Source organism: Pongo pygmaeus, chromosome 16 (genome assembly GCF_028885625.2).
Source record: "Pongo pygmaeus isolate AG05252 chromosome 16, NHGRI_mPonPyg2-v2.0_pri, whole genome shotgun sequence".
Taxonomy (NCBI): Eukaryota; Metazoa; Chordata; class Mammalia; order Primates; family Hominidae; genus Pongo; species Pongo pygmaeus.
The window spans coordinates 63,324,620-63,468,798 of NC_072389.2; the positions used below are offsets into that span (position 1 = coordinate 63,324,620).

At 38.6% G+C, this 144,179-nt stretch overlaps 1 protein-coding gene and 1 pseudogene across 2 annotated transcripts; both read right to left on the reverse strand.

Annotated features, from left to right (window-relative positions):
• Positions 1-1,436: 1,436 nt before the first annotated feature.
• ALDH1A2 (aldehyde dehydrogenase 1 family member A2) lies at positions 1,437-120,395 on the reverse strand. 2 transcript variants are annotated; one of them, XM_054449996.2, is made up of 13 exons: positions 119,050-120,395; positions 64,249-64,353; positions 63,930-64,070; positions 60,756-60,885; positions 44,792-44,853; positions 42,673-42,801; positions 42,433-42,546; positions 13,832-13,934; positions 11,989-12,173; positions 10,092-10,256; positions 9,236-9,393; positions 8,869-8,943; positions 1,437-3,324 (listed from the first exon to the last, which is right to left on the reverse strand). In XM_054449996.2, the coding sequence occupies exons 1-13, from the start codon at positions 119,164-119,166 to the stop codon at positions 3,252-3,254; spliced, it is 1,557 nt and encodes a 518-aa protein (XP_054305971.1). In that variant the 5' UTR covers positions 119,167-120,395; the 3' UTR covers positions 1,437-3,251. The 2 variants fall into 2 exon arrangements, with proteins under 2 accessions (XP_054305971.1, XP_054305973.1); XM_054449998.2 differs by lacking the exon at positions 64,249-64,353 and having other exon boundaries at positions 119,050-119,371.
• On the reverse strand, positions 29,568-30,622 carry LOC129013587 (calponin-2-like; annotated as a pseudogene).
• Positions 120,396-144,179: the final 23,784 nt, after the last annotated feature.

The following is a 144,179-nucleotide window of genomic DNA, read 5'->3' on the forward strand; positions in this document are numbered from 1 at the left end:
CAAGATCTCTCCCCACAACTGCATTTCATGTTGTAGCTTCTGTGGCAGGGGCATTACCATTTTCCTACTTGTCCTGGTTAATAAACTTTTTCCATTCTTTCATATTCATTCCTTAAGTTCCAGTGACTTCACTGATTTGTTTCCTTCCTCTCCATCCCCCATAGCATTATGCCATCCATAGTTTTATGGCAAACAAACTCTGTAATCAGTCTCTTTTCTTCCACTTTGCTCCAGACCAGTATACTCCAACCACTGCTTCCATTACACTCCAACTCAAAGCCCACGAGTGTCTCTGTTTTCTATTACATTACTAGGGAACAGCTCTGGCTGACCTAAGACCCTGTGTAGTCTGACCATTTGCCAGCATGCAGTGCCTGCTCTTGCCAGCCCATCTCTTCACTGTCACATAAATATGCCGAGCTTGGCCTCTCCTCTCTGCCTTTGTAGGTTATTCCTTTTATCAGAAATGTTTTCGCATGTCTGACTCCAGATTCCTGCTATCTATATGTGCAACAATGGCACCTTTCTAAAAGACTTTGAAATGATTACTTCATGTCCAGGCCTTTCTCATTTTTTTCCTGATGGCTCAATGGACAGAACATGAGGTGGATTGTCAGGGAGTCCCGCATCTTATATTTCAGAGTTCCATCTGCTGCTGCAGGGGCTGCATTCTCCCATGCTCCTTCTGTTCCTCTGAAAAATAAGCTACTGGCACACAGAGCAGTGAACTCCAGTCCACAGCAATGCTTCTTGTCCCCCAAGCGAGATCTGCTCTGGGGCTAAGTCATTAGGTTTAGTTTTTGTCTCACTTGATCGGAACTTGGGTGGAGATTCCAAGGGCTGGAAGGAAAGGTGGGGAGCTGTGTGGTTCTAAAGGGTGGGAACCACTCCTCAAAAGCGCAACTCTGAGAACACACTGAGAGAAAACAAGCTCAATCTTGGTAGTAGTACAGTCACCATTTACAGATTTCTTTTTACAGCTGCAAAAATATTCCATCACGTTATCAGCCTCTGACTTCATTTCACTTTGGTAAATAAAAATAAAGCTACTGTGAAATGCCATCAGCAATGTGAGCTTGCGGTGTGTAGTCCACGTTTGTGAAAACAGACCCTACACACTCCTCTGCATTTTAGTTTTCATGGAGGCTATTCTAAAGGAAACTTGTTATTTCATATATTTCATACATGGTTATACTTACATGCCAGCTAAACTACACATGCACACAGATTTTAAACAGCATCAGAAAATAAGGTTTTTGTTTACCTTAATACCATTTACCAGTTACCTTAATGAATTCTGTAAAAATACCCTTGCAGGCTTCTGCTCAGTTACCCAAGAGAGCAACACAGCTGAAAAACCCAGCAGCTGAGGAAGGACCCAAACAGATTCAGTATGACACAAAGACTTACAGACACAGCCAAACAATCCCAAGGAGTACACAATATAAATGCTTTATTGCTAGCACAGAGGTTTCTTTTTAAGTAAATTAAAAGAAATAAATCTTCATTTTCACAGTTTATGTTGCAGTCCAAAGGTAACTAGTTGGTTAGTGGCTATGTCCACTTGGACACATGCTACAGGAGGGCAGCATTCACATGGAAGCAATCAGAAATACGGCATCTGTCAGGGCTCGCAGCATTGGGCTGCTGAATGCACTGTCGTTTGTAAATAACAGCAAGTGGAGACTTTAAAACATCATGGATAGATAAGAGTTATAAATAGAAAAGTGGTACGGTTAAGAAGCAGAAAATCGTTAAATACAGAAGGCTATATATATGTTGCCCATGTTCCACATACTCTGGGTTATGTTTGGTACTTTTAAATAAATGATCTGCATCTAGGTTAGCGACTGGATTGGATTTGACAGCTGGAAAGATGGAAGAAGGGATGGAAGAAGGAAAGGAAGCTAACACTTCCCACATTAAACTGGTGGAGTCACTGGAAAGCACAAGAGGAGTATGTGGTTGGGAAGAAAGGGAGGCGGACCTGCTTTACTCCCCCCAAGCTGTAGGCCATGGCCTGCTCAGTGAGGGGCAAGAATGGTATGTGGATGAGCCACTGGGTGTGACAGAGGAGCTCAGTGGAGCACGGCAGTCGTGGCACAATGGAACTCGGCAAATGGAAAAGGAAACCCCTAGGCTTGGCCAGATTTTCCAAGGTCACTGCCAATAGATGTAGGGCACATTATGATAGATGTAGGGGTACAGTATGATAGACCAAAATCACACGTGCAGCACTGGAATAGCAGGTATTGGTGTAGAGGTTCAGAAGGTACAGATTCCAACTACAGAAATAATTCATTTAATAATAATTGTTGCCCAATATTAGAAGCTGAATGAAGTCTGCAAGGCATCCAGCTTTATCAAATTCTTGGGTCTACTCGGATTGTTTTTTGGTTGGTTCTAAGAAAAACTTTGGAAAAGATCTTATCTAGCTATGAAAAACAACCCACTCCTTGCCTTATTCCAGAATAACTGAGAAGGAAGGAATCCACTACACACACACACACACACACCCCAAAACTGCAGCAAGCTCAGAAGCTGCGATCTGCACGTGATGACTTCCAGTCTCTATTGTCCCAATCTTTTTTCATTCATGTTATTTATGGGTAAAAGAAAACCAGATTGGGTCAGGAATATCCCAGGTTCTTATTACATCTGTAGTGTACCAGCTCCCGGCATTTTCATTCTGGTCTGACTCTAGCTAAAACCATTTCATGTTTTGCTTTGAAGAAATGGATAACATGAAATGGTAATTTGGCTTTAAAACCTTGGAAAATTGTTCCCGGCCCAAACATCTGCCCCAAAATGAGCTCAGCTGAGATCTCTTTGGAAGAGAGGGAGGGGTGGGTGAGCGAGGAGGGCCTGGAAGGAGGAAAATGAAGACAGTAGAAAGGTCACCTTTCCTTAAGAGGAAAGTTCTGTGACAAAGGCATGAAATAATACAGCTCCCTTATTTCATCCTGTGCTCCAGAAAGAGATACTGGATGTGTCTGCTAGCTCCTCCTCTTCCCTTTATCCCACTTTCCCCGATATTTGGTATGATTAAGGTGGCCCCTTACAGAGTGCCAAGAAACTGTACCCAGCTGGTTTGCTTTAGTTGTGCAGTGACCTGCCTGGCCTACATGTTATCTTTTCAATCTTTAAATAAGGACCGTGGCTCAACTTTGTATACCTGAGAGCTGGGCCCTACAGAGAAAGCAGAGAGGGACAGATGTGCAGGCTGGGCTTCATCTTCCTTCTTGGCCTTCTTAGGAGTTCTTCTGGGGGATCTTTACTGTCACAGTCTTAACTTCTGAGTACTCCCGCAAGCCGAATTCTCCCCTGAAACACAGAAATGGGCCGGGTCAGATACCAGAAGTCCAGGGAGCTGCATGTGAGTGCAGTGGGAGTCCTGGGGAGGTGCAGTTTATCACCTGTGAACAGCAAGTCCTGGGATGTTCATGTAAAAGTTCCTCACGTATGCGCAGCCCAGCCTTCCTCTGAGGGTCAGAGAAACTGTCATCTCATGAGTAGTTTTTAAAGTTAAAAGGTGATTTGTTTTCACAGTACTGCACAGAAAGGCAATGACTCTCAATTACTCAGAGAACTACTGTCAGCCTTGGCCAGAGGGCACACAGATGACCCCAGGCTGTGCTCAGAGGCTGAGTGCTGTGGGCCGCAGTGGGACCAGGCCCAGGTCTCTGAACGCCATGGCCATGCCTCTCTCCACAAGGCAGCACTGGTTCAGTATTAGTTATTTGGGACAGTAGTGTGCTTTCCTCCCCCAAGAGAGAGGGTGGGAGTGGGTCGCATGTCTAAGTGTTCCTGTCCTTCTGCGTGCTTACTACAATGCTCCTTCTCCTCCACTTCTCTTCTCTATTCTCCTGTTCTTTTTGCCTTGTTTAAATGCCTTTTTTCCTTTTATCTATTTCATTATAAAATCAAGCGTGTTCTCCTCTTTTTCTTCTCTTCTTCTGAAAGTCACTCTTCAGTGATGCTTTTCCCAACAGCCTCAGGAGGAGCTCCTCTTTCGCCCTCTCTGTTCACAGAGCCCCTTGTTCACACCTCAACCACCATACTTATCACACTGGGAGGACAAGGGGCTTGAATATCTCTGTCTTCCCTACTGAGTTGTATCCTACTGATTTTTCTTTTTGCCTTCCACCAAACATAGGGTATAGCCTACAGCAGCAGGCACAAAGAAGGTACCTGATGACCAAGGAAGGAAGGAAAGTAGGGAGGGGAGGAGGGAAGGAGGAAGGGCGAGCTTCCTATTCCCTCTTCCCTAGTTCTAGCCTGTTGTCGTATCTTCTAGATCAGGAAAAAATAAAAACAATTAGGAGATATATTTGAATATGAAACAATTAAATGATTAAGAAAGGCTGTCTTTTGAAACAGTCAGTGTACGAGTTACTGTGGCTGGGCTTTACAAGAGAGACCTGCTGTAAATGATTCATTCAGGTTCCTTTTAGGAGCCCCCATGGCCTACATAAAGCTCCAGTGGCTTTGCCAGCACCACCTCTGAGCACCATGGGCACCTGAGTTGACAGGGACAACAGAGGGCAGCCAAGGAGAGACTGGGGCAAGCAGGCTGTTCTCCTGTCCATATAGTTCATTTCGCTTAGAGGAATGAGAGAAACCAACTGAAATTGCCCCACTCATTGCATGCTTCCCTCATTAACTACACTCAGTCTCGGAGTCTCTTTATTACCAGCTCAGCTCTGGCTCTCTCTGGTCATTTTCCTGTCCTTGGGCAATTCTGAATGTGTCTCTTCATCACGGACACCATGTGCATCCCATTTGAAGTGAATTTACCCCTTTGTTTCCTGGCTTCTGCACGCACTTGTTGGGGCAGGTCCCGAGCCACAGTTCACCCCCATGTGACTGTCTAACATGGGGTTGTGAGAAATGTAAGGAAGTCTACAGAGTCAGAAACCTCACGATTATGGTTGCTTTCAAGTGTGACTGTTGGATCCTACCGTTTGGGTGTGTGATGCAATGGAAAACCCTGCCGGAGCAGAGCTGCTCCTCTCTGGGTCCTGAGCAGTGATCTGTGCACGGGGGAAGTTGACTCAAATCTGCTATCAAAAGAACTGCTCTGGGCCCAGGACATGAAGGAAAGCCAGTGAGCAGTCTTAGAGCAGTACGACTGAGGAGGCATGGAGGAGACAAAGAGCACTGAAGCTGGGGTCAGAGACAGGAGTGCCCACTCAGCTCTGCCATGAACCAGCTAAGGGATGCCAGCTGAGTCACTGTCATCCTCTTGGTGCCCAGTCATCTCTCCAGCAGTTCCTGAACCTCAGTATATATAAGTGTCACCCAAAGAGCTTGCTTCAACTTTTGATTCTTGAACACTACCCCCACCCCACAAAGATTGAGTTTCAGAAGCTCTAGGGAGGGACCAGGAGACTGTGAGACAGACGGTCATGTGGGTCACACTTTGGGAAACAATGCTCAAAGGTCACTGAGCCCTGAAGTTTGGATTCTTAAGCAATTTCACCATCTTGTTCCAGGATTTCTGTCTCAAATTTATTTACTCCAGTTAAATTTTGTGGCACATACAGTCAACAGGGAAGAAGCTCACTGATGCACAAAAGGTATGCATATCATTACTGATGCAGCCCAATCTCTCTGTATGGTCACCTTCATAGCAGGACGAAACATCAAGGCAAAATCACATTTAGAAGACTAGGTTCTAGTCCTTAAGATAAATCAAACTTTGCACACCTAGAGGCTTTAAGGTAACCTGTCAGTATTGGTAGCTCTTGGCCAGCCATTTTAGGACTCACTCAGACTCGCTCATAAAACAAGAAGAGTTTTTGTTTAGGGTATATATTTTCCTGCTCTTTTACTTGACTTGCAGCAGCATTTCTCAGAGCAGAGTAAGGTCTCCAGACCATCAGCATCAGAGGAGCTTGCAGGTGGTCGGGACTGAGAGGGAGGGTGGGAGCAGGTCACCGGAAGGCAGGTTGATTTCAACGGTGACTGGTGGATCCCAGTGTTTGGGTGTGTGATGCAATGTAAAACCCTGCTGGAACAGAGGTGCTTCTCTGTGGGTCCTGGCCAGTGATGTATACTGGAGTCACTCTGGAAGCTTGCTAAAAATGCAGTTCCTGGGTCCTATCGCAGATCAACTAACTCAGAATCTCTGAGAGTGGGTCCCTAGATATGCATGCTTAACAAAACCGTCACCCGGATTGGAGGTGACTTCTCTGTATGCATGCGTGTACACGCATGCACACACACACACATAAACTTGACAAGCCCTGATTTAGAGTATCTAACAATGCTTCTCATTTTCAAAGCCAGTGTCCTGAGTTTTTAAAATGCTGAGGTTCACAGAATTCTTTCCATCTCCTCAGTTTGTGACATTTTATGGCTTGTGCTTTGCCACCCCTCATCTCAGGGGAGTTTGATAAGGAAGTAAGAAAAAGGACAGGAAAAGTGAAACAGGCAGAATTAGGTGGGCAGGAGGACCTGAGAAAAGCTAGTTTCTGAGCCTGGGAATTAAGAGGGCAGCCCATCAGATAACCTGTAGAGGGCAGCCCTCCCCACAGCTCTCTGTGGGGAGACCTCATGGGCTAGGTCAGCCCTCCTTGGAGTTTCCAGATGTTTCTGGAAGTGCCACTTCACGTCTCTGCTCCTCCTAGGGATAGACAGGGAGGTGTCAGGGACCAAAGCTGCATGGAGTTTGCAGGCCATGAGATAAACAATTCTGTCTAGATGGAGGATTAAGTGGAGTTTCTGAGGCTGTATCAAATGAGGTGGAAGAGTTGGAGACCAAGACAGAGCAGGTTCTTTTATTTTAAGCATCTTCTGTCACTCAGGGTCATTTAAGAAAGAGAAAACATGTTTTGGGAGTAAGTAGAGACAAACAAACAAACAAACATGCAATCTAGACAAGATGCAATGGGTCTCATCAAAGAACAGCATTTCCTAATTATTTTTTAACTGCACTGAGAAGGTCCAATCACCATAGTGCCTGGAAGACAAGTAGAGAGAAATGGTTCTTCAGTCTCTTGAGCACTGTTATGTGAGGTTCAGACAGAGCCAGACTGTCTCCTGGACCACCTTTCTGGGCAAGGAGAACACTTCTGATGGGAATAGACTAGACTCAGCTAATGTAACAAGTGTGCCCACAATGAGGGACCATGGGTTAGCCTGGGATTAGGCTCCATCAACCAGCGATCATTTATTGAAAGTATATTTTATGCTCATGATTCACCCTGTTAATGATCTGTAACAAAACAGTCAATGCAAGCAGCATTCCCAGAGCCAGTGACTGCCCCCAGCATTTCAGAGACTGGGAGAGCACAGACATAGAGGAAGGAAATGAAATAAGAAGCAGAATGCATCTTGAAAAGTGGAAGCAGAAGGTGAAGGTCAAAAGCAAATGAAGAGATACCTGGAGTACATGAAGACTCTGTAAAAGCTGAAGGAATACTAAGAACTGAACAAATACGATCCAGATTGGTTATAGGTTCTGGCTGTAAAGTAAGTGAGGGGTACTGGAGGCCGGAAGAAAAGGTTCAAGCGAGAACAGCTTCTCCCTGGCTTACCAGATACAGAACAGAAGTTGGTGACACCAGCTGGAATTTAGGGAAACTTCTGCCAAAGTTACAGGTTAAGAAAAAGAGGAAACACCTATATAACACTAATCTGCTTGATGAATAATGATGATTGCAGCTAACATTTTCTGAAGGCTTGCCAGACATTCTGTTGGATGTTTGCATACTTAATCCTTACACTTAATCCTCACAACAACCCTGAGGTAGGTACTATAATTATTCCCATCTTAGAGATGAGGTAACTGAGGCTTAGATTAAGTAATTTGTCCAAGGTTGCACATGTAGTAATAGAGGCAGGATTCAAATCCGAGCAGTGTGATTCTAGAAACTGCTCTAATCTCCAAGCTATACCTACGTAATAGTTTTGCTTGGGAGCTTGAAATTACCAGTGAAACTATCTGCAGTATGTAAATCCTCTGCTCTGGTCTTGCTGGTTCACTGCATTTCTCCCACAAACACTACAGTTATTTTTCCCGCAATACCTTTACTCACTCTCCCCCACTGCTACCCTGCTTTGCCTGCCAACCTTGAAAATATGTTCCCCCTTCTCTATCCAAGCATTCCTCTTGAAAGGCTGACACAAATCCCTGTAGCAGATCATATCTAAAGGTTTCCCAGATTTTTCCAGCTCACAATGATCTTCCCTATCCCTGAGCTCCTCCATTGGTTTACAGTCTTTTCTGCGATTCCTCTGATTCTTTCAATGTTATTAGTTTTATTTACCCCAAAACATATTAAAGGCCTTAAGGACCTGCATCTTCCTCCACAAACCAAGCACAGTGCTTTGTACATATTTATGCTCAATACTTGTTAGATTGTGAACTAGGTATTTGCTCAAAAAAATAGGCATTCAGTAATGGCTGAGGGAACGGGCATGAAACATGTTTCCTCTGTGAGTCACAGCATTTGGCAAATACAGATCAGTTTCTTTCAAAACGAGGGAAAGTGGGTTTTTTCCCTGGATGTTACGTCCAGGAAAAACTGTTACTTCCTTTATGAAGTCTTGTAGGACCCCAGCAGTCAAAATTAATTGATTTTTCTCTATACTGACAAAATGTTTCACATACTTCTATCATAGCCTTTATTAGAGGGAATTAATGGTACATTATTTTTTTCCATTCTCACTTTGGGAAATGGAATTGTGTTTTATTCATCTCTATAACATGTAATAGAACTTAGCTTATAGTAGCATGTGCTCAACGAAATGTTTGTTGAATGTATGGATGAGTGTAAGATAATTAAACTATTTTTTAAGTACTGCTCTGTGCTGATATTTTCAATCTATTTCTCTGCAGGCATCAGTAACTTTAAGACTTACATTTCTCTCCCATTTCCAGACATCTTGAATCCCCCAAAGGGGCTCTGGGCATTTAAGGCATTGTAACAATTGATCCTGAAAGAAGAAAACATAGTACTGTGAGTTCATGTGAAGTCTGACCACATAATCTGACTGGCATGGTATTTCTTTTAGAAGTTTTATTTTTAAATTCCTTTCCTCCAGAGGAAAAATTTGTAATTTAAAATCTACTTTGATTTCTGGATCTAAGCAGTAAGGAGTGTACCCCTTTTCTGGTGAACTTTGGTTGCTTTTGGTATTCCCCATCCTTCCAAGAAGATACTTGTTTATTTCACCCTGGTCCCTAGACCACCAGTGGAATTTGTTACACGACTGACTCTGATCTTACCAAACAGTCCCAGCTTGCATTGCAGAAGACACTGTGAGGGCCTTGTTGATGTCATTAGTAAAGACAGCTGCTACGAGTCCAAAGTCTGAGTTATTGGCTCTTTCGATAACTTCATCCATCGTCTTAAATCTCAAAATTTCCTGAACAGGGCCAAAGATCTGCAAAAAGATAATATGACTCAACATGGTTGCTCTGTCATTCCTTTACCTGCTTTCCACATTTCAATATTACTTAAATGACATTTAAGTTTAGCAGTACAAAACTGTAAAATCTCCCAACCTTTCCTAGGATAAGATTATGCAAGAAGAGTCTAACATTAGTGTTTAACCTCCCCAACTTCCCCAGCCTCTCCAGCATCACTTGATTCCACTGTGTATACTAGGGGTGTCTTCTTTAGGTACAGAAGAGCAAGTGGCATCCTCTGTGATCCTGCAAACACTGCTCCAGAACTGAATGCTCTGGACTGTGGGCTGATTTGCTCCTGGTTCCTCTCTTGCACAGATGTAAAGATGTTTCATTGTATTCTCTCTCCTGGTTAACATCCTAGTGACCCACATTTAGGAGAGCTGAACTATTGCCAGTGTATTGTTGAGGCCAATGGTAGGCTATTCTGATTGTTCTGTTGGCTAATAATAATCATAAGCACATAGCATGTCACCTGGCCTCCACCTAGCTTGCTTGTCTTTTGGTTTACTTTTCTTCTTGAAACTGGAATTTTCATAGCCATGTTCATTACTGTTGCAAAATGAATATACGTAAAATATAAAGAGCTAAAACTCTAATATCATCCACTAGAAATGCTCTAGAAACGATCCCAAGAAAGATGTGGCTTTTGTAAGAACAGCATATTTGATACCTCCTCCTTGGCAATCCGCATATCATCAGTGACGTTGGAAAACACTGTGGGCTCAATGAAAAACCCCTTTCGGCCCAGTCCTTTGCCTCCACATTCCAGCTTGGCACCCTCAGCCACACCACTCTGGATGAGTTCCAAGATCTTGTTGTACTGTTTCTTATCAATCTGTGGGAGACAAGACTTAATGACTCGAAATACAACCTTCTATGAAAATGGAAATAAGTATGTTCTTGAGAATCTTTCATTTTAGGATTTTTTTCAAAGTTTAACTACACCCAGTCAGATCATATAAAACTGCCGTTACTTACCAATTTTTGACCTACAAAAAATTGGCAATTTTGTATGGTTAATCCTAATATATCGACGATTCCAATAAATGTACTGCTCTGATGATATTGCCTAATCAGAAGTACCAGCTGAACATTTAGAAAAATGTTTCAAAATGAAGGAGACACTGGCTAATTTACTATTCATTGTTCATATGAGGGAAAACTGACTTTTATAATTAAATGAGTAACTTAGCAAGTTGTATTGATAGTGAAAAGAGGCAAAAATTAGCACACAGCCTTTTTAGATAGTGCTACACACCCAATCTTATTGTGGTTTGTTTTTAAAGGAATTCCTATTACACTTTTAGAGAAACTTTAGAGGAAAATATTAACAGTAAAGAGTGAAGGACTAGCTTCCTAGTCCAAAAAAAAAAAAGTAAGGTCAGTCTTCCCCCAAAAAACTGATGGAGTTATCATTTACTTATTGTGGTAAACAATACAAAAACCTACATTCACCCAAGTTTGAATGGCTCAGCCAGAACATCAATCTTATCTTGAATAATCCCTAAACCCATGCTTTAGTGACCCATATAAGAGCTGGTCCAGGTTCCTTCTAAAAATTCTCAGAACCTGTCTACAGATTAAAACCAGAATTCCCTTTAGAAATACGCCTTGATGATTATGGCGAACCTGCAGAGGTGAAAAGTGTAGTCTGGCTGCTCAGGAGAGACTTTGTGGCCCTCCCCACCCCACTACAGTACACGAGGCCTTCAGATTAAGAAATAACCATACAGCAAAAGGGAAGTGAGCCAGCCCTTCACTTCCTACACATTCACAAGCTACAAGTGATCTGTCCAGACTGGTTCACGCTGCTGGAGAGACTCCTTGGCAGCTCGTAAAAGGATAGATGGCTCTAGGAAAGAAAGAGATCTACCGTCCTTGACTGTGGCATCTGTAGGGATGTCCTAAAGTTCAGTGATTGGAAGGACTGGGATTGGGTTCTAGTGTCAAGACCCATCTTGTCATACTCATCGCTTTGTTTAGAACTGAGAGACTCCAGCTTAGTCCCAAAGGTCAGAATATTCTTTTTTTTTTTTTTTTTTTTTGAGACGGAGTCTTGCTCTTTTGCCCAGGCTGGTGGAGTGCAGTGGCACGGTCTGTAAGCTCCATCTCCCGGGTTCACACCATTCTCCTACCTCAGCCTCCCGAGTAGCTGGGACTACAGGTACCCGCCACCTCGCCCGGCTAATTTTTTTTTTTGTATTTTTAGTAGAGACGGGGTTTCACCGTATTAGCCAGGATGGTCTCAATCTCCTGACCTCATGTTCCGCCCACCTCGGCCTCCCTAAAAGCTGAGATTAGAGGCATGAGCCACTGTGCCCGGCCAGAATATTCTTAAAGTAACGGTAATCCCATAGTTTTTCAGAGATAAAACTTAGAAAGGGAAAGAGAAGCATAAGAAATAAGCAATCGCTCTCTGGCTCCATTTCCAGCCACGAAGACATGGTGGAGAATAAAGGAGTCAGCCGAAAAGGAAGATGTTGCTTTGTTGGGTCCTACTAGAGTGTACACAGTTCTGTGCCAATCAAGGATTAAGTAAACAAAGGGAATGGTTATGATTTTTCTACCTGGGGACCCTGCTCAGTGGTGGGGTCAAAGGGACTCCCCACTATGCGCCTCTTGGCCCGCTCCACACTTCTTCTCACAAACTCCTCATAGATGGACTCCTCCACGAAGATGCGAGAGCCTGCAGTGCAGCACTGACCTTGATTGAAGAACACACCCTGGTGGGCCTGCTCCACAGCATAGTCCACTACAAGAGGAAACAGCCATGTTCTCACTGCTTTGCCTGGGGAGGGGCCTGTCTATGAAGCCACCTCCCTCCCCTCTCCAAAGTCCTAGGTATAGTGTGCTCACTGCACGACATAACCATGAATAGCCCTGGATTGGGAATGCAACTTTGTTCTAGTTCTGACTACACCCTGACATGCTATGTGAACTTGAACAACTTCACTTCTTTGGGTCTCTTTCTTATTCTGCAAACAGAGGTACTGAACCTCATGTATAGCAGGAGTCTCAAACCCCAATATACCACAGGGCTAGGGACATAAGGTAAAGGTATGAGTCTGCCAGGTGGTAAAGCAATGTAACGGAGAGGCTAAGAAGGAAAGCCACTACATTTAATCATTGCCACGCATAAATATGAGCCCCAGGTTGCCAGATCTTCTCAATTTTCACAGAAATCAATATTTTAATGTACAGTTCTTGTTTTGAACATAGTGTAATGTTTAGACAGGTAAACATGTCTATATTTTGTATTTGGCCAATTTACAACTCCTAATCTACAGGGCCTTGGGGCTGTATGTTTGGTATTTGGGGGATTAAACCGTAACACCAATGGGTCTTCTTTGAAGACACTAAATTTCCTCTAGATTGACATGGACTTGTGTAAAATCCCATGATAACTATTCCATATTCATCCCTTATATCTTATACTTCAAAACAGCTTAATCTGATGTGCATTAGTTGCTAAATGACCGACTGACTGAATAAATGAATCAGTCAATGTTAGGGAGATGGAGTTCCTACTCCTCAAGAGGAACAGGCATAAAGATTCTGATTTTCTTGACAACTAATATAAAGCTAAAGCTGAATTCTGCAAATTCCAAGCTGGGGCTGAAATTCAAGCAATCTGCTTTTGGTTTTCTGATCTCTCTGGTGGTGAAACTGGGAAAGCAGCTCTGCCTGGCAAAAAGTGAAGGAAAAAAAAAAAAGAATCACTGAATGAGATGGTGGGATTTCCTTACCTGGAGAGCTTTTCAAAACAGAAAGGTCACACCTGTGCAGAATGGCCTAGGTGGCATCCTTCCTAGAGACATGGGGTTTCTCAGTTACTGCTCTAAGCCTCTGTAAGGTCCTATTGGCAAGTGGAATCATCCCAGCTTTAGGACTACTCATACCCAACTGACCCACGTGTGCTGTCATCCTAACTGAAAGTCATGGGAGCAACAGAAAGGGGTTGGAATTGACTAAACAGAGAAGGGGCTGTGGGTTTGGAAAATGCTGGCAGGGCTGGTGAAGTCCGATTTATTTAAAATGGTCTACCAGCCACCAGGCACAGTTGAAAAGTTACAGATTTATTGAATCTAGGCAGAGAGACTATCCTTCAGGTGCTCAGCAGCTGAGACCGTTGCTGTTGAACCATATGCCACTGATCAAGCCTTCATCTCATCCCCCTATTCTACAACATCACAGATTCAAAATGGCTCATTAGTGTCTAGAAAACAACTGGTTCAGTCGTCAACTGAAAAGTGCTCTTTCCCCATTATTAAACCATTTTCTCCTTAGAGATCTTCTTGATTGCCCTTAGCTTCAAATATCTTTTGCTAGTGTCCTATCAACAGTGGAGATACAAAAGAGAGTACCAAAGGATGTGTGCTGGTTCATGTACGGGACCTGTAGTTGACTTACAATCAGCATCAGCAAAAATAATATTAGGACTTTTGCCTCCAAGTTCCAGAGTTACTCTCTTCAAATTACTTCTTCCAGCTGCTTCTTGGATAAGCTTTCCAACCTGAAAGAAGGGAAATGGAGACAGGTTTTGCAAATCCTGCAGGTGAGACAGTCAGTGGCCAATGCCAGCTCAGGGCACCAATGGGATGCAACAGTAACAAACCCTAAAAGGCAAGCCAACCCAGCTCTTGTCATCAGCTTGGGTGTATAAGATATAAGTTAGTGGGGTACAGTTTAATGTCCATGCTGGAGTGAACTGGAAGACAGCTTTAGTTTCATGACGGAAGGACTAAGGAAAGGGGAGTTAAATCTGGAACCTTAATCACTGAAAGATTTCTCTAAAGACAGCTGGCAAGAAAAATGTAACTGGAGATTTCAATCACTGCATTGTGGCCTTTAGCTTTGGACTCCAGCTCCAGAAAAAAGCCAACTGGTGCCACTTGAAAGACATCATGAGGGTAAAACAAATTGTTCATGTATCTCCCAAAATGCCAGGCATGATTTTTATTACATGCTCCAAAGAGACTATCAGTATTACACCTTTGCCTCTGCCTAGAGCTACAGTAAAAGGATACCAGACAGTTGAGAATCTCTCTTTTTGTGCAATCTTGTAAATGCCGTTTATCTTGAATCCAAGTAAACAAGAGGCTGAGTTAGGAGAAAGCACTTGCCAATGAGTAGACTCACATTGGCAATGAAAAATGAAAGTGTCAGAATGGAAGCAAAAATCCACCACTTAGAGCCCCTGCTCAAGGCAGAACTCTACCTCAGTGATGGGGAATGCTGTTGGGAGACAGCCTGCAGCTGTCACCTCCTTCAGGGTCCACCTCAGCTGAAAAGAGCTCCCTTGCCCAAGGAGAAGCCCTCTTCCAAGTGGCCCATATCCACCCACTGGTGGTGGCAGCGTTTGTATAAAGGTCCTACCCTTTCAGCCCAGCATAGGACTGGGCTCTGAGGGACGGTATATACTCCATGATGACCCAAGTGACTGGCAGAGGCTGTGTCAGGCCTGTGTTGCAGTTCCACTTCCCCAGGGCCACTCCCCTTCAGCAGGAATCCCTAGTAAAATCCTGCAAGCTAAACTCCAACTCCATGAATGCTCCCTGGGAACCTAACCTACAACAGGGTGTGACTCCACTGGAGAGCACATATCACTTTATGGAAAATGCAGAGCAGAGCCGCCATATAGCCCATAGAGGCAATTTGGTCTTGTTGAGATGAAAAAATGCTACTTGTTCCTGAAATTTTCCTGAAAATTATATATTTTAAAAGCCTGGGGAAGAGAAACGCTACATTTACTTTCAACTCCTGCAGTCCCTTGTTGAGATCCTCCAATGGGACTAACGACTTCGCAGGCAGCGGAGAACCCTGGCTAGGAGAAAAGGCTCTGGAGCCAGGCTGCCTGGATTTTTTTTTTTTTTTTTTTTAACCAGTTCTGTCACTTAGTAACTGTTTGAGCCTAGGAAATGTATTTACTATCTGAGCCTTGGATCCTCCTCTGTAGGGGGGATAAAAATACTATGTACTTCAGAATTCTATTTTGAGGATTAAGTGGTGTACCATATATGGCACTTAGAACCCAGCCTGGCACACAGTAAGTGTGCAGACATGCTAACCATCAGCAAGTATGAGAAGCCGGGGCCTCCCTTTTCTTCCATGTTCAATGGACAGAAATGGGGGTGATGTAAAGGAGACAGCTGGACCTTCCAAAGCAGGTCTCCCGTAGATCTCCCAAACTGCCTATGCTGTTAACTCCTTCAGAAAAACACCGGGGAAACTCCAACTTCCCCTCAGTCTCCAATATCACTCATTAAATGTAACTCTGCCTCCTTGTAAAAAAGATTTTGAAAATGTATCCCCATCCTGAGAAAAGCTAACTTTACGGGGAAAAAGTGATGTCTCTCAAAGACGCAGAACTAGAGTTTCTTGATTTGCTGAAAACATGACTTACCAAGGTGTTGGAAAATGCTAACACCTGGCCCTGAAGTTTGATGGGTGAGCTGTGGCCAACCTGCCAGGCCAGACTGCCCTTCCCCCGCCCTCGCCATTTTGTGTCTCTTCCACTTCCACGCAAAGGTCTCAGGAAGACCTGGTCTCAGTAAAGGCCCTGTTCTCACACAGACATGCTCCTCTGAGAAGAAAACAGGCAGACACAAAGGGAAGGAGAATCTGGCCCTCTGTTCTGGGAATGGTGAAAATTATGACTGGTAAGGGGGAACTCACACTGAAGGGCAGCTGGGGAAACAGCAATCCTCTGACTTACTGCCAGCACTCAGGGAGGGGTGTTCCCTGAGGATGCTGTCATCTGTGACTGTCTGCTCTTCTGAGAATGTCAGTGTGCTTGCTCACTCCACTCTGGGGGAATCCAAATTAACTGATGTAGACTCATTTTAAAGTCAAGGAAGATAAACAGGTAACTGTTTTCTCAACAAGACAATTACTGGAATTCACAAACATATTACTCATTAACTTAATCCAGTCTTTATTGAGTAGTCTATGTTACTTACAAGCATTATGCCATTTAAGCCTCTCAAAAAACCTACAAAGTAGATTTTATCTCATTTTAGAGATGAGCAAACTTGAGTTAGAAGTTAGTGAATGTCACCAGGCCCCCCAGCTGGTTCATGACAGAACCTGCTGGACTATCTGCAGGCTGATGCCAGAGCCCAGGCCTGGGATTACTCCCTCTCCTTCCCCCTTCCTTCCTCCCAGCATTCTGTCATCCTTCTGTTCTCTTTTCTACATTTACTGAGCACTAATGTGTGCCACATACCATCAAAATCTTATCCTTGCACTCCAAGCTGATTTCAAAGTAGGTAGGGATATCACCTCTTGTAGACACAAATAATGTTCATAAATCATCAGTTACAAAACTTAGATTCTGCCTTCAGGTTTACATTCAAGAAACAAGCAAAAGCAAGGAAAAATCATGAGTTTTACACATAGTAAGATGCTGAGTAAATATTTGGGGTTGGCAGACACTGCTGGCCCAGCTGGTATTACATTTCTGTTTGCCCTACTCCCTGATATTCATCAGACCATTCTAGAGGTTGATACTTTTTGCCACTAGAAATGTCGGCCAGTGATTATTTTCATGGCTACGGAACTATACAAAAGTAAAAGTTTCAATCTATGATCATCAGAGAAGAATACCTAAGAATAATTTTCCCTGCATCAATGCTTTACCAGCCTTTCCTCAGAAACCAAATTTGTGCTAAACACCACAAGGCAAATCTCAGATGAATAATACCTTTCCTCTTCATCTTTGGAAGAAAGTCGAGTTACAGTTCAAGAAAGAACGGGATGTGTTAGGCTATGGGAGAACCACTTCCATCTGGAGTGGCCTCAGGACAGGACACTCCTAAACAACCCTGGTTTTCACCAATGTCCCTCATTCAACACATATTCATAGTTCTCCTACTATGTGCCAGGTACACTGTTGGGCATAGTCCCTTACCAATAAGGAATTCACAGCTAAAAGGACTCCCATGTAAACCTAGTAGATGTTCAATAAATGTGGCTTTGCAGTCCACCAGAAAAAAAATCTGGGTCTCATTTAATATTAGATCTGAACAGATTAAATTATAGTTCCTCAGTACTTTGTTATAACCCAAAGGTTTCCGAAGTCAAAGGCTGTGGGATTAGAAAGTATAAGAACAAACGAATTACACATAAAACAAAGGCCTAGGATTGACCAATCTTTCTAAAATGGAAAAGTTTAAGTATGGTTCCTCAGGGATACTGCCCCTCCTGACATGACCAGAAGGTGGGAGTGCACGGCAAGATAAAGGAGGCTGCAAGGGTGCACACGTTTTCCAAGTGGTTAAAAGTCAAGTTAATAGAGATGTACTTGATGATACGAAGTCTTATTCTGATGAAATTGGCAATTGGTAAGATAAAACAGGTAAACATACAGTTTGAGAAATTAAATCCTGTATATGATGTAATAGACATTAAATAGGATAAAGGTACAGAGATCAAATTTTTAGTTCGCCATCACCTTTTCTTCCAAGCAGAAAAGATTTTACAACGTACTTGTGTAAATCTTGTAATGAATCTTCAATTTGGGAAAGCCACTTCACCTCCTCCCGGGTCTCAGTTTCTTCATCTGCAGAATGAAGGCACAGGCCAAGCAACAAATCTCTCCCTTAGTACTCCAGTTAATTGAAGGAGTTAAAAAAGACAGACAGGACTCCTGGGGACCCTGCTCATTCTGAGAGTCTGTTCACAATTCTTGTGTTTTTCTTGCCTTATGAAGCAGAAGTAGCTTGTTACAAGTAGAACACCACAGCTGCACTGAATGATAGAAAAACCTCATCTTTTTTTAGTTTCCCTTCCCAGAGCTCATTATGAAAGAGTAAGTGATAGTGTTCCTATCATGCAGTTTCTTAACTTTGCACTCCCTGCAGAGCCTCTCAGCTCTGTGTACCCCAAACATGCAAGGGCAGTGAACTGGGGGCTCCTCCACACATAATGAAACTGGGCTAATTCTCAGCAGGAATGTTGGCACAGTTCAACTCTGACTCCCATCCTCATTTGAATAGGCCTCAAGATTGATATCAGGAGTATCCCTGGAAGAGCCACAGTGTACTGGAATCATGTTCACAGCAATGCGGCAATGTAGGGGAAAGCAATTTGGGGCTTTGCAAGAAAAATAATTTGTTATAAAGAACAAAAAGGAACACAAAAGGCTTTTCATGTCCTCTTTATTCAGGGCAGTTGCTCCCTGAACAGTTTCCAAAGTTGGGTAAAATTTTTCTTTTTATTAATTAATTACTCAGGTGAGTTCCTACTCAGAGCTATTTTATTACACATATCAAGGTAGATTTTTCTCGGAGATATAACACCTTTTTAAAAATAGAAAAATCTCTACTAGAGATCCCAGTAAACTAGTCAAAGATGCCTGCGTCTTGTAATATCTTTTCATAAATCCCAAATAGATGTCCTCTCTGCTTCTTCCCTCTTCTCCTTTCTTAATTTTCATTGTTATGCTTCCTGGTTCCAACTGTGTTGGGAATAGAAGTGCCAAAAATATGGGGATTGGGTGTTTGTCTTTCTGAAGTACCCAGAAATAACAGGCCAAATTAATCTGTCCAGATTTCCACCAGAAACAAACAGGACCAAGGCATCTAAGCAGTTCCTTTAAGTGGTAACAGCAGTTTAAATCTTTATCTGTGAAATTCAGATTATGAAGGCCAGTATAACCACTATGTTTCCAGCCTTCTTTCCCACCCCATTCCCACCAACACACACACACGACTCTAGCCACACGAAACCACTTGGCCTTTCTGGAACGTGCCTGTGTGTCTTTGCATAAGCTGCTCCATCTACCTGCAATGCCTTTTCACCCCTTGCTTACTTGATACACTCATTTTTACAGAGATAACTCTTTCACCTCCTCTGAGAAGGTAGCTTTCCTTCCCTACCCTCCCTGCAGGGTTTGGTGTTCCTTCTCGGATCTCACAGTGCTATGTACATAACTCTCACATTGTGCTTGTTTAATAGCTGTCTCCCCAACTACAATGACTGACTTTAAAAAAAATATGCGTATGTACACAGATTTTAAGACAGGGTCTCACTCTCTTGCCAAGGTTGAACTGTAGTAGTATGATTATGGCTCACTGCATCCTTGAAATTCTGAGTTCAAGCAATCCTCCCAACTCAGCCTGAGTAACTGGGACTACAGGCATTTGCCATCATGCCTGGATAATTAAAAAAAAATTTTGGTACAGACAGGGTCTCACTATGTTGACTAGGCTGGTCTCAAACTCTTGGCCTCAAGGGGTCCTCCTGCCTAGGCCTTGAAAGCACTGGGATTACAGGCGTGAGCCACCAGGGCCCAGACAAACTTTCAATAATTTGTTAAGTCAACAAGCCAGAATAAGAAAACTGCTTGAGAGCAGTGGTGTGATCACGGCTCACTGCATCCTTCAACTCCTTGGCTCAAGCAAGCCCGCCATTCAGCCCATTGAATAACTGGGGCTACAGGTGCACACTACCAAGCCCGGCTAATTTATTTTTTATTTTTTTACAAAGGCTGGGGCTTGCCATCTTGCCCAGGCTGGTCTTGAACTCCTGGGCTCACACAATCTTCTGGTCTTGATCTCCCAAAGTGCTAGAATTATGGGCGTGAGCCATCGTGTCCAGCTAATGTTATTGTTGATTGAGCACCTATTCTGTCTACTTGTTTTCAGAAACATTATTTTATTTCATCTTCATGACAAAACTGGGAGGCAGGAATTATTATCCTATTTTATAATTGGAAAAAAGAGAAGACTCACAGAGGTCAAGAAATGACTTGCAAACAGACACCCACTGAGTGGCAGAGCCAGGACTGGTCTCAGAATGTGCACACCAAGCCTCAGGCTCTTTTCCCTCCTCTTCTCCAGACCTTCCCCTGGGAATTGGGTCCCCTTTGCTGTGAGTAGCATTTTGACAGTTAAACACATCATCTACCACTAACATGTTCAACTGCTTTGTACACTTAGCCATCCTTTTGTTACATAAGACTCCCTATTTCTATTTCAGATAAGCTTTAAAAATCAAGGTTTTGATTTTCTTGGTCTGCTTTGATAGGAAAAAGCATGGAGCAGTCAAGTCAAAAGTACTCTATGTCCCATTAACTAGGTGAACTAAAGGGATCAACACCTTAGAACCTGCTCAAACTCAACCTGAGTTTTGAGGAGAAAGCTAACTGCAGAATCTCTGACTTAGCATAGTTAGAGAATAAATCATGGAATCTCATCCAGCAAGCAGAGACTATACCATACTTTTTCTTATTCTTCAGTCTTCAAGTTTTAAGAATTTTTTAAAAAGAGAAGTTTTATGCTGATAGTTTAAAACCTACACAACCAAAGGTTTTTCCACATGAAACTGGTTTTTTCAATATCTTCATGACATTCAAACTGGTATTTTTTAATAAAATACTGAATGATTCATGAATGGACTCACACCTTAGAAAAAGGCCTATTAGCTGTTTATAGCTAAAACTGTAGCAAGCCACTTCCCCCAACCTAAAATGAGGGGTGAAGCTAACTAGGAGAGAGCTGACCTGATTCATGACTCAAGCAGTAGAGATGGTGCTTGTATCATGCAACATGACATTTATCTCACTTAGGAAATGAAAGAACCCCAGCTGCGTAAATTAGAATGAGTGATAATACAGCTGTTAGCTACAAACATTTGTTTGGCACGAATCAATCTGGACTCTCCTGTAGTTTGCTTTGATGGTCTCTCTACTATCTTGTTGACTAATGATGAGATCATTGTTAACCTAACTGAGTAAAGAAAACACTATACCAAGCAAAATGCATATTGTTTTCCTGTACTTTACTGAGATTGTTCATTGACTTGTGTTTATAAGAGCTCTTTTATATTTATTAAATATTTACATGCACTGCTTATGTATTTAGCTGCATAAGGAGAAATTAATCCCATCTTTAATCTGAGTAAAGTTGTTGGCTTTCTGAAGGCCTTTTGCTTTAGTAAAATGGAAAGCAGCCACCTGAAATAAGGTTCTTGTTGTTAACTGTTCCAGACACTTTGTAATGTACCAATAGGTCCCATCTCCCTAAAGTAATCACAGCAGAAGCCATGTTCTAATCCATATTTAAGTGACATGTTCACTCTGGAAGAATCTATACAACTTCTCAGGTAGCCTGCAAAGTTAGAATAAATGGATAAAGAAGTAAATAACTACAGCTGAAAAAGGGTTTGGGGATTATGTGATCATTTGATTTGCCTGTGAAAATTCTCCATCCACCACTACTAATATGGAAATTACAAATTGGTTTTTATATTCTAGACAAATGCTGTTCTCCCTTAAGTCCTCTAGTGTCTGCCAATAATGTCATTCCAGAGAAGAAACTAAGAGATAACCTAGAAGTCATGGGATTAGTTCCCCTCCAAATGAATGTAAGCCTCTCTACAGAGAGAGAAGAATCAAATGTAGATTCTGTCAGAAAATTTAGCTGAAACTTGCTCTATTTACACTGTAATAGGCTACTTAATATTTTAAGTATTCCTAAAAGCAAAACAATTCAAAGACCCACCTTCCACCCCATTCTCTTTCCTAAATTCTCCCTTCTCTCTCTCTCTCAGTTCCCTATTGAATAGCTCAGTATTGGAAGATTGCATAGGTAGTTATTAATGTTTTATTTGTGAAGATAAAAAAATTCCTGTTGTTATAAAGCTACAATAGTCAAAATAATGTGATACTTGTGATGCAACAGTCACACAGATTACTGAAACAGAACAGAGAGTACAGAAATAGACCCATATAGGGCCGGGCGCAGTGGCTCATGCCTGTAACTTTGGGAGGCCAAGGCTGGTGGATCACGAGGTCAGGAGATCAAGACCATCCTGGCTAACATGGTGAAACTGCGTCTCTACTAAAAATATAAAACATTAGCTGGGCAAGGTGGTGGGCGCCTGTAGTTCCAGCTACTTGGGAGGCTTAGGCAGGAGAATGGCATGAACCCGGGAGGCAGAGCTTGCAGTGAGCCGAGATCGCGCCACTGCACTCCAGCCTGGGTGACAGAGCAAGACTCCATCTCAAAACAAAAAAAAAAGACCCATATAAATATGGAAAACTTATGCTTGAAAAAAGCAAGCATCACAAAGACAATTCAGTGGAGGCAGGGCAGTCTTTTCAACAAATGGTGCAGGAACTATTGTCATTATCCATCTAACTAGCACTTGGATCCTTACCTCTCAACACACACAAAAGTTGAAGTAGATCATAGGCCTAAATGTAAAACACAAAACTATAAAATTTCTAGAAAAAAGCATACGAGAAAGTCTTTGTGATCTTATGTTAGGCAAAGATTTCTTAGACACCATACCAAAAGCCTGATCCATAAAAGAAAATATTAATAAACTGGACATCAAAATTAAAAACTTTAAGAGACACTGGGAGAAAATATTTGCAAAGCACAAAGGACTTTTATCCAGAATATACTAACAATTTTCATAATTCAACAATGAGGAAAACAAACAACCCTTGTCTCCAAAATGTGCAAAGATTTAAAGATACTTCACCAGAGAAGATACAATGTGGCAAATACACAAATGAAAAGACACTCAATGGTAGAGAACTGGAAATTAAAACCACATTGAGACAATGCTATATACCTATTTGAATGGCTAAAATGTGAAAGACTAACCACATCAAATGTTGGTGGGGATGTGAAGGAGTTCAAAGTCTTAAACATTGCTGGTAAGAATGTAAGATGGTACAACCGATTTGGAAAACAGTTCGGCAGTCTCCTGCCCTACCACACAATCCAGCCATTCCATTCCCAGGTATTTACCTAAGAGAAAAGGACATATATGTCCATACAAATATTTGTAAATGAATGTTCATAGAAGCTTTTATTTGTAGTAGTCCCAAACTGAAAACAATCCAAATGTTCATCAGTGGCTGAATGGATAAACAAACATACAACAAATGGATAAATCCAAATGTTCATCATTGGCTGAATGGCTATTAAACCTGATACAGGTTGAACATCCCTTATCAAAATGTGTGGAACCAGAAGTGTTTTGGATTTGGGATATTTTTTCAGATTTTGGAATATTTGCATTATACTTACCAGTTGAGCACCCCGATCTGGAAATCCAAAATCCAAAATGCTCCAGTGAGCATTTCCTTTGAGCATGATGTTGGTGCTCAAAAAGTTTCAGGTTTTGGGAGCATTCCAGATTTCAGATTTTTTGAATTCAGAATAGTTAAACTGTATACCCATAAATGGACCACTACTTGGCAATAAAAAAGAACGAATTGATACGCACAACATAGATCTCAAAATAACTGTGCTGAGTAAAAATAGCTAGACAAAAGAGTATATACTATATGTTGCCGTTCATATAAAATTCTAGAAAATGCAAATAATCTATAGTGCCAGAAAGCCTGGGAATGTGGGGGTGGGGGTGGAGAGAGAGATTACAAAGGGGCACTAGGAAACATGTGAGGGTGAGGGACATATTCACTGTGAACTCTACTGATGGTTTCACAGGTAGATGGATACACATGGCCAAGACTTATCAAATTGTACACTTTAAATATGTGCAATCTATTGTATATCAATTATACCTCAATAAAGCTGTTAATAAAGGTACATTAAACAAAAATGTTACTTCATTACAGAAATTATGCCATATGTCTCTTTGCAGACTACTGGCAGGAAAATTACATTCAATCTACCTGATGACTCAACACATGATATAATGGTTGTAATCAAAGTAAAATGTATTAAAAATACATTTATTATTTTGAAATAATTAGAGCCAAACAGGGAAAAAAGTGAATTAAAAAAAACTTTAAGCAAAAGGTGGTGAAAAACAGATCAGAGGCCAATAAAATAAAGTCTGATGATTGGGGTGAAAAGAAGGCAATATTTGAGATTACAAATCTAAAGAATAAAGCATCATAGTCACTATAGAGTTGATCAGTTCTTATTTATATGCATAGAAGTTAGAAAAAAATATTGAGCTAAGGCCTCCCTGGCTACATAAGGGAAGAAAGTTCATTTCCGGTAGAAGAAATGGCATGTGCCAAGTCACAGAACTGTGAAAGGCACGTCTCATTTGGGGTTTTGCAAACAGTCTAGTAAGGCAAGTATACAATGGGCAAGTGTACAAAACGAAGGTGGTAAGAAAGGCAGGGGTCTGGTCATAAATCAGTCTGTTACCCTAAGAAGTTTGGATTTTGGTATGTGATGGATACCCGGGTAGAGATGTCCACTCTACTGTTAGTGCTCAAAAGAGAGGTTGTTAAATTAAAGCAAGCTATTTTAGGGAAATCTCTTGACATACTGTGTTGATTCACTCATTTCATTACTTCCATAGTGGTAGACAAATAATTGAATCAATTAGCTGGGAAATGGTGAACTTCCATGCTTAGAAGCCAACAGTTATAATTGTTACAACTGAAATTAGTCATGGGCCTTCCCTAAGGAATATCGCTTTAAGCAGATAAGAGCCAAATCACCAAAAATTGCTTAAGAAGAAAATCTCACCAGCCAAGTATGGAAGATAAAATTTCCTATGAATTCCTCAGCTGATTGCTCAGGTTCCCTTCAACAACTTATGCAGAGGGAACATAATGGTCCTGGGGGCACTGGAGGTGTTTAGATGTGCTAAACCTACAAAATCAGGGACCAGGGCTGGAGCACAGAACAAATAAGAGAAGGAATAGAGAAAAACTCAGGTGATTTTACCAACAATCAGACCTATTTGCTGTATGCTAGGTGAGCCTCGACGGCTTCATTGGTAAAACATGGAGTGACTTAAGGGCATCTTTATACACACTAATGCTTGGTACACAGTGGGAAATTAAAAATGCTTATGGAATGAAAGAGAACTCTTAGTTCTAAGATTATCAAAATCATCTCTCTTTTACAGCTAGAAAGTTTGTTAGTGGCTCTGTGGGTTCAAGGGCTGCTCCAATATACGAAGAGCAGGAGCGAGGGGAAACTAACTACAAATAGACTAAAGTGGCACAGAAGTAGCAATAGTACTACTTGTTTATGCAGTGTGGCTTATAGAAATGTCTTCTTTACAGCTGCACTGTACGAGCCAGAGCGTCTGAGAAATACAAAGAACTTTGCTCACATGCCAATATGTACCCGTCTTCAGTCAGATGTTTACTATATTGCCAATTCTGTATAGTTTTGTAGTATGTGCGAACTTTTAGAAATGTCTGCAAACTTTTAATACTGGCAATTTTTTGTTTCTTCGTTAATTTATGGGTACAGGGAATACACTAGACAATCTCCTTGCTTTGCTAAGCTGATTGTGAATTCATTTTTTTTTTTTCCTTAAGGTGGTCAGGAGAGATATAATTGATGGAATCCAACGACAGACATAGCAAACAATATGAGTGGTATCTTTCAGTTTACACAAGTGCTTTATTTTAGCACTGGTTAACAAACTCGGAACTCTGGGTTTTTTTCTCAAATGGGCCTGGAAACATCTTCTGGACCCAACTATTCAAATGATATGCAAACTAGTGATTCTTAAATGTCAATGAATGTAAGAATCACTGTGTAAACTTACTAAAATGGGAATTCTTGGATCTATTTCCAAAATTCTAACTTAGAAAATGTTGAGTCCAGAAATCTGTGTTTTAATAAGCACCTCCAACCTCACCACTGTAGGTGAGGTGGTCTTTGCACAACTACTGAAAAACAAAGGAAACTATGTAACATTTTTCTGCAAAGAAATTTCTCCCTACACCAGAATTCCATTCTGGCAAACTCAGTTTGAAGGAGTGGCCACCACTCTAGGTCACAGCAAAAAATCATAAGTGAGTTCCTTAATAGGTACCAGGCATCTTCTTCCAGCATTGTATTGTTTTTTAAAATTATACTTTGAATTCTGGGATACATGTGTAGAACGTGGAGATTTTTTACATGTGCCATGGTGGTTTGCTGCACCCATCAACCCATCATCTACATTAGCTGTTTCTCCTAATGTTATCTCTCCCCTAGCCCGACAGGCCCCGGTGTGTGATGTTCCCCTCCCTGTGTCCATGCATCCTCATTGTTCAACTCCCACTTATGAGTGAGAACATGCGGTGTTTGGTTTTCTGTTTTTGTGTTAGTTTGCTGAGAATGATGGTTTCCATCTTCATCCAGGTCCCTGTAAAGGACATGAACTCATCCTTTTTTATGGCTGCATGGTATTCCATAGTGTATATGTGCCACATTTTCTTTATCCAGTCTATCTTGATGGGCATCTGGGTTGGTTCCAAGTCTTTGCTATTGTGAATAGTGCTGCAATAAACATAGGAGTGCATGTGTCTTTATGGTAGAATGACTTATAATCCTTTGGGTATATAGCCAGTAATGCGATTGTTGTGTCATATGGTATTTCTAGTTCTAGATCCTTGAAGAATTGCCAGTCTTCCACAATGGATGAACTAATTTATACTCCCACCAACAGCATAAAAGCATTCCTATTTCTCCAAATCCTCTCCAGCATCTGTTGTTTCCTGACTTTTTAATGATTGCCATTCTAACTGGCATGAGATGGTATCTCACTGTGGTTTTGATTTGCATTTCTCTAGTGACCAGTAATGATGAGCTTTTTTTCATGTTTAATGGCCACGTCATCTTTTGTGAAGTGTCTGTTCATATCCTTTGCCCACTTTTTGATTTTTTGTTTTTTTTCTTGTAAACTTGTTTAAGTTCCTTGTAGAGTCTGGATATTAGCCCTTTGTCAGACGAGTAGATTGTAAAAACTTTCTCCCACTCTGTAGGTTGCCTGTTCACTCTGATGATAGTTTCTTTTGCTGTGCACAAGCTCTTTAGGTTAATTAGATCTCATTTGTCAATTTTGGCTTTTGTTGCCATTGCTTTTGGTGTTCTAGTCATGAAGTCCTTGCCCGTGCCTATGTCCTGAATGGTATTGCCTAGGTTTTCATCTAGGATTTTTATGGTTTTAGGTCTTACATTTAAGTCTTTAATCCATCTTTAGTTAATTTTTGTATAAGGTGTAAGGAAGGGGTCCAGTTACTGTTTTCTGGATGTGGCTAGCCAGTTTTCCCAACACCATTAATTAAATAGGGAATCCTTTCCCTATTGCTTGGATTTTTGTCAGGTTTGTCAAAGATCAAATGGTTGTAGATATATGGTGTTATTTCTGAGGCCTCTGTTCTGTTCCATTGGTCTATGTATATCTGTGTTTGTACCAGTACCATGCTGTTTTTGTTACTGTAACCTTGTAGTAAAGTTTGAAGTCGGGTAGCATGACGCCTCCAGCTTTGTTCTTTTTGCTTAGGATTGTCTTGGCTATACAGGGTCTTTTTTGATTCCATATGAAATGTAAAGTCGTTTTTTCTAATTCTATGAAGAAAGTCAATGGTAGCTTGATCGGGATAGCATTGAATTTATAAATTACTTTGGGCAGTATGGCCATTTTTGTGATACCATGAGTATGGAATGTTTTTGCATTTATTGTGTCCTCTCTTATTTCGTTGAGCAGTGGTTTGTAGTTCTCCTTGAAGAGGTCCTTCCAATCCCTTGTAAGTTTTATTCCTGAGTATTTTATTCTCTTTTTAGTCATTGCGAATGGGAGTTCAGTCATGACTTGGTTCTCTGTTTGTCTATTATTGGTGTATAGGAATGCTTATGATTTTTGCACATTGATTGTGTATCCTGAGACTTTGCTCAAGTTGCTTATCAGCTTAAGGAGATTTTGGGCTGAGACTATGGGGTTTTCTAAATATACAGTCATGTCATCTGCAAACAGACAATTTGACTTCCTCTCTTCCTAACTGAATACCCTTTCTTTCTTTCTCTTGCTTGATTGCCCTGACCAGAACTTCCAATACTATGCTGAATAGGAGTGGTGGGAGAAGGCATCCTTTTCTTGTGCCAGTTTTCAAAGGGAATGCTTCCAGCTTTTGTCCATTCAGTATGATATTGTCTTAAATAGCTCTTATTATTTTGAGATATGGTCCATCAATACCTAGTTTATTCGATTTTTAGCATGAAGGGATATTGAATTTTATTGAAGGCCTTTTCTGTATCTGCTGAGATAATCATGTGGTTTTTGTCATTGGTTCTGTTTGTGACGTATTACATTTATTAATTTGCATATGTTGGACCAGCCTTGCATCCCAAGGATGAAGCCAACTTTATTGTGGTGGATAAGATTTTTCCTTACAGACAGAGGTTTTATTGTGTTTGGTCCACAGTCGTATTTCACATTATCTCATGGAGCAGGGCCCCTGGGTGGGGGTCCCTGTGCAGTACTTGGAGGGGCATGTGGCCTGGGGAGATGGAGCAGTATAGCTGGTCAGGCCCAGAAGGGGAGAAGGGCTGGTACTCCTTAAAACCTACTGAGGGGCCGGGCACGGTGGCTCATGCCTGTAATCTCAGTACTTAGGGAGGCCAAGGTGGGTGGATTACCTGAGGCCTGGAGTTTGAGACCAGCCTGGCCAACATGGTGAAACGTCATCTCTACTAAAAATACAAAAGTAGCCAAGCATGGTGGCACATGTCTGTAATCCAAGCTACTTGGGGGGCTGAGGCAGGAGAATCCCTTGAGCTCAGGAGGTAGAGGTGGAGGTGCAGTGAGCCAAGATCATGCCACTGCACTCCAGCCTGGGCAACAACTAAAAAAAAAAACCCTACTGAGGCCACAGTCGTGGTGGTGTGGGCAGTGGGGGGGATTTGCCCCAACCACTCAGCATCCACTTCCTTGTACAGGCATCACTTTCCCCACTGGGCTCTGAGGCAGGTCTGAGGTCTGTTGGTCTGAGGGTCCTAGGAAAATCCAGCCACTTGGGAGCCTGAGATATTTAGCATCATAGACAGGCCCCCTTTCCCAGGGGACTCATTTCCCAGCACCCTCTCCACTGTCCCCACCCCATTCCTCAGGAAAAAAAATGTATTTTTCTTTTGTTAATGCTTCCTGAAACTTTTGCGGGTATAGAAACCACAAACTGATCGGCTGACAAAAGTGGGAAGAGGCAAGGCAACTGGAAACCTTCGGGTACTGGTTCCCTCCAAGCCCAGGTCTCCTCCCCAGCACAGCTCTGCTGACAGCCTGGACGTGCCAGCAGGGACCCTCACCGTACACATATTGAGATATGGCCTCGACCCCTTCCCCCACAACCTGGTGGCTCAGTCATGTGAAGGACCAAGGCAAGGGGGAAGAAAGCCCTGCTGCCTGATTCCACGTTGGCACTCACAGACCCTCGGTTGATTGGCAGCACTGAACAGGTTAAGAAAGAAAAAAAAGATGAAAACACAGAAAAACCCAAAAACTCAGACAGGGAGACAATGTGGGGAGAGACCGTGCTGGGAGCCTCAGTAGCCAGCCTCCTCCTGGTAGTAAGGGGGATATTCAGGGACCTCTCCTGGGCCCAGGCAGTCGCCAGTGCCCAGGGAAGCCCCGTCGGCCATTGTGCCTGGCGGGCAGTACTTGGGGTCATATATATGCTGGCCCAGGCCAAAGACCCTGGCTATTATGGTTGGTACCCTGGGTGTAGCCCATCTGCAGGGACATGGAGGAATTATCACACTTGTCGGTTCCCAGCTTGGTGTCATCGATGTGCCGCCATGTCCCAGGAGCCGTGATGCTCACCTGGCTGGCACACTTATTTGTACCCATCTGGAGGCTAATGGCCGAGTGGTCCATGGGGGACAGGATGTGATTCTTGGGGTCACACAGATGCCTCCTCACGCCATACACAGTCATGCCCAACTGGCTGGCACATTTGTTGGTGCCCATCTGCAGCCCGATGACGCACTGGCCAGCCTTCATGGCGGCGTCCCTGAAGTTCTGCTCCTGCTTCTCTGAGTACTTGATGCCAGTGTCCACCCCGCTCTGCAGCCCCTTAGTCTTGGCCTTCCCTGCTAGGGCAAAAAGAGACACCTGCATGTGCCTCATGTTCCCACTCTCAAACAGGCTGTTGGCCTCGAACACGTCCATGGGGTTCATGTCATAGCTGACCATGGCCTTGATGAAGTGGGAGAGGTTTTCTAGCTGCTGCCACTTCTGCATGGAATGGTTGATCTTGGGGACTGAGGCCAGCTGCAGCTTGTTCATGAGTATGCATAAGATAATCCCATCCTTCAGGCTCTTCTGGAAGTCAGGATCAATGGAGATGCCGGTGAGTCCCTTGATCCAGCTGCGGAGCTCTGCCTCCTTCTGGGGGTCATATTTGGGCAGAAGCCAGTTCTTGACCTCGGCTGACAGCCCATACTAGAGGCCCTTGTTGAACTGCGTGGAACTCATGGCTGGCAGGCTGCGGGACGGGGCCACATGGGACAGGGGCGGATAAGCTTTTTGATGTGCTGATGGATTGTTCATCGGTGATATTGGCCTGAAATTTTCTTTTGTTGTTGTGTCTCTGCCAGGTCTTGATATCAGGATGATGCTGGCCTCATAAAATGAGTTAGGGAGGAGTCCCTCTTTTTCTATTGTTTGGAATTGTTTCAGAAGGAATGGTACCAGCTCTTCTTTGTACCTCTGGTAGAATTCAGCTGTGAATCCGTCTGGTCCTGGGCTTTTTTTGGTTGGTAGGCTATTAATTATTGCCTCAATTTCAGAGCCTGTTGTTCGTCAGTTCAGGGATTCAACTTCTTCCTGGTTTAGTCTTACAGTATTCTCTGATGGTAGTTTGTATTTCTGTGGGATCCATGGTGATAACCCCTTTATTGTTTCTTATTGTGTCTATTTGATTCTTTTGTCTTTTCTTCTTTATTAGTCTGGATAGTGGTCTATCTTGTTAATCTTTTCAAAAAACCATCTCCTGGGTTCCTGCACTGTATTCCAAATCTAGTACACTATTTTACCAAAAAGGAAAAAAGATTCATAATCAATTTATCCAAGCAAGCACCAAGGCAGTCTTCCAAGAAGTGAAATAGAAGAGCAAACACACACACACACACACAAACACTTACTGGTAGCCAAAAATATTTGTAAAATATTTACAAAAGCTACAAAATAAACGAAAGGAGAGTAAAGTTGCCAGAGGACAGCAGAACGTAGTTATTGACAAATATATTATTTGCAAATGGAAGTTTCAGATTCAACTGATATTTACTGAATTCTTACAATATGCGAAGCAATATGCTTGGAACTTTCAAATACATTATTTCAATCTTCAAATGAGCCTGTAAGGTGTGATTCATAGGCCTTACTAATGGAAGAAGACAGGAAAGAACAGACTAAATAATTCGCCAAAAGTCACACAGCAGGAAAGCTGGGATTTGATCCATGATTTGTGGATCAAATCCAGTGTCTCATCTATTTATACCACACTTACCCAAGCATTAATTGTCCCATAAACTTCATTTTCAAAATAAACAGAAAACAATGACGGTTAATATTTACTGACACTTTACTAAGAATTAGATCCTGTGGCTAAACACTCTAGATACACTAGCTTTTCTTAGTCCATTCAGTTTAGCTATAATGTCCCAGACTGGATACCTAATAGAGAAAGGAAATTTATTTCTTACAGTTCGAGAGGCTGGGAAGTCCAAGGTTGAGAGACCCACATGTGGTGAAGGACTTCCTGTGGTGTCATCCCATGGCGAAAGATGGAAGAGCAAGAGAGCACAAGACAGCACGAGATTTAATGTGCAACCTCAAGCCCTTTTATAATGGCATTAATCTATTAATGTGGGTTAACAGATTAGTACCCACCTAAATACCCCTCACTAGTGCCCGTCTCTCAACACTATTGCATTGTAGATTAAATAACGAACACACACTTTCTGGGGAACACATTCAAATCATCTTTCATCCTCACAATCCATGAGGTAGGTACAATCATCTCTAATCTACAGCTGGGATATCTGAGGCCTGGAAAGATTAAATAATAACATGTAATGTGAATGAATCCAATCAAGTATAATAGACGTTTAAATTGTCTAGTTTTCTGATATGACTGACATATTTAATCTTGATTCCTTTAGTATGATTTGAAGACTGTGTTCAAAACTTACTGAAAAAGTGATGATTTCCTTTAGTTGGTTTAGAGGGAGGTAAACTATAGAGTTGTGATATACTCTTCTGTCAAACTTTCATTTCAGGAAAGCTCTGAGGAGTACTTTATTTTCTTTTAAGAGACTCTGAATAAAGGATGAAGAGAAATTAACTCAGGCTGAACTACATTAATGCTGTAAAAATCCTAAAGTAATGTTAAATTGTATGGGTTGGTCTTTGTTGATCATTAGCTTAATCAGATTGATCATTTACTGTTCAGCTTGGGAATTATCTTTGCTTATGACAAGCCATCTGCATAGTTTTGTAGATGGACATTACTTGACCTAAATGTGGTTAAGAATAATATAATCTGAAGTGTAAAAAGATGACTCATGGGAAATCACTGTTGAGGAAAACCTAGTATTTTCTCCAGCTTTTACACACTTTGGTACCCCCTGAATTTTCTCCAGCTTTTACACACTTTGGTACCCCCTGACTATTAACTACTCTCGTTAGAACACTGAGGCAGCATGTTTAGCAGTCATTGAGCATGTCGTGTTCAGTGTTGGCTCACCTACCAAGAGTTAAGTACCCTAGGAAATCAGACACACACTGCCCTTCTCAACATGTCCCATCTGGTATGATTTAGGTTCTTAGGGCTGTGTTGTTTGTTTTTATTTCCCCATCTCTATAAGGTTTTTCACATCCTATTAAAGAGACTTCTAAGGATAGTCACTGAATTCACATAAAATCTGCAGCTCTGGTGTTTAAATGCCTGTTAAAAGTACAACTGCAGGAATGACAACAAAACTGCATTTGCTATTGAAAGGAAACAGTGAAACCTAATATCCCATCCTACCTTCCAGCAAAATATGTATCAAGCTTTTACAAAGTGTGGATTCTTTAATATCTGGCATAGGAAATTATTTTGAGAATAAATGATACTATTTGTTGATTATCTGCCAATATCAAATAACACATTACTCACAAGGGTCCTCACAGCTAGCATTCCTTTCCTCGAAGTTCTTTTCATATTTTGGTTCCCGTAAAACTAGTTCCATTTTCTCCAAAGAGATTAGTGGTAAGAGAAAAGGAAGACAGCCTTAAATTCTTGCTAGTTGTGAATATTAACAACTGTGGAATTAAGATGGAGAATTATCTTTTTTCTTAAAATACTTTCATCTTTGAATAAAGTAGCTTTTCATTCAAATGTAAGTATCTTCAACTAATGACATTTCTCCTAGATATAGATACATTTGAAAATTATATTAAATGACAGAACTTTAGTTCTGTCCTTGATCTTAGCATCTTGAAAATCATGACATTTTTAGGTAATGATACAGAGAATTCTCCTCTTCTCTCCATGCTCCCCTAACACACCACACTCTAATAGTTACATATTCACAGATTATCTCTTGGGCTAGACTGAATCACATAAAACAACACCTTTGCCTCTCCAAAATCTAGCATAGTGCTAGACAGGTAAGTGCTCGATAAATGTTTGTGGAATTGACTTGAAACAACTCAAGTTTAAAACTTTCAAGTCCTATATCAGACAGTGTCAAATGGTAACCCTATATTGTAACAAATGAAATTTAAAGAGGCTAAAGATGCAATTTTGAAGTAAATTTTAGGGAAAAAAAGGAGTTACAATGTGTCTATGATCTAAGAATGTGGCACTGAGAAATTATCCTTCCTAAGTACCCCCATTAATATGTCATTCCGAATTTTAATGGCTCTCTCCTATGGGAGGGTGTATAAGTCCCTTATCCTGGGAGGCAGTGTACCACTGTAATATGGAATATAGGCCCTGGGTGTGACTCTCAGCCCTACAACTTACTAGCCATGTAACCCTGGGCAGGTAATTTAACCCCTTTTAGCCACACTTTGCTCAGTGCTGTAGGGTTGTTGTAATAATGTATTCAAAGCATTTAGCAGGTATTTGACACAAAGTAAGTGCTAAATCAATGTTGGCTATTAATATCCAAAATGTAAAGCCTTTAATACTTTGTAAAATTAATTGATTTTTCACAGCTTGAGATATAACTCATATATACCATAAAATCCACTCTTTTGATGTGTACAATTCAGTGGATTTTAGTATATTAACAGAGTTGTGCATCCATCACAACCATTACTTCGGAGGACATAAATACCCCAAAAAGATACTTCATATTCCATCAGCAGTCACTTTCCATTCTCCCAGTCCTTTGCAACCACTAATCAACTTTCTGTTTATAGATTTGCCTATTCTGGACATTTCATATAGTCTTTTGTAACTGGATTCTTGGGTCATTTGGTATAGTGTTTTAAAGGCTCATTCAGGCTGCAGCATGTATAAATACCTCACTCCTTTTTATGGGTGAATAATATTCCATTGTATGGATAGACCACTTTTTGTTAATCAGCTTATCACTTAATGGACATTTGAGTTGTTTCCACTTTTTGGCAATTAGGAATAATGCTGCTAAGAACATTTTTGTACATGTTTCTGTGTGGTATTAGACTCTGTCACATTTCTTCTGTGATGATCACTTGGTTTTTGTCCTTTATTCCATTACTATGGAGTATTACATTGATTTTTTACATATATAAAACCAACCTTGCATTCCTGGGATAAATCCCACTTGGTCACAGTATATAATTTTTATATATTGCTGGATTTTGTTTGCTAGTATTCTGTCGAGGATTTTTCCATCTATACTCATAAGATGTTGGTATATAGTTTTCTTGTGATATCTTTGTGATATCTTCTACATGTTGGCCACAATTTTTTAACCCAGAATTACTTCCAATGCCTTAATTTGCATATTATTTCCCAGTTCATCTGACTCCCAACGTTTCTCCCCAGTCCCTTCCCAATTCTGTTATAAGATTTTGTGTTCTCCTGCTTCTAGTTGTTGACTAACACTGCCCTTTCTTCCCAATTCACTCTACTTATCTATATCCTACAGACCCTCAAATCCCTCTTTCTCTTGAAACCCTGATAGACCATCCAACCCCTACAGATCTCTCCCTTCTTGAGATGCTGATGTCGTATTACAAACTAACATTTGCTTACTGCTTAAAATTTCCCAAACTCATATTGCATTTAATCCGCATGACCCTGAGAAACAGCTATGTATGCTATTATTAAACCAATTTTGTACAAAACCAAGTGGCTGGTCCCTAATTATATAGCTATGAAGTAAAAAATAGTAAACCCTATGCTTATGGTGGCATTTTAAAGAAGGGAAGGGTTCTATTGATACCTCACCTTCTAGCTCTGAGATTAAGTTTTTATTTACCAAATTCAGTCTTTCCTCCTTCATGTAGCAACAAATATTTACAATGTATGTTTACTATACATAAGATACTACTTGAGGTACTGAGAAGGCCTAAGGGATAGACTCCAAAGAGAATGTCCTCCCCACAACTCTTCACATATGACCAGAAACTGCCATCTTTTGAAAGTAAAACTTATAAAATCAAGACTAAACTGATAAGCAAATCAGCTCAAAGACGAAAAAGGAGTTACTTATGAGAGTAAAGTACTGCTTAAATATTCAATATTAATTAAATCAAGGGCTTTTCCAAATCCAGTATGTCCTTATGGTTGTATTCCTAATACTTTGGTTTGACCAGCTGAAGTAAATAAAATAGTAACCTCATTAACTGTAAAGGTGGTCTGCATGAAACCTAAAGAAAATCAAACAATATCAAAAGTAATCAAAAGGTGCCAGAAAAACTTCTGCTTCTAATTGTAATGGAGTAACCGACACTGGACTTGTTTTACTATTATAAACAACTAGAGAAGTATATGAAATTGTTTTATTCAAACATTGGATATCAGGCAGTATGGGACTATGAATCTAGAGAAAAGGAAAACAAACAAAGGAAATCCTTTTTTGCCGAAACTTTCTAGATTGCAGTATGGTATGAGAAGACCAAAGCAGAATATGATGGTCTGAATTCTGACCAGACAGATAAGAAAGATCTTGTTGAACACTGGGGACATTCAACAGAAACCTCAGAAGGATTTCAGCTTATTAATAAGAATAAACTAAACTAGTCTTAACAAGCTTAAAAATACGTTCCAAAAGAGACAAGCTGAACCTCAAGTAACTTAACTACCTGTTAGAAAAAAAAAAAAATTTGACATTCTTTAAAGAAAAACAACAAAATCTCTTTGTTCAACAATATAATGGTCACAATGTCCAGTATCCTTTCAAAATTAACAGAAAAGCCAAAAAAAAGGACCCATAAACAGAAAAAACGCCAGTCAAAAGAAATAAATTCAGAAATGACAGAGAAGTTAAAAGTAACAGACAAGGATTTCATTATTATTTATTATTATTATTAGATGGAGTCTCACTCCTGTTGCCCAGGCTGGAGTGGAATGGTGTGATCTTGGCTCACTGCAACCTCTGCCTCCTGGGTTCAAGGAATTCTCCTGTCTCAACCTCCTGAGTAGCTGAGACTACAGGTGTGCAGCACCACGCCTGGCTAGAGATAGGGTTTCACTATGTTGGCCAGGTTGGTCTCGGACTCCTGACCTCAGGTGATCCACCTGCTTCAGCCTCCCAGAGTACTAGGATTCCAGGTGTGGGCCACCACGCCCGGCCACAGACAAGGATTGTAAAATAGATGTCCACACAAATTTAAAGGAATAAAGGGGTGTAGTGAGGAAGAAAAGATATTTAAAAAATCATGGAATTTCTAGAACTTAAAATCTCTGCAGCAGATTAAGCATTACAGAAGAATATACGAACGTGAAAGATGACAATGAAAGTTACCTAGCCGGAAGCACAAAGGAAAAAAATGCTGGAAATAGTCCCAGTGACCCATGGGATAATGACAAACGATCTAACAACATATCTGTAAATAGAAGGGGGAAGTAGAAAGCAAAAAAAAAGATTTGAAGAAATAATGGTCAAAATGTTTCCCAATTTGACGAAAACTATAAACTCACAGATACAGAAATTTTAACGAACCAACAAAATACACAAAAGCACATCACAATCAAATTGCTGAAAACTGATAAAAAGAAACTCTCTCAAAAGCAGTCTGGGGGAAAAACAACATTACTTACAGTAAAATAAAGATAAGAATGATTGCTGTATCTCATCAGAAACGGTAAAGTCAGAAACATGCCAGAATGATCTCTTTGAAGTCTTTAAAGTAAAATAAAACACAAACTGTCAATTAGAATTTTATATCCAGAAAAAAAAGTTATTAAAAAGTGAAGACAGGCCGGGTGCAGTGGCTCACACCTGTAATCCCAGCACTTTGGGAGGCCGAGGCGGGCAGATCACGAGGTCAGGAGATTGAGACCATCCTGGCTAACATGGTGAAATCCCGTCTCTACTAAAAATACAAAAAAATTAACCAGGCATGGTAGCGGGTGCCTGTAGTCCCAGCTACTCCGGAGGCTGAGGCAGGAGAATGGCGCGAACCTGGGAGGCGGAGCTTGCAGTGAGCCGAGATCACGGTACTGCACTCCAGCCTGAGCGAGAGTGAGACTCACCCCTCAAAAAAAAAAAAAGTGAAGACAAAATGAAGCCATTTTTTAGACAGACAAAAGCTGAGAGAAGTCATCACTAGTTAGATCTGCGCTACAAGAAACGTTAAAGATCTTTACAGATAAGGAAAATGATACCAGAAGGAAATGGGCCTAAACACAAATAAGGAAGGAGGCCAGGAATAGCAAGTATGTGAGTAAACAGACAATAATTTTGTATTCTTATTTATTCAAAAAACAAATTTTAAAACAAAAACAGCAGCACTGTATTGTGGGGCATATAACATATGTATAAGTAAATTATAGGGCAACAATAACACAAAGGATGAGATTGGAACAATGCTGCTGTATGGTTACCACATTTAATGTGAAGTAACATAACAGTATTTAATGGTAGACTGTGATTGAGGTGCATATTGTACATATTAAAGCAAACACTTTAAAAAGAGGTACAGCTAATAATGCAAAATAGAATATAAAAGAGTGGTAAAATTAATTCATCCAAAAGAAGGCAGACAAAGAGGGAAAATATGGACAAAGAGAAAACAAATCAAAATGGAGGATTTTAGAGCCGACCATATCATTAATACATTAAATGTTAAAACACGAACAGTAGATAGTATTCCATTTATATGAAATTCTAGAATAGGCAAAAGTAATTAAAATCAGTGGTTGCCAGAAGCCAAGGGTGCAAAGAGGCATGAGAAATCTTTCTACGGCATGGAAACAATCTACATCTTGATTTGGATGGTTACACAGGTGTATATACATGGCACTTAAATGGGTGCATTTTATTGTATGTAAATTATACTTCGGTAAAGTCATTTAAAAAGTTAAAAGATCTTCAGTGGCAAAACAGATTTGAACCCAAGCTGCCTTGCAATAAGCACTTACGCTTTTATGGACTCACTATGTGGCTTCTTGTCTGGCCTGAAAGAGGAGATTCCATTTATTCAATATAACTTCCACTACCTGATATTGTGACTTATTTGCCAGGTGCAGTGGCTCACACCTGTAATCCCAGCACTTTGGGAAGCTGAGGCTGGTGGATCATGAGGTCAGGAGTTCAAGACCAGCCTAGCCAACATGGTGAAACCCCATCTCTACTTAAATTAGCCAGGCATGGTGGTGCGTGCCTGTAGTCCCAGCTACGAATCACTTGAACCCAGGAGGCAGAGATCACGCCATTGCGCTCCAGCCTGGGTGACAGGGCAAGACTCCATCTCAAAAATGTTACTCATTTTTAGACTGAAATATCTTGGAAGAAAACATTAAATGCTAGAAGTTAATTTATCAAGAAATTCCTAACACCTATATGATGACATCAGTGATGAACACTACAACAAAGAATTGAAGAGATTTATATCCTACTCCTAGATGAGGAGTCAATATGGTAAAGAGAGCATTTTTCCTCATTTTAATATACGTATGTAATGTTATGCCAATCAAAATTCCAATGAAAGTTTTTTAGAGTAACATAAGGTGCTTAGAAAATCGGTTTGAAATTTCTTCTAAAAGAATAAATGGGCTTTGAAAAACCAAATAAGAGGGTATGTTGCCTACATCATAGTAACACATCTTATAAAACCTAGTAATTAAGGCAGTCTGGTACTAAGTAAAAGAACAGAAAAAATTATGAGCTCTAAAACAGAAATTTCCTGTATAGTTTGGTGCAAAAGTCATTGCAGTTTTTGCCATTACTTTTAATCAGATTACTTGCGCTCCAACCTGTATATATGGAAATGTATCATGTAATGTTATGTTATATTCAGATGAGTTGCAAAGGGGTGGACTGTTTAATAAATTGTTTTGAAGTAACTGAACATTCATTTATAAACAACCAACCCTCACCTTTCATTATACATGAAAATAAATTCCAACCAGATTAAAGATTTAAACAACAAAACCATAAAAGTACTGAAAGAAAATATTAAGGGCTGTTTGTATAATCTTAAAAGGGTTTGTTCAAAAATGACAGGAAATCCAGAAGCTGTCAGAGAAAGACTAGATGTGAATTTAAAATCTGCACATGGCAAACAACTGTTTAAAAAGCAAAGAACAATCATATTTTCAAATTCTACAACAAACAAAAGATTAACATACCTAACCTCTTATAAATGAAACCATTACTCTAAGGCCTTCTTGGTAAGCAAGTTATAAATATGTTTTTATTTTGCAATTCCACTTCTAGAACCATATCCAACTGAGCATCTAATATGTGTGTATATATATACGTGTGTGTATACGTATATACATATGTGTATACAGTTAAAGATTTACAAGTAAAATTTTTCTTGGGTCTCCAAAGGTTTTTATTTCAGTAGTCTGTTTAATAGGAAAAATAAGTGGAAAAAAACACCCTCAAGTGTACATTAACAGAGGATTAAATGATGATATACTGATGCAAGAGTATTCTATGCAGCTGTTAAAAATAAATGCCGGAGATGTAGGTACTAACATGACAAGGTGTTATCTCTTGTTTGACATATTATGCTGTCATTTTTAATTTAAAAAGTTATACAATAGGCCGGACACCATGGCTCATGCCTGTAATCCTAGCACTTTGGTAGGCCAAGGCAGGTGAATCACCTGAGGACAGGAGTTCAAGACCAGCTTGGCCAACATGGCAAAACCCCCGTCTCTACTAAAAAATATGAAAATTAGCCAGGCATGGTGGTGGGTGCCTATAATCCCAGCTACTTGGGAGGCTGAGGCAGGAGAATCGTTTGAACCTGGGGGGCAGAGGTTGCTGTGAGCCGAGATTGTGCCACTTCAATCCAGCCTGGGCAAAAGAGTGAAACTCCATCTCAAACAAACAAACAAACAAATTACACAATAGAAGCCTCTTGACTGACTCAATCAGGACCATTGGTTGGTCAACAGAAAAATGTTAAAGCAGAAAAAGATACTTTAAATATTTCATTTTAGTTTTAAAAATACGTATATTCATTCTCCAGTCTTTTGATATAGAACTAAGATCTTTTCTTAATTATGGGTCCACCTGTCTCTTCTGATTAAAGTAAGGACTTAAAAACATTTGCAAAGCAATTCCAGGTGCCCATTCTATCAAGGTTTATATTTTTCCCCAGTCTTTTACAGTTGTCTGAAATTTATTGCATCTTTAGTTTTTCTTAGCATCTAGCCTTTAGCAAATATTTTCAAAGCATTAAACTTAGAATAATTCCCTTTCATACTCACATTTTGGTTTAAATATTTCATTAAACTGCAAAATTACAGTAACAAATACAACTAGAATGAAATGTTTGGGAACAAGGTTAACTCTTGACAAACACAAAACTCAGTAATCTAACTGAATTAATATTCAAGTTTATTAATAAATCTTTTTTATTAATAAATCTTTTATTAAATTTACTACTGTGAGTCAGTTTAACCAAGTATAATTAACTCTGTATCAACTGATAAAACGTTTCTAGATCTGTGCTGTCCAATACGGTAGCACGCATGGCAATGGAGAACTTGAAATGTGGCTAGTCTGAAGAGATGTGCTGTCAATGTAAAACACATAATACCATATTTCAAAGAATGCATATGAAAAAGAGAATGCAAAATATTGTATTAATAACTTATAGTGATTAATCCAGTATTTTCAAAATATTTCAACATATAAAGTTATTAAAATTAATTTCACTTATTTTTTAATGTGGCTACTAGCCTATTTTAAATGACAAATGTTGCTCTCATTCTATTAGATAGCACTGTTCTAGACCTGCAGACATCCTTTGTTCAATGATGATGTCATCTGTAAGGTTCTACTTGAAACAATGAATCAGACTTTCTTATCATCTGTTACCTGGATCAAAGATATTTGAGTAACATTTATAAATCTTCCTAAGGTGACTTGTGACTCTGTAACAGGGATCTGTCAACTATGGCCCATGGGTCAAATGTACCCTGGTGTTTTGGTATGGCCTACAAGCTAAAAACAGTTTTTGCATGTTTAAATGTCTAGAAACAATAGAAAGATTAGTATTTGTAATCCATAAAAATTATGTAAAAATTCCAATTTCCATGTCTATAAATAAACTTTAATTGGTACATAGCCACACTCTATGACTGTTTGGTGATACTATGGCATGGCTGAGTAGTTGCAACAGAGACCACATTGCCTGCAAAATTTACATTTACTATCGGGCCCTACACAGAAAAAAAATGTGCTAAGCCCTGCTCTGTATCATCTCTTAAGGTTCATGGGGCATAGTGAGTTGCCAATTGCACCTACAGGACCTGTCCAAACAATGAGAAGGGAAAGCTTGTGTCTCCATTCTTATCCTTACCAGAGACTAGTTTAGATTTCCAGCTTCTTAACTTGCTTCTGCCACTATTCAACAAAGTGTCTAGAACCCCACATTCTGGGATACTTCTTACACAGATGGTATCACAAAAATGCTCAGAGGTCTGTGGGGTCAAATGGTCCCTGGTGCCTTTGCTTTCACATCCACCAGTGTTCTATGACACCAATGTTATCCTTTGTGGGCTTGGGTACTCACTGCCCTTTTGGTGTCTAGCCTATGGGTACTAGTTTTACTGTTTTTGTAACCCCTCAACTCATTTGCAAGACTGTTCCTCAAGCCCTAGTTTTTCAGATACCTACCTCAGTAGACCCTGTGAATGCAATCTTGTCTATGCCAATGTGAGAAGCTATTGCTGCCCCAGCCGTTGGCCCATATCCTGGCAAAATATTGATGACCCCGGGAGGAAAGCCAGCCTAAGAAAACAGAACAGGAGGAAACGTGGCTGATGAAAGCTGATGCATCATGTTAAATGAGATATGCTCTAGTAGGCTCCAGCTGTAAGGGGAGTCAGAAGCACTCCCAAAGTCAGTTTCTCTTACCTCCTTGATGAGGGCTCCCATGTAGAGTGCACTGAGTGGTGTTTGCTCTGCTGGCTTAATAACTACTGTATTGCCACAGCACAAAGCTGGAGCAATTTTCCAGGCAAACATCAGCAGGGGGAAGTTCCACTGAAAGGAAAAAACTCAAAGTTGATAGATGGAAAAATATTCCTCCACTACTTTGTTTTCAAGCTGTGACTTCTCATATTTCTCAAACTAGTCCTCAACATAAATCTTGTCCACTACAAAGCACAGATGTTTGGATTTTCAATTACTTCATTAAGAATAGAATAGCACTGACCTTGGAAATCTCTCCTTTTCTCTCTGACCAACCAATTACTATATTCTAACTACCCACCAAAAGAAATCCCACTGTGAAAAGGGAGTTTTGTTACTTCTTTGTTTTGCTTTTTTTGTCACTGTTGTTTTTATGTATTTTTTAATTAGGCTTTGGTTCCAATAAGTTCTCGTATATGAAAACTTTTCTTGCATCTGAGATTTTTACATCACAATTTTCACACTGGTATGAAAGCTCTTCAACATGAAAAAACTAGAAAATTCTAACTGAGTTGTAGTTAAGTCAATGTGTATTTCAAGGCAGTACTTTTTCTTTAGATACATGCATTGTCACAAACATATATGATTACAAAAAATAAACTGCATATACTGATGAGTATGCAAAAATTTTCATTTGTCTCTTTTCCACTGTAAAAGAAGCTATTGGAGACTACAGTACATTTACATGAGTAGATGAGGTTGGGGTCTAAAATGGTTTAAACTGATTTTAAAAGGATATTAAGCTTGTATTGTCATAAGCTCAGGCATGAGCCTCAGTACTATCAGGTGTCATTGATAATTTCATTAAGAAAGAAAACAGAAATCCTCATCCCCTGGCTTCAGCCCTTGACCACAATGTGTTTCTGCCTGAAGCATCTCAGCTGCCATCCTTCAAGGCTTCTCACTGGCTCTGGCAAGCTTGCAAAAATATACAAGTGTCTTGCCTTCACCAAACACCCAATTTCTTTTCCCCTTAGTTGTTTATAAACTTGGGAGTCCGCAGTAATGTTTTAATTCCATCTACAGTGTATAAATCTTAAAGTGCAGTAATTGAGCCAGAGCTGGCTGACAAGCAGCTCTTGTCCTGTCAGTGAAGCTGCAGAGTTGAGAGTCTGGGCAAGGGCAAGAAAAGCAAGTTTGAATCCTACGAGGAAGGTGACAGACCTCATCCCAGAGCTGGTCCAAGTAGGATTTCCCCAGGGCCTTTAGGAGCAAGAGAACTTAAATCAAACCTCTCATTTTCCCTTGGCATCCTCTAATAAATTTCACAGTAACCTGGGATTCATCAATTATTCAAACAAATATTATATCTTCCACACATCTTTGGTTCCCAATGCCAAAGATTATCTTGAGTTATACTACTATATTTTGAAAAAAGAAAAAGAGTACTTTGAGCATCCCCTTGAAATCCCTGCCAGAACTATTAGCTAGTACTGTTAAAAGCTTCGGTCATGTTTTGTATTGTACCAAGGGTGTGTATGAGAGACAGAGAGGAAGAAAGGGACAGTGTTTAATGTTCCAATCCAAACACTAAGCACTACATCTATTTCTCTTTACAAGACACATAACAGCTCGGCATGGTTTCAATTATGACTGTGACGTTAACTGTACTGCTGTGTCTTCTGTAGCATCTTCTATCTAGATTCTTGTGAAAAGAAACAGTGGGAAAGAATGGGATTAAAAGATCATATAAAATAATATGCCTGGAAGGATGGTGAGTCACAGTTCTAAAAAATAAACAACTATAACAAAGTATTAATTTTCCATAAGCAGAATGGACATAATAACCAAGGGCAGGTTATTAATACACTGTGCTTTGCTTATTTTAATCATGAGAATTCCATGACTTGAGAATTCAACTCCTGGTAACGGAGCTGAAACCCTATTAACCTGTTCAAATAAGCATTTGCAGGGAGGCTGTTAAAGATATGTCAACAACATGAGCTCAGTTTTTTTTCCTCCAGTAATGGAAAACACACATCGCTGAGGACCATGTTTTATGTGTCTTTAAGAGAACTGGGTCAAATGAAAATAAATATGAGGTGCGAGGAGATACACTCACTGGGATGATCTGTCCACACACTCCAATGGGTTCATGTCTTGTAAAGGTAAAATAGTCTCCATCTGAAAGAAAAAAGCATGGTCACTCTCAGAAAGTTTAGATTAGGAAAAAAAGTGCAAAGGGAGAACTTTGGTGGCTGCAAAAAAAAAAAAAAAACAAGAAACAGAAATAAACTTGAAAAAACATCCTACTCAACCGTGCATGAAAGCTGGCAGAAGCCTAACACTGGACATAGCATATCTCTGGATATATCTCTCAGACACCCAAATGCAGTACTGAGGAAAGGATCTCTAAGGCAAAATGAAGGACAAATTTATGATACGAGACGTCCTTAGGGTGGCAGAGGGGACAGCTGAAAAATATGTAAAAACTGAATTTTATGTTAAAATATTAAAATAACATGTAGAACAGTTGTTTGATTTAAAAACTGAGCCAACAAACCTTTAAATAACTTTCTGAAGTATTAAAATAAACTAAGTAAAATGCTACTGGGCAAATTTAAAATGCTCGGCAGTTGGAAAAAGTGAGGAGTAAAAGATATATTTCATAACTCAATCCAGGTGTCAAAATGTACTTCCTGGGTAGTGATGAGACATAGGCATGTCCAGGGCTATTTAAAGAAGGTAAAAGTCCATTTCTAAAAAGAACTCCATCAATAATCCAAAGCGTCTGCCCCCAAACTAGACATAGAAATGAGAATGTCCTAGGGGCTAAAAGAAAAAGAGCTTGGGAAAAACTTAATAACCTTGTTTTCCTTACAGGAGTAATAGGCAACTGAAATAATTATACAGGAAGTCCAAACCGAATTCTTCTTTAGGAAAATGTCATTGCTCTTATCTGAATTATTTTAAATGGTTGGTTAAAATTACCAAAGAATGGCTCATTTTTAGCAGATAGCTTTTCATTTTAAATACTGGGCAAAGTCTTTATTTTTCCCTCCACTGCCAGCCCTTAGGCCACTTCACTGATACTTGTTTTCTCTCTCAAAAGCAGTCCCCTAAGGCAAGTGAAAACACTCAGCTAATATTCATGAAAGCATAACTATTATGGGTGGAAATGAAGGTGGGGACAGGAGGACTGTGTGGGTTGGGAAAAGAGAAGCGATATGAATCAGACTGTTTATCACTGTCTCTCAACACACCTAAATCACATTTATCACACAAAATTGTTTTGACATATTCAAAATTATTTATTTTTTAAATAATTAAAGTCTTGGCCTCTCTCTCTCTCTCTTACTCTCCCAGTGTCACTCTCTATCCTCTGGATCTCTGATCTCTACCCCCTCTTTCCATAATTATCTGTTTTCTCTTTTCAAGGAACTTTTATTCACATACAAGTATTTATAGGATCCTTTTATCCTCCTCTTTTTTTATATACAAATGGGATATTATTCAGTCTTTTATATTTTGTTTTTCCCTTTCCCCCCCGCCCCCCCCCCCCCATAAAGCTAGGATGTCTTTTTAGTGGCTGCAGGTTATTCCATGGGCTTAATAAACAATGTTACTACTGTAAACCCTCCTAAGGGACACAGGAGTCACTTTCAGTTTAGGCTATTATAAATAATGCTGCAAAGACTATCATTACGTATATATCTTTTCATATCTGTGGAGTTTCTTGATCTAAGTGTATGTACATTTCACATTTTCAAAAATATTGCCAAATCACCCTTCAGAAAAGTTTAACAATTCATAACTTCAACAACATGCTATTTTTCCTACTCTTTAACACTGAGGTTTTTCCAACATTTTCATTTCAGCTAATCTGATTGCTAGAAAACCGCAACTTGTTTTGCTTTATGTTTAATGATAGAGTGAACATCTTTTCATGCTTATATTGTTTGCTATTTTTCTATTGGGTTATTCTTTTTAGCCATTTGAAGAGCTCTGTGGATATTAAGGAAATTAGGCCTCTGTCATAATATTGAAAGGATTTTTCCCCAATCTGCTACTTATCTCTTGACTTTGTTTTATGCATATTTTAAATGGAAGAAATTCAGAAGTAGGCTGGATTCTACAACTGTATGAAATTATTTTAAAATATCTATTACAAGAAAAAATAGCGAAGATGTTCCAACTGTCCATAGGATGACAGTATGAAGTCTGAATAATACTTTAAACATCAAATTAACTATTTAGCTTTGTATGCAGATAACTGAAGAATCTTCTGGATATCATTCTTTACAAGACTACAAGTTACCATGCTTCTTCAATTTATAAATCTTTGAAAAGGTTTTTCATGAGGAGCAACACCACTGATCAATAAGCTAGAGTTTCATTTGCAAGAAAATCTTCTGCAACTGAACTCTCTAAGTTGGTTAAGGTGATGGGTTCAGGTGGATAGTCACAGACCACAGAATCAGAGAGTAATGTCAAGATAGAGAGCAAGTGGGGCTGAGGAAAAAAATGGGAAGATGAACAGAAGAGCACACGTGTTTATTTTAGCAGCACAGGTAGGAACCTGGAATGGTTCAGAAAAAACTCACAAGGCAACTACACAAGCACGGCATGGCAATTCATAAACCATTTCCCCCTACACATTTTATGATGCTTAGAAATTTAGTTGTTTTACTTAAATAATATCACAAGTTACTGAAAAAAGTGAAAGGGAAGAAAATGTAGACAAAAATCTTAAAAGTCTGACCTCATGAGGAATTGAGTTTGACTCCATAATTGTGTCTCAAGAGAAACTGAGTTATGAGGAATTAAAACTCTCTTGGATAAACTGTTCACATATTTGAAAAACATTTAGCTACAGGCTAACACAGGGAAAGAGACAGAATATTCTAGTCCCTACGGTTAGTCTAAGTAGTAAATTAAAAAATAGAGGCTATTTTTGTGCTTGAACTCTTCCCAAAAGAGCACTGAGTTGAAGGGACAAAGAAAGGAGCCTACTTTCAATAAAATTCAACATTCCTTCATGTTAAAAACTCTCAATAAAGTAGAGGCATTGATGGAACATACCTCAAAATAATTAAAAGTCATTTATGGCAAACTCACAGCCAGTATCATACTGAACAGGCAAAAGCTGGAAGCATTCCCCTTGAAAACTAGCACCAGACAAGGATGCCCTCTCTCACCACTCCTATTCAACACAGTATTGGAAGTTCTGGCCAGTTCTTTCTCAGGCAAGAGAAAGAAAGAAATGGCATTCAAATAGGAAGAGAGGAAGTAAAACTGTCTCTGTTTGCAGATGACGTGGTCCTATATATAGAAAACTCCATTGTCTCAGCACAAAAGCTTCTTAAAAGCTGATAAGCAACTTCACCTAAGTCTCAGGATACAGAATCGATGTGCAAAAATCACAACCATTCCTATACACCAACAATAGATAAGCAGAGAGCTAAATCATGAAGAAATTCCCATTCATTATTGCTACAAACAGAATAAAGTACCTAAGAAATACAGCTAATAAAGGAAGTGAAGGACCTCTTCAAGGAGAACTACAAACCACGAATCAGGGAAATCAGAGAGGATAAAAACAAATGGAAAAACATTCCATGCTCATGGATAGGAAGAATCAATACCATGAAAATGGCTATAATGCCCAAAGTAATTTAAAAATTCAATGCTATTCTCATTAAACTATCATTGACATTCTTCACAGAATTAGAAAAAATAAATTTCATATGGAACCTAAAGAGCCCATATAGCCAAGACAATCCTAAGCAAAAAGAACAAAGCTAGAGGCATCACGCTACCTGACTTCAAACTATACTACAAGGCTACAGTAACCAAAACAACATGGTACTGGTACAAAAACAGACACATAGACCAATGGAACAGAATAGAGAAATCAGAAATAAGACCACACATGTACAACCATCTGATCTTTGACAAACCTGACAAAAACAAACAATGGGGAAAGGATTCCCTATATAATAAATGGTGCTGGGAAAACTAGCTAGCAATATGCAGAAAATTGAAACTGGACCCCTTCCTTACATCTTATACAAAAATTACCTCAAGATGAATTAAAGACTTAAGTGTAAAACCCAAAACTATAAAAACTCTAGCAGAAAATCTAGGCCATACCATTTAGGACATGGGCGCAGTCAAAGATTTCATGATGAAAATGTCAAAAGCAATCGCAACAAAAGCAAAAATTGACAATTTGGATCTAATTAAACAAAAGAATTTCTGCACAGCAAAAGGAACTATCAAAATGAACAGCCTAAAGAATGGGAGAAATTTTTTGCAATCTATGCATCTGACAAAGGTCTAATATCCAGAATCTACAAGGAATTTAAACAAATTTACAAGAAAAAAATAACCCCATTAAAAAGTGGACAAAAGTACATGAACAGACACTTCTCAAAAGAAGTCATGCAACCAACAAACATGAAAAAAAGCTCATCATCAATGATCATTAGAGAAATGCAATCTAAACCACAATGAGAAACCATCTCACACCACTCAGAATGGCAATTATTAAAAAGTCAAGAAACAACAGGTGCTGGCAAAGGTGTGGAAAAATAGGAACACTGTTCCTATTTCCCACTTTGTTTACATTCCCACTGTTGGTGGGAATGTAAATTAGTTGAACCATTGTGGAAGACAGTGTGGCAATTCCTCAAAGACCTAGAACCAGAAATACCATTTTACCCAGCAATCCCATTACTGAGTATATACCCAAAGGAATATAAATCATTCTGTTATAAAGATACATGCATGCGTATGTTCATTGAAGCACTATTCACAATAGCAAAGACATGGAATCAACCCAAATCCCCATCAATGATAGACTGGATAAAGAGAATGTCGTATATATACATCAAGGAATACTATGCAGCCATAAAAAGAAATGGGATCATGACCTTTCCAGGGACAATAGATGGAGCTGGAAGCCATTAACACAGGAAGTAACACACACAGGAACAGAAAACCGAACATCACATGTTTTCATGTATTGGGGGAGCTGAACACACATGGACACAGAAGGGGAACAACAGACACTGGCGCCTTTCTGGGGAGGGGTGGGGGAAGGCAGAACATCAGGATAAATAGCTAATGCATGCTGGGCTTAATACCTAGGTGATGGGTTGACAGGTGCAGCAAACCACCATGGCACACGTTTACCTGTGTAACAAACCTGCACAGGTAATCCAGAACTAAAATAAAGGGCCCTAGACCTTGTAATCTCAGTTTGCATTTTCACGTGGATGGTAAAAGATGACACCCCTAGTCTGATGTGGGGTGCCTGACAAACACAAGAGCTAAGCCTTCTGTGGGCACCTTCAGCTAGGGCTAACAGCACCCCAGAAGTCATTCACAGCTACTAAGACCCTACTATGAATCCCACTGAACTTCTAAATCAGGGTTACCATAAGACCAGTTATAAAAGCCACCTTCATAATTTTTGCCATTTCCAAGTATCATATGCTCTATCATTTACTTAATTTCTGTTAAATTAACTCACATGTTAAAAATATGTAAATAGCTACCTGTTAGTCTTAAGGAAAATCTAAAATCTAAAATAACAGGTTTCATGGGCTGGTAATATTTTCTTCTAATATTCTTCAAACCAAGTAATTAAAATTTAAAAAAAAAGTTTACTTGCTTACTGTAGAGAATCATCTTGAATGCTACCAGTGCTATATGGGATGCTATATGGTGATTCTCAAACTAGAATGTGCACACTAAGCAACTGGAGATCTTGTGAATATACAGATTCTGAATCAACAGGTCTAGGATGAGACCAGAGAGTCTGCATTTCTACATGCTCCCAGCTGAGGCTCATGCTTCTGATCCATAGACCACACTCTGAGTAGCAAGATCAGGAGCGTAAAGGGGAGTCCACGTGTATTATGATGCCCTATGGTTGCTTCACAGTTGTCTGCCTTCATTTTTATTTATTTTTTGTCTCTCTAATAACTCTACTAATTGTCCTGAAAGGAGTATATAGTGTAGGAGAATCTGATCTGTATTTTTAATACTTTAAAATTGTTAAAAAAAAGAATGAAAACATTATTAGAATTTCTGTAGAGCCTTATAATTTTCACATCCTTATCTCATTTTACACTCAAAACTCTATGAAAAAATAAAGCAACTATCATTATCAGCATTTTATAAACAGAGAAAATATGGCACAGAGAGGTTAAGTCCAAAGTGGTACCACTGATTGAGGCTCCTGGACTTGGATCTGGGTCTTCAGACTTCAAGTTCTTTACCCATAAAAACGTATTAATGACTCTTTTGAGGAAGGTGTTGGATTTAGGTGGATAATCACAAATCACAGAATTAGAGTATAATCTCAAGAACAATCAAAAATGGGGTAAAAAATAAAGAAAAAACCCCAATGACAACTCTTTTGTGAATATCAACACAGAACACATGGAAACTTGTTATAAAGGGAACACTACAGAGAAACATTCCCTGGAATAAGTGAGCCCAGGACTCACCTATTCCACCTATAGATGAAAGGGAGAGAGCGCCTCTCTCCCTTTCATCTAGGCAGAGCCAACTCAAAGTGGAGACAGTGTTAATTCTCCCTCTCATCTATACCTCAGATGATACAGAATGAGTACTCCTCCCTGCCTAGAAAAAAGTTAAAGTCAATTTTCCATCTTTTATGCTAACAATGCTGTCTCAGTATGGCAGGATGACTTAAAAGGTTGTTTCCTTCATTTCTCCAGCTTTGTGCTGTAAGCTCAACAGCCTGATATAAAAAGTCTCCACCCAAATTCAGATACTCCATTGTAGGGTATGAATGGTTTTGGATCTTCTTAGCAAATATGAGGGATTAGAGAGAGTGCTCAGACTTAGCATAAAAAAGGACTGCATTTGATGAGGACACCAGAAAATGTTCTGGATACCACATTGTAGGTCAATAGGTGAGAACACAACTATGATGGAGAAAACTAAACTAAAGAAGAGATGAGAGATCAAATACTAAGTCACATGTGTAGGACTTTTGATCTCTGTCTCTTTTCCCTTTCACTCAGAAGGTGAAATGCAGACTAACAGATATTGCTCTTAAAGGGGAATTATTTTAAGACCCAGTGAAAGGTAACTTTTCTGATGAGTTTTGATACCTGGGTGCTTTTAATGACCAAAGAGTAGTTTCCAACTTATGAAAAATATAAAAATCTTACAATTAAATACTTCATTATGCTATGAATTTGGCTGAGCTGTGAATTAAATTTTACTGAGTATGTGTGCATTGAGCCATTTCTATAATTATATTAAGAAAAGCCTTTGTTCCTAGAGATCAATAGTACAATAAGCCTCTACTATATTTATGAACTACTGAGCCACTGTTCTATGTTTTTTGATGGGGCCTTATCAAACTACACAGAAGAGAGAGCAATACTTAGTTAATTAGAAAAATTTAATTATTTGGATAATTCATTCAAGGCAAACATTACTTCTTAAATCAGATTTTATAGTTGCCTGAAAGAAACTGACGGAATTTTTAGTCTCATAAAAATATCTCGCATTGGCACATCCTATATATTAATATAAACTAGAGTATGACTAAGCAATCTGTAAACAGTGATAAAATCAGAAGAATCTGAAATGTGCCAGAAATTGAGAAATTTGTCAAATATGGACGTCAAATAGCTTCCAATTATAACACTAAGAACACTAGCAAATTTTATATACCTAGTAACAATAAAAATGATTTTATTCAATAGCATAAAAATCTGTAACACAATTCAGTGAATGAAGGTCATCTTCCAATCCCTAATTTGTAGACAGAATTACCTTTCAAGGAGCTGGCAATCCTTTGATGAGCACAGTATTAAAAAATGAGATGATTACATTGAACTATTCCATTATGTATGTACTGTAGCAGATTCCCATCATGTTGACGTTGAACAGACCTCATCCAACATTTTATAACTATGATGACAAACTCTATAAATGCCTATACAAATGCTGAAACTGTATGTTAGTATGAAGTGTACTGATGCTTTTCTTCCCAGAAGTCTGCTGGTAGTTTCTAAGAAGTTAGATTATGTTCCTGAGTCTGTCATGAAGATAGCTTAGCTCTATGACTATTCCACTACATGATCATAACAAAAGTTAGTTTACTTCTCTGGACCTTCTCTGTAAAATCAGAAGATCAGCCTTAGGGATCCATGAGGTCCTTTTCAGCTTCAACCTCTTAAAGAGGTTCCTTGTGAAGCTGACTTCCTGACCTCCTGTCATAATCAATTCAGGTCCCACTAACAAGCAAGCCCTGGTTGTTGTTGGGTGGGCAGAGCAAATCACCCCTCACTCTTATTCTGATGGAACAAGAATACTTCAGATTTCACTCTATGCATTTGTTAATGACAATAAACCAGATCAAGCTGATTCAAGGCAAAATCTTAGGATCTGAATCAATATCTTTGTGTATTTGTATTCTATTCTTTAACACGTGAAACTGGAAGAGGGTGAAATGGAAAATTATATATGACCTGGGTAGTTTTTAACCTTTTCTATATGCTAATATATCGTAAGTCCATTTTAATATCAGAATTCAGCTTAAAACATGGACATTTTTTTCTCCTTATATAAAATCAGTAAAATCAACACTTGCTACAGAGAAAAATCTAAGGCAATACAAATTAACTTCCATTTCTCCCTAAGTAAACGAAAAACAAGCTTTGATCCTTCCTTCATCACAAAGAGCTTGTAGACGTGAGAGGAGAAGAGGATTTGAATACAGGTTAAAAATACTCAAAATGGAAAAAACAATACTTTTCTTTAGGGCTTCTATAACATTAGCGATAATGTAACAGGTAAAAAGTGTTCCATAGCTCATAGTAAGGATTATTATTTATCATCATAATTAGGCCCTGCCATCGTAAAAGGGTCAAGGCATAGGATTTGTGGTCAGAGACAATGGCTCCATTGGGTACCATGGCAGGAAATAATGGATAGTGTTGTAAAGGAAACAACATCAAGACTCTTGTGAATCAAACTAGTATTGCATAATTGTGCAATAACATCCAGCTGTGGGCCTTGAGTGGAACAGAATGAAGAGTGGTGGGAGAAATTTCCAATTCAGAGAGAGAAGCAGCCACCCACTTTTTCATTGCTCAAAAGTGGTCATGAGATAACCCTTTTGTTTCCTTCCCAAATACTCCAGTTGAAGGCTACCCTTTATGGGGAGAAATTAAGCAGGTATTTGCTCTCTCTAACTGATTATCCATTTGTAGTCAAAGTGAAATCTATCCTTTATGGGGAGAAATTAAGCAAGAATTTGTTGTCTCTAACTGATTATCCATTTGTAGTCAAAGTGCTCTTTCTAAAATGCAATTTTTCGAATAGATTCAAGGGGTTTATGTGCAGATTTGTTACATGGATATATTGCATAACTATGAGCCTTGGGCTTCTAGTGTGCCCATCACCAGAATAGTCAACGTGGTACCCAACAGGTAGTTTTCAATCCTCAGCCCCCTCTCACTCTCCCTCCTTTTGAAGGCTCCCAATGTCTATTAGGTTTCTCCCTATGTCCATGTTTACCCTCCGCTTAGCTCTCACTTATAAGTGAAACCATGTGGTATTAGTTTCTGTTTCTCGGTTATTTCACTTATTTCAGTATAATGGCCTCCAACCCCATCCATGTTGCTGCAGCAAAAGGAATGATTTCATACTTTTTATGGCTGTATAGTATCCTATGATTTGTGCGTATGTATGTGTATATATATATATACATATATATATATATATTTTTTATCCAGTCATCCATTGAACGGCACTTAGGTTCATTTTATTTACAATAGCCCCCCGCAAAATACCTAAGAATATTTAATTAAGGAGGTGAAAGATCTCTACAAGGAGAACTACAGAACACTAATGAAAAAAATCATTGATGACATAAATGGAAAAACACCCCATGTTCATGGATTAGAAGACTCAATATTGTTAAAATGACCATACTGTCCAAAGCAATATACAGATTTGATGCAATTCCTAAAATGTAATTTTGATCAAGGCACTCACCTATTTAATTTGGTGACTCAATATTGCCTACAGAATAAAACTTGCAGCATGGCTGACCCAGACTCAGGGCTCTACTGTCTTTTATATCTGCTTATACTTTTAGATCCACTAACTCATGGTACTCTCCTCCCTTCACGCTTTGTCCCAGCTATTCCCACTGCCTGTAATGTCCCTGACTCCGTCTTCACTTAACTTGTCCTGCAGGTTATCACTTAGATATCCCACCACCCTCTCCAGGAGGCCTTAATACTAGACTTAATACTAGAAGATGTCTCTCCTATGGTGTCCCACCAAATTTCATGCTTCCATATCTAAATAGATCACACTATATTGCTGTTGCTTCTCTACTTGTTTTTCTTACTGTCCTATAAACATCTTAGTTATCTGCCTTTGTAACCCCAATGCCTAATACAGGAGCTGAAATATAGCAGACGCTAAAAAAAATCTGTTGAATAAATGAATGTATGAAGAAATGGGTGAAGGAATAAGAGATCAAAGGTGATGCCACAGAAAGGAGGTAAAAGAAAATTCCTTCCAATTACATGATACCTTTCCCCAGCCTTCCCAAATGGGAATGAGTGAAAGACATAATGGCATATTTCTTCCCATTCTTTTTGGTTGTTTAGTGTTACAGATGTTATGCTGGATGAACCATGGAGTATAATTCAATGTTGCAAAGCAGTATTACAACAAAAAACCCCATTTCAGGTTCTTTTTTTACAGGTGACCAAACAGAACCGTGTGATTATCTCTGACACTCACTATGAAAGCCCCCTTTACCCACATGATTAGGATCTAGGCAGGGAGATCCCCACCTCAAGTGTTACAGAACATTTAAGACTCATAAATGCTATCTTGAGAAAAGTAGGCTCTAGATACATTCGATTTTCATTATTTGTGGATTCCATATTTAAGAACTTGCCTACTACCTAAAATTTATTTGTAAACCAAAAATAAGTACGGAGTGTTCTCAGAGTCATTTATGGGCATGGATATCCAAAGCAGGGATTTTTTTTTATTTCAATAGTTTTGGGAGTACAGGTGGTGTTTAGTTACATGGATAAGTTCTTTAGCGGTGGTTTCCAAGATTTTGGTGCATCTGTCACCTGAGTAGTGTACACTGTATCCAATATGTAGTCTTTTATCACTCACTCCACTCCCATCCTTCCCCAAAGTCCATTATTTCTTTTATTATTATTATACTTTAGGTTTTAGGGTACATGTGCACAATGTGCAGGTTAGTTACATATGTATACATGTGCCATGCTGGTGTGCTGCACCCATTAACTCACCATTTAGCATTAGGTATATCTCCTAATGCTATCCCTCCCCACTTCCCACACCCCACAACAGTCCCCAGAGTGTGGTGTTCCCCTTCCTGTGTCCATGTGTTCTCACTGTTCAATTCCCATCTATGAGTGAGAACATGCGGTGTTTGGTTTTTTGTCCTTTCAATAGTTTACTGAGAATGATGATTTCCAATTTCATCCATGTCCCTACAAAGGACATGAACTCATCACTTTTTATGGCTGCATAGTATTCCATGGTGTATATGTGCCACATTTTCTTAATCCAGTCTATCATTGTTGGACATTTGGGTTGGTTCTAAGTCTTTGCTATTGTGAATAGTGCCGCAATAAACATACGCATGTGTCATTATATCATTCTTATGCCTTTGCATCCTCATAGCTGAGCCCTTACTTAGAAGTGAGAATATAAGATATTTGGTTTTCCATTCCTGAGTTACTTCACTTAGAATAATGGCCTCCATCTCCATCCAAGATGTTGCAAAGGCCATTATTTCATTGTTTTATGTCAGAGTCGTATTCCATGGTGCATATTTACCACACCTTCTTTATCCACTCTTTGGCTGACGCGCAGTTAGGTTGGTACCATATTTTTGCAGTTTCAAATTGTACTGCTATAGACATGCATGTGCATGTGTCTTTTTCATATAATGACTTATTTTCCCTGGATAGGTACACCCAGTAGTGGGATTGCTGGACCAAATGGTAGTTCTACTTTTAGTTCTTTAAGCAATCTGCATACTGTTTCACGTAGTGATTGTACTAGTTTACATTCCCAACCAGCAGGGTAAAAGCGTTCCCTCTCACCACATCCATGCCAACATCTATTTTTTTTATTTTTAAATTATGGACTTTTTTTTTTTGCAGTAGTGAGGTAGTTCAACTGTGATTTTAATTTGCATTTCCCCAAAGCAGGGAAAATTCTGAGTCACCTGATGCACAAATTCTCAGCTGAGGTTGAACAAGGTGACACTCTGCCTTCTTGCTTCAGCTCTAATATTGTTAAAAAAGTGTCCTTTTTTGTGGTCTGTTTAGTGCCACATTTTTCGTATTTTTGTGCCTTTTGTTCACAATTTTGCTGTTTAAAATGGCCCCTAAGCATAGTGTTGAGTGCTGTCTAGTGTTCCCAAGTGCAAGAAGGCTATAATGTGCCTTACAGAGAAAATACATGTGTCAGACAAGCTTTATTCAGGCATCAGTTTTAGTACTTTGGTTGGCCGTGAGTTCAGTGTTCATAAATCAACAGTATATATTAAACAAAGGATCTTTCAACAGAAACACATAAATCAAGGCCATTCTCTGATCAGCAGACAAGAATGTTGTGATCAGAAGCTCACAGGAACCTAATCTTGTACTTCCCCTAGCAGCAATAGTTCAGTATTTGCTAATTCAGTGTTCATGACAACTTTATAAAACATAACTACTATGAATGATGAGAATAAAACATATATTAGCATAAAAATCTGCACTGGGGTAAAGACTTCATCAGGGCCACCTTCCTGCCTTGCTGAATCAATCTCCATAAGAGAATACATCATGGCTTAGGCGGAAAAACACTGAAGTTTGAATCTCAGGTCTCCCACTTACTAGCCATGTGACCTCCTTCAAGACACTAAACCCTTGCAGTCTTATTTTCTTAGATGTAAAATGGGTAAAATACCATTTAAAATCCAGACTATCTCATCAGATCACACACAGAATCACATACATATTGTACATAACAGAATATTTATACTTTTAAATTCTATGCAAATATAAAGTACATTATTTCCTTATAATTTCAAACATAAAATTAGGTTGTTTTGTAGGAAAATGCATTTAGCACAATAAAGATCTCATGGTTAAAGACTAACGGACTTTCTATATTCCAGACTTCACTGTGGGGGGAAAAAAAAAGCCAAGTATGCAGAGACAAAATGAAGCTGATGTTAAATTATGGAGATACAAATGGATTAATTTACTGAATAAATTTGAGAACAAGTGAATAATTATGATTACGATACCCCTTTCTGTGATCTTCCCCTATGACTCCCCTGATTTAGTCCAGCTACATTCACTAAGCACTAGACTAGCCAAAGACATTGTTGGCTGAATTCTAAGCGGCCTCTAGGCAAGCCCAAATGTATCTAAAACTGGAACAGAGAGGAAAGTTGCCAAGTTAACCTCTACCTCCATCCTTCCCTCATCTGTTTGAGACACCATGGAGCAAGCTCTTATGACCTAAACTTCAGCCTCCTGAGAATTCTGCCTACAGGCCTGATGGCAGGGAGAGTACCTCAACCTAGTATGACTCTAAATGCACTTTCAGAAAAACTTTTTGGTTTTGGGAAACAAAAAGTTACTTAGAGTTTAAGAGAATTCCTCATTTTTTTCCTTCATTGGCTGAACCACAGTTAATGAGTAAAGTTGGGAAAGACTACTGTGAGAGCCCTGTGAGAGCCTTTTCTATGCCCTGTATTTATAACTTGTAGATAAGCATCCACAGGATCTCCAAAACGCATCAGATGAAAACAGTGAGGCTTATGGGCCAACCACCTCTATTGCCAGATCAAGTTACATTAAAGCTTCAAACATTATCAGGGATGTCAATCAATATTTAGCTTTATCTAATCAGGATCTTCCCTCCTGAGGAAGTAAAAGAAAACCAAGATAGTGTTAGGCCAAATAGAGATCTATGTGCATTGCCTTCTGTTTCACAATCTTCCTCAGAGCTTTGTAAATAGTTTGAAAAGATATTTAAATGCCTAAAACATATTTGTTGTTTTAATAATGAAATGACAGGTGGAGTGGGGACCAAAAAAACCAACAACTAGGGACTTTGAGCTTGTTAATTTACCTTTCTGTACTGATACAGGACAGGCCCGCCTAAAAAGACTGACATGTGTCCCATTGTTGACAAAGGTTTTAATTCTCAGGCCCTCTAATATGTATGCTCATAACGAATAGTGATTTTCTACCTCACTTAGACCATCCCCACATCTTGCAAGTGATGCTGGAGAACAGCTGTTCTGTAATATCCTTAGAGTCAGAACTGAACTAAGATTCTGACTGTCCCAAGAGCAATCTTCTCCACCCTTCTCAGTCAGCTGAACAAGGGAAAAACCTCTGGATAGAAGGGAAGAGCCCCTACAATCAGAAATCCATTTTCTAAAAACTAACATTCCACATGTCATCATCATTTGTAGAGGCAATTTAAAAAATAATCCTAGGAAGTCTTGTCTCTAAACCGTCTCCATTCTCACTGTAAATTCTTCTTCTCTTGTCATACCACACCTATATGAGGCATCACAACAGCCACCTAACTTGGTTCTGCTGTGTCCTCTCCTTGCTACTCAATGCAGAGGACCAGAAGCTGGTTAGACACGCAGAGTTTCAGGCCCCACCCCAGACCTATTCAGTCAAAAACTGCACTTGAAAAAGACCCTCAGTGATTCATGCACACATTACATTGGAGAAGAACTGTTCCCAGCCATCCACACTATCAGCCAAACCACTTCCTTTTTTAGTAAATCAGTATTGCTCAGCCTGGCTAGGAAGGCCCAAAAGAGACACTTCAAACTCCTGAGCATTACTTTCCAATCCTGCTACTATGCACTCTCCATGGAAAGCAGACTGCCTTCCGGAGAACACAGGTAGAGCACCTGGCACAGTGCTAAGTGGCATCTAGTATCCACTCAATAAAGGTGCATTTCCTTTCCTTATGTCTATTCACCACTCCCTATCTCTTTCAGTCCATCCCTTTCCTATAAGGATCTCTCTTCCTCCTAGGATCTATTTTGAATTCTCTAATGAAGTGGTTACAAGCCTAGGTTCTAACGTCAAAGTTTTAGCTCTAAAACTTATTTACTCTGTGAATTAGGAAAACTAATTTTACTTCGCCAGACCTCTTTCCACTTTTGTAAACTGAAGATGTTTATAACAGTGCCTTTCTCTTGGGGTTGCTGTGAAAGCACTCAATTGGTATTAGCTATCACTAGTATTCAAGCACAGATAAACATCTCTTCACTGACTGCTTTAGTTGCTTTAGTCTTGGATACTTTCCCTCTCATTTAAAGGGCTACAGCACTGACAGGTAAAGCACACAACTTAGCACCCAATTACAACACTCCTATAGGGGTCTTTAAGTTTTTTGTATTGTTGGTTCTGTCATGTAACCTGAATCTTAATAATAAAAAGGGGTTAGGATTAGTGTTGTTTTTATAGATTATGAAAGTAATTCATGGCTGTTCGAGAAATATAGAAAGTAGAGAAAAATATAAAAAAGAAACTGAAAATCAGCCATAATCTCACCACTCAGAGACAACTGTTAACACTGAGAATATTTCCTTCCAAAGAGTAGATCTTATGTTTCAGGAGGGCAAGGAGCAAGTCTTCACCTTGTTGGAATTTTCCATGACTTCCCTCCACCCAATAATGCCCCTTCATACCTACCCCAGCAACTAATCTAGCACAATGCTGACCACTTACCAGCTAACAAATACATACCTCTTCCTTAGATGAATGATGTATTAAGTGGCATGCCCCTATACTTATATGTAGACTATCTATAGAAAAAGGGATGTTGTCAGAGTCAGTGACATAATTTGGTTGGTTCTTCACTCAGTTCTAACTGCTGTAAGTGTGCTCATATCTGTATTCTGTGTGACTGCTGTTTGTGTTTGGTGGCCAAAGCACATTTCTGGTGGTCTCACGTTTTCCTTTTCAACATACTCAGATTTCACATACCTACAGGAATGGTCATCCCATGAATTTTATCAGCCCAGCCTGCGTAATATCGAAGGGTTTTGATGACGCCCTGCAAATCCACATAAAAAGCTTGCAGGAATGGTTTGCCACCATTTAGGGATTCCATGGTCTGTTAGAAGAGAAACGGAGAGATATTAAGTCCCGAGAACTTTCCAGCGATACACTAATTTCTAGAGCAAAAGAAAAAAGGAAGAGAGAGAATACAAACGCATATGGAGTTGCATACCTGGTCAACTATGAATTCTCAAATAAAAAGATTTCTAGTACTGTCAGTTTGGTTTAGTTCCTAGTAAAAACCACAATGAGTATACATATGCATGTTCCTGTGCTTCCAGTAACCACTATCCAAATACATTAACACAATATTTCTTTCACTAATGATAAAGAAATGTTCTGCTTGTCAAAACAGCTTCCGTTTTATTAATGATCAGAGCTCATTGGGGATTTTTTGGCGTCTACACCAGTAATCTGAATCCATAAAGAGGAGCAGAAACATGGGCTCTTTATGCAACTGATGAGAACAGAAAGTGTTCTCCACAGCTGCCAAGACCCCGGTTGAGAAATGGAATATCCACGGTGCACAGCAAGTTTATTTATTACCACCAAATAAACAAGATCTCCTCTAGGGAAGCCCAGATGTTAACAACTTAAAGGCTGGTTTTTTGTAAACATTTACATTAACAACCATTACCTATTAAGAGTGAAATATCTGCTCCATTTAATAAAAATAGCAATATTGAACTGCTTTACATTATAAACATTATTATTTTAACGACATGTTCCTGAACTGGCTAAGTCTGTAACAGAAACAATGAACACGCTGAAATGAGAAGAGTATTTTGACTTGAGAAATATTAAAGGTGTTACAAGTTCGACAAATGAAATAAACAAACATGTTTGTAATTTTCTTTTCTTCCTACAAGTATATTCTATAAGACATACTGGTGTGAAAATTATTTGATCTCTGACAAAGCTAAAATTAAAATATTCTCCAATCAATGAGATGAAAATACTATGACTTCCAGTGTAATTTATCTACTTAGTATGTGTATAAAATGAAACTTATTTAAAAATATCATGTTACTTATCACTGTACATTGGCTGACCCTTAAAAAAGGGAATCAAACTATTTCCTAGTACTTTTTAGAACATGTATATGTTTATAAGATAGGCATTACATTCTCTATACAGCTAGCATAGCACCAAAATCTGCACAGCTTAGAGTGAATAGTGTCAATAACCAGAATTTGGGCTGCCTAAATGGTCCCTGTGAGCTGCTGACACCAGTCAAATCCACTGATAATTGCCAGCTCTAGATCTATTTTCAATTGTGTTTACTTTGGATGCAGTATTAACTTCAGTTTTCCAGTCAGGAGCTCCCGTTTCTTCCACAGGCTACCTCTTACTAAAACTCACTTTTCTCATAGCTTGAGAGTGTTTTAGGTGTGGTAGGATAAGAGACTTGATCAGTGAGACACACAGAAGGAAAAGAAAGGCATTTGAGTTTTATTATATGAAAATATAACTGGAGAAATTAGTTAATCATCTGCTAGTACAGTGTTAATCCAATGCTATAGATATATCTTTAGCTCAATTAAAGTTATTTATTGACAACCTATGTGCCCTCATTTGCCATTTATGTGCTAAGAACTGTGGTAGGATTACCAAAAAAAGGTAAAATACAAGTTTAATTCTCAAGAAAATGATAATGCAGTGAAGAGACAAGTAATGTGTCCCAAAAAACTTGGTTTTGCATGATATTGGTATGTTAGCCAGAAAAATGGTGATGAGACTCAAATAAGCTTGAGAAGCATTTAGTAGGCTTTTCCTGAGCCTTTAATATGCCCAGTGTCTCGTGAATCTGCAAGAAGGAATTTCTTCACCATGAAACACCTTTTTCACAGTATGTATAAACACCTCACTGGAAGAGTATTCCCTAGAGTGCCAGATTAGAAAATGTTTTTACATACACATAAATGTTATATATAGCTAGAATCCCAAACCATTTCCATAAAGGAATCATTTTGTTCCCATACTATGAACAGATTCCTGAGGGGGATGGTAGAAGGGAAGAACTATGGTAGGAGGGACACTGAGAAAGGGAAAAAACGATTCCTTCCCCAGAAGCCCAATAGTGACCTATTTTCCCAAGTAGGGGGATGTATATAGTACTCATGGCTTGAATGCCCTGACTGAACAAGGAAACCCTAAATGTTCATTGATCCCAGGTGGAGATCCCAAGTGTATAGTGCATACATTCCTAAATGGTTCCAGTTTCCAAAAAGTTTATATTCTCTAAGGAATTGACTTTTATTTTAAAAACAGCAACAACAACAAAACCCATTAGGGCAGGAGAAGTTCCTTATGTGAGGAAAATCATTGTTTTAGTGAAAGAAAGTTGCTATCTCCTGCTGTCTCTCCTTTCTACTGCTCACAGAATGACAGGGCAAACGGAGCAGAAGTGTATGAGAGCTCCGTACCATCCCCCTCTGGTTCTGAAGGATTCTCTTTACTCAAGAGAGGTTAACTCTGGGGAGGTAAAAACTTGTTCTACTTCATTCTCATAAGAATCATTTGATACTGGTTTTCTGCAAGCAGCATGGTGACTCTCTTGTTGCTTGACTGTTTTTAATTTGTCGTGGGGAGGGGGAGTTTTAGAAAGGAAGGTCCTTACCGTCATGGAAAGCTCCGGTTTTCTCTTCAAAATTCAGTGAGAAAAGATAGTCAGCTGATCCTCCACTTCTCATTCTCCATCTGATCCCCAAATCCAAACATGTCTCATTTTTCATATGTATTACCTATTCCTTTGCTTTTTCCCCAGGTCTGCTTCAAAGTATCCTTTTAGGAGCTCAAGACCAGCCTGACCAACATAGTGAAACCCCGTCTCTACTAAAAATACAAAAATTAGCCGGGCGTGGTGGCACTCGCCTGTAATCCCGGCTACTCAGGAGGCTGAGGCAGGAGAATCGCTTGAACCTGGGAGGCAGAGGTTGCAGTGAGCTGAAATCGTGCCACTGCACTCCAGCCTGGGCAACAGAGCTAGACTCTGTCTCAAAAAATAAATAAATAAAAATAAAATAAAGCCGAGGAATGTAAATTTCAGCAGAATGGCAAATGTGGGCTAAAGACTTAATGTTTTCTTAGGTTACTTACTGCAAGAACTGCCCTGTCCCGTTCCACCAAGTCTGCAAGCTTATCCAACAGACGTCCTCTTTCTGAAGCATCCATCCTTCTCCACACTGAACCAAGAGAGAAAGCCAGGCGGGCTGCCTGCACTGCTTTGTCTATATCTGCCTGTTAGAGAGGAAGAGGCACAACTGAAGAAAAACACTCCAAATAAAGGAAGAACCATCCGCTGTCATGAAAAAAGTGAAGCATGAGCATGTAGTGGTGTACTGAGAGCATATGTTTGCTGCTTTGCTGTTTGAAGGCAGTTATTTCGTAGGGAATCTTTTATCTACAAAAGACATACCTTGTCTGCTTCTTCAACTTCACACACCTGTTCTCCTGTGGCTGGATTATAGACAGGGAACACTCTCCCACTCTCTGAGTTCTGCCACTCGTTGTTTATAAAGATCTAAGGGAGTAGATAACAGAATGGGATCTGTGACACAGGTGATAAGCAGCCAGTCAATGGCCAAGTGTTATGGAACTACTATGGTAATAACACTTGTTATATAATAAAAGTACAGAATTTGAAGTGTTTTAAGAGACCCTTCTAGACTCAATGCCAATTTAGGAATTTCCTCTATATTTTTGCTTTAACATCATCCGAAGGCTAACTACAGTTCTTACCTTTCATGAACCTGTCAACTAACTAAAGATACAAATAAGGATAGAGTGTCTTACATACATACAGTCATACACTGATGCTAAGGCAAGAGTTATCGACAGCCCAAGCTCTGGCCAGTATCCATGAGGGTTAAATAGTAGATCAAACTTACAGTCATCAAGCCTTAGATCCTACTTTCTCTGCCACAGGCCTAAGTGACTTCTCAAGGAAACTTGAATGGTGCTGCAGTAAGCATTCACCTAATTTACAGTCAGGTCCTGAACAATGACTCTAACCAAACTAGTTAGTTAAACAAGTTATATGTGTAAATCCAAGTTATATTTATTTCCCTTTGCTGAATAGGCTATATTGCAGAGCCAAAAAAGATGGGGATGGGGAGTTGGCAAGTGGGGTATAACTTTCAAATGATCACCCCAGGATTTCTTAAAAGGCTTGGTCTCCCTATGTATGAAATTGAGATTAAAATGGCAAAGAGACTAAAGATTTGGAAAATTATTCAAGTCAATTTCTCATAAGATTTGTAATAAATGAGTTAAAGGACAAGGGAAAAGATAAGGCAAGAAAAATTTTAAATTGTTATTGAGTGAGAAACCTAAACTAATATTTTTAGACCATATAATCTTAGAGGACATACAAAGATGTTTTACTCTATAAAATTTACAGCACCACAATGAAATTTCTGAACTTATGAACCAGTCAGTCATCCAATTTAGGACAAACACAATGATAATTATTTATTGCCTGCCATTTAAAAAATAACCAGAGATGAGGCTTAATAAATATAAATCTACACTTGGTAAATATCAAATTCTAGAAAATGTCCCAAAGCTTTCTGTTTACACTTTTTCCTTGATTTGATAAAAACTATAAGCCCATGTAGGAGGCGGCACTGATTAAACTAGAACTTTCTTTTCCCAAAGGATTTTTAAGATAAAGGAAAAGACCTTAAATTTGTAGAGCACTTAACACAGCTATATTGATACAAACAAAATGACCTTGTAATTGTACATTTTACAGTTTATAATACACAGTTCATAAACATGTGTAACATAATTTACCCAATAAATACTCAGATAACTTCTAGTCACAGGAAAGACAAAGAAAGACAAAGATGGTTAAGAGACTTCCAGCCCTCCAGAGTCTGACAGTCTCTAGTAGTTTATTTAGTACTTACAATAACCCTGTGAAGCAGGGTTTTCTCTTGATTAAACATGAGAAAATTGAGAGGCAGGGAGCTTGAGTCCAAAGAAGCAGGTTCTTGTTGTGGCTGACTCAACAATGTGTTCTTTGCAATACACATAATTTCCAGGATTAGTCAGCCCAAAGAAACAGAACTAGTTAATGTCCAAGCCTGAGCTAGTTAGAATTCTTAAATTATTGGTCTGGTTCTCTTTTCATTCACTCTATTCAATATATTTGCTCACAGCTGATAGCTCATTACATTTTCATGCTCCTTTGAACACAGTATAAAGTCCAGGTAACAAAGAGAGAAAATTTTAAAAAGTTAGTTTCATTAAGGATCCACTTCTGGGGTATTATCAGGTTTAGGCAAAAAGTGGTCTTACCAATGTCCCTATCCTTTTATTCACCATGTGACTGAATCAAACTTTTTAACCTCTGCAGTATCACCAAGGCGCACTGATCCTAGTTTTGTTTTGTTTTGTTTTTAAGACAGAGCTTTGCTCTGTCACCCAGGCTAGAATGCAGTGGCGCTCAATCTCAGCTCACTGCAACCTCTGCCGCCCAGGTTCAAGTGATTCTGCTGCCTCAGCCTCCCGAGTAGCAGGGATTACAGGCACCCACCACCACGCCCAGCTAATTTTTGTATTTTTAGTACAGACGGGGTTTCACCCTGTTGGCCAAGCTGGTCATGAACCCCTGACCTCAGGTGATCTGCCTGCCTCCCAAAGTGCTGGGATTACAGGCTTGAGCCACTGCACCCAGCCCCAAGTTCAGTTTTTAGGTTTCTCTGTGCAGCAGTTTTAATTATTTGTAAAGACTGATATTTCATGACTTTTGTTTCTTACAGGTTTTCCAAAAATCAAAAGGAAAAAATACTTATTTTTAGTAAGTTAAACTCATTTTCTTAATCACTTAGTCTATTGATCATTTTATAAATCTAAGATGCATTATAGGATCTAAGATACATTATGATATTTTAGTGATCTTATATTTCCTGTATTTTAAAGTATTTTGCTATTTCATCATGCTAGGAATTACTTCATCATCACTCATCAATTATTTCTAATTGTGCTGAAACACTAAAATAATAAGGAAACAAAAAAAATTACAAAATTGCCTAGAAATGAATGTCACCACTATATCATCCTTCAGTTTTCTAATTGTGTTGTCTAATACATCATCTTTCAAAAAGTTATAAAAGAAGTCTAGAGATGCCATCTTTGCCATATTCTTTTCAGCTTCCATTGAACACAGTTAAGAATTTGGAATTCTTAATTTTCTGCCCATAATGGGATAAAGAATAAAATTAAGAAAAAGATATTTCACAATAATTAGATGAGTGAGAAAATGAAGGCAGAGACAGAGCACTTGAGATTCTAATGAGGTAAAACTGACCATAGAAGCAAAATCTTGGGCTATGAGTCCTTCAGATAAATTCTGTCAGACTTGAGAATCAGAGTAAACAATATATTTACAAAGACAAAAAGGAAACATGATATTCTAACCCATTAATTATTTAATGGGAAGGACTTCATCATTTAATATTTTGCAACAAGAACCTGGACCATCCTGCTTTGGTAAAAGGACGTATGACAATTATTTTATCTTTTATAGTATTTGTTGGTAAAAATTTACTTGATATTCATAAATGGACAAATGCTGAAGGTAGGTATATATGTAAAGGTGACTGGGAAAGACAGACATCATGTAGAAATTTTAAAAGTTCATTGGGTTGCTCAATCTGATTGACATTTATAAAAGTAAAAATGAAAATATTTTTGTAATTGTGAAACAAAAACATGGCCACCTTATTTTCTACAAAATCATGAACCCTCAAATTTTTCCATAGCATTACACTGTGATAGTAATGTATATGCAGGAAGAACCAGAGATGATGATGAGCTATAACCTACTAGAGATCTGTTTAAAATCTGGAGCCAGTATTTACGAGATGATAATGTTGCAGGTTCATATACGACAGCTCATGACCAGTTACTTGCATTCAAAGGCATTGCCAGTTTCAGGTTACATTACCTCCAAAATCAGGAAAATATGAAATAAAAATGTGGTTTGCTATGTTTAAATTCTTATTTTGCTGTTTTTTACCATCTCTTTATTCTTACTTCTGTAAATTATTCATAAAAATAAAAATAAAATGAATACATTGAAACCAGATGGTAAATGTGATGGCTATTTTTCCTGGTGTGCCAAAATTAAAATTTTAATTTTACTACATTATTATTTTTGTAGACCTAGTCTTATAAAATGATACTTAATAAATTATATGCACAACTTTGTTGGTACATGGAATAACAAATATCTTCATGGTCAGTACTTGAATGTTTGCAGCTCTCTAGGCAATGTCAAAAGTTTTGAATCCTGTCCATAGCATTATTCCCTGACCAGGGCTCCCTGGAGAAATGGTTTATTTCGGAACTGTAGCAGGGAAAGTACAAGACGAGCCTGGAACAGTGTGGTGCCTGAAATCAAGTAAATACTTAAAAATTGATAGGAACATAATAAAAAGATACAGAAGTCATCATGAAGAGGCTACCAACGGACAATACTGGAATAATTTGAACAAAAAAAATAAGTAATGCTGGTAATAGATTATGACCCATAGAATGAAAAAGACATCCAAAAGTTCATAATGATATACATTTTTAAATGAATAAATAAATAAATGTGGGATAAGGAGGAGCTCTTCTTCACAGTAGAATTCCAACTACTAGATGTAAAGAAATGATGGGATGATTATTATTTGTAAAATACCATAGTAATAACTGCTTCAGGTAAAAATCATCACTAGATAGTAAAATTGGTGGGCAAATATGCAATGAAAAATGTATGATGGATATTCATGTAGTTTCAAAGTACCTCCGTTCAAGATACTTATTAATTACAAAAGAAAAAATAGTAACTTCATGTTGGAGGAACTTGGCAGACACCACCTTAATCAAATGATTAAAGCTGATGTCACCAGCAATGGTACAAATTGATATCATGTGCAGCTGATATGATATGCTGAGAAAGACACAAGATCAGTTCTGTGGTAATCTTACTCAAAAGGCATAACCTAAATCCAAACATGAGGATACAACAGGCAAATCCAAACTACAGCATATTCTACAAAATAATTGTCCCATACTTACTTAAAGTGCCAAGGTCATGAGAGGCTAGTAAAATTAAAAAACTGTTCCAAATTAAAGGTCACTAATAAGACATAAAAATTAAATGCATCATGTAACCATGGATTCTCTGCTGGGCCAGGAAAAAAAATACATATTATTAGGAGAATTGGTGACATTTGAATAAGATTTTTAGGTTAGATGATAATATTTTATCAATGTTAATTTCCTGATTTTTATAATTTTTATAATTGTAAGATCATTTGGGGAATGTGCATGAAGTGTATACAGAAATTTTTGCATTATTTTTGAACTTTATTTTTGTAAATCTGAAATTATTTCAAAATGGAAAGCAAAAAAAAAAGTTTAAAAGTCAGTGTCATCTTTCGGTGCCTACCTTTCATATTTTAAATGCCCCAAACAAATTTGTTAAACGAAGAAATGAGGATTCGACATCTTCACAAAAGTTTCTTTAAATGTGACTTTGTGGAAAATAAAATAAGCCACTCAAGCTCTGTCTTAAAACATGGCCCAATGATGCCAAATCATTTTAACTTAAAGCCATGTTAATGTCAGTATAAGAAACCAGAATATTTTGCTTTGTAGTTTACTGAATTTCAGAATTAGTATGAGGAAAAATGTGGGCTTTACTATAGAGGTCTTTGAAAGCACAAAATATATCTGACCCTAAGTTACCTGACTGTTGCTCAGTTTCTTCATTTGGAAAATATACAAATACTGACTTATTAAAATCACGTAATTCTGTGATGCTGTAACTGAAGGTAAAAAGAACAGATGATCCATAAAAGAAGGCACCTACCTAATCTAGGTTTCTCAGAGGTTGGAGGGATTAGTTCACATCCCTAACTTTCTTTCCACTGTGGTTGTGAAGAACTAACTGTCCACTGACATATTATAGGTTGTTGTTGGTATTAAAAAGACAGAATGGTGGGCACTTAGCTAACATTAACCAGAATGGAATGTCTGCTGAGAGAGGACATGAATCACTTTCTTTTTTATTATTATTTTTTAAATGTTATTTAAGCTCTGGGATACATGTGCAGGACACGCAGGTTTGTTATGCAGGTAAACATGTGCCATTGTGGTTTGCTGCACCTATCATCACATCACCTAGGTTTAAGCCCCACATGCATTAGCTTTTTTATCCTGATGCTCTCCCTCCGCCCGCCCCCTCCAACAGGCCCCACCATGTGTTATTCCCTTCCTTGAATCCATGTGTTCTCATTGTGCAGCTCCCACTTATAAGTGAGAACATGTGGTGTTTGGTTTTCTGTTCCTGTGTTAGTTTGCTGAGGATAATGGCTTCCAGCTCCATCCATGTACCTGTAAAGGATATGATCTCATTCCTTTGTATGGCTGCATAGTATTCCATGGTGTATATGTACCACATTTTCTTTATCCATTGATGGGTATTTGGGTTGATTCCACATCTTTGCTATTGTGAATAGTGCTGCAGTGAACGTATGTGTGCATGTATCTTTATAATAGAAAGTTTTATATTCCTTTGGGTGTATACCCAGTAATGGGATTGCCAGGTCAAATGGTATTGACATGAATCACTTTCTAACATCTTTCCTGATATGATCAGAAATACAGTACCTCCCACACCAAGAACAAATCTGAAACACTGAAGAACGAGGAGAATATTTGAGGAACAAAGTTTTCTTATATTTAATAGATGCAGTAAAAACATGTAATATAAATGCAAGTTAAGATCTACCATATTAAAATATACCACAAACATATCATTCAAGCACTGGAACATTATTAGTATTACTGAAGCTACCTGTGTGTTTCTTCCTAATCCCATCCTCCAGCTTGACCCACCCTGCCACTAGAGGTAACCACTAACCTGTATTTTTAATTTATTTATTCTTAGATATTTTCTTTCATTTTCTTGCCCAAATGTAGTATTTATTTGATGCAAGTTTCTGTATACGTTTATTGTATCAATTTTGTGAAATGCATTAAGATCATCTTGATTGTTACTAATGTTTTATGTTTGTACTATGATCACTGAGAAAGCCATGCTGAAACTTCCCACCTTGGTGGTGGATTTATCAACATATTCCTTAACTCTAAATTTCTACCTTTATAATTTTCAGGGTATTTTATTAGTGAATATAAGTTCAAAAGCATTAGATCTCTCTGGTAAACCATTTATCAACATGAAGTGATGCTCTTTATTACTAATAAAGCTTCCTATTTTAGAGCCTATTTTGTTTAATATTAGTATAGCTACCCAAGCCTTTCTCCAGTATTTGTCTCATTTATCTTTTCCTATCTTTCTGCTCTCAACTATATCTTTATTATTTTGATGTAGCTCTGTAAGTGATATATGGTTAGATTTTATTTAATATGAAAATCTGCATTTTAACTAGCAGGTGTAATACATTTCTATTAACTTTTTGAGTTGGGGAGGCTTCACTAGAAGCATTTTATATGACTGACTCCTCCACTTAGAAAAACCAGAACAGTATATAGACAGTCACACTTCACATACTTTATCCAAGAGAACACTGGAATTCAACAAAGAAGGGACAGGAAGCACCAAAAGTAGGAAAAGAGGTTGCCTCTTGAATCCTCCCTGACTGGGATCAGCTGGGAGCCAGGAGTGATTTCCCAAAGTGGGAAATGGGTGAGTGGGAGACTTCCAGCAGCCAACATCCCCACCTTGGAATTGTGCAATCCTGGCCACTTGAAAAGCCCTCAATCCTCCCAAGCCCTGAAACCAGCACAGGGAGCTGCCATGAGACCACGAGATGGACCTGCTCCTAGGAGAGAACTCAACACTGGGCCCCACATCCTTTCTGAGACCTAAGCAGCTACAGCATGGCATCATTTCCAAACCTAGCCTTTGACAAACTGCATGCTGTCCTGGGGCCCAGATGTTCCAGGACTGAGGCATTCAGGAAACTCAGGCTATTACTGCTGTGACAGCAGGGCAAGCTGGGAGTGCTCCTACAGCCAAAGCTAAGAAGTCAGTGAGACATGAGCTGAAGCACCCAGTGCTGGTAGGCATGTGTTGCTGAGATCTAAGATGGAGACACAAGTTGCTGCTGGAATTGGTGGTGAGCTGGGCAGGGGTTGCTGCAGCTGGTGCAGGGGGATGAGTTAGGTGCAGGCTACCGCCACCAGGGCAGGGGATCAAGCCTCACTAAAACTGGGGCATGAAAGAGGAACAATTCTCCACCTGCTGGTCCAGGCTGTGGCCACTGATGATGGCCACATCCTCTCCAGTGGCAGGGCCTCAATGCAGCTGCTACTGCCCCTCACTCAAGCACACTGCCTAGGGCCTAAGAATTGCCCTGCCCCTGCCCATCACAGCTGGTGCCTCCTCTCACCACTGTAGGGGCTGAACAAAAGCCTATCCGGCCTTGTTTTGTTCCCCATTCCCGAGACAGAGCACATAGATTGAGGTCCTGCAGATTGCCCAACCTAATCTACCATCTTGGGTACCTGAACATTCCTCAGAAGGTACTGAGGTTGGGCCTAACTTCCCAGCCACTACCACATAAGCTGAAATCTACCTGCAAGTGCTACCTCGGGCCTGGAGACTTGCCTGTCCAGCCCATCACAGCCACTCCCAATATCCATGCACACTACTCAGGATGCAGAGGATCATCCTACTACTGCTACTGCCATTGCCACGCCATACAAGCTGCCTAGGGACCCAAGAACACATCCAACCATCTGGCCCACTGCTGCCACTACCTCCAGGTGAGAAAGCCACCTGAAGGCCAAGAATCAGCCTGCTCCAACACAGGTGCCAGGGTATTCCACACTGGGGCACAAAGACAGGCACACCCAACCCACCACTGCAACCACTGGGGCCTAAAGACTGGCCTACCTGGCATCCCAGTCCTCAGCACAACTTCACCACAGCCTCTGCTAATAACCACACTATAACTAACCAAGGAAATCACAGATATCACTGACATTGTTTACTGCCAAAGAAATCATATAGAGACTACACCATCGTATCCACCCAGAATCAAAGCCAAAATGCCCCATCCAACCAACAACATAAATACACCTTCAGGAAAAAGTCCTCCCCTATGAAAGTAAACTCAAAAACAGGAAGAACCAACTGTTATACCAGATGTGCAGATATCAACATAAGGACAGAGAAAACATGAAAAAGCAAAGAAATATGACACCTCCAAAGGAACACAATACTCCATCAACAGATCTTAATCAGAAAATTTCAAAATCCCAAAGAATTCAAAATATTGACTTTCAAGAATCTTAGTGAGATACAAGTGAATTCTGAACATAAAAAATCAGAAAAATAATTCAGGAAATAAATGAGAAACTTACCGAAGAGATAAATTTTTTTTTAAAGAAACAAATAGAAATCTGGAACATAATAATTCATTGAAGCAAAAAAATGCATTTAAAATCTTAGAATCAGGCAAAATAAAGAATTTCTAATCTTCAAGACAGGTCTTTTGAAATAATCCAGTAAAACAAAAGAAAGAACAGAGAATTTAAATATAAGCAAAGCCTTTGTGACACTTGGGACAATTTTAAAGTGACCAAATTTACAAATTATTAGTATAATCAAGAAAGAAGAAACAAAGATGAAAACTTGCCAATTCTAGCAATATTTAACACACTCAGATACAGGATGCTTAATGATTCTCAGGCAGATACAATATGAAAAAGGTTTTCTACATGGCATATTGTAATCAGAGTGTCTAAAATCAATGATAAAGAGAAAATCCTAAAAACAGCAACAGAAAATCATCTAGTCACCTATAAAGGAAACCCCATCAAACTAACAGCAGATTTCTCAGCAGACACCTTACAGGCCAGAAGAGAATGAGACGGTATATTCAAAGTGCTGAGGGGAAAAAAAAAAAAAAAAAAAAAGGAACGACCAACCCAGAATACTATCTTTAGCAAAATTATCATTCACAAATGAAGGCGAAATAGACTGATTCCCAGATAAGCAAAGACTGAAGGAATTCATTACCACTAGACTGACCCTACAAGAAATGCTCAAAATAGGGCTGGGCAGGGTGCCGCATGCTTGTAATCCCAGCATTTTGGGAGGCCGAGGTGGGCGGAGCACCTGAGGTCGGGAGCTCAAGACCAGCCTAACCAAATCATGGAGAAACCTCCTCTCTACTGAAAATACAAAATTAGCCAGGTGTGGTGGCACATGCCTGTAATCCCAGCTACTGGGAAGGCTGAGGCAGGAGAATCACTTGAACCTGGGAGGTGGAGGTTACAGTGAGCTGAGATTGCACCATTGCACTCCAGCCTGGGCAACAAGAGCAAAATTCCATCTCAAAAAAATACTCAAAATATTAACTTTGAAATATGAAAGTATAAAACTCATTTGTAAAGCAATCACACAAAGGAGGAAAAGACTCAAATGGTACCACTACAGGAATCCAAACTACAGTGAGAAACAATAAGAAGAAAAAAAAAGAGGCAAAGAATATATAAAACAACCAGAAAAGAGATATAATGGCTGAATGGATTTTTAAAAAATGATCCAATTTTATACTGTCTAGAAGAAACTCACTTTTCCAGTAAAGACACATGTAGACTGAAAGTTAAGGGATGAAAAAAAGTGAAAAAAAGATATTCCACTCACATGGAAACCAAATGTGAGCAGGAGTAGCTGTATTTATATCAGATAAAAACAGATTTTAAGCCAAGACCAGTTAAAAAAAAAAAAAGGCAAAGAAGGTCATTATATAATATGAGGGAATCAATTCAACAAGACAATATAAAATCTAAATATATATGTATCGAACACTGGAGCACCCAGATTAACAAAGCAAATATTACTAGATCTAAACAGACAGACTCTAATACAATAGTAGGGGACTTCAACACCCTCACTGTCAGCACTAGACAGATAATCTAGGCAGAAAATCAACCAAAAAGCACTGGATTTAAACTAGACTTTACACCAAATAGACCTAACATTCTATCCAACTACTGCAGACTATATATCCTTTTCATCAGCACATTGAATATTCTCCAGGACAGACCATATGTTGGACCACAAAATAAATCTCAGCAATTTTTAAAAAATCATATCAAGTATCTCCTCAGACAACAAAGGAATAAAACTAGAAATCAATACCAAGAACAACTCTGGAAACTATACAAATACATGGAAATTAAACAACATGCTCCTGAATGATCACTGTGTCAACAAATAAAAATAAAAATTTAAAAACTTCTTGAAGCAAATGAAAAGAGAAACAACACACCAAAACTCTTGGGAGTAACAAAAGCAGTGCTAAGAGGAAATTTTATAGCAATTAATGCCCACATCTAAAAAAAAGTAGAAAGATTATAAATTAATCATCTTTATCAATGTACCCTGAGAAACTAGAAAAACAAGAAACCAAACCCCAAATTAGCAGAAGAAAATAAATAATAAAGATCAGACATAACTAAATGAAACAGAGACTAAAAAGAATACAACAGGATCAACAAAACAAAAAGCTGGTTCTTTGAAGAGATAAACAAAATTGATAAACTGCTACCTAGGCTAACCTAAAAAGGAGAAGAATCAAAATCAGAATTGAAAATTGCAAATGGAGACATTACAATGGATACCACAGTAATTTCTGAAGTATTATACACTGACAAACTGGAAAATCTACGGGAGAGGGATACATTCCTGGAAACATATAAGCTACCAAGATTGAATCAGGAAGAAATAGAAAACCTGAACAGCTCAATAACAAGAAGCAATATTGAACCAGTAATAACAAGGTTCTCAATAAAGAAAAGCCCAAGAGAAGAATCCAGCCATATTTTACCAAACATACAAAGAATAACTAATATCAATCCTTCTGAAACTATTCGAAAAAATCAAAGAGGAGAAATGTGTTAATCTGTTTTGTATTGCCGTCAAGGAATACCTCAGGATAGGTAATTTAAAAAGAATTTATCTTGGCTTATGATTCTGCAGGCCATATGAGAAGCAGGTTGCCAGCATCTGCTCTTAGTGATGCCGCAGGAAGCTTACAATCATGGCAGAATGTGAAGGGGAAGCAGGTGTGTTACATGGTGACAGAGGGAGCAAGAGAGAAAAGAGGAAATGCCAGACTTCTTTAAACAACTAGCTCTCATGTGAACTAACAGAGCAAGAACTCACTCATTACCTCAGAGAGTGCACCAAACCACTCCTGACAGATCCAGTTCCACGACACAAACACCTCCCACCAGGCTCCACCTCCAACATTGGGGATCACATTGCCACATGAGATTTGGAGGGGACATACAACCAAACCATATCAAGGGAATTCTCTCTAATTCATTCTATAAGGCTAGCATCACCCTAATACCAAAATCAGACAAGGATACAACAACAAAATAAGAAAACTACAAGCCAATATCCCCGATGAAATAGAGAGAAAAATCTTCAACAAAATACTAACAAACCTAAATCAACAGCACATTGAAAAGATAACACACTATGATAAAGTAGGATTTTTACCAGGAATGCAAGGACGGTTCAACATATACAAATCAGCAAACATGATACATTGAAAATCTACAGAATGAAGGACCAAAACCATATAATCATCTCAATAGATGCAGAAAAAGCATTTCATAAAATCAACATCCCACTCCTATCGGTGTGCTTCCAAGATGGCCAAATAGGAAGAGCTCCAGTCTGCAGCTCCCAGCAAGGTGAACACAGAAGACAGGTGATTTCTGCCTTTCCAACTAAGGTACCTGGTTCATTTCACTGGGACTGCTTGGACAGTGGGTGCAGCCCACAGAGGGTAAGCCGAAGCAGGGCGAGGCATTGCCTCACCCAGGAAGCACAAGGGGTCAGGGGATTTCCCTTTCCCAGCCAAGGGAAGCCATGACAGATTGTACCTGGAGGAACAGTACACTCTTGCCCAAATACTGTGCTATTCCCACAGTCTTAGCAACCAGCAGACCAGCAGATTCCCTCCCATGCCCGGTTCGTCGGGTCCCATGCCCACGGAGCCTTGCTCACTGCTAGTGCAGCAGTCTGAGATTGACCTCCGAGGCTGCAGCCTGGTCGGGGGAGGGGCGTCTGCCATTGCTGAGGCTTCAGTGCGTAAACAAACTGGCCAGGAATCTTGAACTGGGTGGAGCCCACCACAGCTCAGCAAGCCCTACTGCCTCTCTAGACTCCACCTCTGTGGGCAGGGCATAGCTGAACAAAAGGCAGCAGACAACTTCTGCAGACTTAAACGTCCCTGTCTGACAGCTCTGAAGACAGCAGGGGTTCTCCCAGCACAGTGTTTGAGCTATGAGAACAGACAAACTGCCTCCTCAAGTGGGTCCCTGACACCCATGTAGGCTGACTGGGAGACCCTCCCAGTAGGGGCCTACAGACACCTCATATAGGCAGGTGCCCCTCTGAGATGAAGCTTCCAGAGGAAAGATTAGGCAGCAATATTTGCTGTTCTGCATTATTTGCTCTTCTGCAGCCTCTGCTGGTGATACCCAGGAAAACAGTGGACCTACAGCAAACTCCAACAGACCTGCAGCTGAGGGGCCTGTTAGAAGGAAAACTAACAAACAGAAAGGAATAGCATCAACATCAACAAAAAGGACATCCACACCAAAACCCCATTTGTAGGTCACCAATATCAAAGACCAAAGGTAGATAAAACCACAAAGATGCGGAGAAGAGAAACCTGAGCAGAAAAGGTGATAATTCCAAAAACCAGAGCACCTCTTCTCCTCCAAAGGATCACAGCTCCTCACCAGCAATGGAACAAAACTGCATGGTGAATGAGTTTGATGAGCTGACAGAAGTAGGCTTCAGAAGGTCGGTAATAACAAACTTCTCTGAGCTAAAGGAGCATGTTCTAACCCATCACAAGAAATCTAAAAACTTTGAAAAAAGGTTAGATGAATGGCTAACTAGAATAAACAGTGTAGAGAAGACCTTAAATGACCTGATGGAGCTGCAAACCATGGCACCAGAACTTCGTAATGCATGCAGAAGCTTCAGTAGCTGACTCAATCAAGTAGAAGAAAGGCTATCAGTGATTGAAGATCAAATTAATGAAATAAAGTGAGAAGATAAGATTAGAGAAAAAAGAGTGAAAAGAAACAAAGCCTCCAAGAAATATGGGACTATGTGAAAAGGCCAACTCTATGTTTGATTGGCATACCTGAAAGTGACCGGGAGAATGGAACCAAGTTAGAAAACACTCTTCAGGGTATTATCCAGGAGAACTTCCCCAACCTAGCAAGGCAGGCCAGCATTCAAATTCAGGAAATACAGAGACCACCACAAAGATATTCCTCAAGAAGAGCAACCCCAAGACACATAATCTCCAGATTCACCAAGGTTGAAATGAAGGAAAAAATGTTAAGGGCAGCCAGAGAGAAAGGTCGGGTTACCCACAAATGGAAGCCCATCAGACTAACAGCAGATCCCTTGGCAGAAACCCTACAAGCCAGAAGAGAGGGGGGACCAATATTCAACATTCTTAAAGAAAAGAATTTTCAACCCAGAATTTCCCATCCAGCCAAACTAAGCTTCATAAGTGAAGGAGAAATAAAAGCATTCACAAACAAGCCAATGTTGAGAGATTTTGTCACCACCAGGCCTGCCTTACAAGAGTTCCTGAAGGAAGCACTAAACCTGGAAAGGAACAACTGGTACCAGCCACTGCAAAAACATGCCAAATTGTAAAGACCATCCATGCTATGAAGAAACTGCATCAATTAATGGGCAAAATAACCAACTAACATCATAATGACAGGATCAAATTCACATGTAACAATATTAACCTTAAATGTAAATGGAATAAATGCCCTAATTAAAAGACACAGACTGGTAAATTGGATAAGGAGTCAAGACCCATCAGTATGCTGTATTCAAGAGACTGATCTCAAGTGCAGAGACACACACAGGCTCAAAATAAAAGGATGGAGGAATATCTACCAAGCAAATGGACAGCAAAAACAAAAGCAGGGGTTGTAATCCTAGTCTCTGATGAAACAGACTTTAAACCAACAAAGATCAAAAGAGACAAAAAAGGCCATGACATAATGGTATAGGGATTAATTCAACAAGAAGAGCTAACTATCCTAAACACATATGCACCCAATACAGGAGCACCCAGACTCATAAAGCAAGTCCTTAGAGACCGACAAAGAGACTTAGACTCCCAGACAATAATAATGGGAGACTTTAACATCCCACTGTCAATATCAGATAGATCTACAAGACAGAAGGTTAACAAGGATACCCAGGACTTGAACTCAGCACTGCACCAAGTGGACCAAGTCTATTAAAGACTCTCCACCTCGAATCAACACAATATACATTCTTCTCAGCACCACATCGCACTTACTCTAAAACTGACCACATAATTCGAAGTAAAACACTCCTCAGCAAATGTAAAAGAACAGAAATCACAACAAACTGTCTCTCAGACCACAGTGCAATCAAATTAGGACTCAGGATTAAGAAATTCACTCAAAACCGCACAACTACATGGAAACTGAACAATCTGCTCCTGAATGACTACTGGGTACATAACGAAATGAAGGCAGAAATAAAGATGTTCTTTGAAACCAACGGGAACAAAGACACAATGTACCAGAATCTCTGGGACACATTTAAAGCAGTGTGTAGAGGGAAATTTATAGCACTAAATGCCCACAAGAGAAAGCAGGAAAGATCTAAAATTGACACCCTAACATCACAATTAAAAGAACTAGAGAAGCAAGAGCAAACACATTCAAAAGCTAGCAGAAGGCAAGAAATAACTAAGATGAGAGCAGAACTGAAGGAGATAGAGACATAAAAATCCCCTAAAAAAAAAATGAATGAATCCAGGAGCTGCTTTTTGAAAAGATCAACAAAACAGACATACTGCTAGCAAGACTAATAAAAAAGAGAAAAGAATCAAATAAAAATGATAAGCGGTATATTACCACTGATTCCACAGAAATACAAACTACCATCAGAGAATACTATAAACACCTCTATGCAAATAAACTAGAAAATCCAGAAAAAATGGATAAATTCCTGAACACATACACCCTCCCAAGAATAAACCAGAAAGAAGTTGAATCTCTGAACAGACCAATAATAAGTTCTGAAATTGAGGCAATAATAGCCTACCAACCAAAAAAGTCCAGGACCAGATGGAATCACAGCCAAATTCTAACAGAGGTAAAAACAGCAAAGAGGATCTAGTACCATTCCTTCTGAAACTATTCCAATCAATAGAAAAAGAGGGAATCCTCCCTAACTCATTTTATGAGGTCAACATCATCCTGATACCAAAGTCCGGCAGACACACAACAAAAAAAGAATTTTAGACCAATATCCCTGATGAACATTGCTATGAAAATCCTCAATAAAATACTGGCAAACCGAATCCAGCAGCACATCAAAAAGCTTATCCAACACAATCAAGTTGGCTTCATCCCTGGGATGCAAGGCTGGTTCAACATATGCAAACTGATAAATATAATCCATCACATAAACAGAACCAAGGACAAAAACCACATGATGTCGATAGATGCAGAAAAGGCCTTCAACAAAATTCAACAGCCCTTCATGCTAAAAACTCTCAATAAACTAGGTATTGATGGAATGTATCTCAAAATAATAAGAGCTATTTATGACAAACTCACGGCCAATATCATACTGAATGGGCAAAAACTGGAAGCATTCCCTTTGAAAACTGGCACAAGACAAGGATGCCCTCCCTCACCACTCCTCTTAGCATAGTATTGGAAGTTCTGGTCAGGGCAATCAGAGAAGAGAAAGAAATAAAGGGTATCGTATTAGGAAAAGAGGAAGTCAAACTGTCAGTGTTTGCAGATGATATGATTGTATATTTAGAAAACCCCATTGTGTCAGCCCAAAATCTCCTTCATAGGCAACTTCAGCATACTCTCAGGTTACAAAATCAATGTGCAAAAATCACAAACATTCCTATACACCAATAACGGACAGAGAGCCAAATCATTAGTGAACTCCCATTCATAATTGCTAGAAAAAAAATAAAATACCTAGGAATCCAATTTACAAGGGATGTGAAGGACCTCTTCAAGGAGAACTACAAGCCACTGCTCAACAAAATAAAAGAGGACACAAACAGATGGAAGAACGTTCCATGCTCATAGATAGGAAAAATCAATATTGTAAAAACGGCCATACTGCCCAAGGTAATTTATAGATTCAATGCCATCCCCATCAAGCTACCAATGACTTTCTTCAAAGAACTGGAAAAAACTGAAGTTCATATGGAACCAAAAAAGAGCCCGCATAGCCACGACAATCCTAAGCAAAAAGAACAAAGCTAGAGGCATCATGCTACCTGACTTCAAGGCTACAGTAACCAAAATAGCCTGGTACTGGTAGCAGCACAGATACATAGACCAACGGAACAGAACAGAGGCCTCAAAAACAACACCACACATCTACAACCATCTGATCTTTGACAAACCTGACAAAAACAAGCAATGGAGAAAGGATTCCCTATTTAATAAACGCTGCTGGGAAAACTGGCTAGTCACATGTAGAAAGCTGACGCTGGATCCCTTCCTTACACCTTATACAAAAATTAACTAAAGATGGATTAAAGGCTTAAATGTAAGACCTAAAACCATCAAAACTCCAGAAGAAAACCTAGGCAATACCATTCAGGACATAGGCATGGGCAAAGACTTCATGACTAAAACACCAAAAGCAATGGCAACAAAAGCCAAAATAGACAAATGGGATCTAATTAAACTAAAGAGCTTCTGCACAGCAAAAGAAACTATCATCAGAGTGAACAGGCATCCTACAGAATGGGAGAAAATTTTTTCAATCTACCCATCTGACACAGGGCTAATATCCAGAATCTACAAAGAACTTAAATTTACAAGAAAAAAACAACCCCATCAAAAAGTGGGCAAAGGATGAACAGACACTTCTCAAAAGAAGACATTTGTGCAGCCAACAAACACCTGAAAAAATGTTCATCACCACTGGTCATCAGAGAAATCCAAATCAAAACCACAATGAGATACCATCTCACACCAGTTAGAATGGCAATGATTAAAAAGTCAGGAAACAACAGATGCTGGAGAGGGTGTGGAGAAACAGGAACACTTTTACACTGTTGGTGGGAGTATAAATTAGTTCAACCATTGTGGAAGACAGTGTGGCGATTCCTTAAGGATCTAGACCTAGAAGTACCATTTGACCCAGCAATCCCATTACTGGGTATATACCCAAAGGATTATAAATCATGCTAGTATAAAGACACATGTATGCATTTGTTTATTGCAGCACTATTCATAATAGCAAAGACTTGGAACCAACCCAAATGTCCATCAATGATAGACTGGATTAAGAAAACATGGCACATATAAACCATGGAATACTATGCAGCCATAAAAAAGGATGAGTTCATGTCCTTTGCAGGGACGTAGATGAAGCTGGAAACCATCATTCTCAGCAAACTATCACAAGGACAGAAAAACCAAACACTGCATGTTCTCACTCATAGGTGGGAGAACACATGGACACAGGGTGGGGAACATCACACACTGGGGCCTCTAAGGGGGCAGGGGCTGGGGGAGGGATAGTATTAGGAGAAATACCTAATGTAAATGACGAGTTGATGGGTGCAGCAAACCACCATGGCACATGTATACCTATGTAACAAACCTGCACATTGTGCAATTGTACCCTAGAACTTAAAGTATAATAAAAAAAATCAACATCCCTTCATGATAAATCTGTCAACAAATTAGGCATAGAAGAACTTATTTCAGATTAATAAAGGACATATATGAGAAATGCACAGATAATATTATACTGAATGGGGAAAATTCTTTCCTCTAAGAATTGGAATAAGATAAGAATGTCCACTTTTGCCACTCCTATTCAACATAGTAATGGAAGTCCTAGATAAAGAAAGAAATCAGACAAGAGAAAGGAATAAAAGGTGTTCAAATTAGAAAAGAGAAAGTGAAATTGTCCCTTTTGCTGATGATATGATCTTCTATCTAGAAAAACCTAAAGATGCTATCAGAAAACTTAAGATTTTATTAATGAATTCAGTAATGTTGCAGGATACAAATTCAACACACAAAAATCAGTAGCATTTCTATATACTAATCATGACCTAGCCAAGAAAGAAATCAAGAAGGCAATCCCATTTATGATACCTATAAAAATACCTAGGAATACATTCAAATTAAGGAAGTGAAAGATATATAAAAAGAAACTACAAAACACTGATGAAAGAAATAATTGAGGATGACACAAATGGAAAAACTTCCAATGCTCAAGGATTGAGGGAATATAATTAAAATTACTATATTGCCCAAAGCAATCTACAGATTCAATGCAATCCCTATCAAAATACCAATGTCATTTTTCACCAAATTAGAAAAAATAATCCTAAAATTCATGTGGAGCCTGAAGAGCCAAAGCAATCTTGATCAAAGAGAACAAAGCTGCATGAATCACATTACCTGACTTCAAAATATATTATAAGGCTATAGTAAAAAAAAGCATGGTATTGGTATAAAAATAGACACATAGACCAATCAATGGAAGAGAATAGAGAACCCAGGAATAAAGCCACGTATTTACAACCAACTGATCTTCAACAAAGCTGACAAGAACTTACATTGGAGGAAGGACAACCTCTTAAATAAACAATGCTGTAAAAATGGGATAGTCACATGAAAAAGAATGTAACTACAGCCTTATCTCTCAACATATATAAAAGTCAACTCAAAATGGATTAAAGACTTAAGCATAAGACCCAAAGCTATTAAAAAAAACCACACTAGAAGAAAATCTAGGGAAAACTTTCCAGGACATTGGTTGAGGCAAAGAATTGATGACTAAGACCTCAAAAGCACAAACAATAAAAACAGACAAATTGGACTTAATTAAACTAAAGGCTCCTACACAGCAAAAGAATTAATCATCACAGTAAAGAGTCAACCTGATGAATAGCAGAATATATGTGCAAACTATTCATCCTAAAGGGGACCAGTATCCAGAATATACAAAGAACTCAAACAACTTAACAGGAAAAACCCCCAAAAAACTGCATTAAAAATTAGACAAAGAACATGAATAGATATTTCTCAAAAGAGGAAAAATAGCCAACAGATACACTAAAAAATGCTTGACATCATAATCATCAGAGAAATGCAAATCAAAACCAAAATGAGTTATCACCTTACCCTACTCAGAATGGCTATTGATAAAAAGACAAAAATAGAGGAAGTCAAATTGTCCCTGTTTCCAGATGACATGATTGTATATCTAGAAAACCCCATTGTCTCAGTCCAAAATCTCCTTAAGCTGATAGGTAACTTCAGCAAAGTCTCAGGATGTATAATCAATGTGCAAAAATCACAAGCATTCTTATACACCAACAACAGACAAACAGCCAAATCATGAGTGAACTCCCATTCACATTTGCTTCAAAGAGAATAAAATACCTAAGAATCCAAGTTAGAAGGGACGTGAAGGACCTCTTCAAGGAGAACTACAAACCACTGCTCAATGAAATAAAAGAGGATACAAACAAATAGAAGAACATTCCATGCTCATGGGTGGGAAGAATCAATATCATGAAAATGTCCATACTGCCCAAGGTAATTTATAGATTCAATGCCATCCCCATCAAGCTACCAACGACTTTCTTCACAGAATTGGAAAAAATTACTTTAAAGTTCATATGGAATCAAAAAAGAGCCCACACTGCCAAGTCAATCCAAGCCAAAAGAACGAACCTGGAGGCATCATGCTACCTGACTTCAAATTATACTACAAGGCTACAGTAACCAAAACAGCATGGTACTGGTACCAAAACAGAGATATAGACCAATGGAACAGAACAGAGCCCTCAGAAATAATGCCGCGTATCTACAGCTATCCGATCTTTGACAAACCTGACAAAAAACAAGAAACAGGGAAAGTATTCCCTATTTAATAAATGGTGCTGGGAAAACTGGCTAGTCATATGTAGAAAGCTGAAACTGGATCCCTTCCTTACACCTTATACAAAAAATTAATTCAAGATGGATTAAAGACTTACATGTTAGACCTAAAACCATAAAACCCCTAGAAGAAAACCTAGGCAATACCATTCAGGACATAGGCATGGGCAAGGACTTCATGTCTAAAACACCAAAAGCAATGGCAACAAAAGCCAAAATTGACAAATGAGATCTAATTAAACTAAAGAACTTCTGCACAGCAAAAGAAACTACCATCAGAGTGAACAGGAAACCTACAGAATGGGAGAAAATTTTTGCAATCTACTCATCTGACAAAGGGCTAATATCCAGAATCTATAATGAACTCAAACAAATTTACAAGAAAAAAACAAACAACCCCATCAACAAGTGGGCAAAGGATATGAACAGACACTTCTCAAAAGAAGACATTTATGTAGCCAAAACACACATGAAAAAATGCTCACCATCACTGGCCATCAGAGAAATGCAAACCAAAACCACAATGACATACCATCTCACACCAGTTAGAATGGCAATCATTAAAAAGTCAGGAAACAACAGGTGCTGGAGAGGATGTGGAGGAATACTGTTGGTGGGACTGTAAACTAGTTCAACCATTGTGGAAGTCAGTGTGGCAATTCCTCAGGGATCTAGAACTAGAAATACCATTTGACCCAGCCATCCCATTACTGGGTATATACCCAAAGGATTATAAAACATGCTGCTATAAAGACACATGCACATGTATGTTTATTGTGGCACTATTCACAATAGCAAAGACTTGGAACCAACCCAAATGTCCAACAATGATAGACTGGATTAAGAAAATGTGGCACATATACACCATGGAATACTATGCAGCCATAAAAAATGATGAGTTTATGTCCTTTGTAGGGACATGGACGAAGCTGGAAACCATCATCCTCAGCAAACTATCACAAGGACGAAAAACCAAACACCACATGTTCTCACTCATAGGTGGGAATTGAACAATGAGAACACATGGACACAGGAAGGGGAACATCACACACCGGGGCCTGGTGTGGGGTGGGGGAAGGGGGTAGGGATAGCATTAGGAGATATACCTAATGTTAAATGAGGAGTTAATGGGTGTAGCACACCAGCATGGCACATGTATACATATGTAACAAACCTGCACGTTGTGCACATGTACCCTAAAACTTAAAGTATAATTTAAAAAAAAGACAAAAATAACAGATGCCACCAAGGATGTGGAGAAAAGGAAAATCTTGTATATGGTTGGTGGGAATGTAAACTAATACAACCACTATGGAAAACAGTATATGGGGATTTCTCAAAAAACTGAAAATAGAACTACCATTTTATCAAGCAATCCCACTATTGGTTATCTGTCCAAAGGAAAAGAAATCAATATATCAAAGGGATACCTGCACTAGCATATTTATTGTAGCACTGTTCACAATAGCAAAGATACAGAATCAACCAAAGTGCCCCTCAACACACACACACACACACACACACACGTGCACGTGTACCCAACGGAATATTATTTAGCCACAGAAAAGAAATGAATCATGTCATTTGCAGCAACATAGATGGGACTGGAAGTCATTACAAGTAAAATAAGCCAGGCGTAAGGAGACAAATATTGCATGTTCTCATATGTGGGATCTAAAAAATATGAACACATAGAGATAATGTAAAATAGATCAGAGACACTGGGACAGGTGAGTGGGGGTGAGGGGAGAGGATGAAGAGAGGTAGGTTAAAGGATACCTACGGTAAGATAGAAGGAATAAATTCATTGTTTGATAGTAGCTTAGGATGACTATACTTAACAAAAATGTGTTGTACTTAAGTGATGGACACCTTAAATATCCAGACTTGATTACCACACTATATTCATGTAACACAACATCTCATTTACCCCCATAAATATGTACAAATAAAAATGCATTTGTATGTATTGGGATTATATTTAGTGTTATATATTCTGTTATATTAGGACTTGATGCTTTCTATTTGACATGCTTTATTTTACCTTCTATTTTCTCCTTTCTTGCCTCTTAGTTCTAGTTGATTAAAGTATGTTGTTATTGTTGCTCATTTTATAATGCAGTTACTGCCTTCTATTGGTATGGAAGTTGCACACTGTATTTTTTTGTTTATTCATGGTATTTTATCATGCATATTTAACAACTTCACCTCTAAAATTAATCAGTATCTTAAACCTCCCCCAAAACAATACAATGACCTTACAACACTAAATCTAATCACTCTTCTCCAGAAGTTTCTCATAAATTATTTTATACCAAAAAAAAGATTTCTCAATTAACTCAATATTAAACTGTGAGTTAATTTTTGTGGAAGGTGTAAGTTCAGTGTTAGGACTCTTTTTTTTGCATGTGAATATCTAGTTTTTCCAGTATGATTTGTTGAAAAGACAATCCTTTCTCCACTATGTGCTTTTGCTCCTGTATCAGGGATCAGTTGACTATATTTGTGTGAATGTATTTCTTGGTTCTCTATTTCACTTATTTTTCTGTATTTTTTTTTTTTTTTTTTTTGCCAGTACCATACTGTCTTAATTACTGTGGTCTTACAGTAACTCTTCAAATTGGGTAATATCAGTCCTCCTCTTTTGTTCTTCTCCTTCAATATTGTGTTGGCTATTCTAGGTCTTTTGCTTTTCCATATAAACTTTATAATTAGTTTGTTACTATCTACAAAATAACTTACTAGGATTTTGATTGGTATTGCATTGAATCTACATATTAACTTGGGAAGAAATGATATCTTAATAATATTGAGGCTTCCTATCGATAGTGTATCTCTCCATTTATTTAGATCTCCTTTGATTTCTTTCATCGAAGTTTTGTGGTTTCCCTTATAAATGTATATATTTTATTATATTTATTCCTAGGCATTTCAGTGGTAATGTAAATGATACTGTTTTTAATTTCAAATTCCAAATGTTCATTACTAGTATATAAGAAATCAAATGACTTTTGTGTATTAACATAGAATCCTGCAAACTTATAGGATTAGAGATGTTTTTTTCTTTTTTGGAGGGGGATTGATTCTTAAGGATTTTCTACATAGAAAATTATGTAATCTATGAAAAAAGACAATTTTATTTCTTCCTTCCCAGTCTGTATACATTTTCTTTTCTTACTGCATTAACTAGAACTTCTAGTATAATCCTGAATAGGAGCAGCAAGAGGGGATAGCCTGTCTTGATCCCAGTCATAGTGGGAAAGCATCTGGTTTCTCACCATTAAATATTATGTTAGCTGTAGGTTTTATGTAGATGTTTTTCATCAGGTTGAGGAGATTCTCCTCTATTCATAATTTTCTGAGAAGCTTCCTTCTTCTTTATATGATGAATGGGTGTTGAATTTTGGCAAATACTCTTTCTGCATGTACAGACATGATCTCCTGATTTTTTGTCAGCCCATTGATGAGACAGAGTACATTAATTGAATTTTGAATGCCAAATCAGCCTTGTATGCCTGAAATAAATCCTGCTTGGTTATGGTGTACAATTCTTTTTATACATTGGTGGACTCAATTTGCTAATATTTTGTTGTGGATTTTTGCATCTATGTTCATGAGAGATAATAGTTTGTAGTATTCCATTCTTGTAATCTTTTTATCTGGTTTTGATATTAGGGTAACGATGGCCTCATAAAATGAGTTAGTGCTCCCTCTGCTTCAGCTTTCTGGAAGAGACTGTAGATAATTGGTATGTTTGTTTGGTAGAAGTCACCAGTGAAACCATCAGGACTTAGTGCTTTCTTTTTTGAAAGGTTATTAATTATTGATTCAATTTCTTGAATAGATACAGGGCTATTCATACATATTTCTCTTTGAGTTTTGGTAGAATGCATCTTTCAATGAATTGGCCCATTTCACCTAAATTATCAAATTTGTAGGTAAAGAGTTGTGTAAAATATTTCTATATTATTCTTCTACTGTCCGTGGCAGGTAGTAGCAATAGTCCCTCTTTCATTTCTGATATTAGTAATTTGTGTCTTCTCTTTTTCTTTTAGTTAGCCAGGCTACATGTTTAGCAATTTTATTAATTTTTTTCAAAGAACCAGTCTACAGTTTTATTGTCTTTATTGTTTTTGTTTTCAATTTAATCGATCTGTGCTATAATTTTTGTTATTTTTTGTTTCTGTTTATATTACTCTTCTTTTTCTAGTTTCCTAAAAAAGCTTAGACTATTTCTTATTTTTAAATATATGCATTCAGTGTGATACATTTCTATAAAAACACTGCTTTAGCAGCATCCCACAAATTTTTTAAGTTGTATTTTCATTTACTTCAAAATATTTCTTAATTTCTCTTGAGACTTACTCTTTAACTCATGTGTTATCCAGAAGTGTGTTCTTTAATTTCCAAATATTTTTGGTTTTTCCAGCTATCTTTCTGTTTTAGTTTAATTCCACTATAATCTGAGAATATCTTTTTTGCATAATTTCTACTTTTTTAAACTTGTTAAAGTGTGATTTACAGCCCAGAATGTGGTCTATCTTGCTGAATGCTTTGTGAGAGCTTGAGAAAAATGTGCATTTTGCTGATGCTGGACATAGATTTATTTTACTAGTCCCAGAACCGGTATTGGCATTCACCTCTAGAGCAAACCCAGCTTTTGCATTTTCCTTTAGCTCCCTATCCATTTCCAGATCTCTGTTCTTTTAATCAATACATTAAAAAATAATGTATGCAAGGATAGCTCTTACTACTTCTATTTAATATTGTAATAACATTTGCTATTATAATATGAAATAAAGAAATAGGAGGCCAAAGTTTTAAAATAAAAGAAGTAATACTATATTTTTAGATGACATTATTGTCTATGTAGAAATTCCTAAAAAATCTACAAAAATTGCTAGAAGTACAAATTTAGCACAAAGTCCCAGGATACAAGATCAATATACCATCAACAAATCACTGGAAAATAAAATTTAATTATGCACACACATATACACACAAACACATATTCATGTTCATACACACATTTATCCAAGATCTAGATGCATAATGACAGAAAGACACTGGGCAGCAACTTTTGGCAGCAACTATTAGCCTTTTAAAATACATAAATTTAAAAATAATAGTCTAAAGAAATGTCTAAAGAAGAGTTATGGCTCTTAGTTGAAATGCAACCACTTTTTAACATTAAGGGACCTGCGCAACTCCCTCCCACATCCTCCCCTGTGAAACAGGTTGATATAACATGAACAGCACCAGTTGGAACTAAGAAGGAAAAGAATACCTGAGCAGAAATTTGACTTCATAGAAGACACTGCAAAATATTTATTAAAGGCCTCTTCTGAGCATGAAATTGTAAGTACGACTGAAAATCCACAGTAGACATGTACTGTGGAGCTTATAATAATGCTTCAATAACAAGATTACTCTAAGGAAAGTTAAATAACGTAAGACACTGTGATTTAGTGCCAAGATGGATAGTATAGATAAGCAGTGAAGGAGTTTGCTTCAGAGAAAAGAGAAATCTGTGTGGCTGACATGTTAGAATAACACTTTGGGGAAATAAGAAATAATTACGAAGTATGACCTGGAGTAGGGAATGGGGAAAGTACAAGAAAGAAACTCTATCCTCAGGAGAATTATTCAGCTGGCCTGATCAGCCCTTCTTTAACTTTAGCTCCTCTCAGAAGATTATCTGATACCCCGGTTTAATAAGTGTAACAAAGAAGAAAGAAATGGACATTTAGCTTTTCTCCCCTTCTACCAAAAGCTCAAATGATGAAGGTGCCCCTTGGATTCTTAACAACAGCCTCTACCACAGCACTGTCCTCAAAGTAAGTAGAATATGTATTCAAGCACCAAGGCCCCCAAATCACAAAGAATGAGAGTAAATAAATCAGAAAACTCATATAGGTAGTCGACAGAGTCATAGAAAGAAGACCTTAGAAAAGAGAAAAAAAGAATTACGAGAAAAGAGAAAGAATTTTTAAGGTATGTTATAAATTAACCACATATTTAGGAAGGACAGTTATAAAATGGAGTGAAAAATACTGTAGAGGAAACAGGAAGAAGAGACTTTTAAAAGCCAAGGAAAATAAATACTGACAGGGCTAAGAGAAAGAAGTGGAACTCATCTCCCATGAAACTTCAAAATTTAGGCATTCAATACTTCAAACTATTCAATGTTGAATAACTAGCTTTATTTTTTTTCATCATGAAAGTATTGTTAGAAAAACCATTAAAGCGACACCAGCCTGAAAACATGGACAGCCCATGACACGAAGAAATAAATGTGATATTCACATTCTTGTGCATCATAATTCTATTTGCAGACCTAGATTATGCTTTTGGTTTTGGTCAATTTCTGCATGTAGCTAGTATCCGACACAATGCAGAAGAAATTGTACTGTCTGGAAGTGTGCAATTCCTTGGGTAGCATCATCCCTATATGTGTACTTCAGCCAAAAGGTTCTAAGAAGCCATGCAAATTAAAGCAGAAATAAAGAGGTCCCTGGCAACCAGCAGTCTTTGATCCACCTAGACAATGTATAAAAAGGACTTTGAAATCAGTTGAACTCAAAAAGATACACTCTGAAATCAGTTGAACTCAAAAAGATACACTCTGTGTTTTTTTTTTTAACAACACACATCATAATCTATCTCCTTTGAGATTAATGTGTCTCTGTCCAAGTTTGCTAACATCTGTTAAACTCAGTTTTCCCCCGTGGGGCCTTCCCCTTCTTTTTTTCTCTATCTTCCTGCCTCTTGAAATCTACATCTCTGAAATCATGGGATATGTCTGTTAAGCTATGGGTTTCCCTGGTCTCTTCCTACTAACACTCTCTTCCCCTCCCTCCCTACTTCCTTCCCTTCCTTTCTTATCCCCTTCAACAGTATTTACTGAGTGTCCTCTCTTCTAGGCATTGTATTTGCTGGAGTCTCCTTAAATTTCTGTATTTTCTTTCTTCTCCAGGCCAAGCAAATTATGTCTTTCAGTCTAAGTATCTTTCTATCTCTAGTAGATGATCCAAGGAGTCAAATATCCTTATCCCAGGGATAAGGATATTTCTGTGCCAGTCATCCCAACAGACAGAGGCCACTGCTTTCATGTACAGCATAAAAACACACCCAAATAATTTTTAAGGGAAAATAAATGGCTCCCATGAGTGATCCATTTGTAGAAAACAGACTTGGCTAAAACAGACCCAGTTATGTGTAATCAGGGTACCTACCTATTCTACTGCCCCAGAATTCCCATATCTGTCTCTTGATATCTGTTTTAGGAAAAACAGTAAGAAACAACTAACTGGTCTGATCAGCCTTGACAGAGGCAAGCTGAATCACAGCATGTGTTCCTCTGCTGAAGCAACATGACATTAAAGCCAAATACACACCAATGTCAGTTGTGACACAGTCCCAAATTGGAAGAAATTAAACTTGCCATCAATATTGTGGTAAAAGGCAATGGGAATTGCTACTGGTAATGGTTAATGTTCATTTCTTCCTGTTCCACTTTCTATAAACAAGGTAATGCCTATACAAGCTCATTACTGTAAACTGAGCACATTTAAATTGGCAGTAAAACCAGAGTATTTACTCTAGTGCACATATAAAGTGCCTCATCCAATGTTTTGGAAATGTTTCAAGTTTTGAAACCAAGCAGCTGGCAGCTTTACAAGCCAAACCTTACACTTAAATCATTCACTCTGGAAAGTTTTTTGGTATCCTGTGTCAGGTAGTACCATTCAGCCGACATTCATTCCCCCACCCCTTGAATTCTTTTGCAATAAATTTGCATTCATGGGGCTCTTATAACTCTTCCAGCACCACAGACTCCAATGGCTGTTGATTAAACGTATATATCCTGTGCATTTAATCTGACTTTCATTATGGCCACTTCATAAAACCGCCACAGACTGGACAAGCGATGACACATAGCAAGAACCTGGAATCCCTGCAAAGTCTCAGATTAGTTTTTTTCTCCTTCTTTATTAGTAGTGACCATTCTGTGGCCTAGCTCTAAATCAGCAAAAGTATTTGACAGCAAATGTTCCTATCTATGGATTATATATAACCTGTCCTAAACACCAGATGAAAAAGGGATAACCCCAGGAAAGGAAGGGCCTGCTTCCATGTAAATCATGTTACAAATTGGACAACACCCAGAGAGTTCATTGTTCAACCTCAATTGTGAAGGCCATTCCCATTTACTATCCCCCTGGAATCGATGTTAATTAAGGCAGGCTGAGACCATAAATCAGCCTGGGAGTTTTACAATGTAATTCAGCATTAAGCATATATATTTAAATAAAAAGTAACTGATTAACCACTCGAGTTTTTCCAGAAGTTGCTGAGGCCATTTCTTTATAATACAGACATGTCACCTTTCATTTTTGTGAAGAGAGGAAAGAAATACTGTCTTCTAAAAAGGTGAGTTAGGGCTAGTTATGTGACTCACAACATTGATTATTAAGAGGAAGGGAGGAGCTGAAACGAGAGAAAAAAGAACAAAAAGGGAGGGGAGTCACATGTAAAAGGAGAGGAAGTTGGCATGTTTGTCCTAGCTCCCTAGAAGTCATTAATTCTTCCTTTATTTGCAATTGTTTCTTAGTCACTTATTATATGGTAGGCACTGTGCTAGGCACTGGAAGATATTAAAAAAAAAAAAAAATAAGAATCAGCCCCCTGCCCTTGAAATAAGCGTTCAGTACTGTGGTGGGGGAAATCGACACAGTCACGGTTCTAATAATAAAATTTGGGAACAACATTCACAAGCATTTATTGAATACCTACTATGAATATGCTCCAAAGATAATATATTTTATATTCTAATTGTATAAAACATCAGAGAGGCAATTTGTGTGTCTTAAAGAATTCCAGCCAAAGCAACCACACCTGCCTGACAGAAGCCAGCAGAACACCTCTCTGAATATTCTGACGAAGTGGCCTTCATCAAAGAAAGCACTGGCTCTCTGAATCCACAGCTGAAGAGGCAGAATTGTTTGATAAGTGCATTCTTTCTCAAGAGCTGTGCTAATAGAACACGTTTACTCAGGTCCAACTATACCATGAATCATAAAACAACCTGCAGACAGATAATCTAGGGAGCGGAACTTCCTCTAACCCAAAGTACATGGATAACACACATTCAATAAGTAATTCAGATACAACTAACGTTATTAGGGGCCCACTACGTACTGTGAACTTTCGCCATTTCATTTCATCTAGATAACAAATTTACGATGTAGGCATTATTTCCTGTCTAGAGGAATAAGCTAAAGTTTATAATGTAAATCCAAGTTCACACCACAAATAATTGACAGGGCAAAATCTTGAACCTTTCCTCTCAACATCTATGGCTGTTCCCCCTCTCCTCTGCTAAGATGTAACTTTAAATTAAAGATCTATATTCTATTGGGCCAAAGATAGCAGAAATAATATAAATAAGAAACTTACTATTAAGTCAGAATTGAAAACCAAATTAAGCAAGAGAATAATAATAAATGTTAACATTTGCGTGCTTACTATTTACAGGCTCTAGACACTTTTTACACATATTAACTCATTTAATCTTCACATCCACCATATGAAGTAGGCTGTCATGTTTGTCCGGTTTATAGATTAGGAAAGTCAGGCACAAAAACTAAAATGAACTTCCTCCCAGTTAGGAACACAGTAGAGGAGGATTCAAAATCTAAATAGTCTAGCACCTTAACCTCAGTCCTAGATACTAGTATGTGAAACAGGGTGGTGCCCTGGTGCAACTTCCTTCATGCCACATGACCTTCAAGTGGCTATCTATGCCATTTCAAAATAAATTAATCAAATGTGTTTCTTTCCAAAGGGTTAGATTCCTTTATAATCTGATCCCAAACAATCTCTCCAGTCTCATCTCTGGACACTCATCACCAAGTATCTATGCCTGCGTAACATTTATACAACACCACCATTTATGTAAATAAAACATATAAAGAAAAAATTACACTGTGTTTTCCATCAATAATATGTCCATATCTAAATATAGATTGGAGTGACAACCTGTAGGGGAAACCAGAGAACTTGCATAGACCAGTGTGTTACATGTACCATAAAATGAGGAGCATGATAACTTAAAATCTGTGGATCTAAGTCACTCCCTCGCTTAGTTCATTCAAGCTTCTATAACAAAATACCATAAACTTTGTGGCTTACAAACAACAGAAATTTATTTCTCATAGTCGTGGAAGCTGGGAACTTCTAGATCAAGGCACTGGCAGATTCAGTGTTTGGTGAGGGCCCACTTTTTGGTTCATAGATGCTGCATTCTTGCCGTTTCCTCACATGGTAGAATGGACAAGCTAGCTCTCTCAGGCCTCTTTTACAAGGACACTAATCCCACTCATGAGGGCTCTGCCCTCATGAACTAATCAATTCCCAAAGTTCTCATTTCCTAATACTATCACCTTTGTATAGCAGTCCTCCTTTATCCACGGGGGATATGTTCCAAGACTCCCAGTGGATGCCTGAAACCGCTGACAACAAACTACTGGTATAGTAATACATACTATGTTTTTCTCCTATACATACATACCTAGGATAAAGTTTAGTTTGTAAATAGGAACAGTAAGAGATTAACAACTAATAATGAAGTGAACTGCAACACCATATCGTAATAAGTTATGTAAACTTGATGTCTCTCAAAATATCTTACTATACTGTACTCACCTGACTGTGGAAAGCAAAACCATGAATGGGGTGGAGGGACTACTGTATTAGGATTTGAACGTATGATTTTTGGCGAGACACAAACATTCAGACTGTAGAAGTCCCAACCCCCTCTCAAATCCTATATTAAAACTATACCAATTTCTAAACATGACATCAACTTTTATGAGTCAGGATATTTGAACATACTGTTTCCTCCCTTCTTTAATTGACAGGACAGTAAAATCTTAGTCATCTTTCAAAACTGAGTTCAAATACGACCTCTTGGTAAAGCCTTCCTAAATCCCTTCATACAGAGCTAACTGCAGGTCCTCTGACATATACCTACCTATCATACTGTCCTGTAATACTTTACCTAAACCCCCACTGGATTGCTTGCTCCTTAAGAACAAATACTATGCCACTATGTCATCTTTACTTTTGTATAACCAACATCTACATAAGGAACAGTAGAATAGTAGATGCTCAATAAATGTTTCATAAGTATTGATATTACATAAGAAGCAAGTATGAATTAAAAACGTACATTGTTTCTTCCAGGTAAAAGCAAAACAATGTATGTTTTGAATTCCAGGAGTCAAGTTTCTTGAAATCCTAGAATCACTTTCATCTCATGTCCCAGAAAAGCTGTCTCTCAATCTACAGTGAATACCATCTCATTTATATTGTAGGCTTCCTACATTTTTCTTGTCTGAATTGAAGTTAAGACAAATAGTTTTTATCCAGAACATGATTCTAGATAAAGACACTGTGGTCACCAAGACTATGGACTTATTTACTAAAAAGGAGGCAGTGCCACTGGTATCCTGCTAAAGCCCTTGCAAATGAAGGTGGTTCACAAGGAACTGCTTTTCTCTGGGGCACTGGATCATAACACTGGAGTTCTCCTGAGTGACCTGCAGTCTGAAAGGCCAAATTGAATTGCAGTCTTCTCACCTGGCCACTATCAATGATGTCATTTTATAGTTTGTTATTTAAACTGACTGTGCATTAGGGGCTTATTTATAAGGGGATACCCTTATAAAAGTCTTATTTTCTTCTACAGCACAGGAGGAGGAGGAAAAGGAAGAGGTGAAGTTGCTTGTGTTTTAGTCCTGGTTTCATGCTAAGTATCTGGCAAGTCACTCAGCTTCTCTAGCCCTCAATTTCTTTGTCTGTGAGGATACCAGACTTGGTGACTGAAGGAAGGCTAACCATGGCACTTATGATACAAATCTTGTTTCCAGGCTCTTGACAGACATTAATAATGAATCGTGACACTTTCCAGCTAAACTTTTCTGAATACTTTTCAATACGGCACTTCAGAAAGCTACTATCAATCTTATGGAAGATGTCATTTATTATTAAATCTATTGCCATCCCTTACAACCCTTGAGTTCTAATATTCTGTACATCTGGGTTAGTGGATATAGAACACACGTGGCCACCAGTGGGCGCTCAATAAGAAAGTTTATCAGAAGTTCTGTGATAACATAGGTTTGATTTGCTCCTTCTCTAAAGAGTGTACGTTAACATTTCACAGCCATTTGAATAACAGAATCTCCATGACTGCTGCAGAGTACGCCCTCTGCATTCTCAAATGTGACCGCCTTCTTTTCCATATGTCTAACATTTTAACACACAATGAATATACTACAAAGACATCATTTGAAATGGTCAGATTCAGGTGGAAAAGAGTCCTACAACAAACATTTTTAAACCTATGCCAAGTCATCACCAAGAACAGCTGGAAACCCTCCCTCCCTGCCAAAAAACGGTTTTAGTTTCCTGTTGTGAAATTATTCAGTACACCAAGATCATACCTTAACAGCCAAGTCCTATTAAAGCACTATTTTAAAATGCTCTAATGAATGAGAATCTTTTTCTCGGTCTAAACATAGTAGAGGCTCCTTTGGTTAGGAAGAGACAGATTCACAGAGCTGTACAGGGTCTTAGATATAATCTCTGCAAATCCAAGTGTTAGATAAATAAACTTGTCAAAAGAAGTCCAATGGCTTGACCAAGGCCACATACCTCCGGTTAGTGGCAGAATAAAGAATGAACCACCCCCCCCCACAAAATCCTGATTCCCACCCTCAGTGCTTTTTCTAAATTTAATTTTTGCTGACGTCTATTTGAAAAGAGGACTTGATGGCTGACCAGATCTGAGCGATCCTTGCTGCATCTCTATCATGATGCTTCTTTTTTATTTAAGTTCTGGGATACATGTACAGAATGTGTGCTTTTGTTACATAGGTGTACATGTGCCATGGTGGTTTGCTGCACCTATCAACCTGTCGTCTAGGTTTTAAACCCTGTGTACATTAGGTATTTGTCCTAATGCTCTCCCTCTCCTGCCCCCCACCCACCGACAGGCCCCGGTGTGTGATGTTCCCCTCCCTGTGTCCATGGGTTCTCATTGTTCAACTCCCATTTATGAGTGAGAACATGCGGTGTTTGGTTTTCTATTCCTGTATCATGATGCTTCTTAGACACTGTTCAGCACAAGGAATTTTGTTTGAGTCCTTTTACTTCAGCACAATCAACACAGGTGCCAGTAAAATAATTTTTCATTTTCTTTCCTGAAAGCAAAATATGTTAGGGAAACTGTTGATTTATACTCCTAATGAAACACTACTTAAGAGATGAGGTCCTGGGACACTATCTGCAGTCTTCCCAGGTGCAGAAGCAGGACCTTCTGCCAGAGGACAGTCAACAACCAGACTATTACAATCCTCAAATAGAAAATTATTTTCCTAGGCATATTAAGGAATAGCTTTGTGCTCTTACAACGAACAGGACTATATTTGAGGATTCAGGAAGAGGACCTCAAAACCAATCCCTATCATAATGACTTCCCAGAGGAGGGCTGGTTTTGGATGAGCAGAGGGAAAAGGGAATGGCCAAGCTAACTGATTTAGGAGCTGGTTACAATTTCATGGCAACAAAGTGAGTCCTTTTTCATATGTTCCCTTCTCTGTAGAATCTGGGTATCCCAGACTGAAAAAGAAAAGCACATCAAATGCCAAAGTCTTTATAAAATGGTCACTGCTCAAAGGGCTAATATCCATAATCTACAAACAACTTCAACAAATCTACAAGAAAAAAAACAAACAACCCCATCAACAAGCGGGCAAAGCATATGCACAGACACTTCTCAAAAGAAGACATTTATGCAGCCAACAAACATATGAAAAAATGCTCATCATCACTGGTCATTAGAGAAACGCAAATCAAAGCCACAAAGAGATACTATCTCACACCAGTTAGAATGGCAATCATTAAAAAGTCAGGAAACAATAGATGCTGGAGAGGATGTGGAGAAACAGGGGCACTTTTACACTGTTGGTTGGAGTGTAAATTAGTTCAACCATTGTGGGAGACAGTGTGTCGACTCCTCAAGGATCTAGAACTAGAAATACCGTTTCACCCAGTGATCCCGTTACTGGGTATATACCCAAAGGATTATAAATCATTCTACTATAAAGACACAGGCACACGTATGTTTATTGCGGCACTATTCACAATAGCAAAGACTTGGAACCAACCCAAATGTCCATCAATGAAAATGTGAAACATATACACCATGGAATACTATGCAGCCATAAAAAAGGATGAGTTCATGTCCTTTGCAGGGACATGGATGAAGCTGGAAACCATCATTCTCAGCAAAGTAACACAAGAACAGAAAACCAAACACTGCATATTCTCACTCATAAGTGGGAACTGAACAATGAGAACATGTGGACACAGGGTGGGGAACATCACACACCCAGGCCTGTCGGGATGGGGGGCTAAGTATGGCACATGTATACCTATGTAACAAAAATGCATGTTCTGCACGTGTACCCTAGAACTTACAGTATAATTAAAAAAGAATATGGTCACTGCTGTTTGGCCCAGAATTTCTTCTTCCACCTAAGGGAATTAAAATAAAAATTCATAATGTTACTTTATTAGAGACACTCCACACATGCATTTGAAAAAAATCTGTAAGTACAATTTCCTTTTGTCAATATTTCAAAGCGTCTTAGATTCTGGGCACCACGGCAGGAAATGTCATATATTTTCTTATCTCAGCAATTTCACCTTCCTAGTAGAATGCTTTTAAGAACTCTAATAAGGACAATACTCCCTGCAACAAAGGCTTTCTGCCAATAAGAAATGTCCCTTCCCAAACCACAAAGGAATAGATATCTCACGGTCTCCAAGGAAGGCAGTGTGACATGTGAATGGTGCAGATGGTTGTATTCCTGTGTTATAACAGTAAAGATCATAAAGTTGGGCTTTTTGAAAGCTAATTAAAAGTGACTACACTGGTTTATACAATTTTACTTTTCAAAAGAGAGCATCAGGATAGCAAGGTAACAAGCAAGTCTGTTCCCCCAAGACAGGTGTAGAGTTGCTTAATTTATTCAAGCTTGATGGTTAAATGTTACAAGGGTCATGTCTATGTATGTAAAACACAGTAAAGAAAAATCAAGAAATTCTTTAAAGATTGAGGTGATTAATCTTGTATGTATTCCTTCATCTTCCTCATAGAACAACCTAGAATGGTGGAGGTAGAGTTGAAAGATCTGCATTTTAATGCCAGTCTGCCTTTTGCCACTTGTGTAAATCCTGAGCAAGCTATTAAACTCTCTGAGCTTCGTTTCCTCCTCTGTAAAAACAGAAATAAGACCTGCCTACCTTACAGAGCTATTGCACAGTTAGAGAGATAAAATGTGAAATGTGCCTGAAGTATAGCTGGTTAAAATGGGAGTTTCTTCTCTCTTCCCTAAGTTCTTGAAGAAAGGTCTGCTGGCTTCATTTGGTTTCCCCCACATCTTAACAGCACTTAACATGCAGTAGGTGCTCAAAGGATATAATAAATCATGTTTCTAGAAAAAGAAGTGGGGCTGGGATAAGGAATTAAGACTGGCTGTCAACAGCATCAGATTCTTCTAAAAGTTGCTTTAAGTTGCTGTATAAATCTCAACAGTTATCTGGATAAAGATTCAAAACAGTGGAACTTACTAGCCATACAGCCTGCCTTGCTTGGCCACTTTTGCAACAGGAAAACAAGAGAGGACAAACTAGGCTTATCACACTTGTCAGCCCACAGCAAAATGGCCATAACTATATAGGCAGGCTGCCATGGATTTTCTAATTGGGGAATCTAAAGCCTGAGGAATTCTCAAAGCAGCAGGTATTGATAGGAGTTAGGTGTAAATAATTTCCTATCCTCAGTGAATCTTTGACACAAAGCTGCCATGTTTTATTTCAGTAATAAAACGTTTTGTTTTTTTAATAGTAAATGCTTCAAATGATTTGTATTAAACTCTGAAGTAGATTGTAACTTGGAGAGTTAAATTTTACTCAACTTGCCATTAAACTGTTTTCATTTCTCATAAGAGAGTACCAGATAGCAAATCAATATCCAGATTGATTTATATGAAAAAGTTTAGTTAAACAACATAAAGAAGTAGTTTGAGGACTTAATGGTAGTTATCTCCTTTTACATGATTGTCCCACTGTTTCTACTTTAAAGAGATTTACGAACAACCAAAAAAATGGCAGCGCTATCATTTACATATAGATCATTTAAAAAGCTGTATTGATGATCATCTCAGTATGGCACTCTGTAAGGTTAGTGTCCTTTAAACATTATAATCAAAGGTAATATTTTTAACTTTGAAAAAAAAATAGCCCCACCTTATTTTACTTCTAATTAAGAGTCTACCTATATAGAGTAAAACGATAAGGCAAGTGCTCAGATCATTTAGAGAAGGGGAAAAAACTTCTTCCTGAAATGGTTATATAGTTAGAACAAGAGTGGTTCTGTTGACTTCCATTATTCATTCGCTTTGCTTCACGCCAAAACATCTGGCTAAAAAGTGAAAAAACACCCAAATGGCATTGTATAGAAAAAACACCTAGATGATTGATTGCATTTTTCACTTTAAAGTCAATGTTTTGATATTATAGGGACATGGGCTTTGTTCAATAAGTGTAATCTTTTACTAGCAAAAAGCATGGTTTTAGAAAGCTTGCTTTGAGAAGGACTAATTTATCAATTATAATTTTAAATCAATTAACAGTTTTAAATAATGGACCCAATATTGCAGGCCCTGAACCCCACTTATGCTGAGTCCTAAGCTGAAAGTCAGGAAAAAGGAAAAGTCTTCACTAGAAAAGGCTGCTAACTAGACTGCTCAAGTATTCAGACAGCACAAGGTCAAAAAAAAATGTAAAACTAAAGGTAACATTTTAAAACAGCTTTAAAATACTAATAGAAAGTGATTGTGCCAGAGTAAGCAGCTGGGTATTTTAAAGTAAGTGTTGTATGCCCAACACATTGTACTAATGTGCAATGATTACACAAACTGTGTTAATGTTGTAAATGGAAATAACTTAGGACATTAACAGTTAGATAGCCAAGATCCACCTAGCTTCTCACATATCCATCCAACCTCAAGGTCTGCTTCTGAAAATGAAAGGACACTGATGAGACTACAGAGACAAAAGATCATTAGTCGTGTTCCCCAGAGGGCAGTTTGGTCAGCCTTTGATGAACAAGGCTGGATCCAAATGAATTGAGAAGCGAAGTATGGATGGGGGATCCGCCCCTTTCCCAGAATGATGCTGCTTGAGATATTCAGTGCTATTTTGGGTCATTCAGATTAAAGCGTCCAGGTGAATTACAGGGACCTATGATGCAGACCTAGTGTTCCATTTGACTCAGGATTCCATGGGTTACAGCAGGATACTCCCACAACAGATCTAAAATGTCCAATTTTCCCAGTCTCCCTTAATCAAATGACAGGTATGACTAACACCTGAGCTGAGTCTCATGGAGGTCTTCTTGGATTCTATTTTTTAAATGTTTAAAATCTTAATACTTTGTTAAGGTATAATAATAAGATGTAAGTATCTGATGAGTTTTAGCATATGTACACCCACCCCCACAGTCAAGATAGTGAATATATCCATTCCCCACCCCACCCCACAAATTTCCTTGTTTCCCTTTGTAATCCCTCCCTCTTACCCGCCCTGACCCTCACATTCCAAACAACCAGTGATCTGCTTTCTGGCACTATAGATTATTTTGCCTTTTCTAGAATATCACATGAATGGAATCACATAGTAAGTACCCTTTTCTGTTCTTTCACTCAGCATATTTTACAATTTATCCATGTTGTTGAATGTATCTTGTGGTTTGGTTTTCACTGCTGAAGAGTATTCCATGTTAGGAATATACCAAATCTTCTTTAACCACAAAAATTTGATGAAGGTGTCCTAAGATCCAGTTGTGCCTCTATTCCTCTCACATGATTTCTTAATGGGTCATATTCCTACGTGTACAAAGATTGCTAGATGGTGTGACTTAGATGTGTCATTTAAACTTTCTGTGGCTCAATTTTCTCATTTGTACAATAAGATAATAAAAACCACTTTATTGAGTGGTTGTAAGGATTAAATAAGGTATTGGATTACTGAAAAGCCTAACATAGTATGCACTGAGACTTTTTATTCATTCTGATTTTGAATATAAGCAATCAATTCAAGGCAATTTATGAGTACTCTTAAAAAGCTAGTCACTCCTTGTTCTGTTTGAGTATTCATTCACTTACTCTCTGTTGCTACTAAGACCCCTTTGCCAAAACAGCAGAGACAGATAGGGTGGGGAGAGAGGTAAAGATGGTGAAGGCCATCCAACACACTGGTCTCCCCAAATGTCTGATCGCTACCCATTTCTGACACTGCCATGGAGACAGGCTAATGCAGGCTGGTTCAAACATGGTAGGGCTGCCTGGCCCTGAGAGGGTCTGAACAGCGGTGTGGGAAATGCACTTTGAGAGAAGAAAACTCAAGAGAAATGGCTTTTATTTCCCTCCCTGTCTTGAAAACTGAGAATGTAACATGATTTCTTTTTGTCTTCTGCTTGGAAACAAATGTTCCTCTGCCTAACTTCCCTAGGTTCAATTAGTCTTCTGTCTTTCTCAGAATTCAGCCTGTTCATTTGCAAATGGAAGACATCAGAAAGGCTAGTGGGTGTGAGTGTGGGTCTTGAGGGGGAAGGGGGCTGAAGTGTTTATTTTCAAAGCCACGGGGGTCCCCATTTGAAAAAGCACCCAGCTTATCTCAATGTTTTTGTTTGTATGATTTTGAATTAGAAGGTTGGAGCAATTCATTTAGGAGATTAAGCTGTTTTTACAATGGGCTTAGTTGCCCTATTTATTCAATAGTATTGCTAGGGTTAAAAAAAAAAAAGTCTTTCTACTGTGCTCTTCATTATTCCAGTGCACCAGTTTTAAAGAATTCCTTGGTTTTTGCTGTTAATGCTAGTTAATTTTACATTAAAATGACGTTTATTAACTGGTCACAGATAAAAATCACCAATGATTTATCTAACAGTTTAGAGCTGTCAGTTTTAGCAAATAAAAATATAATTAAATATGAATTTCAGAAAAACAGTAAATAAAATTTCAGTTTAAGTACGGGAAATCATAGGGTATACTGATACTAAAAAAACTAATTTATTATTTACTTAATCTTCAAATTTCACTAAAAATCATGTATTTTATCTGACATTCCTACCACGTCTACCACGTTTTCATGGATGTTGTATGTGTTCCAAGAATGGCAAGTGAAAACTAAGACAAATTCCATTTCATTATTGCACTTAAACTTGCTCCCTGCAGAGGCAAAGTACTTCATCAACCAGAATATTAATTTCCAGTTTATAAACAAATAAAGTGATAATTCAGCAAAGCAAGTGAATTTGATACACAGGTTAAGACCTAGTTCTAGTCACTAAAGCCTATTTCAACTAAGGAAATTTTTCTCACCACAAAAAAAGTAAAACCAAAAGTAGCAACTAGCATCTTCAGTTGAATTAGAAGTTAATGTCTCGAACCACTATGTTTAAATGTGAATATCATCTTTCATTTATGCTGCAAAGCAAACATCTGTGCAAGGAAGGGCTCAAACACCCCAGTGCGTATCCTAAGGTTGAAGAAGCCTTTGAACCAATAAATGAGTGATTTCTCCACAGGAGACTAAACATTTGCTTGTGACAGTAAACAAAAAGCTGAATTTTATGTAGCACAATCATTTTTACATATCTGTTGATATAAATAAAGAAGAATTATTGAATTTTTTTCTGCCAAATGAAAAGGTTTGCACTTGACTCAGATCTTAGCAAATAATCGTGTTTAAAGAATTAAATTATTCCTTAAATGTGACGCTTCCTTTTATCCCAGGAACTGGATTATAATATTATTTGCAGTAAATCATTCCTAAAGGACCCTGACTTAATAAACTGTGATGATAAACTAATAAGCCTAATTGTGCACAATTTATAGAGTTCATTTTAAAATCACATCTAACATTTTGAGAAATTTTTGTAGATCTTAAACTTAATTTTCTTTTATTTTTTTTTTAGATAGGCAACTTCCCTGAAAAGAAAAAAAGAGGAAAGGAGACAAATGAAAAGCTCAAATTTGGTCAAGATCCCTATTTGCCATTTAAATACAATATTAGAAAACTCTTGCTAGGACTTCATTTTGAAATAAACCTCATGTTGGAGGTCAGTTCTGCTAAGAAATACCACTGAAAGCTGCCACTTGACCCGGAATTCCTCTACAAGAAAAACTAGCCATAACTACATGAGAGGCCTATATGAGAAACTGCCAGAATGTCAACTTCATTTGCGGTGGCCCCATATGGCCTGATCACTCTCCCTGGCATGATAAATCACTGGCAGAATTCTTACCTTCCTACGTTTGATCTCTGCTCAGCAAGATGTGGTTTTGATGTGAAGAACTCCAGATCTCTTAGGTCAGAGACAAATAGCAGTGGCACTGACCTGCAAAGTGCTAAGTCTCTATTAGACTCAAGTGAAAAGCTGTAAGCTTCTGACAAGTTCCCTTGCCACCACGCTTCCCCACCCTCCATGGTTTTCATGAGCTTAGCTTGGCAGGAAAGCTGCTCAAATGGTCTGGAGGAGAAATGACAACAAATATTTTCTGCCTACTACTATTACAAAGTATTAAAATCAATTTTCACCAAGACTCAAAGGAGGACGTCTCTTGGGAGTCATTGCTCTAATTTCTAGCATGGTAAGTCCTTAGCAAATATGAAACATTTTGATTTCCACTGGATCTTTATGACACTGCTAGCCACTCATTTATATTACGAGAATCATTAACAGGGATTTCTGTGGACTACTCTTTGGTAACTATGAATACATTGTTGAGACAGTATTTTCAACAAAATTGTTTGAGTGCAAATTTTCGGCCCTAAAAAGACTACAACTAAATATGCAAGCAGTTCAGTATTGTCTTTTAGATGCCCATAATCCCAAGTTCTGGGCCCAGGAAAGTAAAGAGTTCTAATTAGTCAGGGTGGGGTAAAGAAATCTTATAGCTTTTCTAATCCAACACTTTTAAAAAGTAGGTGGATTAATTAATAAGCATCTCATTCTGGTCTCTCGTTTTATAAGTAATAAAGCTGTTACCAGGATTTATTTATTTTTTATTTTCTTTATTTTTTGAGAGGGAGTCTTGCTCTGTCGCCCAGGCTGCAGTGCAGTGGTGCAATCTCGGCTCACTGCAACCTCTGCCTCCTGTTACCAGGAAATTTAAGTGGCGTACCCAGTATCACAAAGCATTTTCATATTTCCAGGTCCCATTATAGAGTAGATAATAAATGATCAAGTTATTTTGTTCATTCGCTAATTCAATAAGTATTTATTCAATGCCTGCATATCCAAGAAACTGTTGAATGAACATACATAAGTGACAGAGCTGGGGTCAGAACATGGGTCTTCTAATGCCCTCTCCATTGCCTTGTTCACTGCTCTGCAAGGTACTCTGAAAGGTTTCTATTTCAAAGGAAGGGGTAAATGTGTGTGAATGAAGCAGAAGAGTTTTCCAAAGTGGATGTGTGTATACCTTCTTTAAAGGAAGCACGTGAAAGAAATTTGTTTCAAAACACTTTACCTTGGAATTCACTTTCTAGTCCTGGCATTTTAACTATTAATGACTCTGCAAATGAAATCAGACAATTTATTGTCTAGTATGTATTCATTTATTCATTCATCAAACACAAAGATGTATGGACCACACTGTGTCAAGGCAGCCATGATATCGGCTCTCATAAAAATTTAAGTCCAAGAAAAAAATTAGTCTACGAATTAAACAGTAATTGGATCTCTTGGAGTGACATTATAAAACACACATTACTTAACAGTAATAATAAAGTTTGAAATAAACATAAAATGCCACATTTAAAATGCTTCTTCTAAGAGACTTTTGTATTCTGAAGTCATGTGTGCCTATCACTGAAAATGACAGCAGAAATACTCCAAAAATCGTAAAACTAAAATTGGTGTGGAATTTTAGTTCACTGAAATTATGAGGTGTTCCAAACAAGCAAAAAGCTGCTATCATTTTAACAGCTGCATTATTTCAACAGTTGTCCCCTTTACACCACTCAGAATTAGACACTCATAAATAAGGCCCTCATCTCTGTAGCAATAAGTTAGTGACTTTGCAAGCGTTCAGTGAAAGCAAAATGTTTGGTTTGTTTTTTGGCTAAGTGTACTTTATGTACCCCTATTTGTGCATACATGCCTATACTAAATGCTGAGCAATAATCTTTCTCCTTAAATCAGATCATCAAGAGTTCCAAAAATCACTGTTTTGTGTACTTCTTTTCTAAGCCTTCTCTTTTTCTCTGTTGGAATTCCTGGTAATGATACCAGAATGTGGGCAAACCTCATTAGTCTCCCTGCTGTTTACAAGACAGGATTTATGCTCAATGTGCTGAACACAATGACACACATCACTAAATGGCTACAACTACCATCCAGGCTTTAATCGCAGAAATTTTTCACTCCGTACAAATACCTAGCAGCATGGAGAAACATGGAAGAGCAATTACAGCCAACACGTGTAGTCTTTTAAGAGTACACCAATAAATACCCATTTGTGAAGGTTAATTTAATGCAACCCAGGCTGTTATCTGGAACAGTATATGTTGCCAATTCAATCCATTAAGTAATTACTAAATTCTCAAGAGGGCTCCCAGAAGTCAAATGTGGTTATTCCAGGTTCATTGCTTCTGGTCTCCCAAAGGACCATTTAGGCCAACAGCTGGGAGAGCCAACTACAAAGGTTCCCAGGCATAACTAACCATTTCATGAAAACAGGTAAATGAGTCTAAATGAGAAATAAGAGTCATCAAGTGCCTGTCCTAAGAGAAACACCAAGGGAAGCAGAAGAGAAGCACAAAAGGGGAGGAATAAAAAAGGAGAGAAAAGGCATAAGTTTGGGAAGTAAAAAAAAGAGATCTGTTCTCTCTAAAAGTGAAGTCAGAGAAATCTGGAGATTGTAAGATCTGGCTTAAAGGAGACAACCTTTCAGCAGTTTCTTTAGAGAGGATTTTTCAATCATTTATAATGAAACATTAATTGTGCACCCCAAATGCCACCCCTTTGTGTTGCTGAAACTCAAAGTTTGAGTACTGCATGAATTCCGCTATTCTGCCTCCCCACTGAGATTACAGGTAACAGAGGGCTCTGATGGTAATTAAGCCTTAGTAAGATGATTGCTCATAAGCGACAAGATGGAACATACCCACCCAACTCTTTCTGGAAGCATCTCTCTCACAGAAATTATAGCCCAGTTACACAAAATGATGGCCCACTGGGGCACAGAAAGCATTAGAAAGAATGTAAAATATATTATCCTCAATAGCCTCACACATCCTCACTCCCAAGTCAATCTTAACAGCCATAAAAAAGGAAAACACTTTTTGAATGCAAACAAAACAGACCAAATAAACAGGTGTTTTAGGGCAGTGGGTGACTACACAACCAATGAGGATCGAAAAACATAGTTCTTTATCATAACCTAAATAATCACATATTTCCAGGTGATGTATACCTAAAGTGTCAAATTGTGTCAATTCTCTCCCCTTTTTTTTAATTCATACTCCCATTTTTGTCTGGTTGGAATTGTTGCTTATGATAGCTGCGGACAATACTGAGTGGAATTAGACTTAGGATCTGAATGAAATATGGGATTCGTAGTTGAGGAACTGGGCTTGGGGTTTCCTATAAAACACTCAGCAAGGCTTTAGGTTAATAGTCCAAATTGTATTGTCTTTGTAGTGGTTATTATGTTTGTCCTTATTGTTACGAGTAGGGAAGGAGGAGTATTGAGTCCTGGAATTGCCACCCACTATTGCTATTGAGCCTGAAAAAACTAACTTTAATATGCTTGATTTTCTCACTTATAAAATGAAGATATTAATATAATATCCACATCGTAGTGTTGCCCCAAGAATTTAGTGTAATCATATGTGAAAAGTACTTTGAATATTGTAGTATTAATAATAAAAGCCGTAGCTATTAAAATATAACAAGTATTCATTAAGAAAACATTCTTGCAGTTTCTACGTTGTTAGACATTGAGCTACGTACTTCAGAAACACCGTGATAAATAAGAGTTTAGAATCTAGTACAGTTTAGAAGTAGGGAGTTACACAGAAAAATATAATACAATGCAAAAACTCTACCACTGAGAAGTGCAAATAAGTAACATGAATGCTCAGAGAATATACATTCTTTATCAAAAAATAAGTGTGTAGCCAAAATTGTCAGGTATTATATGTAAGTATATACACAAAAGGGGTAGTTTTAATTTTAAGGTTGGAGAATTTCACACTTCCACAATATCCTCTTTAAAATTAGAGATACACATGCATGAACCAAATCACTGATGAAATTCAAACACAAAGGTAAATATATACACCAGCTTTGGGTTTAGAACTTAAGTTAAAATGTTAACAAAATAAGAAGTAATGTTATTTTCAGACCTGGTACTTAGGAATAATTTAAATTCTCTTCACTAACAGGATGAAGTATATTATTCTTGAATAATGTAGAGTTATTCAAGAAAAAGGTCTTTCTTCTAGAAATTCTTTTTAAATTATTTGCTACCTATCCATGTTTTCTCCAAATCTATCAGCAGCACAGAGTAAATAATTCATCAATTTATCTTGACCCTTCAAAAATGAGTGTTGTATGTGTGTGAGAGAGCGTGAGCGCACATGAGCAAGAGTACAACCACAGCTAACATTTAAGTACTTATTCTGTTCTAGGTAATGTAAGAAAGGTAGGGAAATTAAGTCTTGACATGAATAAGTTATAATAATCATGTTATCCTAGAGTTTTATACAGTGGCCGCCTAGAGGTAGGTTTGTGGAACACAGCACTGTTCTTAGTTTAGGGAAACTAGTACGTATTAAAACCATCAATCAAAATAGAACCAGTTTCTCCTATTTTCCCATTATAGAGAAGACCACACTTTCTAGACTTCCTAATCTGATTCCAAGACTTCAGGGAATACAATTTTTAAAAATTATTTAAACATCAATATTGTTTGACTTTCCAATGCTACATCATTTGTCTTTAATATTTATTATTGTCCCCATGCATAAGCAATTACCAAATCCAGGAGGTAAATACAGAAATGCAAAAAGCAAAAATAAACTTTCAGAAGACTACAAAAAGAATGCCTTGAAAAATCTGGAATAAGAATACATTTCTGAAACAGGACTCTAAAGGAAAAATCCTTCTTCCTTTGCATTTAAAACTGTATGACAGTTACACAAGAAAAAGAAGAGGGAAAGTTACAAGAGGAAAGAAAATGTTTGCATAGTAAATAACTGATAAAAATTATAATCCTGAATACATTTATAAAAACTGACAACAAATCAGTAAATACACAACATAGAAAAATGACCAAATGATAAATTAGCCAAAGGAGGAAAACCAAATGGCCAACATGAAACGATGCTCAATCTCACAAGAAATCAAGGAAACACAAATCAAAGTAGCAATGAGATGCCATTTCACACTTACCAGGTTAGCAAAATTTAATAAGTATGAGAATCTGAAGTATAGGTGAAAACGTAGACTAATGGGAACTCTGACACACTGCTGGTGGGATATACTGGTGGTGGAAACTAGTATAACCATGTTGGACAGAAATTTGGCAATCCCTAATTAAGTTGTAGATACATATACTCCATGAGCCAGCAATATCACTTTTAGGTATACATCCTAGATGCTCTCTCACCAGGTATATGAGGAGACATGTTCAGGAATGTCCAATACAGCATTACTACAATAACAAAATGCTGGATGTATCATAAATGTCAAGAGTAGAAACTAAAAATTAGGATATATTCAAAGAATGGAATACTTTGTAACAATTACAATGAATTAATTATAAGTATATCCAACAACATGGATGAATACTGAACATATTCTTAACAACCTAATCAAATTACAGAAGGATATATATATATATATATATATGGTACATATATATAAAACATTTATATAAAAGATGTTACCATGCAAAACAATAGCATATATTATTTATGGATACATACACCTATAGGGAAGATAAATGCCTCTGACAAAGGAAGAGAAAGAAGGAAATGGGGGCTTCAATTTATTTCTTTCAAAAAATTAGAAGCAAATATTGCAAAACATTAAGAACTAACAAATCTAGGTACAGGTACACACATTTGTTATATTACTGCTTTACTTTTCTGTATGATTAAAGCAATTCATTTTCTGTCAAATATGTCTGGCAATAGTGTGCTGTTCTTCTGCTCAGCTGGAAACATCTCTTTATCTTCTGAATCCTCATTCATCTCTAACATTTAGCATCTTCTATCATGAACGATAGCTACTGTGTGCATGACCCCACTCCACACCCAAATGGGAATCCTCTACCACCTCTTCAGAGCAGAGGCCACACCTATATATCTTTCTCTGCCAGAGTGACTCACAGTGCTTTATTCACAAATGAATAAATAAATTCAGGGAAGCACAAGAGTAGCTCTGGCTACAGCCAAAAATAAAAATGACCCTGAGATAATAAAAATTAAAATTAAATTTTATAATTAAATAATACAATTATATTATCAAACTGTAAAACACAGATGAGGCAGAATTCACCAGTTTCAGTTTTATTGGGGAATTTAACCAAACAGTCTCACACTGATTCTTCATCTTCTCCCAAAAAGGATTCTGTGAGCAAGTCCAATTTTCACACCTAGAAAAATAAGACTTTCAGTTGTTCTCCATAAATTCATATAGGCATTTCATAATTTCACCTTCCCAGGCAAAGCCTTCCCCTCCTCCTTCCCACCTGAAATCGTGCCACTATCACACACATCTCAGCCTGGAAATCTGGTATATGAGTGTTAGGAGTGAGAGGTGGGGAAAAGGGGAAGTAGGTTGTTTTTGCATATCTCGTGGGTTTGCTAAATAATTAGTGGGTTTCCTAAACTCACAATATTTCGCCAGATTCATTTACTGCGAGGTAATTCCATTCTTCTTGTGGGAAGAGTCACACAACCTATACCACTTTCTGACTGTTTAATCTTTAAGGAATCCCTAGAAATGATATTCAAAAAAAAAAAAAACCTAAGAGTCATTGGACTTGAAATTCAAAGTCCAATGAATAGATGGATGAAAATAATGTAAAATAAAATATATTAAAATATAACTTTTTAATATTTTGAAAAATGTATAATCAAGATTGGAAAGGGTTTTCAGATTCATGATATGCTAAATTCTTCTAGATAAGAGACAGGTGTTTCCAGTTTGACCTAAACAAAAGCTTTTCTCTTTCCAGAGTTGTAGTGATAAAGAAACACTACTTTGGCTCTCCAAAGGTCAGACAGTGATGAGGAAAGGAAATAGAGCAGGTAACTACTTCTGGAGGTAACAGAGCTGAACTGGAGTAAAAGAAAGGCTTCCTTCTATAATAAAAATTAGAAAGTTCACACACAGACATACTAATTTTTAACCACATTCTACAGAGGTCAATTAATCCCCACGTTTAGCCCCAGGGAAGTGTTGTTTAGAGCCCAGCAGAAGTCTAGGTGGTGAAATCACCCAATTATTATTCCAACTGGAATTTTCAAAGCCTGGAAGTGTTTTCAATCACGTGATCCAACAGAGACTTGTAAATAAACCTGCTGTAAATAAGCTCTAAGATTTTGAAGGAAAACAATTTAAACATAACTCAATCTTAAAGGCAGACAATAGAGAAATGCCAGTGATAAGTAATTCCCAATGTGCATAATCTCATATATTTAAAAGGTTAAATGAAATAGATCTCAAAGATACAATTAAAGGCAATTAAAAATTAACCCAGGTGACATTACAGCAATCACCTCTACGTGAATTAAATTTGGTGTTTGGGGGGAAATGAATGGCTTTGAAATTACCTGTCACAGTCAATAAAGAAATTAAAGAAATGCTAGGAGGGCTTTCAAAATAGCCACTGCCTGGTGCTTTTACTTTCTGGAAGGTGACTGCTCCTGGAAAATGCTCTCAAAATTCCATATGTTATCTTGGACAGTCAGGACTAGTAAAAGTTTCTTCGTTTTTAAATTATATAAAGTAAGATACCTTCCCACTGCCAAAAGGTATCTACCTTCTGAGAATGTCCTTGTATGCTGCATACTTCCCACATTTATGTACCAATATCTTGTCAGCATTTTTATCCTAACTACTTAAAATACCAGAAACGTCTATTTGCAACCTAGAGTTTAGGCTCAGCTAATCGGGCATACTGAAGCATATTCATGCTACATTTTGGCACAAATGTCAAGACATCTAATTTTATTATTAAAATACTGTCAGAGAAATTGCTTTAGTAACTTTTTAGTAAAGACAAGACCTTGGTGGAAAACCCTCCCAGGAATCCCATTTGGTAAAAACACAGTGTAAATATATAAGGAGGATTCCATAGCTACCCAGAATATTGAACTCTTATGAGTAATGCACATAATAAATGTAATAAACATAATTAAAAGAATACATAAAACAGACCTGTTTTATAAAACTTTGTTGATCATATAATTCTTTTTTTGAGATGAAGTTTCACTCTTGTCGCCCAGGCTGGAGTGCAATGGCGTGATCTGAGCTTATTGCAACCTCTGCCTCCTGAGTTCAAGTGATTCTCCTGCCTCAGCCTTCCAAGAAGCTGGGATTACAGGCGTGCACCACCACGCAGCTAATTTTGTATTTTTAGTAGAGATGGGGTTTCACCATGATTGGCCAGGTTGGTGTCAAACTCCTAGCTTCAGGTGATCCACCCGCCTCAGCCTCCCAAAGTGCTGGGATTACAGGTGTGAGCCACTGCGCCTGGCCAGTTGATCACATAATTCTGATCTTCCTTAAAATTGGTTTCCATTAATTTAGATCTCTAAATATATATATATATGGTCATCACTTTGCAAAAATGTAATAGAATTTTGGCTATCATTATATGCCACTTACTTTAACACACTTTTCATTTAGTCCTTTTAACCCCATAAAGTAGACACTATTATCTCAATGATGACAAATGTAGAAATTGAAACTCAGTGAAGAAACTCTTTAAGATGCCACACATATCTTTTTTTCTTTTTTTTGTGCTGTTGCATCCCTAGGACCTGGTACCATATCAGGCACTATGTGTCAAATAAATGTAACTGTCAACATAGCTAATAAGTACCTTTCTGACCAGGATTTGATCAAAGGCCTATTTTAACTCAGAGTCTCTCTTTTTCCAAATGAAGGAAGGGCATGCAAGTTTTTTCTAAAATGGGGGCTATATGGTTTCTGTGGCTCTGCCATTATAGTCAGAAAGCTGCCACAGAGTACGTAACTGAATGAGTGCAGTTGTGTTACAATAAAACTTTCTTTATAAAACCAGGCAGACAGTCCACAGTTTGCTGACCCCTGATACTGTCATTAAGATAACTAAAGAGGCAAAAACTCCCATCAGTATTTGTATTTTATTGTCTAACTAAGAAAGACTCAGAACTGATAACTCTGTGTGATGGGACTTGGGATATTTACTGATTTTGTCATGGTTAAATCATCGTGCTTCACCTATGCAACAGAGAACTAACTATGCATGATTTGCCTTTCTTAAGCCTGGCTATGAGGAAGTCAGACCTCACAAAACAGTCTCCTCAGAGAATCCCCTACTCTGAAACAGAAAAACTATCATTCATCATTTTATAGAAATAAAGAACAAGGAGTCCCTCAGCAAATGATAATTCCACATGGTAACATAGGCCCATGTAGTGGAAGGGATCAGGGCAGGACCCCAGGAGAATTATGTAATTCAAGTCCTGTGATGAAATTGTCCAGCTTCCCTGTGTTAAATGGAGATGATACAAACACCAAAAAGCTGCATAGTTATGAAAAAGTATTTTTTTAAAAAAAAACCTGAAGTCCTCTATTAACATGTAGTTTGACAATTTATGACCAAAACAGACAAGCTTGAGTAAAGGTTTGGAAGGATCTAGATCCACACCTATCTTTTAAGAAATTATTCCTGGCATAGGCAAGAATCTTGCCCCAGATTAAAAAAAAAAAATCTCATAGAAAAATCAAAAATAGCCATTGAAAGTATTAGAATGAAAAGCCACAAAAGGTAGCTCCTTCTTAAGAGGAGTAGACTAGTTCATATTTTCTCCATGGTTGCAAGAGAAGCAACACACAAAAAAAAAGATTTAAACTCCTTCCCTCAAAAAAAAAAAAAAAAAAAGGAACAAAACGACAAAAAAACAATGTGCCACAGACCGTTAGAAAAAGTGTATGGTGATGAAAACTATCAATTTTTTTAAAGTCAAGGCCAACGTCTTCCTCATGAATTATTCTATTTATTTCTACTCTCTCTCCTTCAAAAGGTTTTGCAAGGATCAAACAAGATATATATGAAAGTGCTAGGCAAACCATTAGGCCCTATAAAAATGTAAGTGGCATTATAAGTATTATCATCATCATCATTATGATTACATTGATAACTGAACTACTGCTGTACTAACAACCAATTTTTGGCACACAATTTTTCTAGTAAGACCCTAATCTCCCAGAAGACGGATGTTTCCAGTCTAACACAGTGAAAAGCACCCTTGTTAGGAACATGGCCACTCAAATGCCTTTTGAATTTAACTGAAATCGACCCCAGAAAACAGAAGTTTAAATGAATAAATAAAAATATAAATCTAGACTCACGATGCACATTAGCTCTGAGTTTTAAGTTGATTGCCTTTTTGCCTCTTCTATTTTAGCAGGTCAGTATGTGATAAATATCCCCTTCCTCCCTGTGTTTCAGCTCCATATAATATCAGATGCAGAAAAAAAAAAACGTAACTCTTTGTTACTGTTAGTTATGGGCATAAACTCTCACTGAAAAAGTGACCAACAGAAAGATAGCACAAGGATCTGGGGGAGGGAGGAAGGAAAGGAGAGACCTGTACAGCCAGAAGAGAAGATAGAGCCAAGAAAGAAGGTGGCAGTGGAATACACAGGGCAAGTTTCCAAAGACCTGGGAATCTGTTAAGAGATATCACCTGCAGTCAGGGGCAGTCAGTAAAGTGCTGAGCCTTGATTTTGTAATGTGTGTATTCCTATCATATCAGCTATACAAAATTATAAAAGCCAGCCTAATAAAATAGACAACTCAGAAAATTTTTAATTCATAAACACATCGCTCAAGGCAATCAGAATGCAGTCTTCTTAGGATACAAGGAGAGCACCATTCTCTTGGTACCAAATTGGTCCCCTCAATACTTCATGTTAGTTTTCACTCCTCCTTGACTAACACCATCTGTTTTAAAAAGCACATTCCTTAATAAGGGATCACTTCTAAAACTTGGGGTCCAGCTTGCTGTATTAGGGAAATAGAAATAGACATGTTCCAAAAATGGTATTGCCATTGATCACTGGTCTAATATGGATACTAGAATTTCTGAGTGGTAAGCATATTTTAAAAAATGGAATGTAACTGCCTAAAAGTCCATACAAAACCATGAGTTTAGCCCTTTCAACATCCTTAGGGAATGAACTTTAATTCTGGAGCATTTCCACTGGACCTCTGGCAGGCGAAGGCAGTAACTTTTAATTCTGGTCATCTCCCCCATTCCCTTTATTAAAAATGTGAAATACTTCTAGCAGAAGGAGGAAGTTGGAGCAAAAATACAGAAAAATACAAGATCACAAGAACAAAGTTTTCTAAGTGCACATTACTTGAAATTCTCACAGTCTGGTCATTTATTTTAAGTAGTGACTTTATGTGGGTCCCAATATCACACTGAAAAATCATACAGAAAGTCATATCCTTCACTAAAGACATATGTTTAGCAAGACAAAAAACAATAACATATTGTCTTATAGTATCATTTTCTGATGCAAATATTGTGTTTCTTTCAAATGTGATATTTAACAGGCCCTAAAGCATAATACTTTTGTAGCCATTACCCTTTTAAAATCCCCTATTGAATATGGTATCACTATCCTAAAGGACTGTCCATTCTATCTCGTTCACTCTTCTGTTTGAAATTGCCAATATAATTTCTCTCACTTCTGGTCATGTTAGTTTTTTAAAAACTCACTATTAATCTTATTTTTCCTTTAAGTAAAAAAATCATTACCCTGGGATACCAAAAGAGCAGCTTCTGCTCTTCACGTTTTAAAAAAATTACTGCTTGCCCACTATGCTTGTCTTAGAAAATTTAGAAGTCTCACTAAAGAGCTGAGGAGAAAAACTGCTGGGAATGCTCACAGATACCTGATTTTACAAGTTTTTGTGGAAAGAGCTCGCCTTTAGATTAGTGTTACTCAGTGTTTATGAGGGTTGTTTGTCAAGACAAAAATAAGGTACCTCCTCCCCACAAATTAAAGAATCAAGTTACAATCCATTATTTCATTTCTGATTGTTTTTCTTTGTATTAAGTGGGAAAGTGGATACTGGATAAAAGTTCCCCGAGCTAAACGACTCCACATTAAAGGCTCCAATTAGCTATAAATCAGTTGTCTTTCCTACTGGGGGAGAACAAGAGAGAAAAGAGAGAGGGGGTAGTTAGGGAGTAAGATAACTGGAAGAGCTTCCAAATTAAATTCTGAAAAACGTACCTATTGCATACCTAAAATTTCTTTCAGAGGCTGTTAGAAAAATCCCATCAAAAATAAGACTAAAATCAAACCTTCCCAAATCTGAGGGTTAGGTCTTTTTTCCTGTGTAGACCTTCCATTTTAAGACCTTTAAAAAGAGCCTAAAGAGGTTAGAGACCCTCATAAAACAAAACTTTTAAGCTGCATGCTTTCCCTGCTCGTTCCTAAACCCAGAGAAGTGCCACACATTGGCACTATTGTTATGCAAACAATGCCTAAAAGGTTATAACCATTAACGACCTCTCATTAAAACGGCTTTGAAAAATTTGTCACACCATCTAAAAAAGCTAGCAGGTACATTAAATCCATCTAAATCGACATTCAAAACAGAAATCGCCCTGATTTGTAACCAAAAACTCAATGCAAGTAAAATCTCAATATTCTGATGTTGTTTCTTGTATATCTCGTTCAACCACTAAGCCAGATGCAAACAATTTACTTCTCTACAAAATTTATCTTGTAAAAAAGCGCGATGGAATACATCTTTAATCAACCTTTAACCATACGCATGTGCGTCTATGGGTTTGCGTTAATTGGAGGAAGTTGGGTGTAGAAATTTATCGAAAGGACTAGAAAATCAAACCAGAGAACTACAAAATGAACTCCAAGAAACGTGGTTTTGAATCCCATCTCTCTCACCACCTCCCTCAAAATGTTGTAACATTACAATACTCCTATGTTTGTAATCGATCATTTTTTTCTATGTCGAATTTGTGGAAAGTAAATTCATTTTATATTAGGTAGCAGACGCATATTCTTTTTTAGGCGATGCAACAACAAAAATCCTGCTTAGCAAACACAAGATGTCAACGTTCGTTATAAAAAAAAAGTAAGTTCTTCAGTTCAAAACCGAACATACTAACAAATTTTAAAACTTTTTAAGCTTCCCAGGGAAACTGCCACTGCCTACAAAATTCACATGAAACGCTGACGTTGGAGTTACTGTACTTATCAGTCAGGTTTCCGTGAAATTTGTCAAACCGGCCAGAGCTCTGGTGTCTTGACAGTTTCTTACGGGAAAGCCCCTCAGCACCCTCCGGGCTGTGGAGGACCTGATTGGGACCAGCAGCCGAGCGGCCCCAAAGGCGGAGGACAGAGAAGCGACGGCCAGGCTGCGTGGCCAAGCTGACGGGGAACCTTGGCCTCCATCTGAGGATACTAAGCGGTTCCGACGCCTCCCCCGCGGCAGTCGGGACCGGGTGAATCGGACAGAAACCAGCCTCAGATAGAGTCCGGGGCAGGAGCCGTTGACGGCGGCCCCTCAGCGCTGCGCCTCGGGTTGGGGCAAGTCCCCAAGGCGTCCTAAGACCGCGGCGGGGCTTCAAACGCCCCAGTCACGAAGACAGGCAGGGGGCCCCTCTGCTGCGCAGGGATGACAGGCTGGCCCCGGCAACCCCGGTCCCCCGCTGAAGAGATCGGGGAGACCAAAGAAGGTTCTAGAAAGTCTCCGTGGACGAGGGGCGCTGGGCGGCCACTTACCTTGGTGTACTTGATTTCGAGGTTGGGCGTGGGCGACGGCAGGAGGTGCAAGGACGCCATGAGGGCGGCGGGGTCGGCCTTCACCTCTCCGGGCATCTCTATCTTGCTGGAAGTCATGGTGTCGGGCCGGGTGTCCCTAGCCCGCGGCGTGGGGCAGTGCGGGCTGTGCGCGCGGTCCGCGGCCCGGGGGCGCGCTCGCCTGTATATAGGCAGGTGTCAAGCTGGGGCTCTTCTTATTGGACGTGAGGGCCGAGGCGCGGGGGGCTGGTCCATCCTACCTAGGACGCCCGGCGCAGCCTCCATTTACATAAAGCCCGCGCCCCGCGGCCTGGACGCTTGGCGCCCACGGTCAAGTCCGCCCGACGCTTCCGCCCGACGCTCCCGCCCCCCGGCCGCGGGGACCAGCCCACGCCCACGCTGCCTCTACAGTCCTCGACGGCGGGAGCGTGAACTTGCGCCGCGGCCCGCGGGCCTCGGCCAGCCGGACTTGGTCTCCCGGTCACTGGGTCAGAGTCGGCGGGAGGCGCACTGCGGCCGAAGTCGAGCGGGGGTCGTGGCCCCCGGAAGCGGAGCTGGCAGGGGCTGGCGGAGACCGGAGCGGCCCGGTCGTGCTTCGGAGTGGAAAGAGGCCAGGAAAGTCCAGGCTGCGGAGGGCGGCTCCCAGGTCGCCCACGTTCCCTCCCATCCCCGTCCCAGGGCCCACCGAACCCCGTCCCCCTTCTTTTCCGGAGACCCGGGAGGGCGTCCTCCGTTCTCCTCCTCCGGGCAGGGGCGCCAGGCTCTCGGCAGCTACGCCCCCTCCCCCGACCCCCCGACTCCCCTCAGCCGGGCCGAGGTGCGTGGTGGCCAGAGGGTCAGGGAGAGGTGGCGGTGGGTGCGAGTCCCCCTCGCCCCGCGCTCAGAATGAGGATCCCTGCGAGCGGGTCAGCGCGGGGCGGCCCTTGCCAGGCGTCGCCCGCCCAGTTGCTGCCCTCTGCCGGCCGGGACCGCCCGGGCGGCTTGCGCTGTGGCGGGAGGATATGGGCCGTGATCATCCCCGGCTCCTCCGAGGAGCTGCGTGCTTCGTGGGCTCCTTCAGTTCTTCTCGGATCTCCTCTTCCGGCTGTTTCCCCTCCTCACCCAGCACACCGACAGAAACACTATTTTGTTTTTTCTGTTGTTCCTTACACGCTAAGAGCTATCGTCCCGCCAGACCTTAGGCTCATCTTACTGTCCCTTTGGGATTGAGCTTCCATCTCCCCCCTAATTTAAGTGTTTCCAAAGTCCAACAAGCTGCCCTCTAGTTTGTGGGTCAGCCTGCAGGTGTAAACCAAGAACCTAGAGACCCTGCCTCAGAATGGGCTTTGGACTCCGTGGACTAAATCAAGGCCACATGGAAAGACCTGCATAAGTCCCTTCCCTTCCTTACTCCTCACTCCAAATGTAAGCTTGACAGGGGCCTACAGTGTTGATAAACGCTTTTTCTACACTACCAAGCAACACTTTCTGATCTTTTTGTTTTGTTTGAAGAGACAGGGTCTCACTCCTTCACTCAGGCTGGAATGCAGTGGCGCCATCATAGCTCACTGTGATCTTGAAGTGGGCTCAAGTGACCCTACCACCTCAGCCTCCCAAAGTGCTGAGATTATAGGCATGAGCCACTGCGCCCGGCCTGATTCTCATCTTAAATGCCATTTTCAGAGCCTCTGGAGTCCCATTTCTTGGGCGTTAAGAAAACATTAAGCATCAGCCAGAAAACATCTTTCTTTAGGTACTTTCAGTAACTAAAACTGCCTAATCCTCAGCGCTCAGATGCTAAGCAATAGTGAAAACAGACAAAAATATTTCATTTTAGTATTAGGTTTACAGAAATAAGTTCCAGCCTCTCAGAACCCAAAGTGACCTGGGTGAATTGTTTTCATGGAGAAACTACAGACCTTAGTTTGGACGGTTGAGGGCTCTCTACTCAGGGAATTTCTATGACCAAAAATTATGACTTAGTAACAGTGTATGCTCGTTAAGATATACTTTTATCAAAGCCTTAGAAGGTTAGAGATACAATTGAGAAATAAACAAAATCTTAGAGTTCATTGGGGAGAAAGAGAAGGTTCCAGCAAGGGGGAACAGTGATACCTGTGGAAAAACTTATCACTAGTTATGAGAGGCTGTGAGGAAAACATGAAAAAGAGCCATAACAACATGAGCTGAGTGCTCTGCCAAGGAGGACGCCTACTCCCTGGGAAAGTTGACCTTTGGCCTGGGTCTTAAGGGAGAAGGGAGGCTTCACCAAGAGCGAAAAGAACACTACAGAAAAGGTATAGAGGCTGGGCACGGTGGCTCACGCCTGTAATCCCAAAAGTTTGGGAGGCCGAGGCGGGTGGATCACTTGAGGTCAGGAGTTCGAGACCAGCCTAACCAACATGGTGAAACCCCATCTCTACTAAAAATACAAAAATTAGCTGGGCCTGGTGGCAGGCGCCTGTAATTCTAACTACTCAGGAGGCTAAGGCAGGAGAATCGCTTGAACCCAGGAGGTGGAGGTTGTAGTGAGACGAGATCTTGCACTCCAGCCTGTTTCCCTTGTGCCTTCCTCAGTTCCTAAAACAGCGTAGAACACATAACAACTATTTAACAAGAATTTTTGTTGGTTGATTTGAGCAAAAGACAGAGCACTTTTCACAACTTCCACCGTAAGTGAAAGTAACTTCCTTCACTCCCTGATTAAAGAACATTTTCTCCTCTTGATCTTAAATTTTGTTTTGCTTTTCCTCATGGGTTTTTTTTTTTTTTTTTTTTTTTTTTGAGACAGAGTCTCACACTGTCATCCGGGCTGGAGTGCAATGGTGTCATCTCGGCTCACTGCAACCTCCGCCTCCCAGGTTCAAGCGATTCTCCTGCCTCAGCCTCCCAGGTAGCTGGGATTACAGGTATCCGCCACCACGCCCAGCTAATTTTTTGTGTTTTTAGTAGAGACAGGATTTCACTATGTCAGCCAGGCTGATCTCGAACGCCTGACCTCATGATTCACCCACCTCGGCCTCCTAAAGTGCTGGGATTACAGGCATCAGCCAATGTATCCAGCCAAAAAATATATATATTTTGTCTATATTCAGCTCTTGACAGCAGCCACTTTTTGTTCAAGCCCCCGTCCCTTTTTTTTTTTTTTTTTTTTTTTGAGACTGTCACCAAGGCTGGAGTGCAATGGCATGATCACGGCTCACTGTAACCTCTGCCTCCTGGGTTCAAGCGATTCTCCTGCTTCTGCCTCCTGAGTAGCTAGGATTACAGGCACCCGCCACCATGCCTAGCTAATTTTTGTATTTTTAGTGGAGATGGAGTTTCACCATGTTGGTCAGACTGGTCTCAAACTCTTAACCTTAAGTGATCCACCCTCCTCGGACTCCCGAAGTGCTGGGATTATAGGCATGAGCCACCATGCCCGGCCGTTGTTCAAGCTTTTTAAATCAAGGTAGGGACAAGATTTAGCGGAAAAGAACAGTGAATTATAAATGCTTCTTTGGTGTTCATCTTCTTGGTTTCAGTTTGTAAGATTTACATGGCTATTACTTTCAAGGCTGCCTTAACACCTCTTCTCACATTCTTATTTCCTCTTCTCTTTCTTTTATCATCTTGTTTTAGTGTTTTCTCATATGCTCCACAGATTTCACAATAGTTAAGAAGACAGTCTTTGGGCAGATGTGGTGGTTTACACCTGTAATTAGGCCAAGGTGGGAGGATTGCTTGAGGCTACGAGTTCAAGACAAGTCTGGACAACATAGCAAGACCCTGCCTCTACCAAAAAAAAAAATATCCAGGCGTAGTGGTGCATTCCTATAGCCCTAGCTACTCAGGAGGCTGAAGGAGGAGAATCGCTTGAAGCAGGAGTTTAAGGTTATGGTGAGCTATGATCACACTACTGCACTCCAGCCTGGGTGATGGAGTGAGACCCTGTCTCTAAAAATAAAAAGACAGTCAACTACCTTCAGATTTCTAACAATTTGAATTTCAGTCTTTTCCCCGCAATTTGGCTAAGAAACTGTTTTTTTCCCACCTTTACAGTGTTTCTCCTCCCACCCCACCCCCAATTCTGTAATTATTTATTGCTTAGGGTACATCTTGTTTGAAACCCCTTGCATAAGGGAACCTAAGCTGCAGCATGCTCTATTTATTTCCTTATGAAAACAATTTATTAGGCCTGGTGGAGCCAATATCCTGGAGTTGCAGAGGAGAAAAATAAATTCTTGCCTCATATTTCCTCACCTAAATAATAGAATGCAAAGTTGTAATTTTAAGGCATCAGCTTTATGTGAAGTTTGGCTTTAAGTTATGAAACCATAACAATTTAGGTTTCTTGTTAGTTGCAGTTAAGGGGAGGAAAGTATTTGTTAAGTTGAGAACTATGCTTTAGAAATCAATGAAGGGAACTAAATGCAGCTCAAAGATCCCTCTCAAAGAAGATACACTTTTGATTTTGACAGTAACCGAATGTCCAGCTTGAACGTCAAGCTTCTATGTTTAGGGGCTATTTCAGCCTCAGGTGGCCCTGCTTAATTGCTTTCCTGTTCCCATTACTAACCATGATGACAGCCTACCTTTCCTAACATACACTTGCATTTTAATTTATCTTCAAAAATAAATCACACATTATAGCATTCCCCTCTTCTGGGCTAATTGAATCAGTTCCTTAAATGTCTCTACATCTAATGATTTGAAAGAGGCACATTGTTTGAAATATTTAAAAAATTAGGGCCCTTAGGTTGTATGCAGAATGATCTCAGTGCTTATTTCAGATATAAGTGTTTCCTAATGATCTCATTCATCTCAAATGGGATATGCCTGGCCACTTTATTTGAAATGTTTCCTGAAAATTCTAACAGGAAAGCTTAATGAAACATATATTTATAGAGAAATGGTATTTAATTTATTAACAAAAGCTTATAAAGAGCTTTACATATTTTTATCCAGAAATGCTTAATGAAGTATTTGGGACCCATTATGAAAACTTCTATAAAATAAATCCACTTATATTTTTATTTAACCTGTATATTAACTTTTTATGTGAGATCTAAACTCTCATTTAATTATCCTTTTCCTTCTAACATCCAGAAGAAAAGAGGCTGAGACTGTGGTATTTATTAACCATAAAAATTCTCTAGATATTAAGTTCCTCATTCCTTGATGTGGCCTCTGGTCACTATATTCTATGAGAAGAGGTATTTGGAGTTGCAGGGAGTAGAGTCCTAATTGGTTATGACTCAAAAAACTATGTTTTGATACAAAACACAGTTCTTTTCTTTTAAAATATATCCTCTACTTTTCAGGGACCCCAGGAGACTATTTTAAACATGGGAACTAGATTTGCCTTTGTTGTAAAGCCCAATTCCATTTCGTATATGTTCGAGAAGCTTCAATTTGGGTACTGGGATGAGCTCAGTACTTCATCAATAATCACACTTAACAGACACAGGAAGAAATTAAAATTCCAGCTACACCGACCTTTCTGAAGGGCCTGAGGGAAAAGGCATTGGCGCCCCCTGCAGCTGATGGTGTGTATGTGCAAGTGAGTATTGTCCATTCAAATAGCTTGGATTCAATGTATTTTTATCTGATACTGGTGAGAAATCCTTAAGAGATGTTATCATTTAATTTGAATTTATCTGGAGAAAAAAATCTCCTAGAGTCAGACAAATTTTAGATTTTAGTTAGTTTAGGAGGACTTTCTTTTGACTTACAGGAAAAGAACAAAAGCGTTTCTTAGCCAAATTTACCATAGAAAGTGCAATACTGAGAACACTATGGTCCCACTCACATAGTGTTCAGAGCACTCTGTCACAGAGGAAGTTGCATGAGCGTGTCTCAGATTGGAGGCTACTGTTTTTATCATGTGGGTGAGGAAGAAGTGTTAATAGATTCCAGAATTTATTTCTCTTCTCGCTCAGTTAAGTACTTGGCGTGTAACTAAGTTGTCTGCTTTTTTCTTTATTTCACATTTCTTAGCTTTCCTTTTTCCTTTTACCCTTCTAAAATTCATCAATTCTATAAATAACTCCTGTTATTATTTGGTTGGTGCAAAAGTAATTGCGAGTTTTGCCATTTAAAACTAGTGGCAAAGGCCTCAATTACTTTTGCATCAGCGTAATACTTAACATAGGACCCTCCGATTCCTAAGCTTCCTCCCCAAGTGCGTCTACGCTTATACAGCCACTCAACTCACAGGATCTTTGACATAAGGAATTCTCACATGAACTTTGGGCACTATTCGGGGCAGGGATCTGTGTTTATATTCATTAGAAAATGAGGCTAAGTGAACTGTCTCTCTCTTTTTACAAGCTGAAATGGGCCACTGAAAAGATAACGAGGAACACTTTAGATGTCCTGACAACAGAGGAGGCATGGCAGCCTCTTTTGTTTCAACCAAACAGTTTGCTGTGTGAAAGGCATAGAGTAAAACTGGGAGGCATTTAGGGCTGGAATAGGTACCCAATTTGGACATCTACCGCCAAATGGCAAGGAGGGGTCTTGCTTCAGGCTGCATAATCCCACTTTCAGAGCATCTGTGTCTTCCTGACTGCAGTTCCTAAACCTGGATTTTTTTTCTCTGTCAGTCAGTCATCTAAGTTCAATTGAACAAATATTCATTGAGCATATACTATGTGCCAAGCATTGACAAAGAGTCTATGAAGAACACAACGGAAGTTTGTGGCACAACCCTACCCTCAAATTCACAGTGAGGGTGGAATGACAGTAACCAAATCTGTGAAAATATTCACAGATCATATGAGACAGGAAAGAAGTCAGAATATCCAGTGTAGAATGAGAGTGAAAGAGGATATCTAAAAGGGGACAGCCCATTCACAACTCACAACCCATGCACAAATATTTTTGGGGGGGCCTCCCATGGGCATTTATAATCTTCTAGGTGCTCAGAAGAACATGTGACACAAAAGATAAACAGAACATTTTCCAGAGCATAACCCAACAAAGAACTTCTTTGACATTTTTTAGTGTAAAGGTAACTGATGGTATCTACCAAATTAGCAATTTGTAAAATTAGAATTTCCAAAAGCAAATACTTGGAGCTGAGATTACCTCCCACTTCCCAAATTCAAGTTATATGATCTCAAGTATAATACCCTTTGGTATAGACCTAGCCAGAAGAGATAATAGAGGTGAAAACAAGGGCAGCTTATTTTTTTTCCATTAAGAGCATTATATATAACATTATGTCATGTTTCTAGTGCGTACACACCTACTGTAGAGAGATGTTGCCACCTACTCTTGTTTAGTCAGGGGATCAGACAGTCATGGAATAGACCAGTGGTTTTCAAACCAGGTTCCAACTGTAATTTAGGGAGCTTTACAAAATACGGATGCCTGGTCGCACCTCCAGAGATTGCAATTAGTTTAAGAGGGAGCCTAAGGGATTGATATTTTAAACAAACTTTCTGATGTCTAGTAAGGCACCGTCTGGTTTGAGAACCACTGTTTAACCCCCAGAAGGTTAACCATGTGGGGTTACTTGAATCCACTCTAAACCTCTGGATTGGGCAAATGGATTCTGTGCCTTCCCACTTTGTAGTGCTCTTTGATTTGCTATTTTCAATTTAGTATTTGAAAAACATATCCAGCCTCAAATGGATTGACCTTTCTGCTAATGTATTTCACCTAAATTAACAGAGACAATTAGCTAATTTATATTGGAATTGTGCACTTTCCAGTTCACATTTATCAGCTCTTAAATGCTTGATCTGGTGTTGCAGTTTAAATTTTTTATTATTACCCTTTAAATCTGAAGTAATGTCTTACATCTAATTAGCCAAACTTACATATTCAATTAATAGATTCATTATGGGCTAATGAATATGGAGGCAGCACTAGGGCAACGTCTGCCTGCCAGTTGACATGACTGAAACTTTTCTGCTCTGAAGAAAGGAAAGAGTCTGTTCTATAACTTAAATAGCTTGAATTTTCCGTTTTAACATTTCTGCTCTTAAGGAGTTTTACGGACCTGCCAAGATAGGAAAGTCAATATGTTGTCCAGAGAAACCTGCCCTTGTAGAGGAATACGAAATTCAAAATTGCAAAGGAAAAAAAAAACACATCTGAAGACATTTTTTAGTATAAAAATGTACAAATCTAGATGGTCACTCCAGATTATGGAGTTTTTCCTAACTTGTGTTTTTCATAACAGATGCTTGAGAAAAAAACTAAATGAGAAAATTAATATCACAAACTAAACAAAATGTTTAGTATACCTTAGGATCACTCCAAAACTCACTTGATTTCATGATTTAAAGATATGTCCAGACATACTTTCAATAATTTAATGTTCTATGGTCAGTGATTTTTAGAATCTAGATAATTCAGAGATCTAAAATGAATTTATGTAATATAATCAGTTATTAAAATTCTGGCTTTTTATTTCTCTGGTTATAAAGAAATAGTCATTTTTAGTAATTATAAAAAGCCACCCACTTCAGGAAAGTTGGGTGAGAGCTAGAATTCACTTGAAAAACTATTTTTAAAGATGGCAAGACTATGGGGAAAATAATCAGAAATCATTTTCAAAGTATGTGATATCTTCGACATCAAAACAGAAGTTGAACAAGTCACTTTGTCTTGATGTCTGCAATGTGACAGAAAGAGGATTTGAGGTCATGTATGTGCTGCTCTACTGAGGCATGAAAAGTTTGTTGTTGTTGATTTTTACACTCCTTACGTTCAAGATGACACTTTGATTATAAAAAGACTACATTTCTTACCATGAATTATACAGATGCAAAGTGCCAGTATCCTTGTGTCAAGTGCACTTCATCAAACATTCTAAAATATGAATTACTGCTATATTCATGTGTTTGATATTGAGGGCCTCTTATGTGCTTAGCACTGGCTAGATACCCTGGGGTTATGAAAAAGAAAACATAAATTCTTCTTATGGCTGAAGAAATTTGCAATTTGGTTGTCATAATAAAAGTCTTCATAATTGACTTTACAAATACACCTATGCCCACAAGATTAGATTTACTGTGTTTTAACTGTGTTTTACCCTTTTCAGTATCTATTAAAAAAAAAAGTACACATGTTAGTAAATCTTCTCCATGCTGCTCTCACTAGAAGTAAGGAGCACAGGCAATGAAAACAAAAGACAAAAAAACATGGCACCTGGTGTGCTCAGGGGGACTGGCAGGGGAAGGTATAAGTAGTAGCACCTGAGTAGGAAGTGTGTCCGCCCTGGTACTCATGCCATAAAGGGCCCTGCAGTTATAAATACACAAAAAGCAAATTTAATAAGGAATACATGGGACCCTCTGTCACTTGCAATCTGACACAGGCTGTTTCAGATGCGTGCATCATCTCTAACCCTAAACAATCACTGTCACAACTAACACTGTTGAGGCCCCAAGGAAGTGCTCTTCCTCATCTCTGGTCCTGTGTTCAGAAAAAGAAAGACAGCATCCTTTGCAGGGAATACTGGGAAGATCAGTGTGTCAGGCAGCTGGCATCATTAGAGTGTGGGGTGTCACCATTTGAGCAGTGCGAGTACGAAGGTGAAAGACACATTAATGAACTTATCACATCCTTCCTCTCAGATAGCATGAATGTACCCAATTCTTCCAGAGTGGGAGAACTGTTTCTCAGAGGTGCCATGCTGAGTGTCTAGATTTTCTTGCTTCTCTTTGTGTTTTAGTTGATGGTTTCTGGGGTAGTCTCAAATTAACATGGTCTTCTCAATAGCTCTGTGTGGTGACTGAGGAATATTCTGCAATGTTAAACAATAAAATATTCTTACATTTTTATATATGTAGATCTAGACATAACATGTGTGAATTTGACCTTTTACATTGGCAACTAGGTTACACATTAAACCCTAGAATTGCTAATAGTTTTATTCTTACAAAAATGTTTAAAAGAAGTACTTACATTTTAAAAAACTGAATAAATAACATTTTAATAATTGTATTTAAAAGTTTGGTACTCATTAATTTTAATTTCTATTTTGCCTTTTAATTTTAATAAAAATTTTAAATATTTTAGAAAAAATAACTTTAAAAACTAAGAGAAATATGTTTCTATTTTTAATTCACATTGCTGATGAAAATATATTCATATTTGTATACTTCAAATATAATTCATTTTTTAAAGATCCTTTAAAGTATTACTGTCAATATCACCAAACTATGTGAAAACCTTGATTATAACAATATTGTGATTTGATGAAATAAATGCAACAATTGCATTTTATCAGATAAATATGTAATTTATGAGTTACATATATGTTTATTTTATTACTTACCCTAACATTGCTGGCACATCAGCAGAACAATGGGACATACACAGTCATAATTAAATTCAGCAGTCTTGATATTTTGTTTTCAGTCAAGTAAAAAGTATAGTTTTACATATTTAAACATTTTGCCAACATGAAGCTCTATTTGTCAAAGCAGAAGAGGACATTATATTTAACAGTTTTTAAGTTTAGTTTAAGATTGTAAAATATTTAAATGTCTGGTTTCTGGGTCTCCATTTGTTTTTTTTTCCCCCACAAATATTAGGAGTAGGCCTAGATAAAAGGAGTTGCTTTTCTCTGTAGGCTCAAGAGACTGATGTTTCTTTGTATCCTGATTCCATGTACCTTTTCAGAAATAATCAGTTGGCACTGTTTTCCTTTGTTGACTGTCCTATAATAACCCTCCTGCATACAGTTGTCCCTAGGTATCCATAGGGGATTGGTTCCAGGACCAGTGATACCAAAATTCATGGATGCTCAAGTCCCTGATAGAAATTAGCATAGTATTTGCATAAAACCTATGCACATCCTTCTGCATACTTGAAATCATCTTTAGATTCCTTATAATACCTAACCCAATGTAAGTGCTATGTAAAGAGTTGTTTTACTATATTGTTTAGGGAATAATAACAAGAAAAAACAGACACTAGCCTGGGCAACATGGCAAACCCTGTCTCTACCAAAAATACACAAATTAGCCGAGCATAGTGGGTGTGCCTGTAATCCCAACTACCAGGGAGCCTGAGGTGGGAGGATCACTTGGGCCCAGGAGGTTGAGGCTGCAGTGAGCCGTGAGTGTGCCACTGCACCTCCAGCCTGGGCAACTGAATGAGATTCTGTCTCAAGAAAAGAAAAAAGAAAAAGACAAGACAAGACAAGAAAGACAAAAACAAGACAAGACAGACACAACCATCCTTTTTTGTTTCGCAGAATATTTTCCGTTCAAGGTTGGCTGAATCCACAGATGCAGAATCCATGGATAAGGAGGGCCAACAATATTTTTTAAGTTCTCTCTGAAAAGATATGCAAAGTAGTTCCAGAAACATGTTTGAATTTGAACTCAGCACATTAATTGGATCTTCATTTTTAAGTGGTTTTCATGTATTGTTAACAGGCTGTGTCAACATTATTGATGTTTTCTGTATCACAATAATTTTTTGTTTGTTTACCTTATTAAATAATTGAAAGGACACTGGATCAGGACCCAGGAAACCAAAACTCAATTCCTGGTTATTCTCTTACTCAGTATGTTGAACCACTGTAAACGTCCCCAACTTCCCAAGAGAAATTGTCACTTCCAATAGAAAATGTCAATGTTAATATCAGCATATTTCCATAAGAGTATGTGAAAGTTTATATTAGAGGATCTTTTTTTTAACTAACTACGAAAGGAAAATATCTATGTTGCAAAGCTATTCACAAAACTGTGGAATAAAGAGTCAGCGCACAGTTGAGCTAAACAAGTTGTAGGATAGGTGAGAAATTATTATTACGTTACGTCTTCATCGTCCAACAAAAACAACCACAGCACTGTTAGAGAATGCAAAGTATAAAGATGCATAAACCATTGTTTCACATCAAGGAGCTCTCTGTGCAGGCCAGCAGGGAACACAGTGATGGTCTTTTCCTAAATAGATGTGCAATGCTGTGGAGAGCCAAAAGAGAAAGTGGTATGTCCCCATGGGGATCAGAAGGCATTTACCTGGACCCGCATGATAGAGAGGAAGGGATATAGGCAAGACTAGTGTATTGGTCGGAAGACTGGGGCAAATTTTGGAAAAGAAAAGTTTGGATACAGTGTGGCACACCTGTGGAGGAAAACCTAGGACATAAGCCAGCCCAGATGCCAAGCTAAGAAATTTGTTTAGGCAGAAGAGGGAGCTGGAGCAAATCAGTTCACATGCTCTCTCTGTCTCCTGTTTACACTGCAGTATTACAGGTGTTAGACGGTAGCAAGTCCTAGAGAAGTGTGATGTGTAAGGCACTGTCATTCAACATTGTAAACAGCTAGGTAAAAGCAGAAAAAGTTCCAAAAGGTCTGTGCATGAAATCGAAGGATCCTTAGGCATGGGAGAAATTCATAGAACTATAGGAAGAGGAAGAAGGTGATGAAAAAGAAAGGGTTGTGAGACGCCTGAAGGTGCTCACTCACACTGCAGTGGCTATAACACCCTGCAAGATACAAAGTGGTCTCTGTTAACCCTCTCCTCATCAAGTCCTGCATCTTCTGTTTCACTATCATTCCCCCTATGGAGTCCCTTCTCTCCAGTAATTCTACTGCTTTGGCTGTGGTCCTCTGCATCTCTTGAGTAGCATATGCAGCTCTGCAAAGTTATGTACTGATGAGAATGAATTTCAGTTAAAGTTAAATGGCACCAGATCAGTTCCTGTGGGATATGAGAAACAAGAATGCTCTGAGCCACTGATGGGAGAAAAGGATGTCTGGACTATTGGAATAATTTGTTCTTACTGCTTCTGGACTTGACCGACTTCAGTCCACCCTTTATGGTGCCGAAAGAGACCATTTGAAAGCAGGTAATTCGATCAAGTCCAACCAGGGACTTAGAGGTCATCTTTTCCAGGCTTTCCCAAACTTATGCCATCACTTGGAAATGAAAGAGATCCCCAGGTTCCTCCTGGGCCTGCTGGATCACTCTCCAAGGAACAGCCCAGGATTCCGTGTCTTTAACGACTTGAAATCCTCCAGGGGATCACTTTGCTCAGGCAGTTTGGGGAAGCACTGATGGAGCCCATCACCTTTTATGACAGATGAGGAAACTCAGATCCTGGGAGACACATCAGTTACAGAAGTCCAGAAAATTAGGGCCAGAATCAGAATGGAGAGACTGGAAGGCAGAATAGCTGTGGATGAAACTGTAGACCTTATCATCATCTCACCGGTGTCTGTGCCAGAGCCCCATCTGAGATTCACCCTGGGGCTCCTGGGAGTGTGGGATCCTGGCAGTGGAGTGCCTCCCTCCCACTCCTTCAGCCCTATGGGTCCACAACAGCTGCAACTCTTGAGCAGTGGGAAGGAAGAAAGGAAGGAGAAGGGGGGGAAATCCTGGAGTGTGTTGCCACTGAGGAACCAGAATCAAGCAGAGCCTGGGGTACTTTTGCATCCAGCTTCTATTTGTCCAGAGACAGCTGAAGACGAGCAAGATCTGCCTAAGGGCAAATTTGTGAGCCCAGCAGTACTTATCCCTGGTGCTTCCAGCTTTCCCTTTTTGCTTTCTATCTCCTTTCGTGAGTGGTCTCACCTCTTCTTCCCCCAGAGTCTCCTGTGCTCAGCCCTTTCTTCCCTAGAGCCATAGAAATGTCTCTGCGGTTGTCATCCATACTTTGACTGAAAACTGTTTTGCTGGGCTCAGTATTTGTTCTCTCCAGCCTTTCCTCCCACTCTGTCTTAAGTATTAATATAAGGCCCAAAAGAATAAAGTATTTCAGATAACAGTAGCAGTGAAAAAATATTTGTAATAGGAGAGCAAGAATCCCAACTTGCCCTTGAAATTATATTTTTCCAAAGATTGCCTTAAAATTTTGTTCAGCCATTCAACACACATTTAATGAGCAGTACCTGTATAAAGCACTGTGTTCAATATTTGGCATTCAGGGGAGAATAAGGGGAATTCGTAGAAAAATGAACAAGGCCCGGTCCTTCCCTTTAAGTTGCCCAGTCTGGTGAGGATAAGAATTCTAAGAGATAACATGGTATGATGGAGATATCCATAACATAGATAGGAGCCTAGGGGAGGGCATAGTTAACCTCTGGGCCAGGACTAGGCTCTACAGAGAGGCTACAATTGAATTTGAACTTGAAGCATAAGAAGGTTTTCACTTGGGTGTTAACAGGGTGAAGGAAGCCGCATATACAAGGGAACAGAGACTTGGAAAAGTTTATCATGTTCAAAGAAAAAAAAACAACAGATGATCCATATGGAAAGAGAGTAGAATGAATGGTAAAGAATAGATGGAAATGATGATTAAAAGGTAGGCTGGTAAGTAGGTAATGTAACAGACTGTATTTTCCAAAGATGGCCTCATGGATACACATTCCATCCCACAGTATGGAGCTTACATTCCTTCATCTAGAGGTGAGGTGTTCTTGCAGGGCTTCAGACATCGCAGAGCAGTAACAAGTCATCCCTGCTGTATTCTTCCCTAATGTCTACCCACAGTAAACATGAGAGGTAATAAGTGACTATTGCTGTTTGAAGCCACTAACTGTGGGGGTAATTTTTTACGCAGCAATAAAATAACAGATACAAGTCATGTCAAGGAGTTGCTTGCTGGGAGAAATAATTTTTTTCTTTATAAATTAAAACTAAGAAACATTGAGAAACAAGTGAAGGTGTTTTTTTTGTTTTGTTTTTCGTTTTTTTAAAATCAGGGAATGGCCTAAGAATTGCAAATGAGAAAGACAGGCCTGGTGCAATATGGAAATAGGTGGTGGGGGAAGGGCTGCTTAGGGGCTGGGAAACCACGAGGAGGCTGTCAGAGTTATCCAGGCCATGCAGGAGGGATGGTAGGGCAGGAAAGCAATTTCCATTTTTAAGGAATATTTTCTTAATTTCAGTTTTGTTTTGTAACTCTTTTACCTTCATGTAACCAAAAAAGTGAGAGGCAAAATGCTTGAGCTGATTCTCTACCACTCCCCACTGTGGAGAATCATCCTTTTCTTCTGCTCCCTTATATCCAGATCCTAGACTTTCAGAGTCTATTGTCTATTGATGCCCTCATTCCTCCCTAATGATGTCTAGTGGCAAAAATCCTGCTCCTCTTAATCGGTTTCTTTCTCCTTTTCTTCTCTCCATGTTTGAAGGTCATGATGTCATTCTCATTATCTAGACTTTCTGCTTCATCTAGCTCATCAGAATCCGGGTTCAGAGGGTGACTTAGTCCTGGAGTTCTATAGTATAGCTAATACTATTACATGACCGGGGTCCCGATTCAGACCCCAAGAGAAGGTTCTTAGATCTCACGCAAGAAAGAATTCAGGGCGAGTCTGCAGTGCAAAGTGAAAGCAAGTTTATTAAGAAAGTAAATGAATAAAAGACTGGCTACTCTATAGACAAAGCAGCCCCGAGGGCTGCTGGTTACTCATTTTTATGGTTATTTTTTGATGATATGCTAAACAAGCGGTGGATTATTTATGCCTCCCCTTTTTAGACCATATAGGGTAAGTTGCTGACATTGTCATGGTATATATAAACTGTCGTGGTGCTGGTGGGAGTGCAGTAGCGAGGACGACCAGAGGTCACTCTCGTAGCCATCTTGGTTTTGGTGGGTTTTGGCCGGCTCCTTTACTGCAAACTGTTTTACCAGCAAGGTCTTTATGACCTGTGTTTTGCGCTGACCTCCTATCTTAACCTGTGACTTAGAATGCCTTAACTGTCTGGGAATGCAGCCCAGTAGGTTTCAGCCTTATTTTACCCAACTCCTATTCACGATGGAGCTGTTCTGGTTCACATGCCTTTGACATTACTGCATACTATTTGACACCAAAGATGATTGTAAATACTGAAGGAATAACCATGTATTTATTAATACAAATTATTTAGTTGCATAAAGTAGTGTTAATTGTATGATAGCCTTCGCCACCTAGAGCAGGACTCTTCGATTGCTACCAATTGTCTGGTATACATGGTAGAGTGCAAACATGTAAGGGATATTTAGGAAAGTGATGCAGGCCAAAAAGAAAATGATTTAAAATTTTCCTCCACCTCATTTATGTTTTATTCTTCCTACCAAATGTTAGACTCATCTCTAATTTTAGAATCGTTGGCAATAAAATATTAATTCATTGTCATGCATTCTTTTTCATCTTAGTAGGATGTTTTATTCAACTTTTCTGGAATTTATTGAGCAATTTCTCTCTACCAGAATCTTACTCATTATCTTACTCAATCCTCACATCAAGTCCACAGTCTTGTTTTTTATTTTCATTTTACAGTTAAGACAACCTTCCCCAATCTAAGTTAAGTGACATCCTCAAGGTTAAGTGGCTCATAATGATAAAGCAGAGCCTTGAGGCTAGATGTTTTGACTTTCCAATCCAGAATTCTTTTTGCTATATGCCAGAAAATGCAGTGGATTTAGGCCATAGCTTTACAGAGACAGTAATTAAAGGCAAACTGCACAGTTAATAATCATTGCATTTGTTTTTATCCACAAAGTGACATACTGACCAATCATATTCTAACGGTTGGGTGACTGTTCAGATCTTAACTGCTAAGTCTTTTAATATGGGCAGGCTTTCGCTAGTCCTGTGCAACGGTCTACCCCAGATCTCAATCCTTCTCTACTAGGTCGTGAAAACTTGGCAGGGTGTCGTGATGCTTAACAACCCAGATTCTGGAACCAAGTATTTGGGCTCAGATTCTAACTCTGCCACTTGTTAGTTCTGTGACCTGGAGCAATTATTTAACCTCCCTATGCTTTAGTTCCTTTGCTTTTTAAATGTGGATAATACTAGTGCCTATTTCTCTCTGTCTCTCTCTTTTAGGTTAAATAAGTGGATATAGTAGTTGGCACATAGTAAATGCTATTTAAGCATTAGACATTATTATTGTTGTTGTTGTTATTACCACAATTCCAGGGAACTAACAGCAGTAAATAAATAATTATGGGCTGGGCATGGGGGCTCACACCTGTAATCCCAGCACTTTGGGAGGCCGAGGCGGGTAGATCATCTGAGGTCAGGAGTTCCAGACCAGCCCAGCCAACATGGTGAAACCCTGTCTCTACTAAAAATACAAAAATTAGCCAGGCGTAGTGGTGGGCGCCTGTAATCCCAACTACTTGGGAGGCTGAGACAGGAGAATCTCTTGAACCCAGGAGGTGGAAGTTGCAGTGAGTGGAGATTGCACCACTGCACTCCAGCCTGGGTGACAGAGCGAGACTCTGTCTCAAATAATAATATTAAATAAAATAAAATTAAATAAAGAAATAATTATGGAATCAGTATGGCAATTTAATTCCACACATTTATATGTATATGTATGTGTGGATATATGTATATATAACTGTTTTTTTCTTTTATAGCCTAATTTTCCAATCAAGATTTAAGGGTTCCCATTGTCTGATACTTGAATACTTGAAGACTCTCTTTCTCTCTTTGATCATCATGGCACTAGGCAAAATAAGTGATAACTTGTACTGATTTGCTAGGGCTTCCATAACAAAATACCATAGTCTGGACAGCTTAACAACAGAAATTTATTTTCTCATAATTCTGCATGCTAAAAGTCCAAGATCAAGGTGTTGGCTAGGTTGGTTGCTTTTGAGGCTTATCTCATTGGCTTGCAGATGGCTGCCATCTTGTGCCTCTTCACGTGGTCTTTGCTCTGGTCATGTACATCCCTGGTATTTCTCTGTATGCCCAGATTTCTTCTTCTTATAAGGAGACCAGTCAGATTGGATTAGGGCGACCCTAAGGGCCTCATTTTAACTCAGTCACTCCTTTAAAAGTCTTGTCTCCAAACACAGTTACATTCTGAGATAGAGGGGTTAGGATTTCAACACATGAACTAAGGTGAAGAGAAGGGCACAATTCAGTCCAGACATGTCTATTTAGCCTATTTTATCTTGATGTGTCTACTGGGTGGGAGCTGTGATCTTTCACTAGTGTTATATAATTTCCTAGGATCACCCAAGAATATTGTCTGTGGCAAGAGGAGATTTGCATAGACGCCTGGTTGAAATATGGTGGCTTGTAAAATCCTCTTGTCTTTTCGGCTGGATTGCTGAGTTCTAGGGGAAGATAAGTGAAAAGTAGAGCCAGCCCTGAAGGACACCTGTGCAACTTGTCATTGTCCTATGTGCATATATGCAACGTATAACCAGGGGGGACCCAGAAAGTGGATCTGCTGGAAAATACCAAGGGTAATCAGTATGTTTTCTGTGGTTTTATTTTATTTTTAGGGTCTTGCTCTGTTGCTCAGGCTGGAATGTAGTGATGCAATCATAGCTCCTAGTAACCTTGAACTCCTGGGCTCAAGTGATCCTCCCATCTCAGCCTCCCAAATGGCTGGGACTACAGGAATGCATCACCATGCCCAGCTAATTTAAAAAAGAATTGCAAAGACAGGATATTGCTGTTTCCAAGCTGGTCTCAAACTCCTGGCCTCAAGCAATCCTCCCATTTCAGCTTCCTAAAGTGTTGGGATTACAGGCACGAGCCACCACGCCCAGCCTATGGTTTTACTTCAAAGGGTTCTGATCATTTAACTTGAAAATGTCTGTAATTTGACTCTTTCAAGGCAGTCATTAGAGTACCTGAATAGAAAGAAAAGGAAGAAGATTGGAAGGAATGGCTAAGAATGGGATGACAGAGCAAGGAAAGCCTTGATTCATATCTTCTCTATCTGTCAGCTCTGACATGTGCAAGAAAGTTTATATAATGATACAAACTCCTGCGGTGGGCTTAATCAACTGACTCTAATCATTCTATTACTCACTCCTCTGCCTGTCGTAACACCTTTGGGGGCTTGACTCTCCTTGGTAGCAGCCATCAGCAGGGTTAGCAATTAAGGCAGGAGACTAACACTGGTTATTGGTTATTAATGGCCTAAGGTTACACAAAGGAACTTTTATCAGCTATTGATTACCTAAATTAATTCAAAGGGTGTCATACCAGGAGAAAGTGTTCCAATGCTGGAATTGCTTCCCATGCAGCAGTGGTCTATTTTTAGCCTATGGGATAAGGTGGATTCACAAATACTAAGCTTATTTAAAGTGATTATGACTGCATTAGTGGAAGGTCTGGCAGAACTGTGCAACCAAATCATTCAGACTTGCTGGTATGGTATTGTTGGTTTTATTTACAAACCAAGTACATCTTCTTTTGAGCTCATCTTTTGTCTATGGCATAAATCTTCTGAAACTCCTCGCTAGACCTTTCCCAAGGTGGAGGTAGCTTGATAACATGTTGGTTGGCCCCTGGTAAAGTTTTACCTAATTTGCAAGTGGCTTTTCTCACTAACATATTAATAATGTAAGGAGAGGCTGTGTAACTAGGGCAATGGGGCAGTGCAGTTCATTATCAGCAATCTTCAAAATGATCTTATCTGATTTCCTCTAAGTTTCCCCAAAATTCACCAACTTCACACATTCTTGTCCTACTATTTACCTTAAAACATTTTCCTTTCCAAAAGTTGATGTCCCTTTTGATCAGTAATACTTGCTGCTTCTTCACTTTTTTATTCTTTGTAAGATTTTTATCCACTTATGGAAAGTGAATCCCTCAATTTTTTCGTTTCCACTTTTCTGATCTATCTCCCTATAATAACATAAGAAAATAATGAGTTTAATTTATCTGGCTAAAATCATGTTCAGATTATTGATAAGATTATGAAATAGCTGTGATGTAGCTGCGAGCTTTGGATTTAGAGCCATTCTAAATCCAAAGCTGACTGCATTCTAATTCCGCTGTTGACCAACTCTGTGAGCCCACGTAAATTCTTTAATCTCTCTGAGCCTTGGCTTCCTCATACATAAAATCAGGAGAGAAATATCTCCCTCCCAGGATTATACTGAGAATTATGTAAAGTATCATGTATAAAAATGTTACACCTAGCACAGGATCTCACCCATAGTAAGTACTTGGCGTATTTCACTTAAATGCAAATTTTTCATATTAGTAATCTTTTTTTAAAGAAAACTTTCTATTATGGTAAATTTCAAACATACTCAAAAGAAGAGTGAAATTATAATAAACCCCAGTGTACCCATTACCCAGCTTTAACACTTGTCAACAGTTTACCAAATGCATTTTACCTCTCTTCACTGTTTTTCCACAGTAATTTTTTTTTTTTTTTTTTTTTTTTTATGAGACAGAGTCTCTCTCTGTCACCCAGTCTAGAGTGCAGTAGCACAATCTCGGCTCACTGCAACCTCTGCCACCCGGGTTCAAGCAATTCTCCTGCCTCAGCCTCCCAAGTAGCTGGGCTTACAGGCACCTGCCACCATGCCTGGCTAATTTTTGTAGTTTTAGTAGAGACGGGGTTTCACCATGTTGGCCAGGCTGGTCTTGAACTCCTGACCTCGTGATCCACCCGCCTCGGCCTACCAAAGTGCTGAGATTACAGGCGTGAGCCACTGCGCCTGGTCTTTTTCTGCAGTATTTTAAAGCAAATCCTAAAAATTAAGCTATGTCACATGTTAAAACTTTAGTATGTATCTCTAACTTACCACCAGAACATTATTTTATCTAAAATAATTAAGAGAAATTCCTTAATATAATGTATAACCCAGTCCATATACAAATGTTCTCTGTTGTCTTAAAGGTGTCTTTCTATAGTCAATTTTTTGGAATTAGAATCCAAACAAGGTTCACATGTGGCATTTATTGTTATATCTCTTAAGTTTTTTTTGTTTTGAAATAGTCCTCAATCTCTTGTTATTTTCTTTATATTGATTTGTTCAAAAACAAAAATGTTATTTGTGTTATGGAATGTTTACATTCAGGATTTAGCTGATTACTTACAGTTTTGTTTCAATTGTTCCTCTATCTTCTGTATTTCATGTAAAATGGGTGTTTGATCTAGAGTCTTGATTAGATTTATGTTCAAATTTTATAGGCCAGAATACCTCATAAGTGGTGTTATAGTTAGCAGTCTTTTGTGGATGAATAACGATGTATTTTTTACTATTTTAAAATCAGTCTTAGAAATCTTTCTCTGCCACAAACCCAGGCGTATCATGACCTTGGTGGTAGTTCCATTCAGTTGACTGTAGAACTCCTTCACTTTACATTATCTGCTGTATGTGGCTGTATTGGTTTGTTGTTGCTGTTGTTTATTTTCAATAAAAGTACTGTTTTGGAAATTATGTGCCCCTAAATCTAGTGAATCAATTATTTTTTTAAGTCACTCACCATTTGCTTCATGTATATAGATACTGACTTAGAATTAGTGTTGAGTCACAGTATATTTAAAACAATGAGTCATTACCTCAAATGGAATATAATAGGAATTATTCAGAAGACAATAATCATCTTTTCTGTGGTCGTGCCTTAACTTAAAGAAAACTGAAGTTTCAGATTCTGGATAAGTCAGAATCCCCAAATAGCTTTCCCCCAATTATCTAGATATTCTTTTGAAACATTGAGTCAATTTATATGATTTCCCCTAGAAGTTTCGAAGTATTTATTGGGTCCCTATTTCAAATAGATCAACTTTGCAAGGGGCTTTAGACACACAAAGGGAAGACATAATCCATGCCCTCAAGGACTAACAGTTTGGTAGGAAAGAGAGTACAGGAGTAGCAGAAACAAATAACATAAACATTTAGTAAAAATTAGTTTTGAAGGATTATGGAAAAATTATTGGTAGCATTTGAAATAAGTCTCAAAGATTTGGTATGATATTTTAGTCCATGAAAGATGAAAAGATATCTTTGGCAAGAATGGCAAATGGAAAAAACATCTAAAAATTCAGAGGCTTCAAATCACTGAATACGGTTTGCCTCTAATTAAGGGAATATGTAACAGAGCTAAGAGAAAAATGAATCTGTATTATGCAGATATCTGAATATCAGGCTGGTCAGCTAGTTTTCATTCATTCTTTCTTTCTTTCCTCAAAAGTTATCAGAAAATCATTAAAGTAAGATGACATACAATGGTGTCAACACCAAAAGAAGGAAGAATTTTAACATGAACAGAAATATCATGGTTTGCAATAGTCAGAAAGTGAAAACAACTCAGATGTCCATTGAGTGATGACTGGATAAACAAATATGGTATAGCTATACAATGGAATATTATTTAGCCATAAAAAGATGAAGGATTGATACATACTGCAATATGAATGAGGCTTGAAAACATTATGTTAAGTGAAAGAAACCAGTCACAAAAGATCACATATTATATGATTCATTTATATAAAATGTTCCATAGAGACAGAAAGTAGATTAGTGGTTGGATAGGGCTGGGGAGCAGGTGGAGGAATTGGGGACTGGAAGCTAAGGAGAGCAGTGTTTCCTTGAAGTGTTGTAAAACAGATTGTGGTGATGAATGCACAATTCTATAGGTATACTAAAAGGCATTAAATTGTACACTTTACTTGATAAATTGTATAATAGGTGAAACTTATCTCAATATAGCTGTTTAAAGAAAAAATATGTTATCTTAATCTTAATATAGCTGTTTAAAGAAAAAAAATGATGTGGTTATTGCAGGAAGATCAAGAAGGATGAATACCGAGAAAAGGCTATGGAATTTTACAATCATAAATTCCTTGGTGACCTTTAAAGAGGGAATTGCTTCTCTAAATTGGTGGGGGCAGGAGTGCATGGGTGAAGAGGAAGTGGAGGCAGAGTTGTCTTTCAGGAAGTTTGGCCATGAAGAATGAGGCCATGGGACACAAGCTCCTGTAACTTCCCTGTAATCAGTCTCAACATTTATTTTTAAAATCTTATTTATAGCTTTGGGACTGGGGCTTGTCTTTCCACCTATGTTCTTGAGCTCACTTTCCACCCTTAGCCTGAGAATCTTGCCTCATTTATTGTGTCCTTGCTGAATTGAACCATGAAAAGACATCAGACAAAGACAAATTGAGAGACGTTCTAGAAAATAATTGGCTTGTAATGTTAAAAAGTGTCAAGATCAAGAAAAGCCAGAAAGGACTAAGAAACTGTTCCCATTTGAAGGAGACTAAGAAAGCGTGACAATTAGATGTATCACATGATTCTAGAATGGCTTCTTTTGTTATAAAATTCATTGTTGAGACAATTGGTGAAATTTGAATGGGGCCTGAGGATTAGACAGTAGTAATGTATTGGTGTTAATGTCCTGATTTTGATGGTTATAGTACATACATGTCGGAGGATATCCTTGTGTGTAGGCAATACTAAAGTACATGGGTTTGTAAGCATCATGGTAACCACAATGCAAAAACATATAATAGATTCACTGAAAATAATAAAGGAACAAATTAAAACATACTACCAGAGAAAATTGCTTAACCACAGAAGAAGACAGTAAGAAACAAAAAAAGAGAAGAGCTGCAAAACCACCAGAAAACAAGCAACAAAATGGCAATAGTAAGTCTTTGCTTATCAATTCTCCAATTAAAAGACACAGAGTGAATGTGGAAACAAAACCCAACTATATGCTGTCCACAGGAAACTCACTTCGTCTAGAAAGGCATGCATAGACTGAAAGTGACAGGGCAGAAAAAGATATTCCATGCAACTGGAAACCAAAAAATGAGCAGAAGTAGCTATACTTGTATCAGATAAAATAGGCTACAAATCAAAGGCTACCAAAAGAAACACAGGAAGGTTACTATATAATGATAAAGGGTCAATTCAGCAAGAGGGTATAACAAGTATAAATACATATGCCCTCAACACAGGAGGCCCCAATTGTATAAAGCAAATGCTAATAAATCTAAAAAGAGAGATAGGCTATGATACAATAGTAGTAGGTGACTTCAGCACCCCAGTCTCAGTAATGGACAGATCATCCAGACAGAAAATCAACAAAGAAATATTGGAGATAAACTACACCCTAGACCCAGTAGTTCTAACAAATGTTCATAGAACGTTTCACTCAACTGCTGCAGCATACATATTCTTCTCATCAGCACATGGAACATTCTCCAGAATAGACCATACCTTGGGCCACAAGACAAGATCAACAAATTGCCGTAAAAGTACAAATTATATCAAGTATCTTTTCTGACCACTTTGGAATAAAACTAGAATCAATAACAAGAGGAACCTCAAAAAATACACAAACACATGGAAATTAAACAAATGAAAAGGAAAAGAAAACATACCAAAATCTAAGGGATTATCATTGTATATGTGGTTCACTGTTGACCAAAACATTGTTATGTAGTGAATGTCGTATATATATACTATGTATATAATATTTTCTGAGTGTGCATATATACACACACACACACACACATTCCAGTTGCATGGAATAGGTAGGTGTGTGTGTATGTATGTGTGTATTCATATACCTATAGGTATATATACACCTATATAGGTATATATACACCTATATACACCTATATATAGTGTATATATACACTATATATATATACCTATATACCTATAGGTATATATACACCTATATATATACACCTATAGGTGTGTATAGGTATATACACACACATACATACATACCGTGGTTTCATATATATATAAAACATACTAATTAAAACATACTACCTATTAAAAATACTACTAATTAAAAATACTATTATACATATATAACCAAGCAGAAAAAAAATCAAATAAAATTTTAGAAAAGAAACATAATAATTGAAAATAAAAATTCAATATTTGATGTTTACATAATAGATTAGACATAGATCAAGAGAGAATTAGTAAACTTGAAGATAGAATCAAAGAAAATTTCCTGACTGTAGTTTAGAGAGTCAAAAAGATGAAGTGTGTGAAAGGGGTAAAAAGATGGGCTTAGAAAGTGAAGGACTAACACATGTTTGATTGGCATTTCATAAAAGGATAACACAGAGAGCTGGAAAGAGGCAATATTGGCTGAGAATTTTCCAAGAATTGTGGAAAGATAATCATTATTTTTTAAATTGTCAAAAAAGGTCAGAGAAATATCAAACGGAAACTGGGTTTTTAGCTGAGAAGAATGTCACACAAAATGGACTTTTAAAAAAAAGCCAGAGTAAAATAGCTTAACCAACAAATAGTTCATTTCATCGGGAAAATAAAATTTCCAAAATTATATGTACAAGTAAGGCTTCAATGCATATGCAGTAAAAATTAACAAAACCATGAAGATAAATAGATAAAGCCACCATCATGGTGAGAGATTTTGACACAACTCTCTTACAACTCTCAATTTCTCAGATTGATAGATCCAGAAAAAAAAAATCAG

Coding starts and splice junctions, on each gene's coding strand:
- ALDH1A2 (XM_054449996.2), bottom strand. CDS start 119,166: ATGACTTCCAGCAAGATAGAGATGCCCGGAGAGGTGAAGGCCGACCCC. Junction 44,854..60,755: donor TGGGATGACCATTCCTGTAG/GTATGTGAAATC, acceptor TTTTTCTTTCAG/ATGGAGACTATTTTACCTTT. Junction 9,394..10,091: donor TGCGGATTGCCAAGGAGGAG/GTATCAAATATG, acceptor ATCTTTTTGCAG/ATCTTTGGCCCTGTTCAGGA.